Raw genomic sequence first — 111,350 nt, 5'->3', positions numbered from 1 at the left:
CTCCAATACCTTGACTTTGTTGTCCTTTAGTCATTTTGCCACAACTTTGGAAGTATGCTTGGGGTCATTGTTCATTTGGAAGACCCATTTGCAACCAAGCTTTAACTTCCTGACTGATGTCTTGAGACGTTGCTTCAATATATCCACACAATTTTCCATCCTCATGATGTCATCTATTTTGTGAAGTGCACCAGTCCCTCCTGCAGCAAAGTACCCCCACAACATGAGGCTGCCATTGGGACACGGTTGGGATGGTTTTCTTCGGCTTGCTTTACTGTGGATATAGATACCTTTGTACCTGTTTCCTCCAGCATCTTCACAAGGTCCTTTGCTGTTGTTCTGGGATTGATTTGCATTTGTCGCACCAAAGTATGTTAATCTCTAGATGATGAGCAGTATGACGGCTGCGTGGTCCCATGGTGTTTATATTTGCATACTATGGTTTGTACAGATGAACGCGGTACCTTCAGGCGTTTGGAAATTGCTCCCAAGGATGAACCAGACTTGTGGAGATTTCCCCATGAAAAGAGGCACTGTGTTTGAAGGTAGGCCTCGAAATACATCCACAGGCACACCTCCAATTGACTCAAATGATGTCAATTAGCCTCACAGAAGCTTCTAAAGCCATGACATCATTTTCAGGAATTTTCCAAACTGTTTAAAAGCACAGTCAACTTAGTGTATGTAAACTTCTGACTCACTGGAATTGTGATACAGTGAATTAAAAGTTAAATAATCTGTCTGTTAACAATTGATGGAAAAATTACTTGTGTCATGCACAAAGTAGATGTCCTAACCAACTTGCCAAAACTATAGTTTGTTAACAAGAAATGTGTGAAGTGGTTTAAAAACAAGTTTAAATGAATCCAACCTAAGTGTATGTAAACTTCCGATTTCAACTATCTATCTAACTATCCATCCATCCATCCATCCACCCATCCGCCTAACGTCCGCCTAACGTCTGTCTGTCTTACTGACTGACTGACTGTGTCTGAAACTATAGAGCAGTGTAGGTGGTATGATGGGAACCTGATGCTATAAACTCAAATACTGTCCCTAAACTTCAGAATAGCCCTGTATGACTGAGGCAGAGAGCGAGAAAGAGAGAGACGTAAAGGGAGATGGAAGTCACTATCATCATCATGTATTCTCCATCAAAACAAAGCCAACCACCATTCAATGACTTGCATTACTGGAACCGGCCCTGTCCTCCCATGTATGCTGGTGAGCTGGTAACTTACAGCAGTGAGAACTGCATGTTGATCAATGTGGAAGGATACAGTGGTTAGACTGTGCACACTTTTGGCAACCCTGTACTTCCTGTAAGTTCCACTGAGTAGAAATACATAAATATATAAATACTGTGTATTACAGTACTGCATGTTTCTGATGATATGATGAATCTTTTGTAATACAGTGTTTTTTATACCACTGTGTACCAGTAAGGTAACTTGAGCAGAGAGAGGGGGGAGAGAGAGAGAGAGAGAGAGATGGGAGAGAGAGAGAGAGAAAGAGAGAGAGGAGGGAGAGAGGGGGAGAGAGAGAGAGAGAGAGAGAGAGAGAGAGAGAGAGAGAGAGAGAGAGAGAGAGAGAGAGAGAGAGAAAGGAGGGGTGGAGGGGGAGAGAGAAAGAGAGAGAGAAAAAGAGAGAGAGAGCGAGAGAGAGAGAGATGAGGGGGAGGGAAAGAGAGAGAGAGGGGGACGGGGAGGGAGAGAGAAAGAGAGAGAGGGGAGGGAGAGAGAGAGGGGAGGGAGAGAGAGAGAGAGAGAGAGAGAGAGGGAGGGGGAGAGAGAGTGAGAGAGGGAGGGGGACAGAGAGAGAGAGAGAGAGAGAGAGAGAGAAAGAAAATCCGTGGAAGGGAGCATGTAGGATTCCCTGTTTGTGTGGCTGTCTGACATTTTCCATGTTGCGTCAGTGAGACTGACACAAACCGCAACAAAGACCGTCTCGTTGCTCATGTCACATGGCCAGGAGAGGGACTACCTGCTTAGGCACCTCCCTCTTCCCACAACTCACACCTACAGGCCTTTATATACCCAGACCCAATTGACAGAAACACACACGACAGCAAGAGATCAAAGAGGGACACAGATACTAAGCTAGTTTTGCAACAACAATCTGTTGATCAAAACTTCAGAAGGAAGGAGAAAATAAGAGACCATGTGGCAGTTTCTCCTTCTTTTGGGAACATCAGTGTTAGTGACAGGTGAGATCTTACAGATGATCTGTAGTCATTGTTTTTTTAATGAAAATGTGTTGCAATTTAAACAGATTTAAAGAAATGTTATAACATGCTTTGATATGTACTTACGGATGGAGGATTGGGTATGTGTGTGTATTCAGACAGTATGTGTATTTGTTCAGGGGGTCGGTGTCAGTGTCTGTCTGAGTATACTGAGATGTTCGCAGAGGCAGGGTCCCAGGCAGTGTTACCCTGCACTTGTCGCTCTCCCTCCGCCTCTGCAGCCGTCGTCCTCTGGAGCAAGGACCTTGAGGGGTACGACTGCCTTTCTCTCGGTCCATGTCTTTCATGCTCTCCTTCTCCCTATCCATCTCTCTCATCCTCTCTGTCTACCTCTGTGACTCCAATATCCTCAAAGATTCCCTTTTTATCTTTCTCTATCCTGGTCTTTCTTTCTCTAGTTCCCTTAATACATTTTTCTGTATTGAAAGTGTTCTATAGGAGAGCATAGCAATGCATTGCCATTGATCTGTATGTCTGCACAATACAAGTGTCATGTTTGAAACTTAGCGTCTCTTCCTCTCTCTCAGGACAGTATGGAGAAAGGGAAAGAGTGGACTGGAGCACTGGGGAATAGGAGCTGCCCAGCGTGTTCGATGCCCCCATTCAGAGGTTGGATCTGGTGACTACAGCCTGTACATGAAGGAGGTGAGGGAGGAGGACAGCGGGAAGTACACCTGCATGGTGCAGGACGGCGAGAAAAACCTCTCTAAGAGGATCCTCCTCAGGGTCATCAAAGGTAAGGGGCTAAAATAACAGTAACTTATATGAAATACTGTGTGGAAAATTAAATGAACTTTCAGTGATATTTACAGTCATTTTAAAGTGATATTTGCATCATTTTAAAGTGATATTTACAGTCCTTTTAAAGTGATATCTAGTCATTTTAAAGTGATATTTACATCATTTTAAAGTGATATTTGCATAATTTTAAAGTGATATTTACATGCTGTAATAACAAGGTATAACTATATTTATCTGCTGTTTATCATACAGTCACACATATCATAAACCTGTGAATATGTTTAACATCTCATTGCTCTTACTTACCCATGTCTTTCTTTCACAGTATCCATCTCCCCACCTGCTCCAGTGGAGGGCAACAAAATGACGATCACTTGCAGTGTCTCTCCATGGCCACAGGAGGCAACAGTGAGCTGGATGCTCAACGAGAAGCGAGTTTACCCTGACAGTGCAGATTACGTCCTTTCAAAGAACCAGGCGAGTGTTTTGGAGAGCAAGGCATCTGCAGGCATGATGGGTAACTGGAGCTGTGTAGTGCATAAAGGGAGGAAACAAGGGAAGGCCACCACGGCCCTGACAGTGAGAGGTGAGGGCTCAGACACGGTGATGTCATGTTTGGAAGGAATAAAACATTCAAATGCAGCTGATATATTGAAGACGTTTTCTATGTCTTCCTCCCTTCTCTCCTATCCATCGTTTTCCCCCGTCTCTTCTTTCGCTCAGGTATCGTTAACCCCTCCAGTGCCAGTGCCAAGGTGTATGCTGAGGTGGGGTCTGCTGTCACCCTCCCCTGTGTGTTCTCCACTGGACTCACCCCATCAGACACAGCCTGGGAGAGACTGGACATCTCTGGCTCTGCTCTCCCACTCCCTCCCTCCTTCAACCTGACCTCCCTGCTATCCCTCCCTCCCTGGGACAGGTCTGTGGGTGTGGGGCAAGTGGGGCAGGGCGACGGGGGCAGGTACAGGTGCTCAGGGACAGTGGAGGGGCGCCGCGTGACCAAGGAGATGCAGTTGGTGACTGCCCAAGGTGAGCCAGGCATAAATAATGGATGATGGTATGATATTGTAGCAGTCTCCTCATTTCAATGCCTAATGTGAGTTGTCCCTTTCTGCAAAATGGCAAGCATTTAAGGTAAATGTTTGAGATGAGATGTGCAAATGGTGCTTTAGAATTAGCAATCACAATGCTAATGACGATCCTGTGTGTTCTATCTAATCAGTGCTCAGCAACTCACCATCTACCCAGAAGGCCCCAGTCTCACTGACCTGTCACCTCAGCAACGCCAGCGAGGTCACTGAATACGAGTGGGTCCGAGTGACCTATGACCTCAATGGCACCCAATCAGAGAGCTCCGTCCAGAAAGGGAGGGTCCTGGGGATCAACAGAGTGACAGACAGGAACTCTGGCGAATGGGCTTGTCGATTCCACGGGAAAAAAGGAGTTCTAGGGAGCGTGACATACCACCTACATCTGATGAGTAAGTCCTATCTGCCTACTTTGATTCACTGTCTATTTGCATGGATCTAGGTAGATGCAGACACAATTAAAATACAACAAATATCAGCAAGATGTATAACATTTGTCATAATTAGACACAGGGGCGGAAGGTAGCCTAGCAGTTAAGAGCGTTGTGCCAGTAACCGAAAGGTGGCTCGTTTGAATCCCCAAGCCGACTAGGTGAAAAATCTGTGGATGTGCTCTAATTGCTCCTGTAAGTTGCTCTGGATAAGAGCTTCTGCTAAATTACTCAGATGTAATCTAGAATCTATCCTTGTTCTGTCTTGGTTGATCAGGTGGTCTGATGGGAGATAATGAGACAGGTTCTTCCAGTAATGTTGCCATGGTAGCCGGCCTGGGTTTCTTCCTCTTGGTGCTGCTGTTGGTCTTGGTGCAGATGTACAGGAACTATCGGAGGGTACGTTCAACTACAGCTGTGTGTGTTTTCCTTAAATCCACGTTGACATGGAAAATACGTTTTTAAAAGGTTTATGTAATAGTTATTTAATCTCCTCTACAGCGCAAGCTGATCCTGCAGTACCCTGCCCTGGAGACCATTGTTCACACCATTGCTAATGAGAGAGAGGACAGAGAGAGGAACAGAGTGAAAGAAGATGAGATCTCCAAATAGAGGAGTCTCTGCAATATGACTTTCGAAATCATTTGACATGTCTACGATCAGTTGGAAGATTGTGGTATTTGTACATATTAATTCAGTGCAGACAATTGTAGCAGTTTCTTTCATATTTTCACCAAAACAAATGTGATTGATCTTTTATTTGAAATGTGACTGATTTTGTATATGTATGCCTTATTTTTCACTACCGGCACCTTAACCACCTATTAGACTTTTGTAATATAATGACTGAGAATAAAATTCTCTAAACACTTCATTGGTTTAAATCTCTCTTTATTACAATGTATCAGTATGAATCTCCCCAATGGGTCACAATACCAAATATGCAGTTACTCTTATAAATTAACAACTCAAATGAAGTTCAATGAAACATGTATGTACAGTATGTAGAGCATTTCACTTAACTGACAAAACATCAAAAAGTACACTTGTATAAGACAGTACAGGCGTCTACAGATGTAGGATCTTAATAATGCTACAGCTACAGGATTTGAACATGTAGTTCATAGTGCTTGTATAAGACAGTACAGGCGTCTACAGATGTAGGATCTTAATAATGCTACAGCTACAGGATTTGAACATGTAGTTCATAGTGCTTGTATAAGACAGTACAGGCGTCTACAGATGTAGGATCTTAATAATGCTACAGCTACAGGATTTGAACATGTAGTTCATAGTGCTTGTATAAGACAGTACAGGCGTCTACAGATGTAGGATCTTAATAATGCTACAGCTACAGGATTTTAACATGTAGTCCATAATGTTGCTTGAGCTGGCCAAAAGTAGGCTACATGAAAAGTGCAATACTGTTAATATAACAGTGTGTTGGTGTGGGTTTTCAGGACCATTTACATAAATCACAAAGCTTATCTGCATTTCCAGCGTTGCAGGAAAAACCTCAGCAACAAAAGAGTGATCAAATGAAGATCCTACATCTGTAGCTCTAACAATATTATGCAGGTTGAAGAAAATGATTCTGATGTTCACTCAGACTCATAATCACAAACTCCAAATCACTCACAAACATTCCATGCAACAAACTGAAATTCAACATTTGGTGTCAATCAGCTCACTCAATCAACATCTTGCTGTGGAAAAGTATCACGTTGTTATATGTCTACTCCGGCACAGTGAAAATCTCAAATGACATATTATTCCCCATGAAGTGCAGATAAAGTCTTGGAGAATGAAGGACTCCCAGTAGCCTATGCAGAACTACACCTGACTAATCGTCCCGTCCTCATGCGTGCCGATTCGCTGGAAGTCTCTCAAGGTCAAAGTTTGGCTGAGCCCCACCTCAGCCGCTTCCCACCACTCCTCATCAACCCCAACGCAACTATCCTCTGGGGTCAGCTGATCCAGGACCTCATCGGCTTCAAAGCACCAGCCTGCCCAATCAACGCTGGTGCCATCAGGGAAGGCGGGGCTAGAAGAGAGGGGAAAAAAAACTTTTACAATGGAGATAAACTTGTTGGATTGCAAATAGCTTAGTCACAAGATTTGTTTCTGCTTTAGTCTACTTCCATGTTGTTCACTGGAATGTTTGGCGTGACATTAACAAAGTAGTTGGCTAAAGTGGACACCAATCTGGTGATCAGGCTAGATTGGTTATGATGACGTGGTTGTCATGGCATGAACCATGGTTACGGGTGGCATGTCATGGTTATGACAGTAAATGCAACTTCCAAGAATAACGATTTGAACATAGTGATCCTACACTACATGGTAATCAGCCCAGTAGGTAGTGATAAAATAACCCAGAATAAAACTGTTCCATAGTGGTCATCAGCCACCCACACCTACCTGACTGAGTCATTTCAATAGATGAATCTTCAAACTGATCATGCATACTTTGAAGACCTTTTATTATTTGATTTCCAACTGAGTTTTGATGTAAAACTCACCTGCTCTTCTTCTCCTCATCTCCGTCCACCCTCTCCTCTATCCATCTGGGGGCCAGCCGTCTGACCAGCTCCACCTCTTCCCACTCAGTCTCTCTATCCCCTTCACTGGGCGACTGGGACGTAGTGGTGGAGAAAGACGGAGAAGGAGGAAGAGCCCATGTTCTGAAGGTTGGAGATTTCCCCAGTCCCTCTCTTCTCCCTCTGTCCTTTCTTCTCTCCTTGGCCCGGTTCAAAATGCTCTCCAGGGGGGAGGGGTGCAAGTATGGATCCAACCCAGGAGGGGGAGAGTGGGCTATTCGCGCGTTGGAGGGCTTGGCTGAGGTCAGAAGATAATTATATCCTCCTTGGAAGCTGATATCTGGTATGGACGTGCTCCTCTGGGTCTTCAACTTAGGGCTTTTTGGGGTGTTTTCTTTTTCTTCTGGGATGTCTTTAGGCAGCTCTGGCCTAGAGAAAGCGTAGGGCTCTGGGGAGGACTCTCTCTCTGCAGGCATGTCCCAGAACACCCCTCCGTTCATCTTCAAGGACCCCAGCTTGAGCACCAGGTGAGAGTCAGAGCTCTGTCCGGAGGAACCTGAGTTGTGTGGGTAGGAACCCCTGAGTTTCTGGTTGCAGTCTGAATCAGAGTTGGAGGAAGAGTTTGTGTGTGGTTCAGACTGGGCCATCCCAGAGCTGTCAGATCCACTTTGTGACATCTGAGGGACAGCAGTCTGCTCAATGTTTATTGGCCTTCTCCTGCGTAACCGTGGTGAATTCAGCTTCCGAGAAAACCTCCGTGATTCCACTAAAGCCTCCTCTCCTGATTGGGTAAGCCACGAGTTCCTCATGGCTTGTTGCTCCACTGACTGGGGGGCAGAATTCCTCCGTGTGGATGTGGCTCGTCCTCCCTGTGAGAGAAATCCTTGGGATTCCATTGGACTAATAGTGATAGAAACCTTTTCATTGTTTTCCCTGCATGGAGAAAGTGGGAAAGTGCTGGATTGGTGTCGTGGGTAGCCTATGTCGTGATCTATGTTAGGATATCCGCCTAGCAACAGGTTGTGCGGCCCGTTGGGTTTGGGTTGAAAGGTTTCTGTTGCCACTCGAGGTAGAGAGTTAGACGGTCTGGAATGGGTCCAGGTCACCCTTCGTTCTTTTATCCCCCTGGACTCAATCCCCTCCTCCCATTGGTTGATGTCTCCGATCTCGCTCACCCTTGCCTCTGACATCATAACCTCATCCATGACCCTGCCACCTCCTTGCCCCTTTTTCATTACCCCGCCTGCAAATGATTGGTTATGAATGTCACTGAGCTTGCGTGGTTGTCCTGGCAACATTGCATCTTTATAGTGCACTGGTTCCTGAGTTGGTTGTTCCGCCTCTGTTGCTATGGACACCAATGTCCCATTCACTGATTGGATGAGAAGTTCCTCAACAGGTTTCACCTCCAAAGAAAAAGGGATTTGTGCTTCTGATTGGTCAGGAAGCTGATCTATTGACTCCTCAATGGTCATCTTGGGCTCTGTAGGGGGTGTGGCTTGTTCCTGTAGCTGTAGGTCTCTCTGTTTGGTCTGCAGTCGTCTGCTGGCCTCTGTCTCTCTCAGGCCCTGCAGTGTTTCCTGTCAATGAATGGAAGAAAGAAAGAGGGATAAGAGGAGAGCATCGATATCACTGTATGTTACACAATATGTACATTGTACATCTAATCATTCATTCATTGATTTAATACCAAAGAGACCAAAAGGTAACTACAATAAATCATGTCATTACCATTTTAGTCAGTATTTTTCTGTCTGTTTACCTGTGCCTTGTGGATGGTGAAGATCCATGTAGAGCAGCTATCTGGGCTGGAGGTGGAAAAGGTGTAGACATTCGCCGCACAGCCCAGAACACTCACCTCCACCACCACAAACGAACCTGGGAGATGGAGAGAGGGAGAGATAAAGAGAGAACTGTCATTTAAAACTCTACAACTGGTCTCTGTAGCAAGAGACAGAGCAACGTTTCCTCTTTCCACTTCTAGGATATGTACTGTTGGTCAATGACTGTACTCACAGCCATCTTTCAGTGTGTCACAGCGTGTTCTATCCAGAGCCAGTGGGGGGCGAACTACCTTCAGTCTCTCTGCCTTCTTCTGGACCTTGGTCACCAGCAGCACGTCAGAGAAGAGCAGGGCTGTCACCTCCAGCTTCACCACATAACAGTCGCAACAAGCCCAAAGAAACATGACATCTATATTTTACATGTTAGTCATTTAGCAGATGCTCGTATCCAGAGCAACTTAGTGCATTCATCTTTTTTTTTTTTGTTGAATTTTTTACCCCTTTTCTCCTCAATTTCATGGTGTCCAATTGTTGTAGTAGCTACTATCTTGTCTCATCGCTACAAGTCCCATACGGGCTCGGGAGAGACGAAGGTTGAATGTCATGCGTCCTCCGATACACAACCCAACCAGCCGCACTGCTTCTTAACACATCCAACCCGGAAGCCAGCCGCACCAATGTGTCGGAGGCTACACCGACACATGGTTAGCGCGCACTGCGCCCGACCCGCCACAGGAGTCGCTGGTGCGCGATGAGACAAGGACATCCCTACCGACCAAGCCCTCCCTAACCCGGACGACGCTAGGCCAATTGTGCGTCGCCCCACAAACCTCCCGGTCGCGAACCCAGGGACTCTGATGGCACAGCTGGCGCTGCAGTACAGCGCCCTTAACCACTGCGCCACCCGGGAGGCCTAGTGCATTCATCTTAAGATAGCAAGGTGAGACAACCACATATCACAGTCGTAGTAAGTACATTTTTCCTCAAAGTAGTTATCATCAAAGTCCGTGCTAATGAGATGATAATTTTAGGAAGAATCCTCTACATGGAAGTCAATGTTTCACTGGAACAGAGTGAGATTCTGTCACTCAACCTACCTTGTGATCCTTCCTTCCTCTGATCTTCAGGGTCTCCTCCAATAGCAGCTTGCGTATGACACCAGGACCCACCCCTCTGACAGGGCACGTCAAATCAAAACTGCAGAACTCTCTGACATGCTGTGGATGACATCAACATTGACTACTCACTGTCTGCATCACACATTACAGTATATATATTGTTTTCTAGGGTTGGTGTAGTTTCCTATCCTGTTCCTAGAAAGGTTTTTCTTCTCTCTTTCACCTTGTCGATTTCCTCATTCATCCCCTCCATCACGTCATATCCCTCTATCTTCTGGGCGGAAAGCGAGAGGGCCTGCTCATCATCCTTAAGCCTCAAGTAGTCATTGATGCTGTCCAGAAACCCATTAACACAAGCCAACTGGAGGAGAGAGAGGGATAGGGAGAGATAGATAGAAAGAGAGAGATAGAGAAAAAAAGAGAATGAGTGAGAGAGAGAGTGAGAGAGAGAGAAACAGAGTGAAGGAGAGTGTGTGTGTGTGTGGGCCAGAGAGATTTCCTTAATTTGCCTTTTCATCTATTACTAGTAGAGGCAATTAGCGATTAGCTAGTAAGAAAATGGCGCTGGAACGCGCAACTTCCTTTTCTAATGAACATGAATAGCCTCAGGCCTGACAAACTGAATAAAAAGGCCTTGATTGAAAAGGACAGCTCTTCACTCACCATGCCCCTGAGTGTGTGCTGAGTGTGGGGAGCCTGGGTGGTCTTGAGGACAGCCTTCAGCAGCAGGGGGTACTTGGTGATCCTCTGGATGGGTTTGGCCTGCATATCTCCCAGACGCATCCGCTCACACTGGGGGTGTGTCTCCACCCACTATGGACACAGAGAAAATGTGTTATTATTTTGTGTCTTCTAGTAGAGTCTCTAGACCTTATACCCAAAGTTATGGCCTCGGTAGAACTCATGTAAATGCAGTGTTGTTACTGTGTATGAAATATTATTGCTACATGGTACTGGACAAATTCAAAGGCTTGAAAAACTCATAATGGAGATTCTTTGAACAAGCTGCAAAAGTGCTTAGACAGCAAAAAACAGCCCAAAACACGTTCTAATCTTTAAGAAGACAATGTGCAGGCTAGGCGCCTAGTCATTAGGTCAGAGCGTTGGTGTAACAAGTGTTTGGCCTTCAGGATATTACTAATAACAGAAGGCCTGGATATGGTGATCATCAAAACCACTAGAACATGATCAATAACAGAAGAAGTTCTGTGGATGCTATGACTCAATTCACTGATGTTCCAGACTGTGTTACCGTAATGAAGGGTAGTTTGGAGAACCATGTGTGTGACGCAGAGTGACTTTGGGTGAGAGTGAAAGGGTGTGCATGCAATATGTAAACAAGAAGGGGGCTTGTGTATGAAGTGGTGTGTGTGTGTGTTTGTTTCCGTCTCCCATTCCATGTACCATAATGCTGCTATTGGCAAGGACATTCTCACCTTTACTGTTAAGGAAAGTTCTACCAACAAAATACAACCTAGCTCTCTGGTACCCTGCAAACCATGATCCCTTCTGTGTTTTCCACCCTGAGGTCTGAGGTCTGTATCACATGTTGTTAATGCTTTCTGTTCATACTGAGACATGACCTAGACATGACCGCCTTGTTGACCTGGTGGCTACGGAGGTGAGACAAGTGGAGTCACCAACTGAACACATACACAAACATTCTCTTTGAAGAGGAGCCTGGTTTGATGTTGATGATCATGTGTTTTCTTGTCTGCTGAATAAGCCAGATATTGTTGTTGTGGGGGAGGCCAGAGGGAGGGGCTGATTCTGGAGGTGGGCTGCTCATTGGACATGGAGCAGTCCTTTTCTGACAAGCTGCTTAAATACCAGCCCCTCATGTCACTCCTGAACAGCCTCGTAACAGTGCATGCTTGCTATGGTGATATTGGGTAGTCTCTGCCATGTTCACAGGCTGACAGTACCTGGACTTCAGATAGTAGGCCTCATAAGACAAAGCTGATAGCGAGGTACTGCTCTGTGTCAGCAGTCATGGACAGCCTTTCTGTGTGAAGAAGAAGGGGCTATCTGTTTCCCTATGTGTCCAGATATCCTTGTCCTGAGATGTTTATATGAATTATGATTTGTGGATTCAAATAAAGTATAAAAAATGTGTTTGTGTGTGCGTGTTTAACTCACCATTAAGTAGGTGTGGAAGTGCAGGTTGGTGTCTGTCAGTTTGCTCGTAATGTCCACTGTGCTCTCCTCCTTACAACAGTAGTGCAGATAGGTGGAGAAACGCTCAGGGAACTACAGACAGAGGGTGGGGATGGGATTAGACAAAGATTGCTGTAAACAAACATGTTTTAAACCCATGACCCGTGTTTCCATTCCTTCCTTTCACCCCCGTTTGACCCTCATACTTTCATCCCATATGTGAACCTGATACTAGATCTGATTGACAGTCAGTACTGTACCTGCAGGCATCCTGCCTCTAACCCCAGGGGGTCAAAGGGCTTCCCCGTCCTGCGGACTTCCTGTAACATGGGATACATCACTTCCTGCCAGAAGAGCCGGTGGGCGCTGAGGATGGAGGGAAGGTTGGAGAAGAGGCTCTCAGGTGCCACCTGCGGAAGAGAGGGACAGGAAAAAGAGGGTGATGATACTGCTTTCTTGATTTTGAACCTACAATCAACCCCACACCTCTGATTTTTTGGAAGTGTCAATGCCATTGTGTTGAAATTTGTGTTTGTCTAAAGTCAAGAAAAATATATGATAGTTGTAGACCTTTTGTGATAAAAAAAGATGAAGAGGGAAATTGTTTGACAAAGCTGCAGTGTCTAGCTGAAGAACTCTGAAGAACTCACTCCCCCACATTCTCAGATACTTTCCACATTCTCAGCGGAATTATCTAACATTCTGTTATTGAGCTGAATGTTCCATCTGCCCTGGTGTGTTCTGTGTCAGATAGAGCAGATGTTCTCAGTGTGTTAGTATGTCAGCCCAGCAGTATGTACTGTATGTACAGTATGTTGTACTACAGCAGCCGGTTTCAACTAGGCCCAAGGGCCCCCCCCTTGAAATGCGTACTGGTTTTAAATTCAACCAAAGGTCAAAGTCATTCATGAAAACACACACACACCTGAACCCAGTCAGATCATGCAAGATCCAGCTCAAAAGCACATGCTTAGTTCATTGCAACACATCTATTTGAGTGGTCAGCCGGGAAACACAGATAGGCCCAAAGACCAGAGAGTGAGTTCTAGAGAAAATGTCCCCTGCAGAAAACCCTGTGAATGAGAACCCAGCTCATATAGACTGACCTCTAAGAGGAATCCATGCTGGTGCAGGTTGGTAAGAGCTGCCATCACCAACTGAGAAACATAATGACCCAAACAAACACGGACATTGAAAAATGACATTGCAATAAAATATGCTATACAGATAACAGTAACTATTATCATATTTCTATTATGAATAGCCCATGGTTGTTATGGACACATCACTGAAAGACATTGATACATTTTCAGTAATGAGAGCAGGGTGTCTGTCTGACTTACGTCAGTGACAACAGTGAGCTTGTTGATGTAGGTGAGCTCAGTATGGACCAACTCCCACAGCACCTCCTGTTGGTGCCTCTGGGTCTTACACATCATCTGATCAGAGAGAGAGAGAGAGAGAGAGAGAGAGAGGTGTTGTAAAAGAGAGAGAGGGTGGGAGAAAGATATATGTTGTAAAAGGTAGGGAGAGATAGAGTGTGGGAGAAAGAGATATGTTGTAAAAGGTAGGGAGAGATAGAGAGGGTAGGAGAAAGAGATATGTTGTAAAAGGTAGGGAGAGATAGAGAGGGTAGGAGAAAGAGATATGTTGTAAAAGGTAGGGAGAGATAGAGGGGGGGGGGGGTTGGGAGAAAGAGATATGTTGTAAAAGGTAGGTAGAGAGAGATATGTTGTAAAAGGTAGGGAGAAAGAGAGAGGGTGAGAGAAAGAGATGTGTTGTAAAAAGTAGGGAGAGATAGAGAGGGTGGGAGAAAGAGATATGTTGTAAAAGGTAGGGAGAGAGAGGGTAGGAGAAAGAGATATGTTGTAAAAGGTAAGAAGAGAGAGGGTAGGAGAAAGAGATATGTTGTAAAAGGTAGGGAGAGAGAGAGAGGGTGGGAGAAAGATATATGTTGTAAAAGGTAGGGAGAGAGAGGGTAGGAGAAAGAGATATGTTGTAAAAGGTAGGGAGAGAGAGAGAGGGTGGGAGAAAGAGATATGTTGTAAAAGGTAGGGAGAGAGAGGGTAGGAGAAAGAGATATGTTGTAAAAGGTAGGGAGAGAGAGAGAGGGTGGGAGAAAGAGATATGTTGTAAAAGGTAGGGAGAGAGAGAGGGAGGGAGAAAGAGATATGTTGTAAAGGTAGGGAGAGAGAGATATGTTGTAAAAGGGAGGGAGAGAGAGAGGGTGGGAGAAAGAGATATGTTGTAAAAGGTAGGGAGAGAGAGAGAGGGTGGGAGAAAGAGATATGTTGTAAAAGGTAGGGAGAGAGAGAGAGGGTGGGAGAAAGAGATATGTTGTAAAAGGTAGGGAGAGAGAGGGTAGAAGAAAGAGATATGTTGTAAAAGGTAGGGAGAGAGAGAGAGGGTGGGAGAAAGAGATATGTTGTAAAAGGTAGGGAGAGAGAGAGGGTGGGAGAAAGAGATATGTTGTAAAGGTAGGGAGAGAGAGATATGTTGTAAAAGGGAGGGAGAGAGAGAGGGTGGGAGAAAGAGATATGTTGTAGGGAGAGAGAGGGGGGGGTGGGAGAAATAGATATGTTGTAAAAGGTAGGGAGAGAGAGAGAGGGTGGGAGAAAGAAAGGTGGGAGAAAGAGATATGTTGTAAAAGGTAGGGAGAGAGGGTGGGAGAGAGATATGTTGTAAAAGGTAGGGAAAGAGAGAGAGATATGTTGTAAAAGGTAGGGAGAGAGAGAGGGTGGGAGAAAGAGATATGTTGAGAGGGTGGGAGAGAGATAGTAGGGAGAGAGAGAGAGGGTGGGAGAAAGAGAGAGTTACGGAGGTAGAGAGGGTGGGAGAAAGAGATATGTTGTAAAAGGTAGGGAGAGAGAGAGAGGGTGGGAGAAAGAGATATGTTGTAAAAGGTAGGGAGAGAGAGAGAGGGTGGGAGAAAGAGATATGTTGTAAAAGGTAAGGAGAGAGGGTGGGAGAAAGAGATATGTTGTAAAAGGTAGGGAGAGAGAGAGAGAGGGTGGGAGAAAGATATGTTGTAAAAGGTAGGGAGAGAGAGGGTGGGAGAAAGAGATATGTTGTAAAAGGTAGGGAGAGAGAGAGAGGGTGGGAGAAAGAGATATGTTGTAAAAGGTAGGGAGAGAGAGGGGGTGGGAGAAAGAGATATGTTGTAAAAGGTAGGGAGAGAGAGAGAGGGGGGAGAAATAGATATGTTGTAAAAGGTAGGGAGAGATAGAAGGTGGGAGAAAGAGATATGTTGTAAAAGGTAGGGAGAGAGATAGAGGGGGTGGGAGAGAGAGATATGTTGTAAAAGGTAGGGAGAGAGATAGAGGGGGTGGGAGAGAGAGATATGTTGTAAAAGGTAGGGAGAGAGAGAGAGGGTGGGAGAAAGAGATATGTTGTAAAAGGTAGGGAGAGAGATAGAGGGGGTGGGAGAGAGAGATATGTTGTAAAATGTAGGGAGAGAGAGGGGGGGGTGGGAGAAATAGATATGTTGTAAAAGGTAGGGAGAGAGAGAGAGGGTGGGAGAAAGAGATATGTTGTAAAAGGGAGGGAGAGAGAGAGAGGGTGGGAGAAAGAGATATGTTGTAAAGGTAGGGAGAGAGAGAGAGAGGGTGGGAGAAAGAGATATGTTGTAAAAGGTAGGGAGAGAGGGTGGGAGAAAGAGATATGTTGTAAAAGGTAGGGAAAGAGAGAGGGGGTGGGAGAAAGAGATATGTTGTAAAAGGTAGGGAGAGAGAGAGGGTGGGAGAAAGAGATATGTTGTAAAAGGGAGGGAGAGAGAGAGGGTGGGAGAAAGAGATATGTTGTAAAAGGTAGGGAGAGAGAGAGAGGGTGGGAGAAAGAGATATGTTGTAAAAGTTACGGAGAGATAGAGAGGGTGGGAGAAAGAGATATGTTGTAAAAGGTAGGGAGAGAGAGAGAGGGTGGGAGAAAGAGATATGTTGTAAAAGGGAGGGAGAGAGAGAGGGTGGGAGAAAGCGATATGTTGTAAAAGGTAGGGAGAGAGAGAGAGGGTGGGAGAAAGAGATATGTTGTAAAGGTAGGAAGAGAGATAGAGAGAGAGAGAGAGAGAGGGTGGGAGAAAGAGATATGTTGTAAAGGTAGGAAGAGAGGGGGTGTGAGAAAGAGATATGTTGTAAAAGGTAGGGAGAGAGAGAGAGAGAGAGAGAGAGAGGGTGGGAGAAAGAGATATGTTGTAAAAAGGTAGGGAGGGATCATTCATTCAGTTGCTTGCGAAAGTATTCACCCCCCTTGGCATTTTTCCTATTTTGTTGCCTTACAACCTGGAATTAAAATAGATTTTTTGGGGGGTTTGTATCATTTGATTTACAGAACATGCCTACCACTTTGAAGTTGCAAAATATTTTTTATTGTGAAACAAACAAGAAATCAGACCAAAAAACTGAAAACTTGAGTGTGCACAACACTTCACCCCCCAAGTCAACACTTCGTAGAGCCACCTTTTGCAGCAATTACAGCTTCAAGTCTCTTGGGGTATGTCTCTATAAGCTTGGCACATCTAGCCACTAGGATTTTTGCCCATCCTTCAAGGAAAAACTGCTCCAGCTCCTTCAAGTTGGATGGGTTCTGCTGATGTACAGCAATCTTTAAGTCATACCAGAGATTCTCAATTGGATTGCGGTCTGGGCTTTGACTAGGCCATTCCAAGAGATTTAAATGTTTCCCCTTAAACCACCCAAGTGTTGCTTTAGCAGCATGCTTAGGGTCATTGCTGGAAGGTGAACCTCTGTCCCAGTCTCAAATCCCTGGAAGACTGAAACAGGTTTCCCTCAAGAATTTCCCTGTATTTAGCGCCATCCATCATTCCTTCAATTCTGACCAGTTTCCCAGTCCTTGCCGATGAAAACATCCCCACAGCATGATGCTGCCACCACCATGCTTCACTGTGGCGATGGTGTTCTCAGGAGATGAGAGGTGTTGGGTTTGCCCCAGACATAGCGTTTTCCTTGATGGCCAACAACCTCAATTTTAGTCTCATCTGACCAGAGTACCTTCTCCCATAGGTTTGTGCGTTTCCAAATGCCTTTTGGCGAACACCAAACATCTTTGCTTATTTTTTTCTGGCAACTCTTCCATAAAGCCCAGTTCTGTGGAGTATACGGCTTAAATTGGTCCTATGGACAGATACTCCAATCTCCGCTGTGGAGCTTTGCAGCTCCTTTAGGGTTATCTTTGGTGTCTTTGTTGCCTCTCTGTTTAATGCCCTCCTTGCCTGGTCCGTGAATTTTGGTGGGCAGCCGTCACTTGGCAGGTTTGTTGTTGTGCCATATTCTTTCTATTTTTAATAATGGATTTAATGGTGCTCCGTGGGATGTTCAAAGTTTCTGATATATTTTTATAACCCAACCCTGATCTGTACTTCTCCACAACTTTGTCCCTGACCTGTTTGGAGAGCTCCTTGGTCTTCATAGTGTTGTTGGCTTGGTGGTGCCGCTTGCTTGGTGATGCTGCTTGCTTGGTGATGCCCCTTGCTTGGTGATGCCCCTTGCTTGGTGGTGCCCCTTGCTTGGTGGTGTTGCAAAATCTGGGGCCTTTCAGAACAGGTGTATATATATGTGACACTTAAATAAAGTCCACCTGTGTGCAATCTAACAAATTATGTGACTTCTGAAGGTAATTGTTTGCACCAGATCTTATTTAGGGGCTTCAAAGCGAAGGGGGTGAATACATACGAATGCACCACTTTTCCGGTTTTTATTTTTATAATTTTTTTTAACAATTTTTTTTTTCATTTCACTTCACCATTTTGAACTATTTTGTGTATGTCCATTACATGAAATCCAAATAAAAATCCATTTAAATTGCAGGTTGTAATGCAACAAAATAGGACAAATTCCAAGGGGGGTGAATACTTTGCGAGGCACTGTATTAACTAGATAATATGCCTATCATGACTTGCATTGATCAGTAGGTAAATCTGGTTACCGAGTGATTGTGTACTATATCAGTCCAGTTGTTCTCCAGTGTGGCTCCTGTCCTCTCCCCCCCCAAGCTCCAGTTCAGACACACTGGTACTGGGAACGCCTCCAGAGTCCGCTTCAGAGCATCCAACTGCCCTGCGCCCTGACAGAGAGAAAGAGAGAGAGCGAGTGTGCGAAAGAGGGATATATATATATATACAGTTGAAGTTGGAAGTTTACATACATAGGTTGGAGTCAGTAAAACTTGATTTTCAACCACTTCACAAAATGCTTGTGCATGACACAAGTCATTTTTCCAACATTTGTTAACAGACAGATTATTTCACTGTATCACAATTCCAGTTGGTCACAAGTTTACATACACTAAGTTGACTGTGCCTTTAAACAGCTTGGGAAATTGGCTTTAGAAGCTTCTGATAGGCTAATTGACATCATTTGAGTCAATTGGAGGTGTACCTGTGGATGAATTTCAAAGCCAACCTTCAAACTCAGTGCCTCTTTGCTTGACATCATGGGAAAATCAAAAGAAATCAGCCAAGACCTCAGAAAAATAAATTGAAGAGTTTGGTTCTTCCTTGGGAACAATTTTCAAACGCTTGAAGGTACCATGTTCATCTGTACAAACAATAGTACGCAAGTATAAACACCATGGGACCACGCAGCCGTCATACCGCTCAGGAAGGCGACTCGTTCTGTCTCCTAGAGATGAACATACTTGGTGCAAAAAGTGCAAATAAATCCCAGAACAACAGCAAAGGACCTTGTGAAGATGCTGGAGGAAACAGGTACAAAAGTATCTATATCCACAGTAAAACAAGTCCTATATCGACATAACCTGAAAGGCCACTCAGCAAGGAAGAAGCCACTGCTCCAAAACTGCCATAAAAAAGCCAGACTATGGTTGGGGACAAAGTTCCCACAATAAGTTGGGTGAATTTTGGCCCATTCCTCCTGACAGAGCTGGTGTAACTGAGTCAGGCTTGTAGGCCTCCTTGCTCGCACACACTAGTTCAGTTCTGCCCACAAATGTTCTATAGGATTGAGGTCAGGGCTCTGTGATGGCCACTCCAATACATTGACTTTGTTGTCCTTAAGCCATTTTGCCCAACTTTGGAAGTATGCTTGGGGTCATTGTCCATTTGGAAGACCCGTTTGCGACCAAGCTTTAACTTCCTGACTGATGTCTTGAGATGTTGCTTCAATATATCCACATAATTTTCTCATGATTCCATCTATTTTGTGAAGTGCACCAGTCCCTCCTGCAGCAAAGCACCCCCACAACATGATGCTGCCACCCCCGTGCTTCATGGTTGGGATGTTGTTCTTCTGTTTGCAAGCCTCCCCCTTTTTCCTCCAAACATAACGATGGTCATTATGACCAAACAGTTCTATTTTTGTTTCATCAGACCAGAGGGCATTTCTCCAAAAAGTACGATCTTTGTCCCCATGTGCAGTTGCAAACAGTAGTCTGGCTTTTTTATGGTGGTTTTGGAGAAGTGGCTTCTTCCTTGCTGAGCGGCCTTTCAGGTTATGTCGATATAGGACTCGTTTTACTGTGGATATAGATACTTTTGTACCTGTTTCCTCCAGCATCTTCACAAGGTCCTTTGCTGTTGTTCTGGGATTGATTTGCACTTTTAGCACCAAAGTACATTCATCTCTAGGAGACAGAACAGTGGTATGACGTGGTATGACGGCTGTGGTCGTCCCATGGTGTTTATACTTGCGTACTATTGTTTGTACAGATGAATGTGGTACCTTCAGGCGTTTGGAAATTGCTCCCAAGGATGAACCAGACTACAATTTATTTTTCTGAGGTCTTGGCTGATTTCTTTTGATTTTCCCATGATATCAAGCAAAGAGGCACTGAGTTTGAAGGTAGGCCTTGAAATACATCCACAGGTACACCTCCAATAAACTCAAATTATGTCAATTAGCCTATCAGAAGCTTCTAAAGCCATGACATCATTTTCAGGAATTCTCCAAGCTGTTTAAAGATACGGTCAACTTGGTGTATGTAAACTTGTGACACACTGGAATTGTGATACAGTGAATTATCAGTGAAATAATCTGTCTGTAAACAATTGTTGGAAAAATTACTTGTGTCATGCACAAAGTAGATGTCCTAACCGACTTGCCAAAACTATAGTTTGTTAACAAGAAATTTGTGGAGTGGTTGAAAAACAAATTTTAATGACTCCAACCTAAGTGTATGTAAACTTCCGACTTCAACTGTATACACACCACCGCCACCTCCACCGTTATCATCAAATTTAGTTAGAAATGGGCTCATAGCAGATATGCTTGAGTGAACAATTGGAGTGTACATTTGCCGAATTCCTATTTTCAGTAAGTATGTGGACAGTGGCACTGGCTGTGCGTGTCTGTACATGTGCGTGTCAGGGTGTATTCATGTGTGTAGAGGTTAAGTTAAGTGCGTGGGAGGAAAGTACCTCAGGCATGGGGCTCTTGTCAGTCGCTCCCTGGCTGAACAGGACCTGTCTCAGTGCTGCTCGGGGTTTGAAACTTCCAGACGCTCCCTTACTCACCGTGGTATAGTCTGCCACCACTTTATGCTTCAGCTTCCTCTGAAAATTATGGAGAATATAATGTCAATATACAGTATGTGTTTGTTGTGGTAGCTTGAATATTAGGAAGTACACATAGCCTTCTGGTTGGCTGGGTGAAGTTTCTAGCATTTGGCTTCAGGATGTAGATTAAGTGTCATGGGGGCCTCAAGTTTAGGGATGATTTCAAACTGATCCTGCATCTACAAACAGAAGCTGAAGTTCATAGCACTCACATGGTATCCCACAGTATTGAATCTGCGTTGGTCTGCTGACACCCTGTGGTTGGTAGTTGTCTCTGCAGCCAGAGTTAGTCCATCTGTCACACCCGCCTCTCTCTCCACCTCCCTCTGTCTCTCTTCCTCTCCTCCATTCCTCCACTGCTCCACCACTTCCTCTGGCTGAGTCACATCACCTCCCCTTCCTTCATTGAAAGACGTTGTTTCTTTTGAGGAAAGGCTGAAGAGATAAGAGAGCATAAACACAATGTTGGCCTAATGCTTGGGGCCTACAGATGGAGAGATGGAGGGAGAGACACAGAGAGATATGGAGGGAGAGACACAGAGAGATATGGAGAGAAGCAGAGGGAGAGATGGAGGGAGAGACGCAGAGAGAGAGATGGAGGGAGAGACACAGAGAGATATGGAGGGAGAGACAGAGGGAGATGGAGAGAAGCAGAGGGAGAGATGGAGGGAGAGACGCAGAGAGATAGATGGAGGGAGAGACACAGAGAGAGATGGGAGAGAAGCAGAGGGAGAGATGGAGGGAGAGACACGGAGGGAGAGATGGGGGGAGAGACACAGAGAGATGGAGGGAGAGACACAGAGAGATGGAGGGAGAGACACAGAGAGATGGAGGGAGAGACAGAGAGACGGAGGGAGAGACACAGAGAGAGACGGAGGGAGAGATGCAGAGAGAGAGACAGAGGGAGAGAGAGACAGAGGGTGAGACAGAGGGAGAGGTGCAGAGGGAGAGATGGAGGGAGAGATGCAGAGGGAGAGACAGAGGGTGAGACAGAGGGAGAGGTGCAGAGGGAAAGATGGAGGGAGAGATGCAGAGGGAGATATGCAGAGGGAGATATGCAGAGGGAGAGGTGCAGAGGGAGAGGTGCAGAGGGAGAGACGCAGAGAGAGAGATGGAGGGAGAGACACAGAGAGAGATGGGAGAGAAGCAGAGGGAGAGATGGAGGGAGAGACACAGAGAGAGAGATGAGGGAGAGACACAGAGAGATGGAGGGAGAGACACAGAGAGATGGAGGGAGAGACACAGAGAGATGAGGGAGAGACAGAGAGATATGGAGGGAGAGACAGAGAGATGGAGGGAGAGACAGAGAGACGGAGGGAGAGATGCAGAGAGAGACGGAGGGAGAGACGGAGGGAGAGACGGAGGGAGAGACGCAGAGAGAGACGGAGGGAGAGACGCAGAGAGAGAGACGGAGGGAGAGAGACAGAGGGAGAAACGGAGGGAGAGACGCAGAGAGAGAGACGGAGGGAGAGACGCAGATAGAGAGACGGAGGGAGAGACGCAGAGAGAGAGACGGAGGGAGAGACGCAGAGAGATAGATGGAGGGAGAGACGCAGAGAGAGAGATGGAGGGAGAGACACAGAGAGAGAGAGATGGAGGGAGAGACAGAGAGAGAGAGATGGAGGGAGAGACACAGAGAGAGAGATGGAGGGAGAGAAACAGAGAGAGAGATGGAGGGAGAGACACAGAGAGAGAGATGGAGGGAGAGACGCAGAGGGAGAGACAGAGGGTGAGACACAGAGAGAGAGATGGAGGGAGAGACGCAGAGGGAGAGACAGAGGGTGAGACAGAGGGAGAGCTGCAGAGGGAGAGATGGAGGGCGAGATGGAGAGTGAGATGCAGAGGGAGAGATGGAGGGCGAGATGCAGAGGGAGAGATGGAGGGCGAGATGGAGGGAGAGATGGAGGGAGAGATGGAGGGAGAGATGGAGGGAGAGATGCAGAGGGAGAGATGCAGAGGGAGAGATGGAGGGAGAGATGGAGGGAGAGATGCAGAGGGAGAGATGCAGAGGGAGAGATGCAGAGGGAGAGATGGAGGGAGAGATGCAGAGGGAGAGATGCAGAGGGAGAGATGCAGAGGGAGAGGTGCAGAGGGAGAGGTGCAGAGGGAGAGATGGAGGGAGAGATGGAGGGAGAGATGCAGAGGGAGAGATGCAGAGGGAGAGATGCAGAGGGAGAGATGCAGAGGGAGAGGTGCAGAGGGAGAGGTGCAGAGGGAGAGATGCAGAGGGAGAGGTGCAGAGGGAGAGATGCAGAGGGAGAGATGGAGGGAGAGATGGAGGGAGAGATGCAGAGGGAGAGATGCAGAGGGAGAGATGCAGAGGGAGAGGTGCAGAGGGAGAGGTGCAGAGGGAGAGATGGAGGGAGAGATGGAGGGAGAGATGCAGAGGGAGAGGTGCAGAGGGAGAGATGCAGAGGGAGAGGTGCAGAGGGAGAGGTGCAGAGGGAGAGATGGAGAGAGGGCGGTAGTAGAAAGGAGACTAGGCAGAACATGGGATTACTATGTAGTTCATTTAAAAGAGAACGTATTCTTAATGATTGACCTGGTAAATAAAGGTTAGATACTTAAATGAACAAGGAACCAAAAGGGGGAAGTCCAATGAGGGGAAATGAAATTTGAGGAACTAAGAAGACAGAGGAACTTACATTCCTAACAAAACACACACATCGATACCTCCCATTTAGCATGAGCACAGTAAATAAAACCAAGACATGGGCTGCAGAATGTAAACCACTACAGGCCATTGAAACACAATGTAGTGACAAGGTATTGTGACCTTAATACCACTTTGTTTCTGCCTCAGTCAAGCTGTTATGATCTTGCCAAAAATCTATAATGATGATGACAATGATTACCTCTATGCAATGATGAATGCATTGTCAGGTACGTAAGGGGGAAATAACAGAGATGCCAGGAATAGCCTCAATCTGGCACTGGTAGAGTCACAGGGCTCTCAGCTTTAGTTACAGTATGACCAAGGTGAAACCTCAAAAACAACTACACCTTACACAATTTAACACATACCTGACCCTCACCCAAATACACCAACTACAGTATGTCCTCTAAGGGCTTTGGGTTACATAGCAAAAATGTACCTTGAGTTCCCAGCCATACATCCATCACACCAAAGACATCAACCTACAGTAATCTAGAGCAGTGTTTCCCAAACTGGGTCCTGGGGCTCTCCCTGGGTGCATGTTTTGGTTTTTACCTTAGCACTACACAGCTGATTCAAATAACCAACTCATTGTCAGCTGTGGGCAAAAACCAAAACGTGCATGGGGGGGGGCCAGGACTGAGTTTGGGAAACCCCAATCTAGAGCTTTAAAGCAGTGAATAATACCCACGATACAAGATACACACGCACTGCATGCTTTCAAAGAGCGTAAATAGTCTCTCTTACACATTCACACACAATCCACGCCACAGTGCCTAACATCAAAACGCCTGCTCCATGACCTCAGTGATTTAATTAGACACTCATGACAAGATGTCAACCACCTGTTTACATTCACTATATCTCACTAGTAAAAATCCATTAATACTGGTGACTTCAAGTATCATTGAAACACAATCATCTATTTGTGTTGACACCAGGCCAACACACAGCAGCCATGTTGGTCTGTGTTGGTTCTGAGGGGAACCTCAAATCAACACACATCATAAAACGAACACATTACAACACAGTATAAGTGTACTGATTATTGTACAAAGAAGAAGCGTCAGATTGTCAAGGCATTGATTGAGTGTAATAATCAAAGATACAATGTCCCAGATAGTGCCTTCACAAGTCTACTTCTACGGTAATAAAATAAAGTCAATTAATTACCTGGCTTCGGTTGGATCCATGTTGATTCAGACAGTCATCTTTCGTTTCTGTTGGCTCTCCGTCTTTCTGTCTTTGATTCGGTCCCTCCCTATCCTGCCTCCTTCCCTCCCTTTCTCTAGCACCCCTGCCCTCTAACTGGCCTGACGAGAAAAACTGGATTCCTAAGATAACAAATCTGCGCTACGGCCTAGTTAATGTGTAGCAGTGGTGTTTGTTATGAGGGTGGCGCTGATTCATTTCTTTTGACTAGATGGTTTGTGTTGTTTCATATCGATCAGTCATATCGATCATTCTGAGTAGGTAATAGTTCTACAGGAAGTGATCATGTCCTCTAAAACCCTGTGAGGCGTCTCTACCTAGAGAGATGTGAAGAGCACCGCCTATAAGGGTTAGAAAACAGAGAGTGAGACACAGAATGGTGGTTGACTGACGAACGAGGTGATTGAAAAAGAGGATAAATGTAAAATGACAGGCGAGTAGCATTAACTTATTAAGCAGACATGTAGAGAGGACGTGGGAGGACGTGGGAAGGGAAGTGGAAAAGGTTAGAGAGGGGATGTGGCGACAGGTGAAGAGACAGGGGGGGAGAGAGGGGACAGGGTAACGATAAAAAGAGAGCAAAAAAGACAGAGAAGTATAGTTTAATAAGTTAATGCTACGTCGAGGAATGCAGAGACTACATACCAGAAGTTATACACACCATTACACCGTCATACACACACAGACCACACAGCCAGACATGCAATTAATGAGCAAGAAAACAAAGCTATACATCATGTATGCTGTAGTCATACACTGAATAGAACAGTAGCTAACACTTACAGTCATACACTGAATAGAACAGTAGCTAACACTTACAGTCATACACTGAATAGAACAGTAGCTAACACTTACAGTCATACACTGAATAGAACAGTAGCTAACACTTACAGTCATACACTGAATAGAACAGTAGCTAACACTTACAGTCATACACTGAATAGAACAGTAGCTAACACTTACAGTCATACACTGAATAGAACAGTAGCTAACACTTACAGTCATACACTGAATAGAACAGTAGCTAACACTTACAGTCATACACTGAATAGAACAGTAGCTAACACTTACAGTCATACACTGAATAGAACAGTAGCTAACACTTACAGTCATACACTGAATAGAACAGTAGCTAACACTTACAGTCATACACTGAATAGAACAGTAGCTAACACTTACAGTCATACACTGAATAGAACAGTAGCTAACACTTACAGTCATACACTGAATAGAACAGTAGCTAACACTTACAGTCATACACTGAATAGAACAGTAGCTAACACTTACAGTCATACACTGAATAGAACAGTAGCTAACACTTACAGTCATACACTGAATAGAACAGTAGCTAACACTTACAGTCATACACTGAATAGAACAGTAGCTAACACTTACAGTCATACACTGAATAGAACAGTAGCTAACACTTACAGTCATACACTGAATAGAACAGTAGCTAACACTTACAGTCATACACTGAATAGAACAGTAGCTAACACTTACAGTCATACACTGAATAGAACAGTAGCTAACACTTACAGTCATACACTGAATAGAACAGTAGCTAACACTTACAGTCATACACTGAATAGAACAGTAGCTAACACTTACAGTCATACACTGAATAGAACAGTAGCTAACACTTAGTCATAATAACTGCATACCAGGTCATTTTAGAAGATATTCTTTATTTAAAAATATAGACAATTGATCAAATTTGTTCATACCTTAATCAAACAAAGCAATGCCTGCATATACTGTATATGATGAGAATAAAAATTGTTTGAATTGTTACAGGTGATTTTACTAAAGACAATGTTAAAAAGTGCTGTCTAATATCATACAATCCAATACATGGCATTTCACTGTACTTGTGCACCTGACATTAAAAACTAAACTTGAGTGCCATCTATCTACAGTGGCAAGAAAAAAATATGTGAACCCTTTGGAATAATCTGGATTTCTGCATAAATTGGTTGTACAATTAGATCTGAACTTCATCTAAGTCACAGACAAACAGTCTGCTTAAACTAATAACACACAAATTACTGTATTGTTATTGTCTGTATTGAATACATAATTTAAACATTCAGTGTAGGTTGGGAAAGTATGTGAACCCCTAGGCTAATGACTTCTCCAAAAGTTAATTGGAGTCAGGAGTCAGCTAAACTGGATTCCAATCAATGAGATGAGATAGGAGATGTTGGTTAGAGCTGCCCTGCCCTATGAAAAAAACCTGTCTATTTGTGGAAAAATCACCCTGATGAACTCTTTAGTTATATCACAGTTTACCTATTTGCTTATGGTTTTACCTACACCTAGTGACCTGCTTTTAAATTATATGAACAAAAATATATTCCGTTTTATTTGGGATGGCAAGCCAGACAAAATTAGAAGGGCCTATTTGTATAACGAATATGAATTCGGTGGGCAGAAATGATTAAATGTTAAAGAAATTAGACCTCTCACTAAAGGCATCAGTCATACAAAGGTTGTACTTAAATCCAAACGGGTTCTCTAGTAAATTGATACAAATGTCTCATCCTATATTCAGGAAGGGCCTTTTTCCCTTCATTCAGATTACACCGGCACACTTTCGATTGTTTGAAAAGGAAATCATCTCGAAAATATCTTAATTTTTTAAACAAGCCTTAGAAAGTTGGTTGCAATTTCAGTTTAATCCACCTGAAAGGACAGAACAAATAGTACAACAAATATTGTGGTTAAATTCAAATATACTAATTGATAAAAAAAACTGTATTTGTCGAATATTTTTTTTAAAAGGGTATCATTTTAGTGAATGATATCATAAATAGTACTGGTGGAGTTATGTTACACATGCAGCTAACACAGACATATGGAAATGTCTGCTCTACCCAAAATTACAACCAACTAATTGCAGCATTACCACAAAAATGGAAGAGGCAAGTAGAAGGGGGAAAAAGTAAGGAACTTGTATGTCGGCCCTGTATTAAAGAACATAAATGGTTAAAGAAAAGTGGATGATCCAGAAGAAGATTGGGAGAATGTCATATGGTCAGACGAAACCAAAATATAAAAAAAATAAGGACAAAGAATGCTGAGTTGCATCCAAAGAACACCATACCTACTGTGAAGAATGGGGGTGGAAACATCATGCTTTGGGGCTGTTTTTCTGCAAAGGGACCAGGACGACTGATCCGCGTAAAGGAAAGAATGAATGGGGCCATGTATCGTGAGATTTTGAGTGAAAACCTCCTTCCATCAGCAAGGGCATTGAAGATGAAACGTGGCTGGGTCTTTCAGCATGACAATGATCCCAAACACACCGCCCGGGCAACGAAGGAGTGGCTTCATAAGAAGCATTTCAAGGTCCTGGAGTGGCCTAGCCAGTCTCCAGATCTCAACCCCATAGAAAATTTTTGGGGGGGAGTTGAAAGTCCGTGTTGCCCAGCAACAGCCCCAAAACATCACTGCTCTAGAGGAGATCTGCATGGAGGAATGGGCCAAAATACCAGCAACAGTGTGTGAAAACCTTGTGAAGACTTACAGAAAACGTTTGACCTCTGTCATTGCCAACAAAGGGTATATAACAAAGTATTGAGATAGCAAAAGTTTATTGACCAAATACTTATTTTCCACCATAATTTGCAAATAAATTCATTAAAAATCCTTTTTTTTTCTCATTTTGTCTGTCATAGTTGAAGTGTACCTATGATGAAAATTACAGGCCTCTCATCTTTTTAAGTGGGAGAACTTGCACAATTGGTGGCTGACTAAATACTTTTTTGCCCCACTGTATGTGTATATGTATGCATGTGTGTATGGATATACAGTGGGGAGAACAAGTATTTGATAACCTGCAAAATCGGCAGTGTTTCCTACTTACAAAGCATGTAGAGGTCTGTAATTTTTATCATAGGTACACTTCAACTGTGAGAGACGGAATCTAAAACAAAAATCCAGAAAATCACATTGTATGCTTTTTAAGTAATTAATTAGCATTTTATTACATAACATAAGTATTTGATACATCAGAAAAGAAGAACTTAATATTTGGTACAGAAACCTGTTTGCAATTACAGAGATCATACGTTTCCTGTAGTTCTTGACCAGGTTTGCACACACTGCAGCAGGGATTTTGGCCCACTCCTCCATACAGACCTTCTCCAGATCCTTCAGGTTTCGGGGCTGTCGCTGGGCAATATGGACTTTCAGCTCCCTCCAAAGATTTTCTATTGGGTTCAGGTCTGGAGACTGGCTAGGCCACTTCAGGACCTTGAGATGCTTCTTACGGAGCCACTCCTTAGTTGCCCTGGCTGTGTGTTTCGGGTCGTTGTCATGCTGGAAGACCCAGCCACGACCCATCTTCAATGCTCTTACTGAGGGAAGGAGGTTGTTGGCCAAGATCTCGCGATACATGGCTCCATCCATCCTACCCTCAATACGGTGCAGTCGTCCTGTCCCCTTTGCAGAAAAGCATCCCCAAAGAATGATGTTTCCATCTCCATGCTTCACGGTTGGGATGGTGTTCTCGGGGTTGTACTCATCCTTCTTCTTCCTCCAAACACGGCGAGTGGAGTTTAGACCAAAAAGCTCTATTTCTGTCTCATCAGACCACATGACTTTCTCTCATTCCTCCTCTGGATAATCCAGATGGTCATTGGCAAACTTCAGACGGGCCTGGACATGCGCTGGCTTGAACAGGGGGACATTGCGTGCGCTGCAGGATTTTAATCCATGATGGCGTAGTGTGTTACTAATGGTTTTCTTTGAGACTGTGGTCCCAGCTCTCTTCAGGTCATTGACCAGGTCCTGCCGTGTAGTTCTGGGCTGATCCCTCACCTTCCTCATGATCATTGATGCCCCACGAGGTGAGATCTTGCATGGAGCCCCAGACCAAGGGTGATTGACCGTCATCTTGAACTTCTTCCATTTTCAAATAATTGCGCTAACAGTTGTTGCCTTCTCACCAAGCTGCTTGCCTATTGTCCTGTAGCCTATCCCAGCCTTGTGCAGGTCTACAATTTTAGCCCTGATGTCCTTACACAGCTCTCTGGTCTTGGCCATTGTGGAGAGGTTGTAGCCTGTTTGATTGAGGGTGTGGACAGGTGTCTTTTATACAGGTAATGAGTTCAAACAGGTGCAGTTAATACAGGTAATGAGTGGAGAACAGGAGGGCTTCTTAAAGAAAAACGAACAGGTCTGTGAGAGCCGGAATTCTTACTGGTTGGTAGGTGATCAAATACTTATGTCATGCAATAAAATGCAAATTAATTACTTAAAAATCATACAATGTGATTTTCTGGATTTTTGTTTTAGATTCCGTCTCTCACAGTTGAAGTGTACCTATGATACAAATTACAGACCTCGACATGCTTTGTAAGCAGGACAACATGCAAAATCGGCAGTGTATCAAATACTTGTTCTCCCCACTGTATATATTTACCAAAAAATATGGGGGATTGGAAATGATGCAGACAATTACATTGGAAGCAACATTCTAAATATATATATATATATATATTTTTAAACTCACAAAATTGGAGTTTGCTATTCACAAGAAGCATTGCCTGATGTGAACCATGCCTCAAACAAATGACCCAAGATTAAGAATTGTTGACAACAGGCAAAGCAGGAAAGGGTTACAAAAGTATCTCTAAAAGCCTTGATGTTCATCAGTCCACGGTAAGACAAAATTGTCTAAAAATTGATATACTTTTCTACTCTCTGTGTGATCCTTCCAAACTACTCTCTTTTCTACTCACTGTTTCTACTCTCCCTAGGAGTGGCCGTCCTGCATAGACGACTGCAAGAGCACAGTGCAGAATGCTCAATGAGGTTACGAAGAATCCTATTGTCAGCTAAAGACTTACAGAAATCTCTGGAACATGCTAACAACTCTGTTGACGAGTCTACGATACGTAAAACAGAAAACAAGAATGGTGTTCATGGGAGGACACCACAGGAAAAGCCACCGCTGTCCAAACAAAAACCATTGCTGCACGTTTGAAGTTCGCAAAAGAGCACCTGGATGTTCCACAGCGCTACTGGCAAAATATTCTGTGGACAGATGAAACTAAAGTTGAGTAGTTTGGAAGGATCACACAACATTATGTGTGGAGAAATAAGGCACAGCACACCAACATCAAAACCTCATCCCAACTGTAAACTATGGTCGAGGCTGCTATGCAGAAAACAGGGCCTGGACAGCTTGCTATCAGACGATAAACTTGGGAATTAATTGTTCCAAGACATTTTTCAGGAGAATGTAAGGCTGTCTGCCAATTGAAGCTCAACAGATGTTAGGTGACGCAACAGGACAACAACTCAAAACAAAGAAGTAAATCAACAACATAATGGCTTCCACAGAAGAAAATACATCTGCTGGAGTGGCCCAGTCAGAGTCCTGACCTCAACCCGATTGAGGTGATGTGGCATGACCTCAAGAGAGCGGTTCACACCAGACATCCCAAGAATATTGCTGAACTGAAACAGTTTAATAAATAGGAATGGTCCAAAATTCCTCCTGACCGTTGTGCAGGTCTGATCCGCAACTACAGAAAACGTTTGGTTGAGGTTATTGCTGACAAAGGAGGGTCAACCAGTTATTAAATCCAAGTGTTCACATACTTTTTCCACCCTGCACTGTGAGTGTTTACACGGTGTGTTCAATAAAGACATGAAAACGTATAATTGTTTGTGTGTTATTAGTTTAATCAGACTGTGTTTGTGTATTGTTGTGACTCAGATGAAGATCAGATCAAATTTTATGACCAATTTATGCAGAAGTCCAGGTAAATCCAAAGGGTTCACATACTTTTTCTTGCCACTCTATCCATCCCTAGTTTCCATGTTTAGTCTCCCAGAGATCAGTCAGCCCTGCAGAGTGACAGGTGTGTCCTCTGACTATGTGATCCTGAACAATGGCGGCATGATGATGGGGCTTTAAGGAATGTCAATAACTCAGGGACAACACCTGCAGAAGACCTGCCTGTGCCCTAACAGTACTGACACAACTATTACTGTACAGATAAGAATCAATCACTTGTGGTGATCCAAAACCACGGCACAGAGACAACCTGGATGGGTGTGATTGTTCGAGGAGGAATGCACTGCACACTGAATAGTAAATAAATATGACAGATTGATACATCCCTAACCTATTTTGTAAAACAAGAATATGTACATCAAGACAGTAGTAAAAGACAGCAAAACTACAGTAGTTTGATCTTCACGCCCAAGCAGCAACTTATCAAAGAACCATTCAAATATACAACATCCTCCTATGCAGTATTAATAACCATTTACAAACCAATACAAAGACTTCAAATATGACATATAATGCTAATATCTTTTGATATGTTTGTGGTTGATTAATGCAAGATAGAGACAGAAGGAATCTGTATAGCTTTTAGCTTCCCTATGTAAATATTAGCTTGAGTACTACTGCAACACCAGTAAATAATACATTTCACATTTTAAGCATCCTTATCCAGAGCGATTCACAGGAGAAATTATGGTTAAGTGTCTTGTTCAAGGGCACAGACAGATTTTTATCACGTTACCAGCTCAGGGATTTGAACCAGCAACCTTTCAGTTACTGGCTACCTGTCGCCACCTAATACTCAGTAATATAGAACTGTAATACTATAGATGGGTGTTAAATCCGTATTACTCTAAACACGGCATTTAACTAAATTCTTAGTGTGGTTCTCATACCTGTGTGTGACACATTACAAGTTTGCCTGTTTTACAAACAGCACTGTCTAAAACTGCTTTGTAACATACGATTCCTCACTCATTGGTTTGAATGAGCAACAAAAAAAACATGAGAACAGTATAAGTTACAGTTGGCAATCAATAATCAGGCTCACTGCCAAAAGGTTATATAATACATTAGGAAATATTGTGAAAGCATGGCATCGCTTCCACCTAGTCTATCAGATCTGGACCAGGTGGAACAACTACCATATTGCTTACACTGTACCAATCCTATTCTCTCAGGTCTACACAAGTGAGGTCAGGGACAAGGGGATGAGTCTGTGTGTCTGATCTTCTCTCTCTCCCTCTACTGATCTCCATACTTGGTCTCCAGCTCCTCTGCAGTCCCTCCCAGGTCCATGTCTCTCAGCTTATCCAGCAGGTGGTACAGTAGAGGGCGTGCTAGCACCTCTCCCCCTCCCTGAGCACTTCCCTTAGCCCAGACCCTCAGCATCTGGTACTGGGCTTCCTTAGTGTCACGGAGGTGGTCATTCTCAGCCCTCTCTATCACTATGTCACTCACACCCAGCGAACGCACCAGCTCCTTCACACGACGCAGAGGGACTTGGTCCAACACCGAATAGATCAACTCAGAGACTGGAGGGAGAGAGGAACAAAGAGAGGTGATAGGAGCGGAGAGAGATTAAAATAGAGTTCAATATACACTACATGGCTAAAAGTACGTGGACACCATAGACAAACATTGGCAGTAGAATGGCCCATACTGAAGAGCTCAGTGACTTTCAACGTGGCACCGCCATAGGATGCCACCTTTCCAACAAGTCAGTTCGTAAAACTTCTGCCCTGCTAGACCTGCCCCGCTAGAGCTGCCCGGGTCAAGTGGTCAACAATTTGATTGATTGATCCTGAGGGTTGCATCACTGCCTGGTATGGCAACTGCTCGGCCTCAGACCGCAAGGCGCTACAGACGGTAGTGCATACGGCCCAGTACATCACTGGGGCCAAGCTTCCTGCCATCCAGGCCCTCTATGCCAGGCGGTGCTAGAGGAAGGCCCTAGACCGTTCTCTCTGCTACCGCACAGAAAGCGGTACCGGAGTGCCAAGTCTAGGTCCAAAAGGTTTCTTAACAGCGTCTACCCCTAAGCCATAAGACTCAGCTAATCAAAGGACTACTCAGACCCCCCTTTTACGCTGCAGCTACTCTCTGTTTATATCTATGTATAGTCACTTTAACTCTACCTACATATTGCTATTGTTATTTTACTGCTGCAGTTTAATTATGTTACTTTTACTTTTTATTAACACTTATTTTTCAGAACTTCTTAAAGCATTGTTGGTTAAAGGCTTGTAAGTAAGCATTTAACTGTAAGGTCTGCACCTGTTGCATTCGGCACATGTGCCAAATAACATTTGATTTGATTTGTAAAGCTCACCACCATTGGACTCTGGAGCAGTGGAAACGAGTTCTCTGGAGTCATTAATCACGCTTTACTATCTGGCAGTCCAACGGACAAATCTGGGTTTGGTGGATGCCAGGAAAAAGCTACCTGCCCGAATGCATAGTGCCAACTGTAAAGTTTGGTGGAGGAGGAATAATGGTTTGGGACTGTTTTTCATGGTTCTGGCTAGGCACCTTAGTTCCAGTGAAGGAAAATCTTAACTCTACAGCATACAATGACATTCTAGACGATTCTGTGCTTCCAACTTTGTGGCAACAGTTTGGGAAGGCCCTTTCCTGTTTCAGCATGACAATGCCCCCTTGCACAAAGCGAGGTCCTTACAGAAATGGTTTGTTGAGATCGGTGTGGAAGAACTTGACAGGTCTGCACAGATCTCTGACCTCAACCCCATCGAACACCTTTGGGAGGAATTGGAACGCCGACTGTGAGTCAGGCCTAATCGCCCAACATCGGTGCCCAACCTCACTAATGCTCTAGTGGCTGAACGGAAGCAAGTTCCCGCAGCAATGTTTCAACATCTAGTGGAAAGCCTTCCCAGAAGAGTGGAGGCTGTTATAGCAGCAAAGGGGGGAGCAACTCCATATTAACGCCCATGATTTTGGAATGAGATGTTTGACAAGCAGGTGTCCATATACTTTTGGCCATGTAGTGTATCTAAAAAAAACTTTCACATTCCAAAACACAAAGCTTGGTTTTCATGAATTTTCAGAACATTTGGGGGAGTAAAAATGTATTTCCATTCAAGAAAACTTAACCCTAACCTTAACCCAACCCTAACTCCTAGCCCTAACCTTTAAAATCCTCACCTTTTCAGAATTGTTCTTGTTGTCCTACCTTGTCAGAACATTCTGATAACTCGTCAGGACATTCTAGTCCGGATAAGATAGGGAAACATGTGCACCCAGACACGTTCGCATGCACGCACATGCACACACACACACACACACACTTACTCTTGATCTCCTTGGGGACACAGTCCGGTAGCTTGCTGAGGAGCTCCTGTTCACACTCACACACTGGGATACTCTGGTTGAGAACGTTCTCCGAGGCCTCTTGGATCAGCCTCTACAATCACAGAAAATGAAAAACATCAGAATTCTACTATATAGAACTGCATCCGATCCCAGTACATCCTAAACCCGGGGAGCACAACACAATCAATAAAGGAAATCCTATTGGTTTCCTCCCATCACTATGGTGCAAACAGTCTATAAATGCTCTTGAGTGTTCAAAACAGTAGTTGAAATGGTATCTATTTTTTCTCCAATAAAACCCTTTAAAGGGTTTGTCCAGAGGTGAAATACGAGATGTCAGGGGTCAAAGGTGAGAGGTCAGAGATGTGTCTCACCCGAGTAGACTTCTCAGAGCCCTGAGAGGTGATCTCAGCAGAGAGAAAGGAGCTTGACCCCTTCGGTTTCCGTCGGACCACTAGTACGCCCATGATCCCCATCGCCACCAGCAGCACCACACAAACACAGCCGAACGCAGCCAACAGGTAGGGAGACCAAACACCCCATCCAGAGTCTGTAGCTGGAAAGAGGGGCAGACATGCAGAGTGAGAGGGTGAATACGTGCTGCAACCCTTACGGCAGATGTGAAACAGACACTACTGAAACAGTCTAATTCCAATATATTTAAGCATAACAAAAAAAAGTTTCATAGTATCTTGTAACCCACCAAAATAAACAAACTATGTTTCTAGCCAGAACCCAGCCACAAAGTATCAGAAACTCACGTTTGGGAGTGGGATCTGTGCCTGAAGCACACTCCTGCTGACAGTCAGCTGATCTACAACTGGAGAGAAGATACACAGAGGAAATTGTATGTTATTGAAGAGGAAGTGGCCCGTTTGTGAAGAGGAAATTATTAGTATTGAGTCATGTGAAGAACAGCTCTACAGAAGAACCATTCAGGCCTGTTGCAGCATACCCCCCTCCGGAAAGACAGAACACTGAAAGAGACCAGCGCTTTATCAGTGGTCAGCACTGCCTAAGGTCTTGATGAGCAGTAAATTAGGGTGAATCAGGTGTGTTAGTGCTGGGCTGGAACTAAAGCCTGGACATGATGACCTTCTCCAACCTTACATAGCAACAGACTGTATGTCTCCAGGACCAGGGTTGGTGTGACCACAAAACAGCTGACATGGCAAAATACTTGTCTTTTAACTCACCCACGGAAAGAAGTTTGTTGCACAACGTTGCAGACAGTTTCTATTAAACTTCCCATTTACATGCAGAATGTTCATAAAGCAGACAAACCCAAGAGTTTTAACAGACAAGCCAGTACTTACTTTTGGCATGGAAGACAGTTCCTGTTGTTTTTCTTGTTTCGGAAGCCCTTACATTCACACACTGTATCGCTCTCTGGAGTACCTGTCAACAACAGTATGTACACTCAGTACACACACAAACAAATAGTACAACAAAACAAAAAAAGGGTTGTCCTTATTATGTAATAACCATTATACTGTGTAATCCATAAGTAAATACCAGGTTGGGTGGAAAAACGTGAAACATTATGAAGACAAACTCACATGGTTGCGTTTCTCTCTCTCCAGGTCCACATGTCTTGCAACGGAGGCACTCCCGTGTTACTGAGTCTATTCTCTTTTTGTAGAAGCCTTCAATGCAGCGACACACTGTGTTCCTACTCTTCTTGCATGGCGACACCTCTTCCTCATTGTCTACTGGTGTATGGAACAACACAGCCAAGAACAGAGAGAAAGAGAATACGGAGGGGGGCAGAGAGAGAAGGCATTTGTTATCATATCATACTGAGACCATCTATAGCGATTACATTTTTTAAAAGTGGATTTTGTAAAAAAAATGCCATATTATTGTAAATTGTACGTTTTTCTAAATAAATGTACAGTACCATCACAGCGTGTACAACGGAGGCAGTTCTTGGCGTAGTTACTCCTCTCTAGGTATGTCCTGCCATCTTTACAGGGTTCACATTGGCTCTCACCCTCTTTAGTGCAGTCCTCCTTCAACTTAAACCCTGGAGAACACAAGGCATACATACTCTAAGGGGGGGGGGGCTACACAATCCACCATATTTATTTACTGTAAAACCTGGTAATACGGAGCTAAAACTAGGTTAGAGAGTGACAAACCTAGTAAACAGTATGTAAGGCCTATAGTGTGACAGATGACAGGTAAGACAATAAGAGTATAATCTTGAAATAAGGTTTTTGTTTAAAGCTGGAATCCTTAACTGGTGAAACTGCCACATCCATTTAGGATATTACAACAACAAAGAAGTTACTGCAAACAACATTGTTTTTTCCCCCCTCTGACACCTCTGCAGAGGCACACATCTCCCCCGCTGCACCGAACGAGCCAATTGAAGCACACCTAGCCTTCTCCTTTGCCTTGTGCAACATTTGGTGATCCAGAAACAAGAGATCACTTATGTGGCTGTTTTGTATGCAAATCTGGGAATATTTGGCCAATGAAACATTTCTGGTTCCTCTCAGCGGAAAATAAAAGAGACTTTTAAAACAGAATTGAGTGCAGTAGCATCAAATATGTTGAATGAGCAACCATGGACTAGTAACCAAAAGGGTGCAAGTTCGAACCCCCAAGCTGACAAGGTACTAATCTGGCGTTCTGCCCCTGAACAGGCAGTTAACCCACTGTTCCTAGGTCGTCATTGAAAATAAGAATTTGCTCTTAACTGACTTGCCTAGTAAAATAAAGGTAAAATAAAAATAAATAAATAAATTAGCATGGAGAGTTTGATGAAATGACCTTATATCTTTCAGTCCAATACAGCTGTTTACTTACTTTCTAGCTCTTCGTTAGATTTTTGTAAATACCAGTAGGTAACTGTCCTCTCCAAGTTTAGCTGGAATTTAGCCCCAAAAATATTTGGATAATGTGATTGGTTGGCGATATGACATTGGCCTACGTTTCTTCTTGCGCTGCGCAGAATATCAGATCTCAACAACATTGGAGAAGTGTTAAAAACTTCAATCAGCAGTTGAAACAATAAGAAATCATAAACAAGTTGAGGGATGGGGCTGGAGAAACGTAACTACTCTCAAATTCATGGACAGAGCTATGCAAGGACTGACCATCCATGATATCAAAATTATAGTTTTAACCATGTTTTGAGACTATACAATGTTTGTTTAGATTTACTTTGTTTACAAACATTGGAGTAAAACAAGCTTATATTTTGGGTTCTGATGGGGTACGACAGTTGAACTACACTCATGGGGCATTTCTAGTTACAGTATATTCTTCAAAAATCACTGGGTACATATCATTAATTAAGCTACTGTAGACTTCCCCTTTAACATCACCAGCACCACATCCTTAAGATATAAACTCAGCAAAAAAAGAAACATCCCTTTTTCAGGACCCTGTCTTTCAAAGATAAGTCGTAAAAATCCCAATAACTTCACAGATCTTCATTGTAAAGGGTTTAAACACCGTTTCCCATGCTCAATGTTCAATGAACGATAAACAATTAATGAACATGCACTTGTGGAACGGCTTACAGACAGTAGGCAATTAAGGTCATAGTTATGAAAACTTTCTACTGACTCTGAAAAACACCAAAAGAAAGATGCCCAGGGTCCCTGCTCATCTGCGTGAACGTGCCTTAGGCATGCTGCAAGGAGGCATGAGGACTGCAGATGTGGTCAGGGCAATAAATTGCAATGTTCGTACGGCGAGACCCTAAGACAGCGCTACAGGGAGACAGGACGGACAGCTGATCGTCCTCGCAGTGGCAGACCGCAGTGGCAGACCACAGTGGCAGACCTCGCAGTGGCAGACCACATGTAACAACACCTGCACACAATCGGTACATCCAAACATCACACCTGTGGGACAGTTACAGGATGGAAACTGCCCAAGTTACACCAGGAACACACAATCCCTCCATCAATGCTCAGACTGTCCGCAATAGACTGAGAGAGGCTGGACTGAGGGCTTGTAGGCATGTTGTAAGGCAGGTCCTCACCAGACATCACCGGCAACAACGTCACCTATGGGCACAAACCCACCGTCGCTGGACCAGACAGGACTGACAAAAGTGCTCTTCATTGACGAGTCGCGGTCAATCATGGTCTGGGGCGGTGTGTCACAGCATCATCGGACTGAGATTGAGATTGCCTGCAATGACAACAATGCTGTGCGTTACAGGGAAGACATCCTCCTCCCTCATGTGGTGCCCTTCCTGTAGGCTCATCCTGACATGACCCTCCAGCATGACAATGCCACCAGCCATACGGCTTGTTCTGCTCATTCCTGCAAGACAGGAATGTTAGTGTTCTGCCATGGCCAGGGAAGAGCATGGATCTCAATCCCATTGAGCACGTCTAGGACCTGTTGGATCGGAGGGTGAGGGCTAGGGCCATTGCCCCCAGAAATGTCCGGGAACTTGCAGGTGCCTTGGTGGAAGAGTGGGGTAACATCTCACAGCAAGAACTGGCAAATCTGGTGCAGTCCATGAGGAGATGCACTGCAGTACTTAATGCAGCTGGTGGCCACACCAAATACTGACTGTTACTTTTGATTTTGACCCCCCTTTGTTCAGGGACACATTATTCAATTTCTGCTAGTCACATGCCTGTGGAACTTGTTCAGTTTATGTATCAGTTGTAAAATGTCTATGAACATAAGATTCAACACATGTTAAGTTTAAATAAACGCAATTGACAGTGAGAGGACGTTTCTTTTTTTGCTGAGTTTAGTATATTGCCATAAGGGCAACATGACTGCAAGAGACAGGTTGGAATGTCAATTCTCATCAAATAATATGAAGTCAATGAAATACGGGACAAACAAACCTTTTTTCTAAATTAGTAGTGTTTTAATTTGTTGATAAAATAAGGGACATGATTATTTGGTTGTGGGATGTGGAAAAAAAATGAGGGACTGTCCGACACAATCCGGGACATATAGTTACCCTCGTTCTGGGGCGAACAGTGGCACTGTTTCCCTTAATGCGGATTTGATCTTTAACTCAATGCATAGTGTATGGAAAAGTATAAGTTACACGTTACACTCGGGAATGGAAAGGCCCAGTTGTATAAGTGCAGTGTAATATAGTACAGTACAGAAGGCCTACCTTCATGGCACTTTCGACAGCATGTCCCGTTAGCAGTGCGGTAATGACTCCCCTCAAGGCATTGCAACTCCCGGGTCCTATCAGGAGGTGGTGGTGCCGAGAGGGAGGGGTCTACTGACCAGCACTGCAACATTACATTACATTGTTGTTATAGAACAGATCCAATCAAATACCAGTCATATGTAATTACTGAAAATATTTTATAACTGATTGACAGGCTACTGTATAGGCCTATTCCTGAAATGATTGACTAATTGATTTACTGATTTAATAATGTTTTAACACTGAATTGAATGGTGTGCATAATTGACAAATTTGATAGTTGATGAGTTGGTGGGGGTTGATTGATGTATTGATGAGAAATAATTACGACTAGATGGGGCATTATGTTATTGGTAGAGGACTCGGCATTGTGCATCTGTTCATGTTAAAGTTTCTTACCAATACGAGCAGAGCGCAAATGTTCAGAAAGCATTTTTCCTTCCATTTCCCTCTCAAGACGTCCATTCTTTCACACCACTCTTCTCACTAACACCATCTTTAAAAGAAAAACACCTGCAGAAAGGAGAAGGGGTAAAACGTGTGACAAAACTCTCTTCATAATGCTTTCACAAATTAGGCCTACTAGACTTACCTTTCTTCTAGTGCAAAGAAAATGCTGTCAATATGAATCAGTATTAAGTTCAAAAATAACTTTTTACTACCATGTCAAGGCTATATAGATATGAACTTGTATGGTTTAAAATGCATAGCTAGCATTATAACGTAAGTCTCGGAAAATAATTTAACTAATTAACTTGATTTTTTTTTAGAACTTAACAGTTCGTTATCTTGGCAAGGCAGTTAAGAACAAATTCTTATTTACAATGACGGCCTACACCGTCGCTGGGCCAATTGTGTGCGGCACTATGGGACTCCCAATCATGCCCGGTTGTGATACAGCCTGGATTCGAACCAGGACGCCTCTAGCACTGAGATACAGTGCCTTAGACCGTTGCGCCAGTTTAAGTTTAGGGAAATTATTTTCCGGTTTTCCGGGACGTACGTTACAGCTAGGCTGTGCATTTTAATTTATACAAAGTTCTATTTCAAGAATAAACTCCGCTAAAGCTACAATGATAACCGAGAACACGTATTTTGTTTCGATTTCACTGTAGCTTACGCCCACCGTTTTAGCCGCAGAGGTCCGATATCAATCTCTTTTCCCAAAACTACAGGCGGAGAGTTACCGTCACTTACCTTGATCGAACCCGCTCCTACATGACAAATAGTGATGCAGTCGAGTCTCCAAAATTAAAATCTATTTTTAGTAAAAGTTTAAGAAATACATTCCAATCTCCCAAGAGACGCCAGGGTGTTAAGTCGCGAGTTCTAGAGAGGGGGCGGACTCAAACGGGAAAATGGACACGTCATGCTCGTAAGTCATTGCTTCACCGCACCCAGGCTTTAAGGAAGTCTGAATTGCAGTGCATGATACAGGTTACACCATAGGTAGGTGGATAAATACTTATGTAACTCGATTGAGCAATAGCAGACTGTGCGCCTATGGGTCACAAGAGACATTTCTCAAGTGTATACAAAAACAACAATTGAAACACCTGCACGGTGCCTGGGGGGGTTGTTTCTAAATCCGGATGTAGCATAATGCTAAAAATGCCTATTGCCTATTGGAGCAACAGGTGAGAGGGGGGTATGGTGGGCGATTTTTTTTTACATTTAGCATCACTACGTCAATAGTATATCCGAAGATATCTACGTTTATTTCAGGAAGTTGTGTATCTCTGGAAATAAGCAGAATGCATGTAAACATAACCCTTTTGAAAACAGCTTGTCTCTTGGCTCAATTTACCTCGGGTGTGGAGTAAATTGAGTATGGGGACAGGGTAGCCTACGCATAGGGAAACATTTCTAACTGTACATTTTAAAACATTTACGTGTAACCTCATATCCCAGCGATAATACCTCGTATTACACCGGGGAAGAAAACTCAACCGAGGAAGGCATTAAACTTGACTAATCACTCAAATGCGAGGCGTCTTCAAAATACTATTCATATTATGCATAAAACGGACTAAATGTAATCATCATTTGTATGGGGTGTGTTGATTAGCCGTTGGCTCAACTGTCCCCTCGCACAATCAGAATCACCGTTATTCGCCAAGTACATTTACACATACTCAGAATGTGACTTGGTGATATGGTGCTGCTAGTGATGGACAACATTTAGAGACAGACAGCAGAGTTTCAACAAAGTTTACATACATTATATATACACAATAATAATGGTACAATACAGACAGCAGAGTTTCAACAAAGTTTACATACATTATACATACACAATAATAATGGCACAATACAGACAGCAGAGTTTCAACAAAGTTTACATACATTATATATACACAATAATAATGGTACAATTTAACTGGGTGCAAGGGTGCACTTTCATGCTAGGTTTAGGACCTCATATTGTAGCTTATAGAGACCCCAACTGATGTATAAAACTAGTGGAGGCTGCTGAGGGGAGGACGGCTCATAATAATGGCTGGAATGGAATAAAAAAGGAAACCATGTGTTTGATGTAGTTGATACCATTCCACTGATTCCAGTCCAGCTGTTACCACCATCCCGTCCTCCCCTATATACTTTAAAACTAGCCTATAACTGGCATCATGAAACCTATATCACAATAAATGTATTTGACTTTATGAAAATCTGTTTTTTGGACCTAACTTGCTTGCTGCTTTTTCCATGTGTTTTTTTCCTTCACAGACTATGAAATGATGACCTCTTCCTAAATATTTGGTCACATGATTCATTTTGTGTATGGTTTCCTAGAAACAACTAACCCTCTAACTCTCCCATATATATATATATATATATATAATAAATCTGCCTTATCTTTCTGTTACCTGTGTTTATCCGTTTGCTCGGCAGTGAGAAGTACTTCCTTTCTTCAAAACCTACTTCCTTTCTTCAGAACCCACTTCCTTCTCAAAGCTTCACAGCTGTCATCATACTTATCCATTTCTTTATCACTCACTCAAGGGTGATTATACTAATTAATACAAATTTTGATCCAATTGTGCAAACAGATCCACAAGGAAACTGTATTATTTTAAATATGCTATTGGACCAAAAACAGATCTGGCTAATTAATCCATATGGGCCAAATAATAATGATCCACACTTTTTTGAAAAGACAAGCATTGAAATAATCTATTATTATGGTGGGAGATTATAATACGGTTTTAAAGTACCAGAATGGATGGTAAAGGAAATCACTCTACAAACTACGTGGACATTGGAAATTGAATCAAAGCCTATTAGATGACAATTTGTTCTTAACTAAGACAAAATAATTCATAATTTACTTATTTTTGTACAACATAGGTACAGCAGATTCTCTTATTGTATGGGACACTTTCAAATGTACTATTAGAGGCCATTAAATACAATACTCACCATACCATTAAAACAAAAGCAGTTTAGGTCAAAAGAGATTAGACTAATAAAGGAAATGGAGGAAGTAACAGAGCAGGTAGATGGTAACGGAAACTGTACTATAGAGGCACAAAATAGATTAGAGGAAAAACAAAATGAAGTGGAGGTACTTATTCAAGAACAATCAAGTGTAATGTATTATAAAAATAAAGCGAATTGGATGGAAAATTGTGAAAAATGCACAAAATATTTCTTGAATCTTCAACATAGAAATTCTACCAAAAATTATTTACAGAAACTTGTTACAAATGGAGTTATCCATGATTCACCAAATTATATTTTGAAAGAGAAAGCAAAATATTTAAATGATGTTTTCTTTTAAGTCTCCTCCATTTCCACTGAATGATGTTAACTATAAGGATTTATTTCCTAATAATAATGTAAAATGAACAAATTTACAGAAAGACCTGTGTGAAGGCCAACTTACAGAGAAGAGGATCTTTTTGAGGCAATAAAATCTTTTCAGTCCGGAATAACACCAGGGCTTGACGGTATACCAGTAGACCTTTTTGATGTACTCAAATATCCATTATTAGCGTGTTTTAATTACTCTTATACAAATGGTAGACTTTCAGGTACTCAAGGTCTAATTTCATTACTACTAAAACAGGACCCAGGTGGTAAGTATCCAGTCCATTTAAAAAACTGGAGGCCTCTAACACTTCAGTGTTACGATGCGAAAATCCTGGCGAAATGCATAGAATTAAAAAGGTTTTACCAGATATTGTTCATCCTGAGCAGACAGTTTTTTTTACATGGGCGATATATTGGAGATAATATACGACAATTACTTGAAACAATTGAACATTATGAAACATCAAAGACACCAGGCCTGGTCTTCATAGCAGATCTTGAAAAGGCGTTTGATAAAGTACGACTAGAATTGATACATAAATGCCTGGATTACTTTAATTTAGGTGAATCTCTTATACAATGGGTTACAGTTATGTACAGCAACCCCAGATGTAAAATAGTAAAAATGGGATGATAGTGAAGTAGACATACTTGGTATTCACATTTCAAAAAACATATGAACTTACCACAATTCATTTCAATAGAAAGTTAACAAAAATAGATAAGATTCTGCAACCAGAGGTAAATACTTTTAATACTTTTTTCGAAAGGCTCATCCTTTGTTCAAAAATGGCCTTTTTGCCTTTACACAGGTTACAGCTTCTCATTTATGACTAATTGAAAATGAAAATTTGTTTAAACTATTGTCCTTTCTTAAACAAGCCATACAAAGCTGGTTACAATTTCAGTTTTATCCTCCAGAAAAGATAGAACATATATTACAACAAATGTTATGATTAAACTCAAATATACTGATTAATTAAAAAACATTCTTTATGGAAATGTTTAAAATTGGTATTATATTTATTAATGGTATTATGAATAGAAACGGAGGAGTTGTCACATATGTTGCTATTGAGAATATATGGGAATGTCTGCTCAATCCAAACTTACAACCAACTGATTGCAGCACTACCACACAAATTGAGGTGGAAAAGGGAGAAGGTAGGGAACTTGTTTGCCTGCCATATATTAAAGATACATATTGGCTGAAAGGAACTGGCATAAATAGAAAAATATACCAGTTTCATCTGAGGACAAACATTTGACAGCTGCAGGTTGCAAAATAAATGGGAGGAGCTTTTCAATGTACCAATTCCATGGCATATGGTTTATGAACTGGTACAAAAAAACTACACTTGATTCAACACTGAGTTTTTCAGTTTAAATGATTATATAAAATTCTTGCCACCAACAGAATACTATATATATACAGTGCCTTGCGAAAGTATTCGGCCCCCTTGAACTTTGCGACCTTTTGCCACATTTCAGGCTTCAAACATAAAGATATAAAACTGTATTTTTTTGTGAAGAATCAACAACAAGTGGGACACAATCATGAAGTGGAACGACATTTATTGGATATTTCAAACTTTTTTAACAAATCAAAAACTGAAAAATTGGGCGTGCAAAATTATTCAGCCCCTTTACTTTCAGTGCAGCAAACTCTCTCCAGAAGTTCAGTGAGGATCTCTGAATGATCCAATGTTGACCTAAATGACTAATGATGATAAATACAATCCACCTGTGTGTAATCAAGTCTCCGTATAAATGCACCTGCACTGTGATAGTCTCAGAGGTCCGTTAAAAGCGCAGAGAGCATCATGAAGAACAAGGAACACACCAGGCAGGTCCGAGATACTGTTGTGAAGAAGTTTAAAGCCGGATTTGGATACAAAAAGATTTCCCAAGCTTTAAACATCCCAAGGAGCACTGTGCAAGCGATAATATTGAAATGGAAGGAGTATCAGACCACTGCAAATCTACCAAGACCTGGCCGTCCCTCTAAACTTTCAGCTCATACAAGGAGAAGACTGATCAGAGATGCAGCCAAGAGGCCCATGATCACTCTGGATGAACTGCAGAGATCTACAGCTGAGGTGGGAGACTCTGTCTATAGGACAACAATCAGTCGTATATTGCACAAATCTGGCCTTTATGGAAGAGTGGCAAGAAGAAAGCCATTTCTTAAAGATATCCATAAAAAGTGTCTTTTAAAGTTTGCCACAAGCCACCTGGGAGACACACCAAACATGTGGAAGAAAGTGCTTTGGTCAGATGAAACCAAAATTGAACTTTTTGGCAACAATGCAAAACGTTATGTTTGGCGTAAAAACAACACAGCTGAACACACCATCCCCACTGTCAAACATGGTGGTGGCAGCATCATGGTTTGGGCCTGCTTTTCTTCAGCAGGGACAGGGAAGATGGTTAAAATTGATGGGAAGATGGATGGAGCCAAATACAGGACCATTCTGGAAGAAAACCTGATGGAGTCTGCAAAAGACCTGAGACTGGGATGGAGATTTGTCTTCCAACAAGACAATGATCCAAAACATAAAGCAAAATCTACAATGGAATGGTTCAAAAATAAACATATCCAGGTGTTAGAATGGCCAAGTCAAAGTCCAGACCTGAATCCAATCGAGAATCTGTGGAAAGAACTGAAAACTGCTGTTCACAAATGCTCTCCATCCAACCTCACTGAGCTCGAGCTGTTTTGCAAGGAGGAATGGGAAAAAATGTCAGTCTCTCGATGTGCAAAACTGATAGAGACATACCCCAAGCGACTTACAGCTGTAATCGCAGCAAAAGGTGGCGCTACAAAGTATTAACTTAAGGGGGCTGAATAATTTTGCACGCCCAATTTTTCAGTTTTTGATTTGTTAAAAAAGTTTGAAATATCCACTTCATGATTGTGTCCCACTTGTTGTTGATTCTTCACAAAAAAATACAGTTTTATATCTTTATGTTTGAAGCCTGAAATGTGGCAAAAGGTTGCAAAGTTCAAGGGGGCCGAATACTTTCGCAAGGCACTGTATATATGGGGCATACAACAATCTCAGCTCTGTAGATTTTTGCTGTGAAGAAACAGAATCAATATATCATTTATTCTGGTACTGCCCCTATGTAGCTTGTTTCTGGTCACAGGTTCAGGAATTGTTTAAAAAAAAATCACAACATCCAAATAAAATTAACCTTACAAATAGCAGTGTTGGGCGATTTGGAAAGCCATAGTCAGTCAATTAATAATACTCATAGGAAAGGTTTATCTTTAGCTCACAATCTGTGGATAATATACGATTAGAAAGCTAATTTTTTTTTGTAAAACATCACAACACAATTGAGAAATATATGGCACATGGAAACCAAACGAGGTTTCGAAGAGGGGGGGGGGGGGGGGGGGTAGTAGAGGGGTAAAATAAAAATAAACTAAATGTACCTTTCAGCCAATGGAAAACATATAATAAGAAAATCCTGGAGAAACATTCATGAGAATCAGTCATGTTTTTTTGGTTGGCAACTGTTTGTTTCTGCAGACTCTGAGGCTCAGCCCAGTCATTTCTGTTTGTTACAGAAATCTGTGTATGCTGTATGAATAGTGAATGCTCAGAGGCCTGAGGCGAAGGTGGAGGGAGATGTGTAGAGGGTCATCCCTGCCGCTGCTCCCTGGGCTGTAACAGTTCACCCAGGGTCATGTGATGTGGCTTGGCTTCTGTGAAAATCCAGGTTGAGCTGAGAAGGAGCAGACCAGAGTCAATGAAACCACGTGACCTCTGACAGAGAGACGGCTGCATATGGTTGAAACACACACACACACACACACCACACACACACCACACACACACACCACACATTCACCCGACGCACACACGCACACACACACTAACCATGATAGGCAAAATATGACATTCAGTTAACCCACAAGAGTCAATGTAGCTCAAAAACCTGTTGTGTACAAGTCCGAAAAGAATGTCAATGTCATTTCTCTCAGTCTGATCTGAGTATGTTTGACTGGACGGTGAATTTAAATAAGAACGGCTGCTGCTTACAGTGAAGAAAATGACTGGTCCTAAGATGAGTGTAATGTAGTCATATCACTCTGAAGTTACCTTGTCATCAAAGCAACTGAGCGAGAGAGAGAGAGACAGACGGACATAAGAGAGTCTTAAAGATTGTTTTGGAACCTAATATCACCGTTTTTGATGAAAAAAGAGAGACAGACAAACAGCAGTGGAAAGAAAGGGGGAGGAAGATGGGCAAGTTTAGGGTTTTAAGCGGCACAGTGGTTCAGAGTGAACTAGGGGGGTCGTCATAGAGAGAGAGATAGGAATCTTGAAATGGCAGTTTACCTTATGACTCATCTTTTGAATAATACTCTGACACACTGTGATCCCCAGTTCAGTCACACAGTCAGAGGGTCCAGAGTCACATCTATCTCATTCTCTCTGAGACACGGTAAGTCAGACTCTACACTTCCCTACTGAAACACGTTTTGTTCAGGTCTGTTGTTAGAGTCCTGGGCTTGCTTGATGTATCTATAATGGTATACAGTCAGACTCTACACTTCCCTACTGAAACACGTTTTGTTCAGGTCTGTCGTTAGAGTCCTGGGCTTGCTTGATGTATCTATAATGGTATACAGTTGGACTCTACACTTCCCTACTGAAACACGTTTTGTTCAGGTCTGTCGTTAGAGTCCTGGGCTTGCTTGATTTATCTATAATGGTATACAGTCAGACTCTACACTTCCCTACTGAAACACGTTTTGTTCAGGTCTGTCGTTAGAGTCCTGGACTTGCTTGATGTATCTATAATGGTATACAGTCAGACTCTACACTTCCCTACTGAAACACGTTTTTTTCAGGTCTGTCGTTAGAGTCCTGGGCTTGCTTGATGTATCTATAATGGTATACAGTTGGACTCTACCCTTCCCTACTGAAACACGTTTTGTTCAGGTCTGTCGTTAGAGTTCTGGGCTTGCTTGATGTATCTATAATGGTATACAGTCAGACTCTACACTTCCCTACGGTAGTAGGTGCCAGGTGCACCGGTTTGAGTGTGTCAAGAACTACAACGCTGCTGGGTTTTTCACACTCAACAGTTTCCTGTGTGTATCAAGAATGGCCCACCACCCAAAGGACATCCAGCAAACTTGACAACTGTGGAAAGCATTGGAGTCAACATGGGCCAGCATCCCTGTGGAATGCTTTCAACACCTTGTAGAGTCCATGCCCTGACAAATTGAGGCTGTTCTGAGGGCAAAAGGGGGTGCAACTCAATATTAGGGAGGTGTTCCTAATGTTTTGTACACTCAGTGTATGTCAATGTTCTGAAGTTCTTGTAAAATATATGTTAAATATTGACTGTCTTCCTCTTTTTCTGTTCATCCCTCTCAGATGCATCTCTTCTGGTGGATCACCCACATTTTTCTATCCCTACCTTCTCTCCTCTCTCTTGTCCAATCCCTCACGTGCGACAATAAAACACAGTATGCTTGGCCACTGCATGACAGCCAATGGTGCTGCAACAAGTGTCCACCAGGTAAGCCATTTGAAAAATACTTTTATCAGGTGTGTGTGTGTGTGCATGTGTAATTTAATGTGTTGCCCTTTACAGGTCAGCATCTGGTGGGACGCTGCACCGGTCAGAACAGCCCTACCCAGTGTACTGACTGCGCCAGCGGCTACTACTCAGACAGCTACAACTTCAACAAAGGCTGCAAATCCTGCGATGGCTGCAGCATGAGTGGTGAGTGTGTGTGGGTGTCTATACATTTCCAGCAAAATATGATTGGCACTGATACTTGTCTTGTTTGTCTGTCTAAAACTGTTACTCACCTGTTTTTCTAAGTCATAGTTATGAAGGACTTTACAGATGAAAACACAGCCTGCTAGGGATTTCCCCCTTCACTGTACCATGGTGGGACACAGTCAGAGAGAGAGGGGGAGGGGGGCACTGAGAAACACTGACTCACCCACCCAGGAGTAGAGGAGGGTTGGGAGGCCTGGAGGGCAGAAGGGATGGCATGTCTACCAAGTAATGTCAAGGATATCAGTGGTGATGGAGGGGGGACAGTGGGAGGGGTTAGTGGTAGACAGATATCATCTCACCGGTGGAAATAACCTTTTTACTTTAAAGATAAACATTGGAAAGTACAGCTGACAGAACATTCTCATTACATCGTTGTCATCGAGTGTAGTGGGGGACAAAAATAGAGATTAACTATTTTTAAATAGAGGTGAGAGAGGTTTGAGAGTAGTCACAGACTCAGTGAACACATTTGAACTGTCATTCACTCTAGTCAAGTGTGTGTGTGTGTGTGTGTGTGTGTGCGTGTGTGTGTGTGTGTGAAGGGTGGGGTCTGACGGTAATATACACTTCATAGGACCTTGTTGAATCAGTCAAAAGCTGATTCAACAAGGTCCTATGAGTCATTTTGAAGATGAGTTATTTCATCATATTCAGGCATGATTTCAGATTGTGTTTGACTACGTGACAAAAACACTATGTCAAAGTCAGTATACATTAAGACACACAGACAAATAGACCACCTATGACTTGTGTTTCGTTACAGAGCTGCAGTATGTATCTAACTGTTCCACCAAGCAGAATGATGTGTGCAGCTGTAAACCAGGCTACCGCTGCAGAGGAAGTGGCACCTGTCTGGACTGTGAGGAGATCCCCAGCCCGAACACACCCAAACTCATACCGACACCTCCCATCATGCCAGCTACAGTGTCAAACCACTCGGTTGCTGGTAACCATAATCATAGACCTAAACCTGTCACCAAACCTGGTACTGGGCCCAGAACAAATCCAAACCAAGGTAAACTACAATACATTGGATACAAATTATGAAAATGGCCTGAAAGTGTTCAAAGTGACATGTAAAAATGCCATGAGAGCTACATAGTTCTCTCTCTCTCACAAAACCCAAAACAATGCCGGTGTTCATGTGTACGGCCCTGACCCCTCTCTCCACTCCTCCCTCTCTCTCATACACACACAAACAGATGATAGCAAGTGGCTCCCGGTGTGTGTGTCTGCAGTGTGTGTGTGTCTACTGCTCACCTGCCTTGTTGCCATCTCAAAGCTCAAACCTTTTCTGCGATGGATTGGTTCAACAAACAGTAAGTCCACGTCACTGTTGATCTGTCCTGTAGTTCTATTGAACACAATACATATGCATGCACATTTGACCTAACCCTCATCTTATTGGTCCATCAGGCTTCTGGTCTCCCAAAAAGACTACTCCAGCGAATCAGAGCACAGCGGAAGAGGAAGTGCCCATGCCGGTCCAGGAAGTGTGTGGAAAGCCAGAGCTGCTACTGGACGTATGATGGAGGAAGTGGGTGTCGAAGGAGAGGATGAGAACTCCCAAGCGAGCTGGGAGACCCGGGAGACAAACAGACTACCTCACATTCCCATTGAAGTGAAACTAACCTGAAGGCTAGACAGGCTGCTGTATTGGTTTAATACAGTGGCTTCTGTATCTAGGACTTTCAGAAAGGACAAGAAAATAGGACAAAAATACACTTTGAAGTATGAAGATACAGGCTAAAGATGAGAGAGGGAGTGGGAGTCTGTGACCGAGAAAGAGCAGAATGAGAGTGAGAAACGAAGAGTGAACAAGAGACACAGAGAGACAGACACACACGCACACACACACACACATACATTTGTGTGCTGAATACATGTACTGTACATGTTTATGTTGAAGATGTTTTACACCTTCATTATGATTTTAGCTGTATCTATGCTTTATGCCAGTGTTTACTCTTACATAGTAGTGGCTGTTGAAAACATACAGTGCTGTATTTTAAATAAAGAACAGAATCACAAATGTTACAGGCCTACTGTAATGTCATACAATCGCCCCATCACCTGTATTCATTGAACAATTATATTTCATATTTTGGTTTTAATTGGTGCAAAAACAGTTCAAGGTGCCACATGAACACAGAAAAAAACAGTTTGCAGCAGTTGAGACTGAAAGCTTATTATACAGTTGAATAAAATGAGAGCAAGTGGATGTGTACATGACCACCATAGTGAGATGTCTAGCTCTATCTAAGTCTAGAACAGGAAATAATGGCCATTCTAGAGTTTTGGGACAGGATATAATGGCCATTCTAGAGTTTTGGGACAGGAAATAATGGCCATTCTAGAGTTTTGGGATTCACCGGTGTTCTTCTGAGAGTAAGGGCTCCATGTATCTCAGAAGTTCAGCTTTACAGCCTGATAGAAATGTAAAGGCAATGTTCTCACGTCAGTGGAGGCTGCATTCACGTTAAACACTGTATATGTCGGCTCAATCAAAAATGACCTTTACATTTCTATCAAGCAATCTGTAACGCTTCAGTGATACAGACTGAATAGAGCCATAGGTAGATGTTGTCCCTTACCACTGATCCAGGGTCAGACCGGTCTTAATCCTCCTTATGATTAACATTAGGATGTATGGTTGGCTAAACTGATCCTAGAAGGGAAGCTTTCACTTGGTGCGTCCTCTGTCCTCAATCCCCCTCCCCTCAATGCACCTCCTCTTTGGAAACGTGACTGTCCTTCCCTTGTTCCTGTGAAGGGAAGAATACACAGTCCATCTCCCCATCCCTTTCCTCCTGGGATAGATGGATGTTAGGGGAGGGTGTGGGGTGGGTCGGACATCCTTCCTCATCCCTCTCTTTCTGCCCTCTCTCTTCCATCCCTCCACCCATACCAGTGAACTGGTTGAGTAAACTGAAGATGACTGTTCCAGCATTGTGGACATGGACCGGGCCTGAGAGAGACACAGACAGAGAGAAAGTGATATTAGATTCTATATTCATCATCAGCCTTATTCACTATGGATCTTGAAACTGATCAACTTCCCATGCTAATCCCCCATGGACTTCAAAACATCTTCTATGCAAAACTCCAAGTTAAACGACTGACGTGCCTCTATAGGAAAAACCACAAGAGGAACTCCACCATATTTAGATTCCTTTTTAAATCAAGATCTTGGGGTCAAAATAATTATTTGTATGTATCCATAGTACCTATATTTGCTGCTGTAATAGGTGGTGGATCCACTGTCTGGTGCTTAATACTGGGCTGTGTCTCTCTGGCATTGTGCTGATGAGGTGGCTCTTTGGTCTTGTTAGGCAACGTTTCTCTTACTCCCTTCATAAGAGCACAGAAATTCACCAGAAATCAGAGTTATTGGAATACACAATTGTCAACAATGCCTATATAGGGTTTCGGTCAGGAACACATGAATGACAATGTAAACATTACACACACAATGTTGTAAGTTACCGTAGGTTATTACACATACCTTGTTACAGAACTTGAGAGCTGGAAAATAACAGACACAAATCTATTAGTGACCCCAGCAAACTGATCGTAAGCCACTCATGGGTATTTCATCGATGAATCATCTATGATTGAAAGGGCAATGTTTTTTCATCTTACTCTGCATTTTAATGCTTTCTGGGTACATGTAGACACTAGAAACTGGTAAGTAGGTCTACACAGAGAGAGTGTTGCAATCTTTTAATTCAATTACATTCACAAGAAGCTACAGTTGGCTCCCAGTGTAGACCTATCCTGAGATTTAACATCACAGTCTAATCCTTCCTCATCTCATTCTAGTGTCCAGAGAGAGAGTCTGCTCTAACACAATGATCTAACTACAGTTGAGACTGAACAGAGGAACACTGCCTTACCTTGTTTGAAACAGGCTTCATTTCCTGGGCGACGGATACATAACAGAATGATAACGGCTAGGATTCCAATGACCATCATAGGACACAAAATGGCTGCCAAGTGTTTGCTGGTGTCAGCTGGTGGGGAAAGGAGATGGAGAAACTACTGTATCTGTAGCTTCTCACAGTTTCAATATATTCTGACTGTAATGAAAATAGCTGATGGACACACACACACACACACACACACACCTGTGGTGTGATGAGTGGCGTTACCTGCTTGTGAGACTGGTGATCGTGGAGTGTCACAGCTGGGTGAGACAGAGGTAAAGGACTCATCATGTAACATATCCATACACATTCACAGCCTGTCAACACTGAAGTGGGGCCAGTGAACTGAGAACTGTATTTAATATCCCAAATATCCATTACCACTAAGATATCTGACAAATCTTTGATACCAGATCTTCTGGTTGTATAAAGGTTATATACCATAAAATAACAACTTTGCCAGAAGTGGCCCTCCTGGCAGGAGAAGTCTTCAACCAGAGCCTGTTTATCAGTCTGGTTCCAGTATGTTTAAGTAGGGAGGATAAAAAAAGATAAAGGCTCACTTAGGAGGTTGACAGCGTCCAGCGAAAGAGGAAGTCCTGCTGTGTTCAGAGGAAGTTCCTGTCTGGTTGATTCTGATGCCCACTACTGTAATCAGAGCAGAGTGCACACAGGCAGGAAAACATCAACATCTATCCACAGTCAAACACACTGATTCAATACCCAGAACCTGGCAAGAATACAACACAGTGAAGGAAGACATGCATAAGAGAAGGCCAGTGGGCAACACACACACTGTACCATTGCTAGGTGGCAGGGGAGGTGGGGGCAGCTGAGGGACCTTCTCACAGTCTCTACAGTTTCCTGTCTGGTCTTCTTTGTCGGTGCAGGTAAAACCAGCCTCACAGCGACATCTAGCGTTCGATACAGGAGTACACGGCTCATCCTCCACCAGGTGCAAATCTGACACACACACACACACACACACAAACACACACACACAAACACACACACACACCACAGCCAGAACAAAAGGATTAGTACAGCTATTACATGGTAATAAATAGTGTCCATACTGTAGACATACCTTTATAACTTTTGGTAAGAAATGACATGTATGGCATATGGAAATCATAAGTGGGCAGTTTATAGAGATAGGTGGGATGGACAGAGAGTAGCTGAGGGGTGGGTTTATGGAGATAGGTGGGATGGACTGAGAGTAGCTGAGTGGTGGGTTTATGGAGATAGGTGGGATGGACTGAGAGTAGCTGAGGGGTGGGTTTATGGAGATAGGTGGGATGGACTGAGAGTAGCTGAGGGGTGGGTTTATGGAGATAGGTGGGATGGACTGAGAGTAGCTGAGGGGTGGGTTTATGGAGATAGATGGGATGGACTGAGAGTAGCGGAGGGGTGGGTTTATGGAGATAGGTGGGATGGACTGAGAGTAGCTGAGGGGTGGGTTTATGGAGATAGGTGGGATGGACTGAGAGTAGCTGAGGGGTGGGTTTATGGAGATAGGTGGGATTGACTGCGAGTAGCTGAGGGGTGGGTTTATGGAGATAGGTGGGATGGACAGAGTAGCTGAGGGATGGATTTATAAAGACAGGTGGGATGGACTGAGAGTAGCTGAGGGGTGGGTTTATGGAGATAGGTGGGATGGACTGAGAGTAGCTGAGGGGTGGGTTTATGGAGATAGGTGGGATGGACTGAGAGTAGCGGAGGGGTGGGTTTATGGAGATAGGTGGGATGGACTGAGAGTAGCTGAGGGGTGGGTTTATGGAGATAGGTGGGATTGACTGTGAGTAGCTGAGGGGTGGGTTTATGGAGATGGGTGGGATTGACAGAGTAGCTGAGGGGTGGGTTTATGGAGATAGGTGGGATGGACTGCGAGTAGCTGAGGGGTGGGTTTATGGAGATAGGTGGGATTGACAGAGTAGCTGTGGGGTGGGTTTATGGAGATAGGTGGGATGGACAGAGTAGCTGAGGGATGGATTTATAGAGACAGGTGGGATGGACTGAGAGTAGCTGAGGGGGGGGGGGGTTATGCAAATAGGTGGGATGGACTGAGAGTAGCGGAGGGGTGGGTTTATGGAAATAGGTGGGATTGACAGAGTAGCTGAGGGGTGGGTTTAAAAAAAATAATGTTCTTTAATAGTTATGACTGAAAACACAATGTATTAGTACTATCTATCAAGATCTAATGTATATCAAAATACCAAATTACTTTATTCCTGCTATGTAACCACTGCAAAAAATAAAAACATTTTCTTCATCAATCTACACACAATACCACACAATGACAAAGCCAAAACAAGTTTTTAGAAATGTGCATCCTGTTTCCATTAATCATCCTTGAGATGTTTCTACAACTTGGATTGGAGTCCACCTGTGGTAAATTCAATTGACTGGACATGATTTGGAAAGGCACACACCTGTCAATATAACGTCCCACAGTTGACAGTGCATGTCAGAGCAAAAACCAAGCCATGAGTTTGAAGGAAATGTATGTAGAGCTCCGTGACAGGATTGTGTCGATGCACAGATCTGAGGAAGGATACCAAAACGTTTCTGCAGCATTGAAGGTCCCCGAAAACACAGTGGCCTCCAACATTCTTAAATGGAAGAAGTTTGGAACCACCAACACTCTTCCTAGAGCTGGCCGCCCAGCTAAACTGAGCAATCGGGGGAGAAGGGCCTTGGTCAGGGAGGTGACCAAGAACCCATGGTCACTCTGACAGAGCTTCAGAGCTCCTCTGTGGTGATGGGAGAACCTTTCAGAAGGACAACCATCTCTGCAGCACTCCACCAATCAGGCCTTTATGGTAGAGTGGCCAGACGGAAGCCACACCTCAGTAAAAGGCACATGACAGCCCGCTTGGAGTTTGCCAAAAGGCAATTAAAGGATTCTCAGACCATGAGAAGATTCTCTGGTCTGATGAAACCAAGATTGAACTCTTTGGCATGAATGCCAAGCGTCACGTCTGGAGGAAACCTGGCACCATCCCTACGGTGAAGCATGGTGGTGGCAGAATCATGCTGTGGGGGTGTTTTTCAGCGGCAGGGACTGGTCAGGATCGAGGGAAAGATGAACAGAGCAAAGAACAGCGACATCCTTGATGAAAACCTGCCCCAGAGAGCTCAGGACCTCAAACTGGGGCGAAGGTTCACCTTCCAACAGGACAACAACCCTAATCACACTGCCAAGACAACGCAGGAGTGGCTTCGGGACAAGTCTTGAGTGGCGCAGCCAGAGCCCGATCGAACATCTCTGGAGAGACCTGAAAATAGCTGTGCAGCGACACTCCCCATCCAAACTGACAGAGCTTGAGGGGATCTGCAGTGCTGAATGGGAGAAACTAAACAAATACAGGTGTGCCAAGCTTGTAGCCTTATACCCAAGAAGACTCGTGGCTGTAATCGCTGCCAAAGGTGCTTCAACAAAGTACTGAGTGAAGGGTCAGAATACTTACGTAAATGTGATATTTCATTTTTTTTTCATTTTTTCATTATTATTTATTTTTATTTTTAATTTTTATATTTAATAAATATGTCAACATTATTATTTTTTTTACTGTTTTTGCTTTGTCATTATGGGGTATTGTGTGTAGATTGATGAGGGAAAAAAATATTTTATACATTTTAGAATAAAGCTGTAACATAACAGTGGATAAAGTTAAGGGGTCTGAATACTTTACGAATGCACTGTACATACACTACCGTTCAAAAGTTCGGGGTCACTTAGAAATGTCCTTGTTTTTTAAAGGAAAGCACATTTTTTGTCCATTAAAATAATACAGTGTAGACATTGTTAATGTTGTAAATGACTATTGTAGCTGGAAATGGCTGATTTTTAGTGGAATATCTACATAGGCGTACAGAGGCCCATTATCAGAAACCATCACTCCTGTGTTCCAATGGCATTTTGTGTTAGCTAATCCAAGTTTATCATTTTAAAAGGCTAATTGATCATTAGAAAACGCTTTTGCAATTATGTTAGCACCGCTGAAAACTTTTGTTCTGATTAAAGAAGCAATAAAACTGGCCTTCTTTAGACTAGTTGAGTATCGGGAGCATCAGCATTTGTGGGTTCGATTACAGGCTCAAAATGGCCACAAAAAAACAATGATTTACAAACAATATACAGTTGAAGTATTTCCCACAAAATAAAGATGTTACATTGCTCTGTGAATGAGTTGTGTTCGTGTTTATGTACCACGTTTGCAGTCTTTGAAGCAGGAATGACAACTGGACTCAGCATTCAATCGTGTTGTGTAGGAACCATCTCGACAGGGAGAGCACTCTGAACAGGAACTCTGATAATGACCTGCGATAGAGAGGGGAGATGAAACATATTAAATCAGTGTATTGGTCGCATACACAGTTTAGCAAATGTTATAGCGGGTGCAGCGGAAATGCTTGTGTTACTAGCTCTTTTAACAATGCAGTAAAATGTCAAACGAGCAGTGGCGGTTCTAGACCTGTCACGTAGATATCTCTGTTTTCTTTATATTTTGGTTAGGTCAGGGTGTGACTAGGGTGGGTACGCTAGTTTTTGTATTGTCTAGGGTTTTTGTATGTCTAGGGTTGTTGTAGGTCTAGGGGGTTTTGTATTTCTATGTTGGCCTGATATGGTTATGCTGTTTATCATTGTCTCTGATTGGGGATCATATTTAGGCCTTTGTGTTTCTTGGAGTCTATGTATAGTTGCCTGTCAGCACTCGTTTGTATAGCTTCACGTTTCGTTTTGTTATTTTGTTTGGTCAGTGTTCATTCTTTAAATAAATAAGAACGTACGCATACCACGCTGCGCCTTGGTCCGATCATTATGACGAACGTGACAAGACCATTTCAACTGGGGGGGCCAAGCTGGCGCCAGTTGTACTGTTAGAGGGGCCAGTTACATTAGACATTATTGTTGTCAACGTTTTCTTCACTGCATTGCAGGCATTAGCAGGCAAAAGACCACGTTCATAATCATCATCGTTGCCACTGTCTAATAACGGATGTAAAAAAAGAACGATGGCAAAAATTTGTTATGTAAAAATTATTTCATACTCCACTTTCAGGGGGGCCACAAGGGGGTCCCACCACAGAACCGCCACTGCAAACAAGTACACAAATAATTTAAGTGTTTTTTACAAGAATTCAAGAACCTCGGGACGAATCCAATCAACAACCCGAATGCAATCTATGCGTATGTACAGTAAACTGGAAGAATTTACACAAGATATACTAACAATGATATGTACAGCAGTAGATATATTAGAATGAGCTATGTTGGGAATACAGTATTTAATTACTCAGTGTGAAACAGGAAGTGTCCAGTGGTTTGATGGCTGTAAGACATGGGACAGCAGATATGGAGTAAAGGAAATAAAGTTAGGGAAAAGTATAGGGAAATGGGGCGAGAGAGAATGAGGTAGAAAGAAAGGAGCCAGGAGAGAGTGAAGAGACAAGGGGAGTCAAGACATAAGAGAGCACCACAATAACAATGCAGACTGGTGGACGCTGGAGTTTTATAAATGTCCTGTAGTAGACTACATGAGCAGTGGATATCAGAACATAATGCTAACTCTTTTAGACCCATAGGCACACACACATTCAGGTAATGTTTTAGTACACGGTCTGTTGCTGACTGAGAAGAGAGGGAGCATAGTGACAGGAGAGCAGAGAATAACAGGAAGAGATGGAGCGCACAGAGCGAGAGCCTGTTGGCCTAGTCTGCATACTAATGAAGGATGTGGTCATAGCACAGAGCTCCACTTCTCATCATGAGAGAAACTCTCTCTTGGTTTCCTCATGATTCCTAAGAGCCTATGCGCACTCACACACATTCTGAAAGGATCTGACTCGCTATTAATGTAAAAAATGGTTGATTGTAGGATGATGTGGAAATGAGGGAACAAAAACAAGGGAACAATAAATCAAATAAAAAGTAAGATGATGGAGGGCATTTCTTTCTCACCTGGTGGACACAGTCTGCATTGTCTCCCTCCATCCATGTAATAGCTCTCTGTAGTCTGACGACACACAACACGAACACACAGTCTCATGAGGTCTACTGTCATGTTGAAACAGATGTCAAATGGTTCTAACAGCTTTCATAGGCGGTCATAACACATAATGAGAACGGACATAAAAGGGGCAAAATGGTTACCAGAGGATATGAGACTGCTAGGTGTGCAGACATCATTAGCACAGCCACAAATAACTGTTCCATCACCATTCTGTAAACAATGTTAAATCATTAACAATTTGTCATTTGAGTTCATTCAGTAACACTTCTAAATAGGTATTAAAAAGTACACACAACAAATTATGCCAGAAGATACTACAAGGCTACAACATGTTAAAAATCTGTAAGTTTATCACAATTTGATGGTGACTGCACTAACTTCTAGCTTTGAGCCTCATTTCAGTTCAAAATATATCAATGTAGAAACCTGTGTTGAAAACTACCAAAACATAAAATAATCTAGTCTTACCTTTTGCACTGTAGAGACCACACCAAATGCCAAGTATTTGTTGTCTACAACTTCAACCCCCCCCCCCCCCCCCCCCTTCAACTATTATTCTTTAAGGTGTGTCTCTCTCTTCTCTACCCATCCTTTGCGTCATTATTTCCTTCACCTGTGACATCTTCCTCTCTTCCTGTCTCTCCCGCCCACTGTGTACTGACAGTGATGTTGTGGTGTATTTATAAGCTAGAGACAGACAGGCAGACAAGACAGGCATGTCAGCAGGGTGACTAATGCTTCTGAACCAAAGTCTCATCATTTTCGACACATACTTTAAGATGTGAAAGACAGTTTGTCACAAACATTTTATCTCGCTGTCCTCGTAAAGTTAGCTTATCAGGCAGGTGGAGTTCAGGAAGCACAGACACACATACAGTGCCTTGCGAAAGTATTCGGCCCCCTTGAACTTTGCGACCTTTTGCCACATTTCAGGCTTCAAACATAAAGAACGCCCAATTTTTCAGTTTTTGATTTGTTAAAAAAGTTTGAAATATCCAATAAATGTCGTTCCACTTCATGATTGTGTCCCACTTGTTGTTGATTCTTCACAAAAAAATACAGTTTTATATCTTTATGTTTGAAGCCTGAAATGTGGCAAAAGGTCGCAAAGTTCAAGGGGGCCGAATACTTTCGCAAGGCACTGTAGCAGCCAATGCAAATGGGCTTCTAGTATACACTCACCAAATCCACACAAAAAAACACACACACACAATCATATTGCTCAGCTGTTTCTTTTATTCTTCATTCCATCTCTGTCAGTACACAGAGCTCTGCGTTGAACTCTCTGTCAGTATACAGAGCTCTGCGTTGAACTCTGTCAGTACACAGAGCTCTGCGTTGAACTCTCTGTCAGTACACAGAGCTCTGCGTTGAACTCTCTGTCAGTACACAGAGCTCTGCGTTGAACTCTGACAGTACACAGAGCTCTGTGATGAACTCTCTGTCAGTATACAGAGCTCTGCGTTGAACTCTCTGTCAGTATACAGAGCTCTGCGTTGAACTCTCTGTCAGTACACAGAGCTCTGCGTTGAACTCTCTGTCAGTACACAGAGCTCTGCGTTGAACTCTCTGTCAGTATACAGAGCTTTGCGTTTAACTCTGTCAGTACACAGAGCTCTGCGTTGAACTCTCTGTCAATATACAGAGCTCTGCGTTGAACTCTCTGACAGTACACAGAGCTCTGCATTGAACTCTCTGTCAGTATACAGAGCTTTGCGTTGAACTCTCTGACAGTACACAGAGCTCTGCGTTGAACTCTGACAGTACACAGAGCTCTGTGATGAACTCTCTGTCAGTACACAGAGCTCTGCGTTGAACTCTGACAGTACACAGAGCTCTGTGATGAACTCTGTCAATATACAGAGCTTTGCGTTGAACTCTCTGACAGTACACAGAGCTCTGCGTTGAACTCTGACAGTACACAGAGCTCTGCGTTGAACTCTCTGACAGTACACAGAGCTCTGTGATGAAGCACACATGTTCAAGGGGACAGTCCAGTTTCACAGAACTCACACCTCACCAAAACAAAAACCAAGGCCTGATTTACCAAGCAGTGCAATGTTTACACTTGCTCTTTTCGGAGGGAATTATAAGATGAGATACAAAGCTAGAAACAGAAAACAGACTTTACTTGTCCCTTGACCTTTTGTTCAATGACTCGTTCCCTTTTGAACCGAGCAGGTGTAAACATGGCACTGGTGCAGATGCTTAGTAAATGAGGCCCTGGTGATTCCTAACAGTCTTCTCATTGACAACTCAGTCTATTCACCTGCATGCTAGCTTACTCAGGCCAGATGGAATTAGTTGATGGTAAAATATATGGACCAGAGAATACACTGGTCCTCACCGAGCAAGAGCATTGTCTCCTGGTCTACGAGAAACATTAAGGACCATCAAATATCTGAATCTACATTAAAAGTTCAGCTATGTGCCAAATCCAGGAACCTGACACTAAGTATTTCTGACTGTGGACCTCCTTGCATTGCCAGTGTTTAAACATACAATATATCCAACATAGCGTTTTCCTTTAATGCATACAATATCATAGCAATCATACCATCATTATGTTAAAGCATTTGAGTAGTAATCTTCTTCTTTTTTTACACTTTGGTGCCATTTTTAAAAAGAATTTACTTTGTAATCACATACACTCATGAAGAAAGTGGATTATTGTTGGAATATTAGAGCGATTATTGTACATCTTTGATTTATATATATACAGTATTTCAAGGCGATTTGTAGAGATGGGAATCCAGTCAGCAGAACACATCACTGTATGGTCCCTACCACTCTAGTTTACAATGATTCAGTTATACCGTTAGCCTTCAGTTCAGTTGTGAAGAGGATATGAATTGGTCTATTGTCAGACAGACACTGGAAGACAGTGTGCATTTTAGGACTATTGCATTCTTCATGTTGTAAGTGAACCAGTAAAACTCTTTTTAAAAACCAAGGACATTAGAACACTCTCCTAAACATACACGCTGACTCATGCATACATACTGCAGAGACTCAGTCTCTCTGTGCGTGTAGTAAAATATACAAAGAAAAACATATTCTCACTATTTCTCCGCTGCCTTCTATTCTCCATTTTATTCTCCAGTTCTGGCCAAAGGGCAGGAACGCTAGGGCCAGGAGTTTTACTGGCCATATGACCCGAGCAGAAAAAACCCAAGTATTATAGCAGAGGACCCTCAAACTCAACTCTGGACCTCAAAGCCAGGTCCACTGCATGTTTTCATTGTTCCCGTCTAATCAGGGACTGATTTAGACCTGGGACACCAGGTGGTGCAATTAGTAAATCAGGTAGAACAGAAAAGCAGCAGGCTCCGGATCTTGTAGTCTAAGAGTTGAATAGCCAGGTCTAGAACCTAGGTCATGTGGTCAGGAGAAACGCCCAAGGAATGGCATATCCAATACATAGCTTAAGACATGCATATCATTTTTTCATGGTTCCAAAACCTGTTCTTCACAACCTATATAATCGTTCAGAGAAAGCCTTGGAAACCCTTCTACAATACTAGAATATTGAGGTGTGACCAGCAGACGGCACCTGATTAAACATCTTCCTCATCAAACAAGAAAAAGAAAGAAACACAAATGAAATGAACTAAACTGAAGCCTCCATTTGGTTGTTGATAAAGAGATAGTATTTGTGAAGGAATCCTTGTGTTCTATTATTGAGTTATTAAATATTGTTTATCTGAGGTAAGAGAGTGTTTAATACTCAAAGTAAAGAGTTATTTAATATTGTTAATCTGAGGTAAGCGAGTGTTTTATGCTCAAAGTAATGCATATTTCAATGTCAAGGAAGAGGAACAAAAATGTATTGTACATCTACATTCTACTGTATAATAACATAGTGTATGTTGAATTAACAGAGAGGAAATCTACTCCTCAGCTCTAACAATTTCACTATTTTGCCACATCTACAAACATGAAGTGACAAGTGGAGAAAATAAAATAAGTTTTCCTTCAATAATTGTTTACATTCGTGACGTGTACGAGTTCGAATTATTACAGATGTAGAATCTTAATTTGAGCCAGTTTGCTACAGCAGGAAAAAATTCTGCAGCAACAGGAAATGTGATTTATTACGTGGATTATAATTAATGGCCAATTTTGTAGGGGTTGATGCATTTTTCATTAGGGAAAATCAAGTCCGAAATTTCAAAGTGGAAATTACAAACTTTAGAAGCCTTTTTAGAACAGGAATAATCTAAGCAACAAAAGTGATCAAATTAAGATCCTACTTCTGTACATATCATTCTTATTCTTCTGTGACATTAAATACTGTTATTACTGCTGTTACTGCTGTATTATTGAATATACATATTTGCTTTGCTCTTTCTTTATAAACGGCTAACTTTTAAGCTCAAAAATAGGTTAGGCCATATCAAGCACCGTGTCAGATAGCTTTTCAGCATCAGTATTTAGTACTTCTATAACAATGTTTCAGCAATATTTCTCAAAGTTCATTCAGATTGCTTGTTTTCAGTTGCTTTGACACTCAAGTAGCAAACATAAATGATCTCAGCAGGTCATCATTCTATCCATCGATTCATTAATCTGTCAATCTATCCGTACTGTACATTCATCTGTCTGTCTGTCTGTCTGTCTATTTGTTCATCTGTGGACATTCTGTCTTTTATAGCCTGTTCATCAATCTTTCATTTCTCTCTGATACAATACTACTGATGCATTTGAGTCCTTACCAACCAGATCAGACTACAGCACATAGAAATAGAGAGTACAGAACAGATACACAAATCTCTCCTATCTAACTTCTCATATCCGAGCCTACCTATCTCCCTGCTGGAGGACAGAGTAGCAGGGCCTTCCTCTGCTCTCTGCTGCTGGAAACTAAACAAAACATTAGTATACATTAGACAGCTCGTAGGTATAATAACACTTGGGTGTCAATGCCCTTTGTCATATGTATCCCTCTCCCTGTGTCAATGACAGAGACACACAGAGATCAGGGCAAGGCCCCAGAGCTGACCTCAGATCAGCTTTAACAGAGTATTTACACTATTCACACTGCACTACCACATATAGAGCCGACACAGAGCCTATGACTAGCCTGGTCCCAGATCATTATGTGCTCTAGCGAACTTTTCTCACCATAGTTGCCATTTACTCGACACAGTAAAATGGTATTACATTATAATTACAATAAAACTACTTTTGGGGTTCTTTGGGATTCAGTGAAACAAGCACCACTATGTAACATTTAGTACCAGGTAGTTAGTTACCAGTTGTGTTGAAGAAAGAATGTTACACAATGTTATCCAATAATTCCTTAGTAAATACCAGGTAAGTGAAACAGGACGGTGAAATAATGTTACCATGACAACCTGTCTGGTGTCAACAAAAGGGCAGAGAGACGGGCAGGCTTTTGTTTCAAAATGTGAGTTCAGAATCACACACAGGGATATCATTGTCGCCATCTGAGTGACTGCATCTTAGAGTTTAGTTTACTATTTGACTTTTTTCTAGTTTTCATTGATACATATGAATGAAGTGTAGATGTTTGATAAAATTAGTGATTTGATATTATTTTAGTCCAGTACAGTAACGTTATATTTCTGTTTTGTTGCTAATAAAGTGATTCATCTAGAGTTTCTCTCTTGCCAACTAGGCTTTGCTTTGTAAATTGTCTCTGGCTATCTAGTCCGATTTCAGAGCACGCTCATCTGATGAATTTACTAACGCTCAACACACATTGAATATGGCCGGTGTCAGTAAACGTAGGCAAAAAAGCGTAATGAAATTGTTGCCAGCATCACAGTTACAGTCACCAACACTCTGGATAACAAAAACAGCCTAACCAGCTCTGCTAGAATGAGTAAAATAGTCAGAGTGCGGTGTTCTCTCATTTATGTCTGGAAGAAGCTAGCAAGCTAGCCAACGTTAGTCTGTTAGATTGAGTGCTTGACTGCCGTTGTGAGGTCAGAAGGCTCGGATCAACCTACTCCTCGGCCGGAGCGAAACACTCCGAATTTACGAACGGACAATCTGACAACGCTTTGAATTTACGAACGCCCAGAGCGCACCCTGGCACTCCAGTGAATTTACGAACACACCCTAAGGCTTATATTTACTGTGTTATACTTCTAGGTGAGTTTGAAAACAACCCTCATAATGTTGCAACAGGACAGCACACTGTTAGAATGATCTGCTATGCTAGCCTGACATGAATGTATTGGTGTGTGTGTGGTGTGTTTATCATTATGGCTGTGTGGAAATGGATCATGCTATAGGAGTTAATACCATGGTTCTCTGTAGTACCAACAACTACCTTAAGAGTACACGCTAGCCTACAACTCATATGAGTTCATTCAAATATTGCTCATACGTTGCTATGAGGTATTCTCAATTCAAGTTGTGTATTTCAATCCATTACCTCGTTACCTTTGCTCTGTTAAACAGTGGGTTCTTATGTACAGACTTCCATGGTGCTAGTAATACCACTTTCCAGTAGAGGGGACTAAAAGCTGTTGGAAACACACAACACTACACCCTCGCTAAAACAGATTGATCTGCCACGTTCCTATATTGAGGCTTGTGAATGAAGATAGCTTGAAGAAAATTAAAAATAGACTAATCTAGTGGTTAGAATGTAAACGTGGCGTTGCTATAGTGACGGCGGAGTGGTGCTGTGGTTGGATGGAATGACGGTCATGTGATAGAGGTGGTCTTGATGGGTCATGATCTGGGAGGAGAGTTGGAGAGAGGAGGCGACGCTGTTGTCCCTTCCTTCTCAGCCTGGTCAACGCTCTCCTCACCAGCCACAGCCACAGGAGAGCCAGGCTTACTATAAAGAGAGCGAGCAAGAGAGCGAGAGAAAGAGAGAGAAAGAAAGAGAGGTAGAGCCAGAGAGAGAAAGAGAGGGAGAGAGAAAGAAGACCATTTTAGGGGGAATGCATTATTTAGACAATAACAGGTATACAGTAGGCACAAGAATGCGTTTAAAACTTAGTCAAAGAAAATGTACAGATTACTGTAAACTACTGTAGGTCATTAAAAGTGAGCCAAAGAGAAACCGTGAGAGAGAGAAGTGAATGCCGGTGGCAGAGAGTGAGGGAGTGAGTGTACCTGTCCCCACTCTGGGTGATGAGTCTCCTGCAGGTCTCCATCTGCACATCCAGGCCTCTCTTCATAGAACACATCTCCATGTATTCATGTAGGTGACGGTTCATATCACTCTTAGCTGTAGCCAAGTCATACTGGGGAGAAACACATCACTCTTAGCTGTAGCCGAGTCATACTGGGGAGAAACACATCACTCTTAGCTGTAGCCAAGTCATACTGGGGAGAAACACATCACTCTTAGCTGTAGCCAAGTCATACTGGGGAGAAACACGTCACTCTTAGCTGTAGCCAAGTCATACTGGGGAGAAACACGTCACTCTTAGCTGTAGCCAAGTCATACTGGGGAGAAACACATCACTCTTAGCTGTAGCCGAGTCATACTGGGGAGAAACACATCACTCTTAGCTGTAGCCAAGTCATACTGGGGAGAAACACATCACTCTTAGCTGTAGCCGAGTCATACTGGGGAGAAACACATCACTCTTAGCTGTAGCCAAGTCATACTGGGGAGAAACACATCACTCTTAGCTGTAGCCGAGTCATACTGGGGAGAAACACACCACTCTTAGCTGTAGCCGAGTCATACTGGGGAGAAACACATCACTCTTAGCTGTAGCCGAGTCATACTGGGGAGAAACACATCACTCTTAGCTGTAGCCGAGTCATACTGGGGAGAAACACATCACTCTGAGCTGTAGCCGAGTCATACTGGGGAGAAACACATCACTCTTAGCTGTAGCCAAGTCATACTGGGGAGAAACACATCACTCTTAGCTGTAGCCGAGTCATACTGGGGAGAAACACATCACTCTTAGCTGTAGCCAAGTCATACTGGGGAGAAACACATCACTCTTAGCTGTAGCCGAGTCATACTGGGGAGAAACACATCACTCTTAGCTGTAGCCGAGTCATACTGGGGAGAAACACATCACTCTTAGCTGTAGCCGAGTCATACTGGGGAGAAACACATCACTCTGAGCTGTAGCCGAGTCATACTGGGGAGAAACACATCACTCTGAGCTGTAGCAGAGTCATACTGGGGAGAAACACATCACTCTTAGCTGTAGCAGAGTCATACTGGGGAGAAACACACTGTCAAACATTAACATAGCCCTAGACCCCCCTTCCACACCTCAATCTGGTCGATGGTCTCTTGGTATTCTTTCTCCCTGGATTTGAATAAGTCCTCAGTGTCATTAATCACCTTCTCCAGACACTGGTCTTCTTGCTGAGAGGGCGAGAGAGAAGGAAGGAAGGAGGGGAGAGAAGGAAGGAAGGAGAGGGGAAGACAGAGAGAGGGGAATGGAAAAAAATGGAAGTGCTCTAGCTCTATTCAAAATAATTTCCTGGAAAATACAAATTGACAATACTATAATCTGAGTAACTGTGAATACAGAAACTCCTGATAAATGTCTATGTAATGTGTGTAGCCTCTGCATAAAGATATCCGTACAAATCATTAAAACAATATAACTACTTGGACAAAGGTATTGCACCATGTCATCAATGTGTACTTATGAGAGGTTGAAGGTACTACTTCCAAGGCTCTAACATTAGTTAACCCCATAGAGTTACTATGGAATACCTAAACATCAACATTCTAAAGCGCACCATACCTCTCCTGGCTGGTGGGTGGTCTCTGGAGCCAGAGTGCATCCTGGGAAGTCCTCCCACAGCAGCAGAGTCTCCTCTGTCTCCTCCCAGGCCAAGCTGTCACAGTCATCTTCAAACTCACACTCCCGCCTGCAACACACACAAATGTTTGTTTATTAACGTTTGTTTGGCCTCTGGAGAAAATGCACATGGAAGCTTCCCAAACCAGAAACCGTGGATTGATGGCAGCATTCGCGTGAAACTGAAAGCGCGAACCACTGCTTTTAATCAGGGCAAGGTGACCGGAAACATGACCGAATACAAACAGTGTAACTATTCCCTCCGCAAGGCAATCAAACAAGCTAAGCGTCAGTATAGAGACAAAGTAGAATCTCAATTCAACGGCTCAGACACAAGAGGTATGTGGCAGGGTCTACAGTCAATCACGGATTACAAAAAAAAAAAAAAAAAGTTTGCGGACGACACAACAGTGGTAGGCTTGATTACCAACAACGACGAGACGGCCTACAGGGAGGAGGTGAGGGCCCTCGGAGTGTGGTGTCAGGAAAATAACCTCACACTCAACGTCAACAAAACTAAGGAGATGATTGTGGACTTCAGGAAACAGCAGAGGGAACACCCCCCTATCCACATCGATGGAACAGTAGTGGAGAGGGCAGTAAGTTTTAAGTTCCTCGGCGTACACATCACAGACAAACTGAATTGGTCCACCCACACAGACAGCATCGTGAAGAAGGCACAGCAGCGCCTCTTCAACCTCAGGAGACTGAATAAATTTGGCTTGTCACCAAAAGCACTCACAAACTTCTACAGATGCACAATCGAGAGCATCCTGTCGGGCTGTATCACCGCCTGGTACGGCAACTGCTCCGCCCACAACCGTAAGGCTCTCCAGAGGGTAGTGAGGTCTGCACAACGCATCACCGGGGGCAAACTACCTGCCCTCCAGGACACCTACACCACCCGATGTCACAGGAAGGCCATAAAGATCATCAAGGACATCAACCACCCGAGCCACTGCCTGTTCACCCCGCTATCATCCAGAAGGCGAGGTCAGTACAGGTGCATCAAAGCTGGGACCGAGAGACTGAAAAACAGCTTCTATCTCAAGGCCATCAGACTGTTAAACAGCCACCACTAACATTGAGTGGCTGCTGCCAACACACTGACTCAACTCCAGCCACTTTAATAATGGGAATTGATGGGAAATGATGTAAAATATATCACTAGCCACTTTAAACAATGCTACCTAATATAATGTTTACATACCCTACATTATTCATCTCATATGTATACGTATATACTGTACTCTATCATCTACTGCATCTTTATGTAATACATGTATCACTAGCCACTTTGTTTACATACTCATCTCATATGTATATACTGCACTCAATACCATCTACTGTATCTTGCCTATGCCGCTCTGTACCATCACTCATTCATATATCTTTATGTACATATTCTTTATCCCCTTACACTTGTGTCTATAAGGTAGTAGTTTTGGAATTGTTAGCTAGATTACTTGTTGGTTATTACTGCATTGTCGGAACTAGAAGCACAAGCATTTCGCTACACTGGCATTAACATCTGCTAACCATGTGTATGCGACAAATAAAATTTGATTTGATTTTATTCCTTCTTATCAGTCTAATACCTTTACTATGGTAGAGTATAGACAGTGTAGAAGCTGGTTGTACCTGTAGAAGCCTGATAAGAGAAACTATACATGTAACAAACACCAGTCCTGTAATGTTACTCACAGCTGGTTGAGCATCCTCTGCATTTCCTCATTGATCTGATTGGCTGACGAGCCACAGAGCTCCTCCTCTCTGGGCAGGCCTCCATCGCTCTCCGAGGTGCTGATAGTCTCATCACCCTCACTACTGTTGACGGACAGCGGGGTCTGTTTCCGGGGGCGACAGTTGATGGCAGACTGGGTGTTAGGGACCTACGAGTGGAAAGAGAGACTTAGACAGATAAACAGATAGACAGAGAGAGAGAGACACAGACAGACTGACACAGACAGACACCGTCAGACAGAAAGACAGACTACCTGATACATCTGGATGACATCCTCACAGTTCCTTTGCTGGGCCAAGTCACACAGGCGAGCCGTGATGTCGATGCGTCTACAGATGTCCATGTCCACCTTCATGGCCTTCTCCTGGATCTTACTGTCCAGATCAGACATGTTCTACACAGAAAGAGAGATGGTTACGGTCTCCTAGTAACAGTTATCATCCTAACCAGACCAGGAGTAATCTCTGTGTAGAGTGTGAGAAACAGACTGGGGGACCCAGTGGGACAGGAGAATGAACCAGACAATATTGAGGGTGAAAAGGGTCATCGATGAGTAGATGATGTGTGTGCAGTCAGATCAGGACAGTATGAGGCTGTGTGTGTATATAGGAGAAAGATGTATACCAGTTGTTGATGATGGTTCTGTTAGGTGTGAATGGCAACATGAGATGGCGCCAATAGAGATGGCAGCTTCGCTTCAAGTCCAGTATTTTGTTTTTTATGCATTATTTCTTACATTGTTAGCAGTCGATTGCAGTACATGAGCGAGTAACACACTCGACCAATGTTACTCTAACTTCCGCAATGCATACAAGGCCCCCGCCCTCCTTTTGGAGAATCTGACCATGACTCCATCTTGTTGCTCCTTTCCTATAGTCAGAAACTAAAACAGGGGGGCGTCCGTGCTTAGGTCTATCCAAAGCTGGTCTGACCAATCGGATTCCACGCTTCAAGATTGCTTCGATCACATCGACTGGGATATGTTCAAGGTAGCCTCAGACAATAACATTGACATAAACTCGCTCACCGAGTCAGCGTATACAAGGAAGTGTATAGGAGATGTTGTACCCACTGCAACTATTAAAACCTTCCCTAACCAGAAACCGTGGATTGATGGCAGCATTCACGCAAAACTGAAAGAATGTACACCGCATTTAATCATGACAAGGCGACTGGAAACATGGCCAAATACAAACAGTGCAGTTATTCCCTCCGTAAGGCAATCAAACAAGCAAAGAGTCAGTATAGAGACAAAGTGGAGTTGTAATTCAACGGCTCAGTGGCAGGGTCTACAGACAATCATGGATTACAAAAAGAAAACCAACCCCGTCGCGGACATCGACTTCTTGCTCCCTGACAAATTAAACGACTTCTTTGTGCATTTTGAGGACAACAGTGCCACCGACACGGCCTGCTCCCAAAGACTGTGGGCTCTCCTTCTCCGTGGCCGATGTGAGTAAAACATTTAAACGAGTTAACACTCGCTAGGCTGCTGGCCCAGACGGCATCCCTAGCTGCGTCCTCAGAGCATGAGTAGACCAGCTGGCTGGTGTATTTATGGACATATTCAACCAATCCCTATCCCAGTCTGCTGTCACCACATGCTTCAAGATGGCCACCATTGTTCCTGTTCCCAAGAAAGCTAAGGTAACTGAACTTCATGACTATCGCCCCGTAGCACTCACGTCTGTCATCATGAAGTGCTTTAAGAGACTAGTCAAGGATCATATCACCTCCAACCTACCTGACACTCTAGACCCACTCCCATTTGCTTACCGCCCCAATAGGGCCACAGACGATGCAATCACCATCACACTGCAAAATCACATCTGGACAAGAGGAATACCTATGTAAGAATGCTGTTCATTGACTACAACTCAGCATTCAACACCATAATACCCTCCAAACTCATCATTAAGCTCGAGACCCTGGGTGTCAACCCCGACCTGTGCAACTGGGTCCTGGACTTCCTGACGGGCCGCCCCCAGGTGGTGAAGGTAGGAAACAACATCTCCACTCCGTTGATCCTCAACACTGGGGCCCCACAAGGGTGCATTCTCAGCCCTCTCCTGTACTCCCTGTTCACCCACGACTGCGTGGCCATGCACGCCTCCAACTCAATCATCAAGTTTGCAGACGACACTACAGTGGTAGGCTTGATTACCAACAACGACGAGGCAGCCTACAGGGAGGAGGTGAGGGCTCAGGGAGTGTGGTGCCAGGAAAATAACCTCTCACTCAACGTCAACAAAACGAAGGAGATGATTGTGGACTTCAGGAAACAGCAAAGGGAGCACCGACCCTATCCACATCGACAGGACAGCAGTGGAGAAGGTGGAAAGTTTTAAGTTCCTCGGTGTACATGTTACCGACAAACTGAAATGGTCCACGCACACAGACAGTGTGGTGAAGAAGGCGCAACATTGCCTCTTCAACCTCAGGAAGCTGAAAAAATTGGGCTTGTCACCAAAAACCCTCAATAACTTTTAGAGGTGCACAATCGAGAGCATCCTGTCGGGCTGTATCACCGCCTGGTACGGCAACTGCACCACCCACAACCGCAGGGCTCTCCAGTGGGTGATGCGGTCTGCACAACACATCACCGGGGACAAACTACCTGCCCTCCAGGACACCCACAACACCCGATGTCACAGGAAGGCAAAAAAATCAAGGACAAAAACCACCTGAGCCTCTACTTGTTCACCCTGCTTCCATCCAGAAGGCGAGGTCAGTACAGGTGCATCAAAGCTGGGACAGAGAGATTGAAAAACAGCTTCTATCTCAAGGTCATCAGATTACTAAACAGCCACCACTAGCACAGAGAGGCGGCTGTCTACCTACAGACTTGATATCATTGGCCACTTTAATAAATGGAACACTAGTCATTTTAATAATGCCACTTTAAGAATGTTTACATCTCGCATTACTCATCTCATATGTATATATTGTATCCTTCACTATCTTCACTTTGATATCTATTGCATCTTAGCCACTCTGTCACTGCGCATCCACATATTTCATACTTATGTATTCTTATCCCATTACTTTACTAGACTGTGTGTATTAGGTTTTGTTGTGGAATTGTTAGATATGACCTGTTAGATACTGCTGCACTATTGGATCTAGAAGCATAAGCATTTCTCTACACTCGCAATAACATCTGCTAACCATGTGTATGTGACCAATACAATTGGATTGGATAAGAGAAGGTGCAAATTGAGAGGAACTTTGTGGATGTAGACTCACATTGCTCATGAGGCCTTTGAAGAGCACCAGTTCAGCCTTCAGCTGCTGCACTCTGACAGCCAACTCATCCTGACAGCCCTCGCTCTCCTGGAGGTCCTACAAACAAAACACACATAATCATGAGATGCATGTCCATGCACACAGGTACACGCGCACACAGACGCACGCACGCCTGCACGAACACGAACACACACAACACCACCACTCACACACATCCTGCAAACCAGCTCAGCCCCTACTTTCTGGAAAATACCAGATTATACAGTATATTAACCAACTCAGGGTAGGGCCAAACAGTAAAACATTATATTTTGACCAATTTAAAGTAGGGCCAAACAGTAAAACATTCTACATTGACCATCTCAGGGTAGGGCCAAACAGTAAAACATTCTATATTGACCAATTTACAGTAGGGCCAAACAGTAAAACATTCTATATTAACCAATTTACAGTAGGGCCAAACAGTAAAACATTCTACATTGACCATCTCAGGGTAGGGCCAAACAGTAAAACATTCTATATTGACTATCTCAGGGTAGGGCCAAACAGTAAAACATTCTATATTGACCAATTTACAGTAGGGCCAAACAGTAAAACATTCTATATTGACCATCTCAGGGTAGGGCCAAACTGTAAAACATTCTATATTGACCAATTTACAGTAGGGCCAAACAGTAAAACATTCTATATTGACTATCTCAGGGTAGGGCCAAACAGTAAAACATTCTATATTGACCATCTCAGGGTAGGGCCAAACAGTAAAACATTCTATATTGACCATCTCAGGGTAGGGCCAAACAGTAAAACATTCTATATTGACTATCTCAGGGTAGGGCCAAACAGTAAAACATTCTATATTGACCATCTCAGGGTAGGGCCAAACAGTAAAACATTCTATATTGACCATCTCAGGGTAGGGCCAAACAGTAAAACATTCTATATTGACCAATTTACAGTAGGGCCAAACAGTAAAACATTCTATATTGACCAATTTACAGTAGGGCCAAACAGTAAAACATTCTATATTGACCAACTCAGGGTAGGGCCAAACAGTAAAACATTCTATATTGACCATCTCAGGGTAGGGCCAAACAGTAAAACATTCTATATTGACCAATTTACAGTAGGGTCAAACAGTAAAACATTCTATATTGACCATCTCAGGGTAGGGCCAAACAGTAAAACATTCTATATTGACCAATTTACAGTAGGGCCAAACAGTAAAACATTCTATATTGACCAATTTACAGTAGGGCCAAACAGTAAAACATTCTATATTGACCAATTTACAGTAGGGCCAAACAGTAAAACATTCTATATTGACCAACTCAGGGTAGGGCCAAACAGTAAAACATTCTATATTGACCAACAGGGTAGGGTCAAACAGTAAAACATTCTATATTGACCAATTTACAGTAGGGCCAAACAGTAAAACATTCTATATTGACCAATTTACAGTAGGGCCAAACAGTAAAACATTCTATATTGACCAATTTACAGTAGGGCCAAACAGTAAAACATTATATATTGACCAATTTACAGTAGGGCCAAACAGTAAAACATTATATATTGACCAATTTACAGTAGGGCCAAACAGTAAAACATTCTATATTGACCAATTTACAGTAGGGCCAAACAGTAAAACATTCTATATTGACCGACTCAGGGTAGGGCCAAACAGTAAAACATTCTATATTGACCAACAGGGTAGGGTCAAACAGTAAAACATTCTATATTGACCATCTCAGGGTAGGGCCAAACTGTAAAACATTCTATGTTGACCAATTTACAGTAGGGCCAAACAGTAAAACATTCTATATTAACCAATTTACAGTAGGGCCAAACAGTAAAACATTCTATATTGACCAACTCAGGGTAGGGCCAAACTGTAAAACATCATATCTTGTCTTTATAAGTCTTGACTCAAATGCACTTCAAATCCAAAGTACAACACTATAATCTGTCCATGATGATTATATATTCTTTACAGTGTAAGGATAGATGTTCTTACCCTAAGTCTTACTACAAATCCAAAGTACAACACACAAACATACAGTACATACACAGATTATACATTGACAACCCTGCCTACTTAATCTCACAAGTGCCTTGGATCATATTGTTGATCAAATTTTTATTTTTTATTTTACCTTTATTTAACTAGGCAAGTCAGTTAAGAACAAATTCTTATTTTCAATGACGGCCTAGGAACAGTGGGTTAACTGCCTGTTCAGGGGCAGAACGACAGATTTGTACCTTGTCAGCTCGGGGATTTGAATTTGCAACCTTCCGGTTACTAGTCCAACGCTCTAACCACTAGGCTACCCTGCTGCCTTCTCCATCTTTTCTCTGAAGTATTTGATTCCGTAAACTACTAGCCATAATATTTTGCAGAACTTCTTCCTAAGATATGTCTTCACATAAAAGTTGATTGTGTCTGTGCCGAGTGTTTCTTTTTGTATCTTGTACATTGTTCTGCATGGATAGTTTAATGTAAAGTGGGACTTTGCTGCATGCCATGTGGTCTCCTGTTGGCTCAACAGAGCTGGTCTAACTGGGTTAGGTAGATGTCCCCTGCAGTTGCATCCTCACACATCCACACACACACAACAAACGTGAGAAACCAGAGCCCCATCTGGCTCAGCATATGCTTACTGATGGCAAGATGGCGCCGACAGACATGGCAGCTCTGCTTCTAGCTCCTAAGCAACATTGCAGTCATTTTTTTTTTTGTGTGTGTTATTTCTTACAAATGGAAAGAACTTATGAATATCAGAGCGGCGGTAACTCATCAGCATTTACGACCAGGAATACGACTTTCCCGAATTGGATCCTTTGTTCGTAACCCCCAGGGCAATTGATCTTATCCCAGGGGCTGCTACAAGACGCCGCGGGCGGAGAAGAGTAGACTTCTAGTCTGACTGAGGAGGCGTACACACCATCCACCACTTCCGAGTATATTACTCGCTAATGTTTAGTCTCTGGACAATAAAGTAGACAAGCTCAGGGCAAGTATCTCCTCCAGAGAGACATCAGGGACTGTAACATACTCTGTTTCACGGAATCAAGGCTCTCTTCAGATATACTTTCCCTGTCCATACAGCCAGCTACATTCTCAGTGCATTGCGCAGACAGGAATAAAGAACTCTCCGTGCAGAAGAAACGCAGGGGTGTATGTTTCATGATTAACTACTCATGGTGTGATTGTGATAATGTACAGAAACTCAAGTCCTTTTGTTCACCCGACCTAGAATACCTTACAATCAAACGCAGACCGTATTACCTCTCAAGAGAATTCTCTTCAGTTATAGTCACAGTCGTGTGCATTCCCCCTCAAGTCACATATCCTGAGGCTGCATTTATTGTAGCTGGGGATTTTAACAAAGCAAATTGGAGGAAAACGCTTCCGAAGTTCTATCAACACATTGACTGTAGTACTCGTGCTGCTAAAAAACACTTGACCACTCCTACTGAAACTTCCGTGACGTATGTGGCAAGGTCTACAGACAGTCACGGAATACAAAGGGAAAACCAGCCACATCGAGGACACCGACATCTTGCTCCCGGATAAGCTAAACACCTTCTTCATCCGCTTTGAGGATAATACAGTGCCACCGACGCTCACTGCCCGCACTTCAAGGACATCAACCACCCGAGCCACGGCCTGTTCACCCCACTGTCATCCAGAAGGCGAGGTCAGAATGATAGCGGGGTGAACAGGCAGTGGCTCGGGTGGTTGATGTCCTTGATTCTCTTTTTGGCCTTCCAGTTCAACAACTGAGACATAAACTGAACAAGTTCCACAGACATGTGACTACGAAATGTAATAATGTGTCCCTGTACAAAGGGGGGTCAAAATCAGAAGTAACAGTCAGTAACTGGTGTGGCCACCAGCTGAATTAAGTACTGCAGTGCATCTCCTCCATATGGACTGCACCATATTTGACAGTTCTTGCTGTGCGATGTTAGCCCACTCTTCCACCAAGGAACCTGCAAGTTCCCGGACAATTCTGGGGGGGGAATGGCCCTAGCCCTCACCCTCCGATCCAACAGGTCCCAGACGTGCTCAATGGGATTGAGATCCGGGCTCTTCGCTGGCCATGGCAAAACACTGACATTTCTGTCTTGCAAGAAATCATGCACAAAACGAGCAGTATGGCTTGTGCCATTGTCATGCTGGAGGGTCATGTCGGATGAGTCTGTAGGAAGGGTACCACATGAGGGTGGAGGATGTCTTCCCTGTAACGCACAGCATTGAGATTGCCTGCAACGACAACAAGCTCAGTCCGATGATGCTGTGACACACCGCCAGACCATGACGGACCCTCCACCTCCAAATCGATCCCGCTCCAGAGTACAGGCTTCGGTGTATTGCTCATTCCTTCGACGATAAACGCGAATCCGACCATCACTCCTGGTGAGACAAAACCGCGACTCGTCAGTTAAGAGCACTTTTTGCCAGTCCTGTCTGGTCCAGCGAAGGTCGGTTTGCGCCCATAGGCGACGTTGTTGCCGTGGATGTCTGGTGAGGACCTGCCTCACCAAGAGTGTGCAAAGCTGTCATCAAGGCAAAGGATGGCTATTTAAAATATATTTTGATTTGTTTAACACTTTTTTGGTTACTACATGATTCCATATGTGTTATTTCATAGTTTTGATGTCTTCACTATTATTCAACAATGTAGAAAATAGTAAAAATAAAGAAAAACCCTTGAATGAGTAGGTGTTCTTAAACTTTTGACCGGTAGTGTATATTTTCATAACTCCATTCTTTTATTTTAGATTTGTTAGATATTACTGCACTGTTGGAGCTAGGAATACAAGCATTTCGCTACACCCACAATAACATCTGCTTAATGCGTATGTGATAGAGGTAAACCAGTTAATCGGAATGGCCGATTAATTAGGGCCGATTTCAAGTTGTTTTCATAACAATCGAAATCGGTATTTTTGGGCCCAATTTTATTATTATTTTTTTTTTTTTTTTTTTTTTTTTACACCTTTTTTACACCTTTAACTAGGCAAGTCAGTTAAGAACACATTCTTATTTTCAATGACGGCCTAGGAACAGTGGGTTAACTGCCTCGTTCAGGGGCAGAAAGACAGATTTTCACATTGTCAGTTCGGGGGATCCAATCTTGCAACCTTACAGTTAACTAGTCCAACGCAATAACGACCTGCCTCTCTCTCGTTGCACTCCACAAGGAGACTGACTGCCTGTTACGCAAATGCAGTAAGCCAGGTTAAGTTGCTAGCTAGCATTAAACTTATCTTATAACAAACAATCAATCATAATCACTAGTTAACTACACATGGTTGATGATATTACTAGATACTGTATTATCTAGCGTGTCCTGTGTTGCATATAATCTGACTGAGCATACAAGCATACAAGTATCTGATTGAGCGGTGGTAGGCAGAAGCAGGCGCGTAAGCATTCATTCAAACAGCACTTTCGTGCGTTTTGCCAGCAGGTTTTCGTTGTGCGTCAAGCATTGCGCTATTTATGACTTCAAACCTATCAACTCCCGAGATGAGGCTGGTGTAACTGAAGTGAAATGGCTGGCTAGTTAGCGCGCGCTAATAGCGTTTCAAACTTCACTCGCTCTGAGCCTTGGGGTGGTTGTTTCCCTTGCTCTGCATGGGTAACGCTGCTTCGATGTGGTGGCTGTTATTGTTGTGTTGCTGGTTCGAGCCCAGGGAGGAGCGAGGAGAGGGACGGAAGCTATACTGTTACACTGGCAAACTAAAGTGCCTATAAGAACATCCAATAGTCAAAGGTTAATGAAATACAAATGGTATAGAGGGAAATAGTCCTATAATAACAACAACCTAAAACTTCTTACCTGGGAATATTGAAGACTCATGTTAAAAGGAACCACCAGCTTTCATATGTTCTGAGCAAGGAACTGAAACGTTAGCTTTCTTACATAGCACATATTGCACTTTTACGTTCTTCTCCAACACTTTGTTTTTGCATTATTTAAACCAAATTGAACATGTTTCATTATCTACTTGAGGCTAAATTGATTTTATTGATGTATTATATTAAGTTAAAATAAGTGTTAATTCAGTATTGTTGTAATTGTCATTATTACAAATACATTTTTATTTTTATTTTTTTTTAATCTACCGATTAATCGGAATCGGCTTTTTTGGTCCTCCAATAATCGGTATCGGCGTTGAAAAATCATAATCGGTCGACCTCTAGTATGTGACCAATAAAATTTGGAAGTAGGACGTACAAATTACTTTCAGATTAAGTAACTCACTCTGACAGGGACCAACGGGGCCATTTTGGGGAGTTGATATTGTTGCTGTAATTCAATCATGCTGAATGTGTGTAAGTAGCTCCACCCGTTCCTCAAATAGTTAACCATTTGGCTGTCTGATCATGACTGTCAGCTGCTTTCTGTAACACGTATGACGAACGTCATGGGAGGAGCATCTAACTAGTAGGTTAGGGATTTATACACAGCCTACAGTACAATTATGTTAGCTGTTTATAAACATACTATATTTGGTTAGTGGTTTGCACACTATTCAACCAAGCTGTTTCACACAAGCAATTGTATTAGGTTGTTTGGCATGCGTCAGGGCAATGTCAAATGTGTCAACACCGCCAGAACCTCAGACACAACACTGCGCCTCTGGCCCCGCGCCCTAAGTTAGTGTATAGATCAGTGAGGAGGGCCTTTGTGTCTACAAGCATTGAGCTCCTAAACATTTCAATGTAATGTCTTGTTGTCATGTTTGATATTCTGACATGGTTTTGTTCTTATCCCTGCAAATCAACAGAGAACAAGTGTAACAGAAAGAGGGGAAACATTTACCCCCTATGTATCAATCATTAAGAGAGGCCAGGCACACACACACACACACACACACACACACACAGTGTTACCTCCTGTAGGTCTTCCATCTTCTGCTGCATGTCCACTCTGACAGTGTACTCCTCCTCCCACCTACACAACAAAATATAATGTGAAGTAAATTACACAGTAAAATGGCAACATCATAATAATAACTATTAACTGTGTGTGTGTGTGTGTGTGTGTGTGTGTGAGAAACCCCTGGTCCATGAATCTGGGCCCCAGGGTCAGACAGCACCATCCATCTAGTGAACAGTAATCTCATTGAAAGCCTGTACAGTTGACATGTTAGAACTACGATGGCTGATTCAGTGACTCAACACACCACATAGACCCCAATGCACAGCACTGCCATTTATAGAATTGCTGCTTAAAATGCACAATACTGCAACATGTCGGAGCCTTTACCAAACTGCTCTTAAAACAAATAGAGGTTATATAGTGTACAGAGAGACGTTTTTGTGCCATTGTGCACACTGTTGTGATTGAGATAGATGGGTAAGGTGAGAGTGAGGGAGGGGGAGAGAGCGAGGGAAAGATGAGCTGAGCTCTCTTTGGAAGCCACCTCCCTTTTCCAGCAATCACAGCCTGCCGTGCAGAGTATACCGCATTGCAGATACTAGGTGGAGGGGAAGGCGCATGGCCGCATGCAGTTAGGAAGAGAGAGAGGGAGAAAGATATGATATGGGGGAAGGGGGTTGAAGAAAGGAGACTGGAGCTGGCAGTGGAGAGTGCGCGTGAGAGATGGAGAGAAGAGGAGATCAGACATAACCTAACCCACTCCAATCAATTAATTAAAACAGGAACATTTCACATCTGGTTGGAAATAAATAGGGAAATGATCTCAGAGAAAATGGTTGTCCTGTGTGGTACCTATATCTTCCCACACATTAATGATGACACCTTCTCCATCCTAGAGGGGGAGATCAACCATTTCCAGGCCCAGAGACATGTACTAGTCTGTGGTGACCTAAAGCCAGAACCGACACTCTTAGCAGACATGGAGACAAACACCTACTTGGAGGTGACAGCATTCCCTCCCCAATATGCCCCCTAGACACAAGTATGACAAAACAACCAACAAAAACGGCTCACAACTCCTACAGCTCTGTTGCATGCTGGGTCTAGACATAGTCAATGGTAGGCTTCGAGGGGACTCCTACGGTAGGTACACCAACAGCTGATCTCTTGACAGTAGTACTGTAGACTACCTTATCACCGACCTCAAACCAGTGTCTCTCGGAACAATCACAGTCATCCCACTGACACCCCTATCAGATCACAGCAAAATCACTATCTTCTTGAACAGAGCAACACTCAACCGAGACATTGAAGCTGAAGAAACTGCATGCTTTTAAGAAATGCTATAGATAGAAGGAGGGTAGTGTAGAAACCAAAAAACTTTTGGCCAACAACAAATCCAATCCCTCCTAGACAACTTCCTAGACACTATATTTGACCTATCAGCTAACATATCAAATGTAAATTCAAGCAGAATAGCTAAGAAAACTAATGACAATGAGAAATGGTTTGATGAAGAACGCAAAAACCTAAGAAAGAAATTGAGAAACCTATCCAACCAAAAACAGAGACCCAGAAAACCTTCGCTTACGCCTTCACGACGGTGAAACACTAAAATAATACAGAAATACACTAAGAAAAAATAAGGAACAGCATTTCAGAAATCAGCTCAATGTGATTGAAGAATCCATAGAATCAAATCACTTCTGGGAAAATTGGAACACACTAAACAAACAACACGAAGAGCTATCTATCCAAAATGGAGATGTATGGATAACACACTTCTCCAACCTTTTCAGTCGTTTAACATAGAACCAAGAGCAAAAAAATACAAAAACGGGACAAACACCCAATTGAGACTGCATGCAGAATTCTGAAAAAAATATACTTTGTGTACAACACAAAACACCAAACAATGCATGCAGAACAGAATTAATACTACATATGCTAGTTATCAAAGTGCAGAAAAGAGCTGTTAAATTCTACAAACACCTAAAAGGAAACGATGCCCACACATTCCACCACAAAGCCCTCACCTACAGAGAGATGAACCTAGCGAAGAGTCCCCTCAGCCAGCTGGTTCTGTGGCTCTGTTCACAAACACAAACAGACCCCACAGAGCCCCAGGATAGAAACACAATTAGACCCAACCAAATAAGAGAAAACAAAAAGATAACTATTTGACACACTGGAAAGAATCAACCAAAAAATAAAAAAAATGTGAATGCTATCTGGCCCTAAACAGAGTGTACACAGTGGCAGAATACCTGACCACTGTGACTGACCCAAAATGTACAGACTCAGTGAGCATAGCCTTGCTATTGACAGAGACCCCCATAGGCAGACCTGGCTATGTGCATACTGCCCACAAAATGAGGTGGAAACTGAGCTGAACTTCCTAACCTCCTGCCAAATGTATTACCATATTAGAGACACATATTTCCCACAGATCACACCGACCCACAAAGAATTTGAAAACTAATCAAACTCCCATATCTGTTAGGAGAAATACTGCAGTGTGCCATCACAGCAGCAAGGGGCCCGTTGCCATGAGAAAAGGGCAACAAGTTCAGCACGAATAACATTTTAAATAACACTAATATTTATGTTGATTTATCTTCCCCTACTATTCTTACTACAACCATATGCACATTGATATAACACTGTACATAGCTGATAACAGTATAACACATTAAAAAAATGTCAAACCTTTGTAAGTGCAATGTTTACTGTTAATTTCTAATAGTTTTTGTTAACATTGTTTTATGTCCTCACTTTTGTTTACTGTTTATCTCACTTGCTTTGGCAATGTAAACATGTTTCCCATGCCAATAAAGCAACATTTTATTTGAAATGAGAGAGAGAAAGAGAAAGCCTTAGACAGACAGACAGACAGACAGACAGACAGAGAGAGACAAACACAGAGAGAGACAGACACAGACAGACAGACACAGTGAGACAGAGAGACAGACACAGAGTGAGACAGAGAGACAGACAGCCAGAGACAGAGAGACAGACACAGAGAGAGACAGACACAGAGAGAGACAGAGACAGGTGAAGGGGGGATGATAATACAGGACAGAGCAGGTCAGGAAAATAAGGGAGGAGACAGTAAGAGGGCACAGTGGTGTAAGTACTTATGTAAAAATACTTTAAAGTACTACTTAAGTAGTTTTCTGGGGTAACTTTTACTTCACTACATTCCTAAACAAAATGTATGTACTTTTTATTCCATACATTTTCCCCGGACACCCAAAAGTACTTGTTACATTTTGAATGCTTAGCAGGCCATGATAATGGTCCAATTCATGCACTTATCAAGAGATCATCCCTGGTCATCTCTACTGTCTCTGATCTGGCAGACTCACTGAACACAAATACTTGGTTTCTGAATGATATCTGAGTGTTGGAGTGTGCCCCTGGCTATCTGTCAATTTTAAAAACATGAACAACAATTATTTATTTTTTTTGATAGTTAAGTACATTTAAAACCAAATATTTTTTTAACTTTTACTCAAGTAGTATTTTACTGGGTGACTTTCACTTTTACTTGAGTAATTTTCTATTAAGGTATCTTTACTTTAAATCAAGTATGACAATTGGGTTTTTCCACCACTGGAGGGGTATGAGAGATCTAGCCAATGAGAGAGTGGGAACAATGAATAGCAATATGAATGGATAGATGGAGAGAACAAGGGACAGGGGAAGAGGAGTGGAGGAGAGGGAAGGAAGGGGGTGTATCTTATACTGAAACTACCTTCTTGAAGTGAATTAATAGTCCTGTGGGTTTCCCTCTCTCTACATGTTGCCTGCAGGTAGATTTAACTGCATTACTACAACAGACTCATGACAGAGATAACATTCTTTCACTACACTGGAGGCCTAAATCACATCAATGACTGTGCAGTACGGATGCTATCAGATATATGGATGTCTGAAGGTGAGACAAGCCTGGACTTGACTCACTTGGAGGTGGCAGTAAGGTCACATGCCTCATGAAATCACAATAAACAAACAAAACAGCCACAAACACACACTTGTCCCAGGTCCTCCCGATCACAAACCAATCCCTGACCCTACCCAGCCTTCCTAATGAGACATACATGCTTGTCTATCACCTTACATTCATTGGGTATGGCATTTTCGCTGAGATATATTTATCAAAAACAACTTATGGTCATACCTTCAGTATAGACCATGTCTATGTGACCTGTGCAGCGTGAATCGAAGCCACAGCCCTGCTGTTACTAGTGCCACAAATCAGCGGTCCGGGTTCTAGTTCTGTCATAGAATATAAACTGCAGCCATTTCAAACGTTCAGAGGTGCACTATGGTCTCTGTATCAGATTCCTGTCACTGTGTTTGGCCCATTCCCCTTGTTTTCTAAAGGGGCGCTAAGCAGATATTCCTTCCCCAAGCCAAACCATAAGTCAAATCTTCAAATACTTGAGCTGTGCTTGATTTATATAGTTTGCCTGGTTCCAATGGAATAATCCCAAAAGTACAAAATCAACACAGTAATCCCAAAAGTACAAACAGCTAAATCAAGCATACCTCATATATATGCGACCTAGGTCTGGTGTCCACAAGCTAGTGGCAAACTCAAGAGTTCAAAATCTTTGAACTTCAAAAGCATTGGTGTGATTGTTGAAACAGAGCCTTCCTGTGTTGGATCTCAGTTACATGACTTCATTCTGAGTCAGTTATGGTCTGATAATGTTTGGTATTTCCCCCAGCTGCCCTTTGACTGAAGGCCCTTTGCATCTCTATCAATAAGAATGGTGTGGGCTGTGGCAGAAATAGACAGAACACAGGCAGGACACAGCTGCTCTCAGAGGCCATCTGTTGTAATAGGGCCTTTCACTTCACCCAAGTGGCATGAGCAAAATAATACATGTACGGCTATTTTAGTTCCACTAAGTTACATCAACTGACTTTTACCAAGAGACGTTTAATCACAACTCTAGGTCCCCATGCGCCTTTACACCCGTCAGACACACACGTTAATTAGGCCTTACTTTGGTGAATAAATCAACAAAGGTTGATCCTATTTACCTGCGTTTGTACTCGTCTCTCTCCCTCTTGACTTTGGCCAGGACGTTGTACAGGGCTCTGATCTCCGGGGTAATGGTATCAATCTGGACCCCGACCCCGTCCGGCTGGACCCAGGACACACCGGGGCTGGTGACGCGCGTCTCCACGCCAGAACCGAGCTTGCGGGTATGGTTGTAGGACCAGATAGTACCGGGGAGGAACCGGGGAGGCGGGTTGGTGGGGGTTCCAGTGCCTGTACTAAAAACCGTTTTCCCGTTGGTGATTGAATTGGACCCGGCTGGAGATTCGATTGTCGGGGTTGATTGGCTTACCGTGATGGTCGGATTCTGATTCGGTTCGGTGGGGGTTGTTCCAGCTTTATTGTTGGATTCAAGCGTGAAGAGGGTAGTGGGTCGTCTCGCGGAGTTGTTGGTGTTTTGGAACGGGAGTGACCCGGGCCTGAGAGGGATAGTTCCCACAAACCCGGTCTGTACACCTGTTTCTTGGGTATGGGCCCGTCTAGCGCTTTCAGAACAACCCCCATCACAGCTGTTTTTCGCATCCAACGCCTGTTGTAGTTGTTTCTCCAAAATCTTATTCCTTCGCTCAAGTTCATGCACTTTGGCCAGAAAGCATCGGAACCGTAAGTTCAGAGTCTTTAGGACACTGATATTGGAGCCCAGGTCGTTCCTCAGGGCCATCGCTGCAGGAGGTTGGGGCACAGACCGGTGATAAGAGTGGTTTAGATGCAGGTAAGCTTGTGAGGGTGTGGTGAAATCGAACCCTGGCAGAGACTCCGAGCCCAGTCCGGGATGGTCGCCCAGGAAGAAAGACGTCGGGTCGAGCGAGCCGAAGACGGATTCGGGCAGAAGGCCTGAGGGGGAATCCGGATGACTCTGTCCTCCTTGGTTCTGCTGCTGTTGATGTTGGAGAAGCGAGTTCGCCTCTAACAAAGGATTCATGCTATGATATGGGAAACTAAAGCGCTGCAGATCTGGCATGAACACGGACGGTAATTTTCTCGGTATAAGATCACCAAAATAAAAATAATGATAGGCTGAAGGTTGACTTGTTGTTGGATACCAGACGTATCCGTGACTCTCCACCTTTATCTGGTTGCGAAAATTGTTGTAATTACGAATGTTATCCTCGACTTATCTCCGTTCGGTCTAAAGAGGCTCGTGGAATAAGTTCCCTTCTCTCTTCCTCTGTCTCGCTATTATGCTGGATAACAGTCGCCCCAAAAAACAATGCCGAATAAGCCAGTTCGACGGCTATGCGCAGGCGACAACACTCAAATGTATTTCAGAAAAGTAATGTTTTGGTATATAGGCTATATGAGAGAAAGTACTGTTAAATCCTGCAAATCACTAATGTATTAAAAATAAATCCAGTGTCGTTCGTCAAAGCTTATCTGGCTCCAAAATGACCACAAGAAGACACAACAAGTGCTGCGGGATTTGGAGAGCAGGGAAGCTACCGTAAATACACAAGTAGCGGGTTTTCTTTTAACATTTGTGCCATTAGGCTATGAACAGTTCAATAAGACCTCTTAAACTCCGAGTTCACAACTTGGGGAGGTTTTATCAGGAACATTTCCACTTGTGAATGTCATTTTATTGTTATTTTCTCACTTGGCTCGATTTTATTTTGTTACAAAATACATGCATACAATTGTACACACTATTCTATTGTGTGAAACCATCATTTGAACCATAATCCACACACAGGCCTATTAGGACAGTGTTGACAAAGACAATACTCTGGTTGTCCTTGCACAAAACATGTTTTATTTTAAAGCTGTTTTTAAAGATGTCTCTGCTCCTAAACATCTCCACCCTCTCAACATCTCTCTTATCTATCTCTCCCTCTATCACTCGGTCAGCAGACTACTAGAGGTGGAACCCCCCCAGCTCTCCCTCTGTCTCTCTCCCTGCCTCGCTCAGACTCCATCCATGTTGACCTGTGTGTCCAGCGAGGCCACGCCCAGGGCGTCCCACCCCACCGAGATGGTGGGGCCCTCTCTTTCTTCCCCAACTCCACCATGGGCATGGCCTTGGGGTTGCTCCTCCCTCGCCAGCTGTGGCAGTAGGAGACGCTGCCTTTGTGGGCTGAGGAGAAAAATAGAGACAGTTATCTGTCATTCTGCACCTGTAGCTATAAAAGACACCTTACTGTCAGAGTAGCTCCCTGCTCTTCCCCGCATTCTCCTCCTCTCCCCGTTCTGTCTCCCAAACAGTATGTCGTACACATCCTCTCTGAACTCCTTGTTCATGATCTGGCAGATGAAGGGGTTAATCATGCAGTGAGACTTGGTGAACATTGCTGGTATCAGAGACACCATAGGTGGCAGGCAGGACACCGGCCGGTTGCTCCCTGTCTCCGACTCCCCCTCCTGGCCTGGGGCTGAACTGCGGGTGGAAGCAGCAGACAGACTGTGGCCTAAGCCAGAATAGGAGTAGGGATCTGGGTTGGTCACGTCCCGCAAGGATTCTCCAGGGTCGTAGTAGACACTTCCGTAGTTTTCCGTGGAGGTCCAATTGAGTTGGGGATGTTTGGGAAGGCTGAGGCCATCCCGGTGGATCCTCCAGTCCCCATGGAGGGGCCTCCTCCCTGCATGGCCTCCCTGGCCCAATGCTCCTCCTTGGGGGCCAAGGCAGAGTAGAGGGAGCCAATGGCATAGGGAGTCCAAGATAAGAGGAAGGTGGAGCACACCACAGCTGCTATCTGGGACAGACAGACAGTAGATGAAACAACATAAATATATACTGTGCTGTCTGTACTTACACACTTGTTACAATGTTAATACAAAAGTTAACATTGGAATAAAGCAGATGTTATGACATCATTTCAAGCCAGTAACTAAGCTTCTTCTAACAGTCTGTTTTCCACATACCAAATCAAATGAAAGTTTATTTGTCACGTGCGTCGAATACAACAGTGAAATGCTTACTTACAGGCTCTGGTGCGGGAAAAAAAGGTGTGTGTGTGTGTCGGTAAGTAAAGAAATAAAACAGTAAAAATACATTTGAACAAAGAGTAGCAAGGCTATATACAGACACCTGTTAGTCAGGCTTATTGAGGTAGTATGTACATGTAGGTATCTTTGTGAGTCTCAGGTCTTTGCTGGTGTGAGTGATAGTTGAGGAGGGAATAGATGCCAGAGCGCGACTAGAAAGGTAAACCTACACAGAGAGACATGTCAGTAAACACAAACAAATACACAAGGGCCACGCACGCTAGACCACCTGTTGGCTACAGCTATTGAGTCCACCATCACGGTAATAGATCATGCTGGCTGGACTGTACGACCCATGCATTCCATATGTTATAGTGTGCCCCACTCAGAATATGCCAGGACAATTGATTCCATTAATCAATGAGTTACATGGCATGCTGTTTTTTGCAGAGTCTGAGTTGAGTTCCCTGGACTCTACCCTACTGAATCAGCCATTTTGTGCCAGCTGGGTGCAGTTTCTCTCACCTTCAGCAGAATGGTCATGTAGGAGGCGACGATGGTCAGTGTGGGGAGAAAAAAGCACATGATCAGGATCAGCAAGATGTAGGCCCTGTCGATCAAAGATGACCTCATCCCCCACCTCAAAGAAAAGAGGAAGAAGAAGATGTATATTTATACATACTTTTATAACCTCGTACCCAGGCTGAATTGCTGCTGCTGGATGAGATGAATGCTTTTATAACTGCAGACATTCACACACACACGCACACACACACACACACAACACACACACATCAAAACAGAGTCTAATAAGAGAGAGTCAGGAGTACCAGTTGATGGTGCAGCTGCTCCCAAAGGGTTCTGGTCCGTAGCTGCCGAAGCCGAAGACAGGCAAGGAGGCCCAGAACAGAGAGTAGAACCACAACCTCGATCCACTGACCTGGTAGAGAGAGATGGAGGGATTTTATTTCACCATTATTTATTCTCATTGGTTAAGATGAATAAAGTGAAGCACGTTGTTTGATTGACCAGTAATTAGTAAATAAGAAGTAGGATTGATCCAGAGGCTCCAGATGTATGATGTGTGTAATGAATACATGTATATTTCCTTTATTTTAACAGGGAGTCTCATTGAAACTAAGGCATCTGTTGCAACTGAGCCCTGAAAATGGATGCTAGTAGTTTAAATGGTTGTGTGTGATATTTACGGTTTTTCATTTCTTTATGTAGTGCTGCATGTTGGTAGTCCAGACATTAACCCTGCCTGACAACTACCCTTCCCCTTCCTATAGTTACCTGCATGACTACCCCTAAACAGCAATACAATAGCATCATTGCTACCTCTCCCTTAGAGTTCTTCTGAGGTTGTCCCGGTGTTACCTAAACAATCAGGTATTTGGAAGTGTCTACGTAACCCTAAAAGTCATCTCCAGATCAACAAGATCAAGCTGGACTCTGGACCAATCAAAAATATCAAAAGCTGCTCTTACCCCAATTATCTCTACAACGTGGGCTTGAAGAAAGAGTCGGACATACAGACAAACAGATTATAGACTACACTACATGACCAAAGGTAAGTGGACAGGAACTGATGTTGGGCGATTAGGCCTGGCTCGCAGTTGGCGTTCCAATTCATTCCAAAGGTGTTCCATGGAGTTGAGGTCAGGGCTCGGTGCAGGTCAGTCATGTTCTTCCACACTGATTTCGACAAACCATTTCTGTATGGACCTCGCTTTGTGCATGGTGTCATTGCCATGCTGAAACAGGAAAGGGCTTCCCCAAACTGTTGCCACATATTTTGAAGCCCAGAATCGTCTAGAATATCGTTGTATGCTGTAGCGTAAAGATTTATCTTCAGTGGAACTAAAGGGCCTAGCCCAAACCATGAAAAAAAGCCCCAGACCATTATTCATCCACCAAACTTTACAGTTGGCACTATGCATTCGGGCAGGTAGCGTTCTCCTGGCATCCACCAAACCCAGATTCGTCCGTTGGACTGCCAGGTGGTGAAGCGTGATTCATGACTCCAGAGAACGCGTTTACACTGCTCCAGAGTCCAATAGCGGCAAGCTTTACACCACTCCAGCCAACGCTTGGCCATGGAAACCCATTTCATGAAGCTCCAGACAAACAGTTAATGCTCTGACTTTGCCTCCAGAGGCAGTTTGGAACTTGGTAGTGAGTGTTGTAACTGAGGACAGACGGACAAGCCCTACATGCTTCAGCACTTGGCGGTCCCGTTCTGTGAGCTTGTGCAGCCTCGGCCTACCACTTCACGACTGAGCGGTTGTTGATTCAAGACGTTTCCACTTCACAGTAACAGCACTTACAGTTGACCTGGTCAGCTCTAGCAGGGCAGACATTTGATGAACTGACTTGTTGGAAAGGTGGCATCCGATGACGGTGCCACGTTGAAAGTCACTGAGCTCTTCAGTACGGGCTATTCTACTGCCAATGTTTGTCTATGGAGATTGCATGACTGTGTGTTAGATTTTATTTACGGGTGTGGCTAAAATAGCCGAATCCACTAATTTGAAGGGGTGTCCACATACTTTTGTATAAATAGTGTATGTTTAGATTAGATCATTTAATGCAGAGGTTCTGTTCAATATTCTGTTCAAAATTAATCATCTGACATGCTCAGTATAAAGGGCATATTCAAAGCAAGGGCCTTGCTCTGACCCACTGACGAAAGCCTCAGGGAAAACCAGGAAGTCAATGAGGCCACTAAAAGGGGTCAGGGGTCAACAACATCCTTTTGTGTCACCCCTTTTGTTCTCTCAATTGAGTATCAGACATGTTGTTACGAATCCCTTTTGGCCCGACAGTCTAGGGGGGATGGTAATGAGACGCGTAACATAACTCATGCAAATTATAATTGTGACAAAGTAAAAGTGTGAACGTAATAACCAGGACAAGTGAAATCTACCGTCAAACTCAAGGTTTATTTGATAAACACACGGTAATGGGGGGAGCAGGAAAAGGGGCTGAGCTGGACCCAAGGAAAGAAACAAATACGCAAAAACACCCCTAAGCTAGACTAGCCTACTTTAACAACAGCTAACTAACTAACCAAAAATACAGTGGGTGGTCCGCCCAGTTCTAACTAGTGTGTTTAACAAAGTTTACCTACGAGTAGTGTATGCCCATGGGCGACTTGTCTTGGTTTCCCCGTTTTCCCACCAGCAACAAACAAACACCATAACCAAAACAATACTCACAGGAGATGACAAAGTGATTTGGAGGTGCTCAAACAAAAGAAGAGGTTAAGACACAAAGAGAGAGTCAAAAAACAGATCTACAAACATGGCATTTACAAAGAGATTGAGCTACTGAAATTATGAAGAACAGAGATCTACCAACATGGGATTTACAAAGAGATTGAGCTCCAGAGCAAACAAATGATGGGGGTTTTAAACCATGGGGAAGGAACTGTGATAGGGTAGGAAACAGGAGGAGGTGTGTCTTCTGATTGATGGGTTGATTGTTGACTGATTGGGGAGTGATGATGTTCACCTGTGAGGGGAGACAGAGAGAAAAGAAACACACACAGGATACACACACACACAGGATAATGGTATCCGTAACACTCCCACCCTTAAAAGAGCAACCCTAGGGGGGATTGCGACCACAGTATTACCATGAATACTCACAACAATAACAAAGTCAACCAAAACATACAAAAATCATTACACACGAGACAAAGCATCTGCCAACACATTATCAGAACCCTTTTTGTGGCGGATCTCCAAATTATAATTTTGTACAATCAGCGCCCAACGCATAAGGCGCTGGTTCTGGTTGTACATTCGGTGGAGAAAAACTAAGGGGTTATGGTCAGTATACACAATCACTGGTAGGGCACTAGAACCAATGTATACTTCAAAGTATTGCAGAGCCAACAACAAAGCAAGAGCTTCTTGTTCTATTGTCGCATAGTTTGTTTGACATTTAAACTTACGGGAAAAATAACAAACAGGATGATCTACTCCACTCTGGTCCTGTTGCAGTAGAACAGCACCAGCACCTCTGGCACTAGCATCTACCTCAAGTTTGAACGGTTGTTCAAAATCCGGAGCAGCAAGTACAGGGGTACTACATAAGAGTGCTTTCGCTGATTCAAAAGCGCTCTTACATTCAGGGGACCACACAAATGGTCTAGCCGGACTGAGCAAATCAGTCAATGGAGCAACTCAGAAGCTACGGTAGTAGCCAACCATCCCTAAAAAGCAGCGTAGCTCTCGTCTGGTGGTAGGTGCAGGGAATGCAGTTATAGCCAAGACCTTGGCATCAACAGGGCGCACCTGTCCATGGCCAACCTCTTTACCGAGATAGGTAACAGTAGCCTTCCCAAACTCGCACTTTGCTAAGTTCAGGGTTAGAGAAGCAGCTGCCAACCGTTCACATACTACCCTTAGCGAGTCAACATGATCTGACCACTCAGACGAATAAATCACTAGGTCATCAAGGTATGCACTACAATTAGGAACGCCAGCTAATACGGAGTTAACCAGTCGTTGGAAAGTGGCTGGTGCATTTCGCATCCCAAAAGCCATGACTGAGTACTGTAGGAAGTTGTCTGGGGTCACAAAGGCAGAAATCTCAGAAGCACGTGAAGTTAACGGAACCTGCCAGTAACCTTTTAAGAGGTCCAACTTGGTTACATACTTAGCAGCACCAATAGTGTCGATACAGTCGTCCAGTCTGGGTAACGGGAACGAATCTGGCATTGTGACAGAATTTACCTTTCGATGATCCGTACATAACCTGGACGTACCATCAGGTTTAGGAACCAGAATGCAAGGAGAACTCCAAGGGCTTGAACTTGGCTTAGCCAGGTTATTCTCCAACAAATATCTCACCTCATCCCTCATTATCTTCCTCTTGGAAGCGTTGATACGATATGGGTGTTGCTTGATAGGTGTAGCATTTCCAACATTAATGTCATGTTCCAACACATTTGTGCGAGTAGGAACGTCATTAAAGAGACATGGAAAACTGTGTAGTAGCCTCACAATATCATTAGCCTGTCCATCCGTTAAATGAACCAGACCCGACTGGATAGACAGCAGCATTTCTGAGTTGGGCAATCTAACACACTGCTGTTGAGTATTGCGCAACTCCAATCCATCATCATCATCATCAATATGACAGTCCACTATCATCGCAGTAGTAGCAGAGGAGACAGCAGTACCTTCCTCTGTTTTTGAACTATCTAACTGTGTGATGGGTCGGGTGTGGTAAGCTTTCAACATGTTAATGTGACACACACGAGATTGGCGTTGTCTATCAGGAGTTTGAAGCACATAGTCAGTTTCACTTATTTTCTTTTCAATCAAATAAGGACCAGAGAAACGAGCTGACAGTGAAGATCCTGGAACAGGTAATAACACCAGTACTTGGTCACCTGGCTGTAGTGGACGAGAAACAGCCTCTTTATCATAGTGTCTTTTCATGCTCCTCTGTGAGGAAGACAGAGCTTCCTTTGCGAGAGCACAAGCTTGGTGTAGGCGCTCACGAAAGCGACTAACATAGTCCAACACATTCTCATCTCTGGTACACAACTCTTGGGACAAGAACTGTTCTTTAAGGACTTTCATTGGTCCTCTCACTGTGTGACCAAACACTAGTTCAGCCGGGCTGAAACCTAGGGACTCCTGCACAGTTTCACGAGCAGCAAACAAAACTAGAGGAACTCCCTCATCCCAATCTTTCTCAGATTCCAAACAATATTTACGTAGCATAGACTTCAGTGTCTGATGCCATCTTTCAAGCGCACCCTGAGACTCTGGGTGATAGGCGCTTGACACACGGTGCATAATTGATAAGGATTTCAACACCTGCTTGAAGAGCTTGGATAGGAAATTGGTACCTTGATCGCTTTGTACCACCTTAGGTAACCCGAATGTCGTGAAGAATTTTATTAAGGCTTTACTCACTACCGGGGCTGTAATCCTTCTCAGAGGAATAGCCTCGGGGTATCTTGTAGCCATACACATTATCGTTAACAAAAACTGGTTACCCGATTTTGTCTTCGGTAACGGTCAGACACATTCAACCACCACATGCTCAAATGGTTCACCTATGACAGGTATAGGACAAAGATGAGCAGGAGGAATAACCTGATTTGGTTTTCCTGTTATCTGACAGGTGTGGCATGTCCGACAGAACTGAGCCACATCTTGTTTTAAACCCGGCCAAAAGAAATGTCGAAGGATCCGATCATAAGTCTTTGTGATTCCTAAATGACCAGACCACTGGTGATCATGAGCAAGGGATAACACATTTTGTCGAAAGGCTGTAGGAATCACTATTTGGTAAACAGCATTCCAATCTCCACCCGCGTCAACATGGGATTTCCATTTACGCATGAGGAGATTACCATCAATGAAGTAAGCTACATTCTTCTTCTTCACCTCTTCTAACGAGACAACACTAGAAAAATATTTAACAAGTTTGTTGTCAACCTTTTGGTTAGCAATCAGCTGCTCACGAGTGACTGGTAACTGTATTGCATCAGCAATAAGTTCAACATTCTTTAATTCTTTCCTGGGCTGTTTGTCAGAGGTGATCAGCTTCTCAGAGGTATCACACAATCCATCCTCTTGATCATCCTCTTTGAACAGAACAGTGTTCGACAAATCTATCACGTCACCCTCTTGTAGTGCCTGAGCACGAGTGACAGCACAAGCGGGGAACACATGTGGATAACTCTGTGCCAACTCATTCGAGAGAGAGTGGTCACTTTTGTCCAATACTTCCAATACGGGTACTACCTTTCCTCCGGCAATATCGTTACCCATTATAAAGGTCACACCTTTCACTGGCAACTTAGGACGTACCCCCACTCTGAATATTCCACTGATTAACTCAGAGTGTACTTTCACAAAGTGCAACGGCACGGGGACAAAACCCATTTCAATACCCTGCACTAACACACTGGAACCACAGTATGTATCGTCAGATAAGGGCAACACATCAGACAATATTAACGACTGCGCCGCATCAGTATCTCTAAGGATTTTAACCGGACGCTGAGACGCTCCGTCATTCGTTAGGGACACAAACCCATCGGAAATGAATGGTTCATAACTGCGGTCGGGGACTGAGACTTTCAAACTACAGTTACCCTTAGGCACCTGTTTTGTTGCAGACCTCACAACCGTACGAATTAGAGCAACACCTGTTGGCGGCTTGGCACGAAGAGGCATCCCTTGTTTGCGTTTAAGCAGGAAGCAATCATTAATCATATGTCCCACTTTATGACAATAGAAACAAGAACGCTCAGTCTTCTGGCGTGCTCGATATACTACTGCTGGCCGACTAGGGCTAAAGGTAGGAAACTCAGTGGTTCTACTCTCAGTTTGAGCCGAAAACACACTCTTGTGCGTCAACACAAACTCGTCTGCCAATACAGACGCTTCTGCCAGGGAGGATACTTTCTGTTTGTTTAGGTAAACTACAATGCGTTCGGGTAAGCAATTTTTAAACTCTTCCAACAAGATTAACTCCCGGAGAGAGTTGAAATCAATTACCTTACTAGCAGCATGCCATTTATCAAACAGATTTCCCTTGTCTCTAGCAAATTCCACATAAGTCTTTCTCCAACTGGAGAGTCTCTCGCCTAATTTGGGCTCTCTCTTCCACCTCTAGTTGTAACTGTGCTAAACGGACATCCCTCCTGGCATCACCGTTTGACAGTGGGGAGCGTGGATCAAAATGGGACAATGTGGCTGGTGTTTTAGCCTCGCCCTCATTATCAGACACCAATGGGCTTACAGGAGCAGCAACATCCCCTATAGGGTTAGTAGACTCAGGCAGTGGTAACACAAGCACCTGCTCTTCCAACAATACATTTAACACCAGCTTTTTAACCTCCGACTTAACTACATTCTGTGGAATCGATACTGAATAATGGTCAGCCACGGTCACTAAGTCAACTCTACGACATTTATCAAAAACCTCCCACGAAGGGTTATCCAAAAAGGACTTCAAATCAAAAGTAGCCATCTTACACTACTTCACAAGAGCCAACGAAAATAGCAAACACTAATGCTACTTCAGCTATGACGCTCAACACTGAACTATACCACTATCAACAATCTACATGAGCGGCATGGGTGTCAGTAAAGACAGATCCCGGATGAGCCCCCACTTATGTTACGAATCCCTTTTGGCCCGACAGTCTAGGGGGGATGGTAATGAGACGCGTAACATAACTCATGCAAATTATAATTGTGACAAAGTAAAAGTGTGAACGTAATAACCAGGACAAGTGAAATCTACCGTCAAACTCAAGGTTTATTTGATAAACACACGGTAATGGGGGGAGCAGGAAAAGGGGCTGAGCTGGACCCAAGGAAAGAAACAAATATGCAAAAACACCCCTAAGCTAGACTAGCCTACTTTAACAACAGCTAACTAACCAAAAATACAGTGGGTGGTCCGCCCAGTTCTAACTAGTGTGTTTAACAATGTTTACCTACGGGTAGTGTATGCCCATGGGCGACTTGTCTTGGTTTCCCCCTTTTCCCACCAGCAACAAACAAACACCATAACCAAAACAATACTCACAGGAGATGACAAAGTGATTTGGAGGTGCTCAAACAAAAGAAGAGGTTAAGACACAAAGAGAGAGCGTCAAAAAACAGAGCTCTACAAACATGGCATTTACAAAGAGATTGAGCTCCAGAGCAAACAAATGATGGGGTTTTTAAACCATGGGGAAGGAACTGTGATAGGGTAGGAAACAGGAGGAGGTGTGTCTTCTGATTGATGGGTTGATTGTTGACTGATTGGGGAGTGATGATGTTCACCTGTGAGGGGAGACAGGATACACACACACAGGATACACACACACACAGGATACACACACACACAGGATAATGGTATCCGTAACACATGTATTTCATGTTATGAAATGTTTGGAAAAATATCAGATAAGGATGAAGGATAAATGTAGCCTAGGTAAGTTAAATGTTTTTGGGATTCAACAACACTTTATCATTGTCTTCCCAAGGGAAAGTATGTCAAAAAGAAAGAAGAAAGAAGAAGAATAGGATAGGATAAGTATGCACTTACCCACATGACTCAAAAGATAGAACAAATCAAATATGTAAAAAGAAATGAAGGGAATCCCACTGACCGTATCTGAAGCTGCAGATCTTGAGGCAGCGGTCCAGAGAGATGAGACAGGTGGTGATGAGGGAGCCCATCCCAAAAACAAAGCCCTGCAACCCGTACCACAGGCACCCTGCTTCCCCAAACACCCAGCCATGGGACACACTGGTGGACCAGAGGAGGAGTTAATGATCTGATAATGATCATTGGTCATTGGAACACTAAGCACTTTTTTCTGATTCATGGGATGTGAGTGTTAACTGTCAATTGATTTGGGTAAAAGACACCTGTACAATAACATTCTCTCTAGTTTGATATTCATACTATCAGTATGGGGGATTGAACATTGGTCGACAGGAATCGCTCACCTGGAAATTATGAGGCATGGCGCCCCCAAGAGGCTGTATCCAAAATCACAGATGGCCAGGTTAATAGTCATGAGTTCTGGTGGTCTGAGTTTCTTCTTCTTTCTACAGTAAACCAACAGCACTATGCCATTCCCAACCACTGACACTACACCTGGAGAAGAAGAGAGGAGAGAAGGAAGAGAGGAGCGGGGAGATAGGAGGTTTGAAGCGACGGGGAGAGAGAGAAAGATAGAAGTATAGAGACAGAGTTGATGACGAAGAGGAAGAGAGGAAGCAGAGAAAGAAGAGACAACAGAGTGATAAAGAGAGAGAGATGGATAGATGTGGCAGAAACAGGGGAGAGGAGGAGGGAAAGAGATAGCTTTAGTTTGCTATATGATATACTCTCTTATGGTACAGCAGTATTATCACAGTGGGTAGTCATTAAACACACACTGAAAATATTGTTTCAGCATTATTGGCATGTAGACCAGCTCACTGTCCACTTTGGGGTATAATACGGGTCCAAAGTGAATAAATGCTCTAGCTGAATCGACATGGTTGCTTGCTGGTTGGCTGGCCAGTAGGGTGCAGGGTGCTGTTCATAGAGTCATTTGATTTGTTGTGTAGGTAGGTAATTATTGGGAGCAACAGGTATGGAATGTTCCATGCTGTGATTCCTCATGTGTATCCTCTCCTCTCTTTTCTTTCCTCTCTCCATTCCTCTCACCTTTCCTCTCTCCTTTCCTCTCTGCTCTCTCATTTCCTCTCCATGTATCCTGTATCGTTTCATCTCTCCTCTGTGCTCTCTCTATGTATCCTCTCTCCTTTCCTTTCTCCTCTGTGCTCTCTCTATGTATCCTCTCTCCTCTGTCCTCTCTTCTCTCTGTGTGTCCTCTCCTCTCTGGTGTGACCCTGGGGTTGCTATGCTAATACACTTTGTATTCAGTCTGTCTCCACAGCTCCGTAATGGAAACAGTCATAGAGAGTTAGATCACTGACTGACTTGATCAGAAAGGTTGATCCTGATTGATGACAGATTTGTGTTGAAACAAAGTAAACCCATTCAGCCATCTGCGTGGGCTCTGGATTCCGATGATTAAGATGTGAAAAGCTGTTGCCCAGCTTATATATCGAAAACCTTTCAGTCCTCTGGGATCAAATTAGATTTTGTTCATATTGTTTTTAAGTCTTGATTTATCTGAACAGAATTTCACCCCCATAAATATACCTTAAGCCAAGCCTAATACTTCTACACTGTACAGATTATGTTATTCTACCAGTGAGTTACTCAGGAGGAATACCAACCAAACTCTGAAACTAACTGACACCAACACTGAATCTCTCATCTGTGATGAGGAGAGATGCCTAATTTCAAATCAACCAACAACCCTGAGCCTATATGCCCAAGTCTCTAGACACTTGTATAGATCTGAAATTATTTGATGTAATATGGTCATATCTCAAACTTGCCCTCTAGGCTTTGAGGATTCTTCACCATATTGCTTATAGTACACATAGTGTAAAATCCTATCATTTCAAATTTATATCAGTGGTTAGAGGGTATAGGGGTATAGTGTCTAGGGGGTGAATGTATTATATATAGGCAGACGGTAGATTTGACTCACCTGTGAGGATGAGGAAGATGGCGACTCCCAAGTCAGTGCTGAGGGAGAGGTGAGAAAGGAAGGCAGTAGGGATGGAGGATGGGACAGAGCCCTTCCATGAGCCATTTCCTCCCAGAGACATCAACTGGTGGAGATAAGAAGACAGAGAGAGCGAGGGAGATTTTACTGTAAAGCCCAGTAGACAGAAGAGGTCAAAAGAGAGAGGAGGAGAATAACGTACTGAGACAGAGAACGTGCTAGAAAGTGGAAGGTAAGAGGTTTTAACTCCCTAGACGTGCACAAAAAAACAAAGTGAGAGTTAAGGATGTTAAATTCCCTATAGTATTAGCTAACGCGGACAGAGAGAGAGACAGCAATGGTTCGGTAGATATATATTGATGGAGAGAAAAAAATAGGGGAGAGGAGAGCAGAGAGGGTAGGAGAGAGGAGAGGGGAGAGGGTAGAGGAGAGCAGAGAGGGTAGGAGAGAGGAGAGCAGAGAGGGTAGGAAAGAGGAGAGCAGAGGGGAAAGGGTAGAGGAGAGCAGAGAGGGTAGGGGAGAGGAGAGGAGAGAGGGTAGAGGAGAGCAGAGAGGGTAGGGTAGAGGAGAGCAGAGAGGGTAGGAGAGAGGACAGCAGAGGGGAAAAGGTAGAGGAGAGCAGAGAGGGTAGGGGAGAGGAGAGGGTAGAGGAGAGCAGAGAGGGTAGGGTAGAGGAGAGCAGAGAGGGTAGGAGAGAGGAGAGCAGAGGGGAAAGGGTAGAGGAGAGCAGAGAGGGTAGGAGAGAGGAGAGCAGAGAGGGTAGGAGAGAGGAGAGGGGAGAGGGTAGAGGAGAGCAGAGAGGGTAGGGTAGAGGAGAGCAGAGAGGGTAGGAGAGAGGAGAGCAGAGGGGAAAGGGTAGAGGAGAGCAGAGAGGGTAGGGGAGAGGAGAGGAGAGAGGAGAGCAGAGAGGGTAGGGGAGAGTAGAGGGGAAATGGTAGAGGAGAGCAGAGAGGGTAGAGGAGAGGGGAAAGGGGAGAGGAGAGAGGAGAGGGTAGAGGAGAGCAGAGAGGGTAGGGGAGAAGAGAGGAGACAGGGTAGAGGAGAGCAGACAGGGTAGGGGAGAGGAGAGGAGACAGGGTAGAGGAGAGCAGAGAGGATAGGGGAGAGGAGACAGGGTAGAGGAGAGCAGAGAGGGTAGGGGAGAGGAGAAGAGACAGGGTAGAGGAGAGCAGAGAGGGTAGGGGGAGGAGAGGGGAACGTGTAGATGAGAGCAGAGAGGGTAGGGGAGAGGAGAGGGGAAAGGGTAGAGGAAAGCAGAGGGTAGGGGAGAGCAGGGGGTAGAGGAGAGCAGAGAGTGTAGGGGAGAGGAGAGGGGAAAGGGTAGAGGAGAGCAGAGGGTAGGGGAGAGCAGAGGGTAGAGGAGAGCAGAGAGTGTAGGGGAGAGGAGAGCAGAGAGGGTAGGGGAGAGCAGAGAGGGTAGGGGGGAGGAGAGGGGAAAGTGTAGAGGAGAGCAGAGAGGGTAGGGGAGAGGAGCGGGGAAAGGGTAGAGGAGAGCAGAGAGGGTAGGGGAGAGGAGAGGGGAAAGGGTAGAGGAGAGCAGAGAGGGTAGGGGAGAGCAGATAGGGTAGAGGAGAGCAGAGAGTGTAGGGGAGAGGAGAGGGGAAAGGGTAGAGGAGAGCAGAGAGGGTAGGGGAGAGGAGAGGGGAAAGGGTAGAGGAGAGCAGAGAGGGTAGGGGAGAAGAGAGCAGAGAGGGGAGAGGAGAGCAGAGAGGGTAGGGGAGAGGAGCGGGGAAAGGGTAGAGGAGAGCAGAGAGGGTAGGGGAGAGGAGAGGGGAAAGGGTAGAGGAGAGCAGAGAGGGTAGAGGAGAGCAGAGAGGGTAGGGGAGAGGAGAGCAGAGAGGGTAGAGGAGAGCAGAGAGGGTAGGGGAGAGGAGAGCAGAGAGGGTATGGGAGAGGAGAGCAGAGAGGGTAGGGGAGAGTAAAGAGAAGAGTAAATCAACTTGCTGTCAACAATCTGGCGGAGAAATGATCAGTGAGTGCGTGGTCCGAAAAGGCACACAGAGGGAAAATAAATGGAAGGATCTGAGCCTTTTTGACCTCCCTCTCTCTCCCTCTCTCATCAATCTCTTTCTCTCTCCTCCATGCTCTCTGACCTCTTTCTCTCTCTCTCTCCCTCTCTCTCTCTCTCATCAATCTCTTTCTCTCTCTTCCATGCTCTCTGACCTCTTTCTCTCTCTCTCTCCCTCTCTCTCTCTCATCAATCTCTTTCTCTCTCCTCCATGTTCTCTGACCTCTTTCTCTCTCTCTCTCCCTCTCTCACTCTCATCAATCTCTTTCTCTCTTCCATGCTCTCTGACCTCTTTCTCTCTCTCTCTCCCTCTCTCACTCTCATCAATCTCTTTCTCTCTCCTCCATGCTCTCTGACCTCTTTCTCTCTCTCTTTCTTCCATGTTCTCTCTCTCTCTCTCATCAATCTCTTTCTCTCTCTTCCATGCTCTCTGACCTCTTTCTCTCTCTCTCTCCCTCTCTCACTCTCATCAATCTCTTTCTCTCTCTTCCATGCTCTCTGACCTCTTTCTCTCTCTCTTTCTTCCATGTTCTCTCTCTCTCTCTCATCAATCTCTTTCTCTCTCCTCCATGTTCTCTGACCTCTTTCTCTCTCTCTCTCCCTCTCTCACTCTCATCAATCTCTTTCTCTCTTCCATGCTCTCTGACCTCTTTCTCTCTCTCTCTCCCTCTCTCACTCTCATCAATCTCTTTCTCTCTCCTCCATGCTCTCTGACCTCTTTCTCTCTCTCTTTCTTCCATGTTCTCTCTCTCTCTCTCATCAATCTCTTTCTCTCTCTTCCATGCTCTCTGACCTCTTTCTCTCTCTCTCTCCTTCTCTCACTCTCATCAATCTCTTTCTCTCTCTTCCATGCTCTCTGACCTCTTTCTCTCTCTCTTTCTTCCATGTTCTCTCTCTCTCTCTCATCAATCTCTTTCTCTCTCTTCCATGCTCTCTGACCTCTTTCTCTCTCTCTCTCCCTCTCTCACTCTCATCAATCTCTTTCTCTCTCCTCCATGCTCTCTGACCTCTTTCTCTCTCTCTTTCTTCCATGTTTTCTCTCTCTCTCTCATCAATCTCTTTCTCTCTCTTCCATGCTCTCTGACCTCTTTCTCTCTCTCTCTCCCTCTCTCACTCTCATCAATCTCTTTATCTCTCCTCCATGCTCTCTGACCTCTTTCTCTCTCTCTTTCTTCCATGTTGTCTCTCTCTCTCTCATCAATCTCTTTCTCTCTCTTCCATGCTCTCTGACCTCTTTCTCTCTCTCTCTCTCCCTCTCTCACTCTCATCAATCTCTTTCTCTCTCTTCCATGCTCTCTAACCTCTTTCTCTCTCTCTTTCTTCCATGTTCTCTCTCTCTCTCTCTCTCTCTCTCACCAATCTCTTTCTCTCTCTTCCATGTTCTCTCTCTCTCTCTCTCTCTGTATCCATTGTTTAATACCGTAGAAGAAATATCACCACTTGTGATAACGTAAAAAGAGCACACATGTACAGTGCCTTGCGAAAGTATTCGGCCCCCTTGAACTTTGCGACCTTTTGCCACATTTCAGGCCTCTATTTTTTTGTGAAGAATCAACAACAAGTGGGACACAATCATGAAGTGGAACGACATTTATTGGATATTTCAAACTTTTTTAACAAATCAAAAACTGAAAAATCGAGCGTGCAAAATTATTCAGCCCCTTTACTTTCAGTGCAGCAAACTCTCTCCAGAAGTTCAGTGAGGATCTCTGAATGATCCAATGTTGACCTAAATGACTAATGATGATAAATACAATCCACCTGTGTGTAATCAAGTCTCTGTATAAATGCACCTGCACTGTGATAGTCTCAGAGGTCCGTTAAAAGCGCAGAGAGCATCATGAAGAACAAGGAACACACCAGGCAGGTCCGAGATACTGTTGTGAAGAAGTTTAAAGCCGGATTTGGATACAAAAATATTTCCCAAGCTTTAAACCCAAGGAGCACTGTGCAAGCGATAATATTGAAATGGAAGGAGTATCAGACCACTGCAAATCTACCAAGACATGGCCGTCCCTCTAAACTTTCAGCCCATACAAGGAGAAGCCTGATCAGAGATGCAGCCAAGAGGCCCATGATCACTCTGGATGAACTGCAGAGATCTACAGCTGAGGTGGGAGACTCTGTCCATAGGACAACAATCAGTCATATATTGCACAAATCTGGCCTTTATGGAAGAGTGGCAAGAAGAAAGCCATTTCTTAAAGATATCCATAAAAAGTGTTGTTTAAAGTTTGCCACAAGCCACCTGGGAGACACACCAAACATGTGGAAGAAGGTGCTCTGGTCAGATGAAACCAAAATTGAACTTTTTGGCAACAATGCAAAACGTTATGTTTGGCGTAAAAGCAACACAGCTCATCACCCTGAACACACTATCCCCACTGTCAAACATGGTGGTGGCAGCATCATGGTTTGGGCCTGCTTTTCTTCAGCAGGGACAGGGAAGATGGTTAAAATTGATGGGAAGATGGATGGAGCCAAATACAGGACCATTCTGGAAGAAAACCTGATGGAGTCTGCAAAAGACCTGAGACTGGGACGGAGATTTGTCTTCCAACAAGACAATGATCCAAAACATAAAGCAAAATCTACAATGGAATGGTTCAAAAATAAACATATCCAGGTGTTAGAATGGCCAAGTCAAAGTCCAGACCTGAATCCAATCGAGAATCTGTGGAAAGAACTGAAAACTGCTGTTCACAAATGCTCTCCATCCAACCTCACTGAGCTCGAGCTGTTTTGCAAGGAGGAATGGGAAAAAATGTCAGTCTCTCGATGTGCAAAACTGATAGAGACATACCCCAAGCGACTTACAGCTGTAATCGCAGCAAAAGGTGGTGCTACAAAGTATTAACTTAAGGGGGCTGAATAATTTTGCACGCCCAATTTTTCAGTTTTTGATTTGTTAAAAAAGTTTGAAATATCCAATAAATGTCGTTCCTCTTCATGATTGTGTCCCACTTGTTGTTGATTCTTCACAAAAAAATACAGTTTTATATCTTTATGTTTGAAGCCTGAAATGTGGCAAAAGGTCGCAAAGTTCAAGGGGGCCGAATGCTTTCGCAAGGCACTGTAACTGACTCATAATTTGTATGTGTGTCCAACAATGAGAGCAACAACACCCAGGAGACACACGTCTTCTCTTCAATAAGATTATGGATGATGATCAGACTACAGGAGAATAATCCTTCTCTAACTGACTGCCATGTCAGAGCATGACGTGAGAGAGAAATTAGACACTGGGATGTTGACATAACATAGCCTACTGGCAGCAAACTGAACTACATTAACCCGATCTTCAATCCTGCTCTTTGGGGCTTAAAGTCAACCTGCACATACAAGTCTGACTTGACCCTGAGGGAGCGCACACATACACCTAACACACACACACGTCTGACTTGACCTGACCCTGAGGGAGCGCACACATACACCTAACACACACACAAGTCTGACTTGACCTGACCCTGAGGGAGCGCACACATACACCTAACACACACACAAGTCTGACTTGACCTGACCCTGAGGGAGCGCACACATACACCTAACACACACACAAGTCTGACTTGACCTGACCCTGAGGGAGCGCACACATACACAAGTCTGACTTGAAAGGTTATATTAAATTGTGTTTAATATAGGCTCATCTTTATGACCAGAGGATGCCTTAGTGTGGCAGTAGGTGTTCAGCCATCAACATTTTCTCTTCTCTCCTGGAAGTCCTGCTGTGTGTTACCGTCACTAAAGTTAAAAAAAAAAACGGACAAAAAGTGGATCATTTTCACTCATTACAGCTAACAGACACTAATTCATTACTTATACTTCAGTGGTCAATTTGAAAAACTCAGTGAGTTGAATGTTTGATCTAAGGACTTATGATACTTATGGTTATCAATTAGTATGATGGAAACCCAGTGTTCTCTAAGCCCTTCTGTCCACTGTAAGCACCAAGTCAACTATAGTGAAGTAAAGTGAAAACCTCCCTACGTTCTCTATAGGTATCCCAAGTCCACCTAAAGCACCGGTTACACACATACTGTCAAGTCTACAATAATCACTGTTCATTACGCCTCCTGCAGCCCCCATAGGACCAGCATGCTGTGAAAACCGTCGGTTGTTGGTCTCCGAGCGAGTCAGAAAAGTAAAGCCCAGTAGTTGGATTACCTCCTCTACCGTTTTGATTCCCTTGTCAATACCATCGATTGGGAATATGTTGTGTGATGTTATGAAGGCCAATTGCATAATCATAATGGTCAGCCATTGTCAACTCTAGTTAGTCATGCCAGAACACCCTTGTCTTAACAAATGGAGCAAGTATTGAGCTGAACCGAGGAGGAGGGGGGTAATAGAGAGAAAGTGATTCAACTCAGGAAGGGGGAGAAGGCACTGCATATTAGTGCTTGAGGCATCACTACAGATGCCCTGGTTCAAATCCAGGCTGTAGCACAAACAATAGCACACAATTGGCCCAGCACACAATTGGCCCAGCAGTGTCTGGGTTTGGCTGGTGTAGGCAGTCATTGTAAATAAGAATTTGTTCTTACCCGACTTGCCTAGTTAGAGAATTTAAAGCTGATGGTTTGGAAAGTGATTGATTGGGCAAAATGTATTTGTAGGATTCTGTGTGTATTGTATTACAACACTGTTGAAGCTAGAAACAAGCATTTTCACTGCAACTGCAAATCCGTGTACACATCCAATAAACGTTGATTTGAGAAGAGTGAACTGGCAGAGGAAGTGACAAGGTTATAAAGTGTCTGGGTTGTTTGAAATCATAGTTACGATCTGTCAAATGCACGGATTCTTACGAGAGTAAACAGATCAGATATGCAACAGAGTGTAAGAGCATCCAGATAGAGATGTAGTTTACAGATCAACCTCATTGTATTGATACTGTACCTAAACTACTCCTATGCATCCAGGGTCAGGAATAATTGAGTTGGTTTACTATTTGAGTTGTACAGTGTTTCCCCATTGTGTATGAGTGATCTATTAATTCAGGTTTCTTAGTGTGGTAGAAATAACAACGGAATTATTTGTGGGTTTGTCCTTCCCATTAACACCAAATTAAAACAGAAGCCATATTTACACAGAGGACTTTTATTCCACTTCTGAATGAAGGAAGTTGAACAGAAAATGTCGTCACACCCAGATTCCATCTCACCTTTCACAAGACCAGAAAAGGGTCTTCACATTACAAAAATAAAATATATAGTTGTGATTGGTATTTTTTATGTGGGTAACTTTCTCAGGCAAGGGCGATAGTCCAATCGAATGGGAAATATGTGGTCACATGACGTAGTTCGGTAGCGTTTGGTTGGTTGGTTGCTTTACTCCTTGGTGGCCATGTGAGCCATCAGGTCAATGACACGGTTGCTGTAGCCAAACTCATTGTCATACCTGGGGAGAGAGGAGAGAGTCAGGTTTCTTCACTCACCAAGAATGTGTCTGTGGATACGAGTGTATATTTGCAGAGGATGAATGCGTACCATGTGACCAGCTTGACGAAGTGGTCGTTCAGAGCAATGCCAGCGCCGGCATCAAAGATGGAGGAGTGGGTGTCGCCGTTGAAGTCTGAAGAGACAACCTGTTGCTCCGTGTAGCCGAGAATTCCCTTCATGGGTCCATCGGCAGCAGCCTTGACAACCTTCTTGATGGCGTCGTAGCTGGCCTGTGGTTCAAGGAAACGAGGTGGGTTGTCTTATTGTTGCTAAATTTACAACGCCAACTAATGTACTGTCTTCCTAACAATGGGCTTTACTGCGATCTTTATTTAACTAGGTGGTCACTGTCTAACAACTGGTCCTAGGACAGTTATCTTTTTGCTTGTATCGGTAGGCATGGTACATCATAGACACTCAGACATGATGTGTATTGGCAGTTTGGTAAGGCGGGGGGGAGGGGCTACTCACAGGTTTCTCCAGACGGACGGTCAGGTCCACCACTGAGACGTTGGGGGTGGGGACACGGAAGGCCATGCCAGTGATCTTGCTGTGAGGAAGGAGGGAGTGACAGCAGCAAAAGGTCAAAGTTAAACTTACTCCTCTACAGTTGATATACAGACATCATGACAGGTTCTTAGCCAAATGTATGTTTCATTGCTATACATTTTACAGTTGATTGAACTGTAGTAATGGCTGACTAGTGTTATAAGTGTAACTGGTTAGTTATTATACTAGTGTTTTACTGGTGTCTAGTTAGAGGTTGTGTTACTAGTGAATGTTCAGCTGTATTGTCATAGTGTTTTACTGGTGTCTAGTTAGAGGTTGTGTTACAAGTGAATGTACAGTTTTATTGTAATAGTGTTTAATGGTGGTCAGTTAGAGGTTGTGAACTTGTGATACACGTATTATAATCGTCTCTTGTTTTACTGGTTGTTATTAGTTATGCGGTACTGACCCGTTCAGCTCGGGGATGACCTTGCCGACAGCCTTGGCTGCTCCGGTGGAGGCAGGGATGATGTTCTGGCTGGCACCACGTCCATCCCTCCACAGCTTTCCAGAAGGACCATCAACAGTCTTCTGGGTGGCGGTGACGGCGTGAACGGTGCTCTGAGAGAGAGATGTTAAGGGAAGGGAGATGAGAGAGGTGTGATCCACATTAAGGAGGTACAGAAGTGGTAGTGGGGGACGGCTGGATAAGAAAAACAGAGATGGTGTGTTGGTGATCTTAAAAACAGTCCTTCCCTTGTTCTGTACTGTTAGTGTTTTGTGTCGGTGTGAAACCTGTCGTTATGTCATATTATGCCCTCTCTAGGTGATTATTCCCAGGTGTTGCGTTTTAATCCGTACCATCAGACCCTCAATGATGTGGTAGTTATCGTGGATGACCTTGGCCAGGGGAGCCAGGCAGTTGGTTGTGCATGACGCATTGCTGTGGAGAGAGACATGCTAAATTATAGTCTGAACCGCAACAGAATAGCCAGGCGCTGCAGATAGTATCTGTTAAGTGGAGGGAGTGTGTGTTCAGTCGGAGTGAAGAAGGTCTCACCTGACAACCTTGAGGGAGTTCTCGTACTTCTCGTGGTTGACGCCCATGACGAACATGGGTGCATCAGCGCTGGGAGCAGAGATGACAACCCTCTTGGCACCGCCCTTCAGATGGGTCTGGAGGAGGAGGAGGGAGAGATGTTAGAGTCCATTATTACATTTTTTTTTGTAGCCTGGTTAAATATGATTGCCTAGTTATTGTATGTATTCAACATAATGCACCACATGCAGGTTAAGCCTGATGGGTAAAGTCATGTTATAAAGGAGTCATTTCTGTTCTAATGATATTCCCATATCATACAGTTCTGGATGCTGTGTCTACTGATGGGGATACTTACAGAGGCCTTCTCAATGGTGGTGAAAACACCTGTTGACTCAACTACATAGGTGGCACCAGCATCTCCCCACTTGATGTTAGCTGGGTCTCTCCTGAGAACGAGAAGAGGTTCAGGGTTATGTTATGAGGAAGCAGAGCACCATAGACTAATAGACTATCATTTATATTGGTATAGATTCCACAAGGGGGCGCCATTCCATAAGGCCACAAGGACTTCAGGTCTCTCCTGGATATTCTACAGATGCTGACCTGATTTGTATGAATTTCTTTAGATGTGGAAAACAAAAGTGAATTATTTGTTATTAAATTAACTCACTCGTGGAACACTGTGATTTTGTGTCCATCGATGACCAGCTTGCCACCCTCAGCCTTGACCTCACCGTGGAAACGGCCGTGGGTGGAGTCATACTTGAACATGTAGACCTGAAGAGGGAGGAGGAAGTGAGTCTCTTGGCCTATTGTTAATATATCCTAAGTTATGACAGGGCCTTGGTTTGTTCATTGAGGGTGTCAGGTTGACAGGAACATTAAAAGGTCTTAAAGTTATTGAAACCACTTAATAAGTTAGGCTGAAGAACAAATGTATACATAAGCAAAATATTTCACTAAGTCTTAAAACCTTACTTTATACATGTCAGGGATCAATGTTTTTCTACTGATTCAGTGGGCTAGAAGTCCCTGGTCCATTGTGGGCTACTCACCATGTAGTCCAGGTCGATGAAAGGGTCATTGATGGCAACAATCTCAACTCCCTTCTTGGAGTGGAATGCAGCACGGGTCACCAGACGCCCGATACGGCCGAATCTGGGGGACAAGACGATTCATTCCATTAATCATTGATGTGACAAGTCACACCCAGTCCTCAACAATACTATGGAGTTTCATAAACCTCTCGCCATTGGAAAAACAAATGAAGTTGTGGTAGTCCCCCATCTGTCTCTCCTGTATTCTAATGTAACAGCTGGCGCATTCCTCAGTAGGAAGCCACGTTTCAAAGGTCGCAAATAGAAATGTCATGTATACAACTGAACTAACATCTGACTGTTGTGTAGCACCTGAAGCAAAAGACTGGATATAGCTTTCAGAGAAATCTCAAATGAACATGTGGGAACCTCAAAATACTGTATTTCCAGAGAAAGAGGACAGGGTTCAGGGATGTGTGTATCGTAGCCAGCAGAGTAAACAGGACTGAGGCTTTACTCTGTGGTGTAAAGTCCTGTCTGCCCCTCATGTGGTAATCCTCCACCATCAAGTGAGAGGCCTGTTTGATTAGTAGTTACTTTTTAACTAGACAATGAAGGTCAGACAGACAGGCTCTGATACACACTGTCCTCAGAGGTGGAGGAGAGAGGATAGGAGGGGGAAATGCAGACCTCACAGATGTGAGGCCAAAGATACATTTTCAACTGTAGACTGGACAATAAAACTGTTCTATTCAACTAAGCATAAGGTGATCACTTGTCTACATGTGAAAACATCACAGAGAACGTGTGTTGTGTTAGTTAAGGGGTTAAATGAAAATGTATCTTACCCATTGACACCTACTTTCACCATTTTGCCTGAGTTGGTCTAGTCCTCTGTGGGGGGAGAGAAGAGGTAGGAGGAGAGACATTAGCTATTAAAACACACATTGACCATCCATTATGGTTTCTGGGGATTTCCATACTTTATGGCATAGAACTTTGCTACAGAGTTACAGGTTTAAGGTAAGCAGATGCATAGAGAACATAGCATAAGAGAGAAAATAGAGGATGCCATAGGTTCCCTTGAATAGATAACAGTATCTACACAAATGACTGCAACTCATAGTAAGTTTATGCAAAGTACACTAGGTCAATAGACCAAGACACACATTTAAAAGAACAGCAAAATGTTTTCAACTGGAGTAAATGTGTAAGAGTCTATTTAAGCAAATTGCAACATGTTGTAAGCAACAGTTATGAACTTTGAAAGTCTAAACTTTGCGTCAGGGATTCAGAGTTCAATCAAGGCAGATTGAAGTCACTTTAACAAGAGGTTCGAATAGGCTTTTCTAAAGCAAAAAAAAACTATAAAACATCAAGTAGTTCGAGCTGCATCTCATCAACTATGACATTAAATAATTGGCCACGCATGCAGCAAGTCTCAGAATAAAACAAACAATTGCAAGGTTGTCAAGCCAAAAGCTGACAATCTACCTAATCTTCTTGCTATCTAGGCCCATATTAACCCCAGCCATGAATTTAGTTAGATATCCTAATGTAGCCGTTGGTTGGTCATTTACCGTTTGTGAGATGCCTCAATCCTGTCTTACGACTTTCGGGTGTGAGTGGGGACTGGCAGAGCTGGGCTACCTATTTATTTCCACCCTGTATGGACACGCCCCTTTGTGTGCTACGGGCTCTAAACCCCGCCCCTTTCAGAATGTCAAGGTCATAAGGAAGTTGTGACGAGTTAGCCTATTAGAAATGTAGTTTATGTAGCCTAACAATAAAGCTGCATTAGCTATAGTATGAAAACATTAGTTGAAATACTTAATTATTCAAATGAGTCTTGCTGTGTTCATCTCCTTGCCTGGTATTTAAACTAAAGTAGCATTGATTTCGTGGGTGATAGTGAATAGTGTTGGCCTGAATATTGAGTGAAGTGCTTTCACTTTGATTTCTTTTGCTTTCAGGGAAGTTCATCAGACTCTCTGTATCTTTTTTTCACTCAAGGCCGCCACGTTTACCTTCCCATAACTTTAATTCTGATGCATAGGAACAGACGAGGAAACACTACACAGATATAATAAGTCCTTGGATGGCCAAATTATATAATAGAGGGTCTGTTCCTGTGTGACCTTCTCACTAGATAGGGAGAGCCAGACAGCGAGAGCAAACGGGGATCAAATCCCTTTCCTCCACAGTGTGACATTTACA

The 111,350-nt window shown here is 43.5% G+C and overlaps 6 protein-coding genes and 1 pseudogene across 7 annotated transcripts; 2 read left to right on the top strand and 5 right to left on the bottom strand.

The window, feature by feature from the left end:
- Positions 1 to 2,057: 2,057 nt before the first annotated feature.
- On the top strand, positions 2,058 to 5,377 carry LOC139389481 (lymphocyte activation gene 3 protein-like). Its single transcript, XM_071136284.1, has 8 exons — positions 2,058 to 2,206; positions 2,365 to 2,497; positions 2,773 to 2,981; positions 3,312 to 3,572; positions 3,710 to 4,015; positions 4,209 to 4,466; positions 4,783 to 4,904; positions 5,007 to 5,377. Exons 1-8 carry the CDS (start codon positions 2,161 to 2,163, stop codon positions 5,115 to 5,117), a joined length of 1,446 nt encoding a protein of 481 aa, XP_070992385.1. The 5' UTR covers positions 2,058 to 2,160; the 3' UTR covers positions 5,118 to 5,377.
- Positions 5,378 to 6,196: 819 nt separating this feature from the next.
- On the bottom strand, positions 6,197 to 24,480 carry LOC139384937 (uncharacterized). The gene is made up of 15 exons (XM_071129853.1): positions 24,461 to 24,480; positions 20,844 to 21,066; positions 20,494 to 20,628; positions 18,045 to 18,182; positions 13,448 to 13,543; positions 13,211 to 13,261; positions 12,365 to 12,514; positions 12,087 to 12,197; positions 10,611 to 10,760; positions 10,171 to 10,308; positions 9,927 to 10,046; positions 9,062 to 9,194; positions 8,808 to 8,923; positions 7,028 to 8,625; positions 6,197 to 6,549 (listed from the first exon to the last, which is right to left on the bottom strand). Exons 1-15 carry the CDS (start codon positions 24,478 to 24,480, stop codon positions 6,339 to 6,341), a joined length of 3,390 nt encoding a protein of 1,129 aa, XP_070985954.1. The 3' UTR covers positions 6,197 to 6,338.
- A 6,694-nt stretch (positions 24,481 to 31,174) lies between these two features.
- On the bottom strand, positions 31,175 to 41,331 carry LOC139389465 (tumor necrosis factor receptor superfamily member 1A-like). Of its 2 annotated transcripts, none has more exons than XM_071136247.1 (10): positions 40,987 to 41,331; positions 40,189 to 40,302; positions 39,748 to 39,871; positions 36,538 to 36,663; positions 36,197 to 36,349; positions 35,954 to 36,035; positions 35,399 to 35,457; positions 35,012 to 35,193; positions 34,617 to 34,728; positions 31,175 to 32,839 (listed from the first exon to the last, which is right to left on the bottom strand). In XM_071136247.1, exons 2-10 carry the CDS (start codon positions 40,252 to 40,254, stop codon positions 32,550 to 32,552), a joined length of 1,194 nt encoding a protein of 397 aa, XP_070992348.1. In that variant the 5' UTR covers positions 40,255 to 40,302; positions 40,987 to 41,331; the 3' UTR covers positions 31,175 to 32,549. The 2 variants fall into 2 exon arrangements, with proteins under 2 accessions (XP_070992348.1, XP_070992356.1); XM_071136255.1 differs by having other exon boundaries at positions 36,197 to 36,346; positions 40,987 to 41,141.
- Positions 41,134 to 51,522, top strand: LOC139389476 (tumor necrosis factor receptor superfamily member 1A-like). The gene is made up of 7 exons (XM_071136268.1): positions 41,134 to 41,238; positions 47,180 to 48,060; positions 49,002 to 49,146; positions 49,222 to 49,353; positions 50,180 to 50,431; positions 50,619 to 50,735; positions 50,833 to 51,522. Exons 3-7 carry the CDS (start codon positions 49,002 to 49,004, stop codon positions 50,943 to 50,945), a joined length of 759 nt encoding a protein of 252 aa, XP_070992369.1. The 5' UTR covers positions 41,134 to 41,238; positions 47,180 to 48,060; the 3' UTR covers positions 50,946 to 51,522.
- A 13,326-nt stretch (positions 51,523 to 64,848) lies between these two features.
- Positions 64,849 to 86,487, bottom strand: LOC139389459 (non-homologous end joining factor IFFO1-like). The gene is made up of 9 exons (XM_071136234.1): positions 85,066 to 86,487; positions 80,022 to 80,082; positions 73,118 to 73,213; positions 70,125 to 70,265; positions 69,832 to 70,019; positions 68,071 to 68,197; positions 67,587 to 67,682; positions 66,458 to 66,588; positions 64,849 to 66,176 (listed from the first exon to the last, which is right to left on the bottom strand). Exons 1-9 carry the CDS (start codon positions 86,043 to 86,045, stop codon positions 66,068 to 66,070), a joined length of 1,929 nt encoding a protein of 642 aa, XP_070992335.1. The 5' UTR covers positions 86,046 to 86,487; the 3' UTR covers positions 64,849 to 66,067.
- Positions 86,488 to 86,986: 499 nt separating this feature from the next.
- LOC139384921 (opsin-5-like) lies at positions 86,987 to 99,219 on the bottom strand (annotated as a pseudogene).
- Positions 99,220 to 106,208: 6,989 nt separating this feature from the next.
- On the bottom strand, positions 106,209 to 110,795 carry LOC139389711 (glyceraldehyde-3-phosphate dehydrogenase). Its single transcript, XM_071136619.1, has 11 exons — positions 110,714 to 110,795; positions 109,982 to 110,027; positions 109,152 to 109,254; positions 108,767 to 108,873; positions 108,452 to 108,542; positions 108,115 to 108,230; positions 107,916 to 107,997; positions 107,524 to 107,675; positions 107,037 to 107,115; positions 106,614 to 106,795; positions 106,209 to 106,524 (listed from the first exon to the last, which is right to left on the bottom strand). Exons 2-11 carry the CDS (start codon positions 110,002 to 110,004, stop codon positions 106,455 to 106,457), a joined length of 1,005 nt encoding a protein of 334 aa, XP_070992720.1. The 5' UTR covers positions 110,005 to 110,027; positions 110,714 to 110,795; the 3' UTR covers positions 106,209 to 106,454.
- Between the last annotated feature and the right edge of the window lie 555 nt (positions 110,796 to 111,350).

The sequence above is a fragment of the Oncorhynchus clarkii genome, chromosome 3 (assembly GCF_045791955.1).
Source record: "Oncorhynchus clarkii lewisi isolate Uvic-CL-2024 chromosome 3, UVic_Ocla_1.0, whole genome shotgun sequence".
Classification (NCBI taxonomy): Eukaryota; Metazoa; Chordata; class Actinopteri; order Salmoniformes; family Salmonidae; genus Oncorhynchus; species Oncorhynchus clarkii.
This window is presented reverse-complemented; position numbering and strand designations above follow the sequence as displayed.

Coding starts and splice junctions, on each gene's coding strand:
- LOC139389481 (XM_071136284.1), top strand. CDS start 2,161: ATGTGGCAGTTTCTCCTTCTTTTGGGAACATCAGTGTTAGTGACAG. Junction 3,573..3,709: donor CACGGCCCTGACAGTGAGAG/GTGAGGGCTCAG, acceptor TCTTTCGCTCAG/GTATCGTTAACCCCTCCAGT. Junction 4,467..4,782: donor ATACCACCTACATCTGATGA/GTAAGTCCTATC, acceptor TTGGTTGATCAG/GTGGTCTGATGGGAGATAAT.
- LOC139384937 (XM_071129853.1), bottom strand. CDS start 24,480: ATGGATCCAACCGAAGCCAG. Junction 13,262..13,447: donor AGCTCACTGTTGTCACTGAC/GTAAGTCAGACA, acceptor TATGTTTCTCAG/TTGGTGATGGCAGCTCTTAC. Junction 12,198..12,364: donor TAGAGGCAGGATGCCTGCAG/GTACAGTACTGA, acceptor CTCTGTCTGTAG/TTCCCTGAGCGTTTCTCCAC.
- LOC139389465 (XM_071136247.1), bottom strand. CDS start 40,254: ATGGACGTCTTGAGAGGGAAATGGAAGGAAAAATGCTTTCTGAACATT. Junction 36,350..36,537: donor CCGTTGTACACGCTGTGATG/GTACTGTACATT, acceptor TCCATACACCAG/TAGACAATGAGGAAGAGGTG. Junction 35,458..35,953: donor AACTGTCTTCCATGCCAAAA/GTAAGTACTGGC, acceptor TCTTCTCTCCAG/TTGTAGATCAGCTGACTGTC.
- LOC139389476 (XM_071136268.1), top strand. CDS start 49,002: ATGCATCTCTTCTGGTGGATCACCCACATTTTTCTATCCCTACCTTCT. Junction 49,147..49,221: donor CTGCAACAAGTGTCCACCAG/GTAAGCCATTTG, acceptor TGCCCTTTACAG/GTCAGCATCTGGTGGGACGC. Junction 49,354..50,179: donor CGATGGCTGCAGCATGAGTG/GTGAGTGTGTGT, acceptor GTTTCGTTACAG/AGCTGCAGTATGTATCTAAC.
- LOC139389459 (XM_071136234.1), bottom strand. CDS start 86,045: ATGCCAGATCTGCAGCGCTTTAGTTTCCCATATCATAGCATGAATCCT. Junction 70,266..73,117: donor TCAAAGGCCTCATGAGCAAT/GTGAGTCTACAT, acceptor CTTTCTGTGTAG/AACATGTCTGATCTGGACAG. Junction 67,683..68,070: donor CCACCCACCAGCCAGGAGAG/GTATGGTGCGCT, acceptor TCGCCCTCTCAG/CAAGAAGACCAGTGTCTGGA.
- LOC139389711 (XM_071136619.1), bottom strand. CDS start 110,004: ATGGTGAAAGTAGGTGTCAATGG. Junction 109,255..109,981: donor GTGAAAGTAGGTGTCAATGG/GTAAGATACATT, acceptor CTTGTCCCCCAG/ATTCGGCCGTATCGGGCGTC. Junction 106,525..106,613: donor TTCGTCAAGCTGGTCACATG/GTACGCATTCAT, acceptor CTCTCTCCCCAG/GTATGACAATGAGTTTGGCT.